The sequence below is a fragment of the Zophobas morio genome, unplaced genomic scaffold (genome assembly GCF_036711695.1).
Source record: "Zophobas morio isolate AGI-343-1 ecotype UQ-CSIRO unplaced genomic scaffold, CSIRO_AGI_Zmor_V1 ptg000007l, whole genome shotgun sequence".
NCBI lineage: Eukaryota > Metazoa > Arthropoda > Insecta > Coleoptera > Tenebrionidae > Zophobas > Zophobas morio.
This window is the reverse complement of record NW_026972112.1, coordinates 6569248-6695827: the sequence shown is the minus strand read 5'-3', so window position 1 is coordinate 6695827 and position 126580 is coordinate 6569248. Positions and strand designations below refer to the sequence as shown.

Genomic DNA, 126580 nt, shown 5'->3' with positions numbered 1-126580 from the left:
GATTCCCGCCTAGCCGATTCGTCGTTAGATGTCTGTTTTTCTATATGATTGAGTTTGTTCGATTCGGAGTGTCTTGATAATATAAATAGCACGTCGTCCGTGGCTGCACCGGGCGATTCGTTTAAACAAAGTCAAGACTCGATCTCATCCAAAAAGCTATTCCGTCCAACTCGGTAAACAAAAGTCTACCACACTCTCGGTCTGCTCCAAACCTATTCCACCCAACTCGGTAAAATGCAACATACCGCTGCGTAGGTTTCAAGAAAATCGGAAACATGGTTACTGTTTGTTTAAATGTAATAAATATAATAATAAAGGAAAGATATAATGTGTTTATCTTATAATAGAATGAAACAGCCAGGTAGACATGGCAGAGTCGCACCTGATCGTAACGCTGTGAGTCGCGGGTTCGATTCCCGCCTAGCCGATTCGTCGTTAGATGTCTGTTTTTCTATATGATTGAGTTTGTTCGATTCGGAGTGTCTTGATAATATAAATAGCACGTCGTCCGTGGCTGCACCGGGCGATTCGTTTAAACAAAGTCAAGACTCGATCTCATCCAAAAAGCTATTCCGTCCAACTCGGTAAACAAAAGTCTACCACACTCTCGGTCTGCTCCAAACCTATTCCACCCAACTCGGTAAAATGCAACATACCGCTGCGTAGGTTTCAAGAAAATCGGAAACATGGTTACTGTTTGTTTAAATGTAATAAATATAATAATAAAGGAAAGATATAATGCGTTTATCTTATAATAGAATGAAACAGCCAGGTAGACATGGCAGAGTCGCACCTGATCGTAACGCTGTGAGTCGCGGGTTCGATTCCCGCCTAGCCGATTCGTCGTTAGATGTCTGTTTTTCTATATGATTGAGTTTGTTCGATTCGGAGTGTCTTGATAATATAAATAGCACGTCGTCCGTGGCTGCACCGGGCGATTCGTTTAAACAAAGTCAAGAATCGATCTCATCCAAAAAGCTATTCCGTCCAACTCGGTAAACAAAAGTCTACCACACTCTCGGTCTGCTCCAAACCTATTCCACCCAACTCGGTAAAATGCAACATACCGCTGCGTAGGTTTCAGGAAAATCGGAAACATGGTTACTGTTTGTTTAAATGTAATAAATATAATAATAAAGGAAAGATATAATGTGTTTATCTTATAATAGAATGAAACAGCCAGGTAGACATGGCAGAGTCGCACCTGATCGTAACGCTGTGAGTCGCGGGTTCGATTCCCGCCTAGCCGATTCGTCGTTAGATGTCTGTTTTTCTATATGATTGAGTTTGTTCGATTCGGAGTGTCTTGATAATATAAATAGCACGTCGTCCGTGGCTGCACCGGGCGATTCGTTTAAACAAAGTCAAGACTCGATCTCATCCAAAAAGCTATTCCGTCCAACTCGGTAAACAAAAGTCTACCACACTCTCGGTCTGCTCCAAACCTATTCCACCCAACTCGGTAAAATGCAACATACCGCTGCGTAGGTTTCAAGAAAATCGGAAACATGGTTACTGTTTGTTTAAATGTAATAAATATAATAATAAAGGAAAGATATAATGTGTTTATCTTATAATAGAATGAAACAGCCAGGTAGACATGGCAGAGTCGCACCTGATCGTAACGCTGTGAGTCGCGGGTTCGATTCCCGCCTAGCCGATTCGTCGTTAGATGTCTGTTTTTCTATATGATTGAGTTTGTTCGATTCGGAGTGTCTTGATAATATAAATAGCACGTCGTCCGTGGCTGCACCGGGCGATTCGTTTAAACAAAGTCAAGACTCGATCTCATCCAAAAAGCTATTCCGTCCAACTCGGTAAACAAAAGTCTACCACACTCTCGGTCTGCTCCAAACCTATTCCACCCAACTCGGTAAAATGCAACATACCGCTGCGTAGGTTTCAAGAAAATCGGAAACATGGTTACTGTTTGTTTAAATGTAATAAATATAATAATAAAGGAAAGATATAATGTGTTTATCTTATAATAGAATGAAACAGCCAGGTAGACATGGCAGAGTCGCACCTGATCGTAACGCTGTGAGTCGCGGGTTCGATTCCCGCCTAGCCGATTCGTCGTTAGATGTCTGTTTTTCTATATGATTGAGTTTGTTCGATTCGGAGTGTCTTGATAATATAAATAGCACGTCGTCCGTGGCTGCACCGGGCGATTCGTTTAAACAAAGTCAAGACTCGATCTCATCCAAAAAGCTATTCCGTCCAACTCGGTAAACAAAAGTCTACCACACTCTCGGTCTGCTCCAAACCTATTCCACCCAACTCGGTAAAATGCAACATACCGCTGCGTAGGTTTCAAGAAAATCGGAAACATGGTTACTGTTTGTTTAAATGTAATAAATATAATAATAAAGGAAAGATATAATGTGTTTATCTTATAATAGAATGAAACAGCCAGGTAGACATGGCAGAGTCGCACCTGATCGTAACGCTGTGAGTCGCGGGTTCGATTGCCGCCTAGCCGATTCGTCGTTAGATGTCTGTTTTTCTATATGATTGAGTTTGTTCGATTCGGAGTGTCTTGATAATATAAATAGCACGTCGTCCGTGGCTGCACCGGGCGATTCGTTTAAACAAAGTCAAGACTCGATCTCATCCAAAAAGCTATTCCGTCCAACTCGGTAAACAAAAGTCTACCACACTCTCGGTCTGCTCCAAACCTATTCCACCCAACTCGGTAAAATGCAACATACCGCTGCGTAGGTTTCAAGAAAATCGGAAACATGGTTACTGTTTGTTTAAATGTAATAAATATAATAATAAAGGAAAGATATAATGTGTTTATCTTATAATAGAATGAAACAGCCAGGTAGACATGGCAGAGTCGCACCTGATCGTAACGCTGTGAGTCGCGGGTTCGATTCCCGCCTAGCCGATTCGTCGTTAGATGTCTGTTTTTCTATATGATTGAGTTTGTTCGATTCGGAGTGTCTTGATAATATAAATAGCACGTCGTCCGTGGCTGCACCGGGCGATTCGTTTAAACAAAGTCAAGACTCGATCTCATCCAAAAAGCTATTCCGTCCAACTCGGTAAACAAAAGTCTACCACACTCTCGGTCTGCTCCAAACCTATTCCACCCAACTCGGTAAAATGCAACATACCGCTGCGTAGGTTTCAAGAAAATCGGAAACATGGTTACTGTTTGTTTAAATGTAATAAATATAATAATAAAGGAAAGATATAATGTGTTTATCTTATAATAGAATGAAACAGCCAGGTAGACATGGCAGAGTCGCACCTGATCGTAACGCTGTGAGTCGCGGGTTCGATTCCCGCCTAGCCGATTCGTCGTTAGATGTCTGTTTTTCTATATGATTGAGTTTGTTCGATTCGGAGTGTCTTGATAATATAAATAGCACGTCGTCCGTGGCTGCACCGGGCGATTCGTTTAAACAAAGTCAAGAATCGATCTCATCCAAAAAGCTATTCCGTCCAACTCGGTAAACAAAAGTCTACCACACTCTCGGTCTGCTCCAAACCTATTCCACCCAACTCGGTAAAATGCAACATACCGCTGCGTAGGTTTCAGGAAAATCGGAAACATGGTTACTGTTTGTTTAAATGTAATAAATATAATAATAAAGGAAAGATATAATGTGTTTATCTTATAATAGAATGAAACAGCCAGGTAGACATGGCAGAGTCGCACCTGATCGTAACGCTGTGAGTCGCGGGTTCGATTCCCGCCTAGCCGATTCGTCGTTAGATGTCTGTTTTTCTATATGATTGAGTTTGTTCGATTCGGAGTGTCTTGATAATATAAATAGCACGTCGTCCGTGGCTGCACCGGGCGATTCGTTTAAACAAAGTCAAGACTCGATCTCATCCAAAAAGCTATTCCGTCCAACTCGGTAAACAAAAGTCTACCACACTCTCGGTCTGCTCCAAACCTATTCCACCCAACTCGGTAAAATGCAACATACCGCTGCGTAGGTTTCAAGAAAATCGGAAACATGGTTACTGTTTGTTTAAATGTAATAAATATAATAATAAAGGAAAGATATAATGTGTTTATCTTATAATAGAATGAAACAGCCAGGTAGACATGGCAGAGTCGCACCTGATCGTAACGCTGTGAGTCGCGGGTTCGATTCCCGCCTAGCCGATTCGTCGTTAGATGTCTGTTTTTCTATATGATTGAGTTTGTTCGATTCGGAGTGTCTTGATAATATAAATAGCACGTCGTCCGTGGCTGCACCGGGCGATTCGTTTAAACAAAGTCAAGAATCGATCTCATCCAAAAAGCTATTCCGTCCAACTCGGTAAACAAAAGTCTACCACACTCTCGGTCTGCTCCAAACCTATTCCACCCAACTCGGTAAAATGCAACATACCGCTGCGTAGGTTTCAGGAAAATCGGAAACATGGTTACTGTTTGTTTAAATGTAATAAATATAATAATAAAGGAAAGATATAATGTGTTTATCTTATAATAGAATGAAACAGCCAGGTAGACATGGCAGAGTCGCACCTGATCGTAACGCTGTGAGTCGCGGGTTCGATTCCCGCCTAGCCGATTGGTTAGATGTCTGTTTTTCTATATGATTGAGTTTGTTCGATTCGGAGTGTCTTGATAATATAAATAGCACGTCGTCCGTGGCTGCAGCGGGCGATTCGTTTAAACAAAGTCAAGACTCGATCTCATCCAAAAAGCTATTCCGTTCAACTCGGTAGACAAAAGTCTACCACACTCTCGGTCTGCTCCAAACCTATTCCACCCAATTCGGTAAAATGCAGCATACCGCTGCGTAGGTTTCAAGAAAATCGGAAACATGGTTACTGTTTGTTTAAATGTAATAAATATAATAATAAAGGAAAGGTATAATGTGTTTATCTTATAATAGAATGAAACAGCCAGGTAGACATGGCAGAGTCGCACCTGATCGTAACGCTGTGAGTCGCGGGTTCGATTCCCGCCTAGCCGATTGGTTAGATGTCTGTTTTTCTATATGATTGAGTTTGTTCGATTCGGAGTGTCTTGATAATATAAATAGCACGTCGTCCGTGGCTGCAGCGGGCGATTCGTTTAAACAAAGTTAAGACTCGATCTCATCCAAAAAGCTATTCCGTCCAACTCGGTAAACAAAAGTCTACCACACTCTCGGTCTCCTCCAAATGTATTCCGCCCAACTCGGTAAAATATTACCTTACCTACACTCGCTGTCGGTATTTTCAAGAATATCAAAAATATGGTAAAATAAAGGGAAAAAACTAAGGTGTTTCTGCTCTACAATAGAATAAAACAGTGATACATTTTAAAATAATAATAAATACATAATAAGGAAATCTACCGAAAATGATGAAACTGTCGTTCGAAATTAAAAATCGAAAAGTTCAGATAAAAGTGAATTAAAAAATTGTACGATTAAAAATCGACAAAATAATAAAACCACCACTTTTACCAAAATATTCGAAAACAATTTGTAATTTCGAACTAAAACTTCGTCACTTATAGAATATACAACGTTCAGCGACCATAAATGGCAAAACTGACGCAATCTAGATATTCGTAAAATTGTAAACTAAAAGAATGTGAACACCACAAACCACAATTTAATTTCTTGATAGATTTACTGAAAACTGGACTACTTGAAATTCTGAATCAACTTGGATGAACGAGATTGCAATCAAGGAACAAACATAGAAGGGCAACAGTTCGAAAGCTATCACGTCAACTTGGTACTTTTAAGTCGACAATTTTAACTTATATTTCGTCTGTGGTCTGTAGGCTTGTCATCTGTGGGGTTAATAACAAAAACCTAAATTAGGAACATGTATAAATTCAATAAACTAAACTAAAAGAATTGTGCGATTTCTACGATATTTTAACAAAATTTTTGGTTTATTAATAATTCTGTTTACACAATAAGAAAAGAGAAATACAGGTCACCATCTAGTGTTCATTTTTTTATACGGTCAACATTTATTAACGTTATTATTAGTAGAGTTAATATTGCCAAATAACATACCCTCTAAGAAAATAAAGGGGGGGCGGGTAGGGCTAGTACTTGACAAAATAAGACTGACTTTAGAAATGACGTATTCTAAGAAAATAAAGAGCAGGTGGACGGGGCCAATATTTGCCAAAATAATAAGACTAGTTTTGCCAACATTAATTAGGAGTAATTATTAACACAATACACAAACGACAATGTAGGTCATGTAATCGCTTCTAAAATTGAAAAATTATAAGAAATTATTTTCGTTAAGCATTTTTTGTGAATATCTGTAATCCTTGTTAGAGTTTTCAACAATACTTAGTTCTTTAGAAAACATAATCTTGTTTTTCACATGTGTCTGATTTTGTGCTTTTTTCACCTACATATGGTCTATTCATGGTATTTTCTTATAACCTGACAGTTGATATGTCTTGAACGCGTAGTTATATTAAACTACATCAGTACAACTCAAAAACAGCAAAAATTGTACTCAAACAACAATTGCTTCAAATTTTGTTACCTAGTGTATCAGAAAATATAAACATATATTTTTTGATACAATATTTGTTTCAATATTTACTTATTTGTCAGGTTGATACAGATGATAAGTATCATTTTATGTTTTTATTATAGGTATTGAAACAGTTTAAGTTTGAATTCGGTTTCGACGATTTTTTAGGTTTCGATTTTCAACCTACACTCAGATAACAATTACCAGAAATATAGAAATCAGTAAAATATGGAAGTTTGTAATTGTTTATGTTCCGTCCCCCCACTTTTCCAGATAAGTAAATTCTGGCTTTTATAAATTGAATTCAAAAGTTGATGGCTTTAGTTCCAAGAAGTCTGCTCACAGGTGTAAAATATATATAATAAAACATCGATACGTTTTTAAATCCACCTAAAATGAAATTGAAGCCGTCCGTAACTAAAAATCAAAGAATTCTCATACAAATAAATAAAAAGAACGTACGTTGTGAAATCGCCGAAAGAAAGAAACGATTTTTAATAAAATGGTGGGAAACAATTTTTAATTTGGAATTAACACTTCCTAACTTATAGAATACACAACGTAAATGGCAAAACTGACACAATTTTACCAATTTGTAAAATTGTAGACTAAAAGAATGTGGAAACCACAAATCGCAAACCGTAATTCAGAACAATTTCCTGGATGGATTTATCGAAAACTGGACTGTTTGGAATTCTGAATCAACATGGAGGACTATCACGTCAATTTGGTAGATACTTTTAAGTCGACAATTTCAAGTTACTTCATCTGTAGTCAGTAAGCCTGTCATCTGTGTTGTTAATAACAAAAACTTAAGTTAGGAATATGTAACATGTATAAATTCAATAAAAGAAACTGAAAGAACTTTGTTATTTGTACCATATTGTTAAAAAAAAGTTTGGTTTATTGATAATTCTATTTATACAACACGAAATGAAAAATACAGGTGACCATCCAGTGTCAGCAAAAACGCGATTAGTATCGATGGAACGTTATCTTTGTCAAGATAAAGTCCTCAAACTTGTGTTCATTTATGATCTCCTAATGATAGAAATAAGTTTCGTGCTTAGTTAGGGGCATATGGACCGTACCCACTCCTAGAGTGTCTTTTGCATTTACGTGTTTGTTCGCTTACAAGCTCTGTTTAGCGGGCAGTAACTTAATTTTACCTCCCGAGGACGCTAATTGAACCAATGGACAAACATAGAATGGCAACTTCTGTTCGAGAGCTATCACGTCAATTTGGTACATTTGAGTCGATAATATTAACTTATATTTCGTCTCTGGTCAGTAAATATGGTTTTTCTACTCACACATAGTAATCCATGACTTACGAACTGTCTAGCCTCATAGTAAAACCATAGTTACACCCACTGGCATGTAATGAATGAACAGGCACGTAATATATATATATATATTACGTGCCTGTTTGGGTAGTTTCCATAGCAACTATAAATATTTGCTTTCCCAAAAAAAATTCTTCTGAAAGTGATTCTTCATTATAGATCGTAGAAAAAGTATATGACACAACTCTGGTGGTAAGCTAATTACGAACTCATATTACATCACTCGCTCGCTACGCTCGCTCGTGTGTAAACTTCGTTCGTAATTAGCTTCTTACCACCCTCGATATGTAATATACTATTCTGATTCTATGTAATAAATATATAATAAAGGAATGAAATGTGTTTCTGTTATAATAGAATGAAACAGCCAGGGAGACATGACAAAGTCGCACTTGATCGTAACGCTGTGAGTCGTGGGTTCGATTTCCGCCTAGCCTCTGGGTTAGATGTCTGTTTTTCTATATGATTGAGTTTGTTGGATTTGCTCTGCTGTTTTAATAATATTAGTAGCACTTGATCCGTGGCTGTACAGGAGCGAATGGCTTAAACAAACTCTACAGTCTCGATCTCACTCCTTCAAACCTATTCCGTTCAACTAGGTAAAATAAAGTCTACACTGTCGGTCTCCTCCAAACGTATTCCGCTCAAATCAGTAAAATCTTACCTTACCTCCGCTCGCTGTCGGTACTTTCAAGAAAATCAAAAATATGGTTTATGTATTTGTAGTATGTAGTATGTATGTATGTAGTAATATAATAAAGGGAAAAGTAAGGTGTTTCTTTTATATAATAAAAGAATAACACAGCGACACACTTTAAAATAGTACAATAACATAATAAAGAAGTCTAGGTACCTAAAATGGTGAAATTGTAGTTGGAAATTAAAAATCGAAGAGTTCAGTTACAAGTGAACACAAAAATCATACACTTTAAAATCGACAAAATAAGAAAACGACGATTTTTACTAAAATGTTCGAAAACAATTGTCAGTTTCGAAGTAAAACTTCGCCACTTGTAGAATATACAACGTTCAGCAACCATAAATGCCAAAACTGACACAATCTAGAAATTCGTAAAATTGTAGACTAAAAGAATGTGGAAACCACAAATCATAAACCATAATTCGAACAATTTCCTTGATAGATTTACCGAAAACTGGACTATTTCAATTTCTGAATCAACTTGGAGAAACGAGATTGCAATCAAGGGACAAACATAGAATGGCAACTTAAGTTCGAGAGCTATCACGTCAATTTGGTACATTTGAGTCGACAATTTTAACTTATATTTCATCTGTAGTCAGTAAATATGGTTTCTGTTTCTATGTAATAAATCTATATCTATACTTATATTATAAAGCTGAAGCTTTTGTTTATTTGAACACGCTAATCTCAGAAACTACTGGTTCAAATTCAAAAAATCTTTTTGTGTTGGATAGTCCATGTATCATCTCTACATATAGGCTATATAACATCACGCTATGGTCCATAGGAACGAAGTAGCAATGAAAAATTCGGAAAAATGGGAAAATTATTCCTCCTTTGACAGCTTCCGTTGCTTACGCTGCTTAAACGGTTAAAGTTACGTAAAAATCATGTATGACGAAATTGTGCCCCTCTAAAAGTTCTAAAGAAAAGTCCGCGACAGCATATGTCTATCTTTTAAGGTCGACTCAGTATAACCATTTTTATGGTAATGAAATTTGTTCTGAAATAATAATGCATTATGTATAAAATTCTCGCGTCACAGTGTTTGTAACCGAACTTCTCAGAAATGGGTTGACCGATTTGTATGAAATTTTTTATGTATATTCGGTATGTCTGACAATAGGTTGTAAACAATTTTTTAAACCCCTAAGTGATAAGGGTGGCCCACTCTAAAAAATTTTTGTCAATTTTTTGGACAAAATTTTTTATTTTTATTTTTTTAAGATTTGGCATCAAAAAATACACATAACCCTAAATTTTCATCTTTCTACTACCAACCCCCATTTTTTAATCGTCTATAAAATAAAAATCAATTGCTCTTCCTGTTAGTCTCGCTAAGACTCAAAAACGGCTTGACCGATTTGAAACATTTTTTATATTACGGGGATGGTTTATAAATAAAAAAAATAAGGATAACTTAAAAGAACAGTTAAAAAATAAAAAAATTCTAAAAATTTGGTATGGGAATCGCCACTTAGAATTACTTTCAATAGTTGGCGTTTCTGATGGACCTGTCATCTAACTGACGTGTCATACAAAACTAATTCTTCCGTGCGATTGTGAAAAGTATATTGCATTTCAAATCGTTCTTTGCTTTTTCGTAAAAAAAAAACGACGTTTAATTTAAGAAAAGTCTTGGTTAAAGTGAATTTAATTACACATTGCGAAAGTTTCTTATTCATTTTGATCTGCCATTCTATTTACCAATATTCACTTTGTTGGTTTCGACAAAACCTCAAACTTTACCGTTATTCGAGGATTTAATTTGAAGTTTTCAATATTTTCAAATTCTCAAGACAAAATTTACAGATTTGATTGACTGTGAAAATAATTCTGTGTGGTTTTATGAAGTTCATTAAAATGCCGAGAAGACGACAAGCTCACATAGGTCCACGAAGTCAATCAAATGTGGGACGAACTACCTCAGGTGCAAACCGCAATGATTTATTTCATGGGTAATTCGGATATGGAAGTTGATCAGCGTTGTGCTCATAATCAACATAATCAAACATTGAAGCGAGACATTGGGTGGTATGAATAAAACTGAGTAGATACTCATATTCGAAGTACGAAGTACCTACTTCGTTATTACTCTTATATACCTGAGCATCTACTCTATGTACTGAGTACCTACTTGGAAACATTGTATCTCCCCGGACACAAACTGAACATCTACGCGTTTTGTGAGCATTTAATCTAGAAATGAGCATCGGCGTGGCAAATAACTGAGCTGTCTGTAAAGCAGCTTAGAAAACCAGTAGGATCGTTGTAAGAGTGAATTTTAACTAAACATGATGACTTTCATGAACGTGGAACGTCGTCAAAAGGTGCATTCAGTTTGAAAAACACATTAGGAGCAGGAATATCGAAAACTTTTCATGTAATTAACTTTTATTTATGCATAAATTGTGCAGTGCGTTTTTTCTAACACTGGCCATAGAGATTCCCATCTTAAGGTGTCTACCCCATACTAACTTATATTTTGGTGACTCGATTTTTGCCTTGATGGTTGAATACTGTCACTGTTGTCCTTTTTTGTTGTATCGAGATGCCACTTGAGCATCAACTGTTACTTACTGAACTATTAGTAACATCTAAAAAAACTAGAAATATTTTGATTTGATATTCGAGTAGATACTTTGTATTTCGAGTATGAGCATCTACTGAGTTTTATTTATATCAACCATTGTCAAAAAATTGATTGAATATTGTTTCGACAGAACTTCCTTCGCACCAAAAGTATAATGAAACATATTCAGCATTTTCGAGTTGAGTCATTTCTTCACACAATTTTGTGATGACCTAATCAACATTTACTATCAACACGTATACCACCTTGGATTGGTGCAGTGTAATACTAAAAATAACTGTATTGTATTCCCAAAATTATCTGCGAAAATCGAGTGAGCCATTCCATCAATTTTTTGGAGGGAATAAATAAATATTCTTAACAATTTACCATGCTTACAATAACTTTAAAACGTCTGCAAGGTCTCAAAGTATTCATTTTTGCAACTCTTGAGTTATTCACTAAAATTGACTGATCCTTATATTTTTTTGAGTCACTGTAAAAGCAAATCTAAAAAATATGAATGCAATGATAAATTACGAAAATATACTGATGATATTTTCCACATTTTAGATATGCTTTATTCGGCAAAATCTTGAGATGACGTATTCAAGTTTTTGGGCTTGATAAACAGATATATTTTGATTGAAAACCTACCATGTCAAACAGTAACTTCAAAACGTCTGCAATATTTAAAAATTCAGTTTTGCAATTCTTGATTCAATCAATAAAATAAATTGACTCAGTGATTAATTTTTTTGAGACACCCCCTATAAGCAAAACTAAAAAATATGAATGGAATGATAAATCACAAGTATAGTCTCATCCTATTTTGGACATTTTAGATAGGATTCATTTGGCAAAATTTTGGGCTGACGTCATCAATTTTTTGAAGGGGATAAGTAAATATATTTTGAATAAAAATGTATTATGCTTATCATACGTTTAAAACATCTGCAAGATTTCAAAGCATCCGATTTTGCAGATTCAAAATTAAATTGTAGGTGAAACGGAGTTCACGGGGTCAGCTAGTGTATAATAAAGGAAAGAAATGTGTTTCTGTTATAATAGAATGAAACAGCCAGGTAGACATGGCAGAGTCGCACCTGATCGTAACGCTGTGAGTCGCGGGTTCGATTCCCGCCTAGCCGATGGGTTAGATGTCAAGACTCGATCTGCTCCAAAAAGCTATTCTGTCCAACTCGGTAAACAAAAGTCTACCACACTCTCGGTCTGCTCCAAATCTGTTCCACCCAACTCGGTAAAATGCAACATACCGCTGCGTCGGTTTCAAGAAAATCGGAAACATGATTACTGTTTGTTTAAATGTAATAAAAATAAAATAAAGGAAAGATATAATGTGTTTCTCTTATAATAGAATGAAACAGCCAGGTAGGCATGGCAGAGTCGCACCTGATCGTAACGCTGTGAGTCGCGGGTTCGATTCCCGCCTAGCCTTCTTTGGGTTAGATGTCTGTTTTTCTATATGATTGAGTTTGTTGGGTTCGGAGTGTCTTAATAAAATAAATAGCACGTGCCCTAGCTAATTTCATGAATGCCATAATCCCTTGCATTACAGATCGGCGGGAGACCAAAAAACAATTTACATTTGAAAACACTTTTGACGATTTTACCAACATTTAAATTTTTGTTTTCAACGTACATTGAGGTAACAATTATCATAAAATATAGAAATGAGTAAAATAGTGAAGTTTTTGACACAATCAAGGGACAAACATAGAATGGCAACTTCAGTTCGAGAACTATCACGTCATTTGGTACTTATGAATCCACAATTTCAATTTTTATTTAATCTGTAGTCAAGTACTTAAGTTCAAAACATGTATGTAACATGTATAAATTCAATAAATAAAACTAAAAGAACTTTTGGTTTATTAATAATTTTATTTACACAACAGGAATCTAGAAATACTGTGTTCCGGCTCGAAGTTTGTTAATATTTTGTTTTGATTTTGTTTGTTTTCCCGCGGATTGCTGACAAGTGTATTTTGGTCACTTTCCAAGAGGCGCCATAGTACCGAGCAAAAGGGCCCGGTACTTGGGGTTGGCGCTGTTATCGAACAGAGTGATCGAGAAACCCTCAGAGAGGTAACATCGCTAAGGTGGGCGTTAAGTGAACGCAGTTGCCATCTTGTGTGACGTAAATCGCGAATTGTTGTCGCGAAACTTAGACACGTGGTTCCTTTGTGCATGCGGTCTACAAACCCTCAACCCAGGAGGCTGAACAAAACAAGGTAGGTGACCTTTTGGTGCGTTTGTCAGCTTCGATCCAAGTTTTAATATTTTTTTTGGAATTGTAAAATCGCCGCGAAAAAAGGTGTTTTCAAAGCCTTTACGTCCAACATATGGTCCTTCGAGCCGGATTTAGGGTAATTACGAGAGATTTGTAGATTCCAGCACAAATTTGTTGTGGTTTTGCTAAGCGTGATTAGCACGCATTTTCATTTGATTTTCAATTTATCGAAATACGTAACTTCGAGCTTACATCATGGCTACCGTCGCCGCACTAAGTAATGGACGCGCTAGTTTGATCAAACGCGTGGAGGCTTTAGTGAATCTATCGCAACAAGCCAGAGTCCACGAAACTGTACGAGGAGAGTTTTTTATTCGAGCTGCGGACTTAAACCATATTGTTGCCCAGTTTGAGCAGCGACAGTTGCAGATTGTCGAATTATGCACCACCCCTGAGCAGCTAGACGAACAATACGAGGTGCAATCAAGATTTGACGATATGCAGTATTCAATTAAATCGGTTGCAGCGGAATTAAATCGCGAGGCCGCGCAGTCATCCGCACCCAGGGGCAATTTAACATCAAACAACGTCAAATTGCCCAAAATTCAAATTCCGACGTTTGACGGTCAGATCAAAAACTGGCCCACATTTTATGATTTGTTTCGGTCGCTTATCCACAATAACCCAAATCTTAGCGCAATTGAAAAATTTCAATATTTGTCGACGTCATTGTCTCGCGAGGCGTCTACCGTCATCAAAAATTTGCCGATTTCGGCGGCAAATTATGCTATCGCATTCGATGCGCTGGTGGCGCGTTATAACAATAAGCGCGTATTATTGACAAATTATTGGCAAGCGATCTATAGTGCACCCAAAGTGAATGGAGATTCGCCGAGTTTGTTGCGAAATTTGTTAAACGTGTTCTCTGAAAATTTGGCCGCGTTGAAGCAGTACGATGAAGTCGATTTGTGGGACTTCACGTTATTAAATTTAATGTTGCAAAAACTGGACACCACGTGGAAACAGAAATTTGAGTTGAGTATTGTAGGAAATTCCGTACCTGCTTACAATGACCTCCAAGAATTTTTGCTTAAACATTGTACCGCGTTGGAAACTTCCGTTATGACAATGGGTCATAATTCCGCATCCGCCCTTCATAAACCCACAGCTGCATCTTCCGTACCTGCTAAGCGTCCAGTGACGTCATCGTTTGTCACGCGATCACCAATCAGCAAGGAACAATGTCTTAATTGTTCAGATGAGCACCCATTAACGAAATGCGATGCTTTCTTAGAAATGGAACCACGGGATAGACATACTTTCGCGCGTAAGAAAAATCTGTGTTATAATTGTTTGTCGAGGGTACATTCGGTTAGCAAATGCCCATCTAAAGTAAACTGTCGAGTATGTAATTGTAGGCATCACACATTATTACATTTTGTCCCCAAACCTAGTGCAGAGTCGGGAGAGGCGTCAGGGGTTGTGGAAAACCCATCTACCGACGACGGTGTCAAAGTTATGACTAACGCGATTCCGACCCGTAGTTTCATTCTGCTGGCGACCGCGCGAATAATTGTGGTGGATTCGCGAGGTAAATACCGTGCATTTAGGGCGCTTTTGGACACTGCCAGCGAGGCCACCTTTGTCACAGAGCGCTGTGCAAAGGTTTTAGGGCTTCCTCAAACTAACGCGGTGGTACCTATTCAAGGCTTAAATCAAATGTCGACAAGCAGTACGTCGGGTGTATTAAAATGCGAAGTGAGGTCGCATTTAGTGCGTAATTTCTCGTTGAAGGCCGAGATGGTAGTTGTGCCTCAAATTTGCGGTGACGTCCCCACAATGCCAGTGTCTCAAGATCAGTTGAGACAATTTCGTCACCTACGCAATTTGAAATTGGCTGACCCGGAATTCGGTAAGCCACAACAAGTGGATGTCTTGTTGGGTGCTGATGTTTACGGACAAATCGTGACATCCGGCTTCAGGAAAGGTGGGCTCGAGAAACCGTCCGCGTTAAATACTGTTTTCGGGTGGGTACTGATTGGGGGTGTTAAGCGTAACAAACAACAAACCGCGGTTAGGTCCTTTTGTACGTCCATAGACAACTCTGTAGACGCCGCATTAAAACGCGTTAGGCAGCGTGAGCAAGTCCCACAACGCAATATGGTGGCCCCGCAAGACGCTTGGTGTGAGGAAAAAGTCACGTCGTCGATCGCATGTGACATCCAGGGTAGTTACCATGTTCAATTACCTTTCGCCGACAAGACGCCGTCCTTATTAGGTCGGTCCTCCGAATCAGCAGTGCGCCGTTTTCTCGTCCCTGAGTCGCGCCTCTTTGCGGCCGACCTATTGTCATTTGCCCGGGAAACCCTCAAGGGTGTGTTGAACACACACAGGGTGTGTGCGTGGCCCGACTCAAGAGTAACGCTAACGGGAATTAAGTCGCGGCCCGGTCATTGGACCACTTTTGTTGCAAATCAAATCGCGCCCATACAAGGTATATTCGAACCTTCGGCATGGAATCATGGAAGCGGCCCTGATAACCTAGCCGACTGCGCCTCGAGGGGGTTACTTTTACAGGAGCGTGTCACACATCCGCTATGGTGGGCGGATCCCATGTGGTTGACAGGTACTGAGTGGCCTCTACAAGTAGACCTAGAAGTTGGTACCGGTAGGGAACTTGAAGTACACAGAAGGGAATTGCATCATGCGTTGTTAATACCTGTGCGAATGGAACAAAGTAAAGTGTTTGCCAATGAAATTCGTTCATTGCAAAAGAATGGCACGTGTTCAAAACCATTCCACGAATTGACCCCGTTCCTGGACGACGGTTTGATTCGCGTCACTAGAAGATTGCACCAAACGGAACTGCCCTATGAAACTAAGCACCCCTTGTTATTGCCGCGCTCGCACAGTCTAACCGAACTAGAGGCCGCTCATCGGAAACATTTACATGTCAGATTCCGGATATTACAGTATTTGTTATTGCAAGCAGCGGCCGGTAACTGCACCCTCAAATGGCATTTTAACCCCTCGTCGGCCCCCCATATGGGAGGATTATGGGAGCCGGGCGTCAAATCGTTCAAATCCCATCTTAAGCGCGTTGTAGGCGAGCAACCCCTAACCTTCGAAGAATTTAGTACCGTGTTGGCGCAATTTGAAGCCGTGTTGAATTCGCGACCCCTGTGTCCCGCCTCCGCGGATAATCCCGATGAACCGTTGGAGACAATGCGGTCAAATCGGCTAAGTAGATGGCAGCTCGTGCAACGGTTGCACCAGGATGTTTGGCATAAGTGGAACACGTCGAATAACCTGCCGTCGGTAGGTGCGCTGGTCGTATTCAAGGGTGATTCGGTGGCCCCGTTGCAATGGCAACTTGGCCGAATTGTCGATCTGCACCCGGGAAAAGACGGTATAGTGCGAGTTGCACAAGTACGTACCACTTGCGGCATGATCACACGTCCTCGAGTGAAGCTGTGCCCGCTTCCTCGTCAATAGTTTGCATTCATATTGTGTTTAGTTTTAGTCATTAGTTTTTAGATTGTCAATTAACCTTATATTGTGCTGGAACCTACGTTTAAAAAAAAAAAAAAAAATTGTTTAATTTTCTTTTGGTGGGCGGAATGTTCCGGCTCGAAGTTTGTTAATATTTTGTTTTGATTTTGTTTGTTTTCCCGCGGATTGCTGACAAGTGTATTTTGGTCACTTTCCAAGAGGCGCCATAGTACCGAGCAAAAGGGCCCGGTACTTGGGGTTGGCGCTGTTATCGAACAGAGTGATCGAGAAACCCTCAGAGAGGTAACATCGCTAAGGTGGGCGTTAAGTGAACGCAGTTGCCATCTTGTGTGACGTAAATCGCGAATTGTTGTCGCGAAACTTAGACACGTGGTTCCTTTGTGCATGCGGTCTACAAACCCTCAACCCAGGAGGCTGAACAAAACAAGGTAGGTGACCTTTTGGTGCGTTTGTCAGCTTCGATCCAAGTTTTAATATTTTTTTTGGAATTGTAAAATCGCCGCGAAAAAAGGTGTTTTCAAAGCCTTTACGTCCAACATACTGATTCTGCACTGTCATCATTGTGCAACTTGACAACGTCATTTGTTATATGTGGGGCCAATTTCAAGGTAGCAAGAGGCACTTGCGATATCCCAAATCCAACTTGCAATTGCCCCCTTAGGTTACCCAGCTATTGGAAAAAATATATATACATAGGTATAACATTTTAAGAACTATTTAAAAAAAAGTTAGGTTTCTATTAAATACAATTTTATTTCCTTCTCATTTCTAGTGCTATGTGGTTCTCACATACTTACCGAAACATGTCTTATACTGAGTGTGGTGTTACATTTTGTTCAACAGATTAACAAGCTTTGAAGCGGTAGCATGACACCGTCTGGTTGAAGCATGAAGGGACTGTAAAATACGATATCTAGCTAAAATTTGATGCTTTCCTTCCTCTTTTTGAGCCCATAGGGTGTCTGATTAACTTAAAACCACAAAAAAACGCTTTAAAAGTAACGTTTCTGAAGTTTTTTAACAATTTTCTTGAATCCACGAACGCCAAAATGTGAGAAACTAACCCAGACGTCTCCTTTTGCCAAACTGAGACGATTCTGCATGCTGTAAGTGCGTTGTGTGGATCATAATCGTCAGAAAATGTCGAAATATAGTTTATATTTCATAAAATTCGACCAAAATAGGATTTCTAGCTAACTGATTGGAATTTGCACTCTCCTGTCTAAACAAATCTAAACAAGTTTGAAACGTCACCACTGCAAATGTCTGCTGAGAGAAAAATGCAAATCATTCCACTCACGAGTATTCCTATAAAACGCTAACCGAAATAAAAAGAAAAAAGTAGTTTACCTGTCGGATATTTATTACAATCCAATTTAAAAAACTCATAAATGTTACATGACATGAGAAAAAAATTAGTTTTTCTCATCTAAATCTTTGGAAATTATATCAAAACATGTACATTTTTTTGGAGGTACACTAGACGTATCGGTGGACTGTACACAACTGCTGCTTGCGACAAAATACTGTTTCGTGATCACTGATAAGATAACGGTTCTGAGTACTTTGGACTTTGGAGACCTTACTCTAGTAGGTATGTGCGCATATCCGAGAAATTTAATCGTTTATCTCGTAGATATATAAACTTTTAGTTATATATGTCAAACCACGATCCATTTAAATCATATTAGCCTTAAATCTACCTTGACTGAAATTTAAAGTATTTTATATTTTTTTTTATATACAAATAAATAAAAAAGAACAAATGGGGAAATTGTCGTTGGAAATTAAAAATCGAAGAGTTGGGATACAACTGAACACAAAAGTGGTACAATTTACAATCGACAAAATAAGGAAACGAATATTTTTTCTAAAATTTTCGAAAAGAATTGTCAATTTCGTAGCAAAACTTCGTGACTTGTAGAATATACAACGTTCAGCAACCATAAATGGCAAAACTGACACAATCTAGAAGTTCGTAAAATTGTAGACTACAAGAACTTGGAAACAACAAATCTCAACCATAATTGGAACAATTTCCTTGACAGATTTACCGAAAACTGGACTATTTCAAATTCTGAATCAACTTGGAGAAACGAGATTGCAATCAAGGGACAAATATGGAATGGCAACTTCAGTTCGAGAGCTGTCACGTCAATTTGGTACATTTGAGTCGACAATTTTAACTTATATTTCATCTGTAGTCAGTAAATATTGTTTTGTGTTTCTATGTAATAAATATATAATAAAGGAATGAAATGTGTTTCTCTTATAATAGAATGAAACAGCCAGGTAGACATGGCAGAGTCGCACCTGATCGTAACGCTGTGAGTCGCGGGTTCGATTCCCGCCTAGCCGATGGGTTAGATGTCTGTTTTTCTATATGATTGAGTTTGTTGGATTCGGAATGTCTTAATAATATAAATAGCACGTGGTCCGTGGCTGCACCGGGCGATTGGTTTAAACAAAGTCAAGACTCGATCTCCTCCAAAAAGCTGTTCCGTCCAACTCGGTAAACAAAAGTCTACCACACTCTCGGTCTCCTCCAAACCTATTCCACCCAACTCGGTAAAATGTTACCTTACCTACGCTCGCTGTCGGTATTTTCAAGAATATCAAAAATATGGTTTATGTGTTTCTATATAGTATAATAAAGGGAAAAAGTAAGGTGTTTCTGCTCTACAATAGAATAAAACAGCGATACATTTTAAAATAATAATAAATACATAGTAAGGAGATCTAACGTAAATGATGAAACTGTCGTTCGAAATTAAAAATCGAAAAGTTCAGATAGAAGTGAATTCAAAAATTGTACGATTTAAAATCGAAAAAATAATAAAACCACCATTTTTACCAAAATATTCCAAAACAATTTGTGATTTCGAACTAGAACTTCGTCACTTATAGAATATACAACGTTCAGCGACCATAAATGGCAAAACTGACGCAATCTAGCAATTCGTAAAATTGTAAACTAAAAGAATGTGAACACCACAAACCACAATTCAATTTTTTGATAGATTTACTGAAAACTGGACTATTTGAAATTCTGAATCAACTTGGATGAACGAGATTGCAATCAAGGGACAAACATAGAAGGGCAACAGTTCGAAAGCTATCACGTCAACTTGGTACTTTTAAGTCGACAATTTTAACTTATATTTCGTCTGTGGTCTGTAGGCTTGTCATCTGCGGGGTTAATAACAAAAACCTAAATTAGGAACATGTATAAATTCAATAAAATAAACTAAAAGAATTGTGCGATTTCTACGATATTTTAACAAAATTTTTGGTTTATTAATAATTCTGTTTACACAATAAGAAAAGAGAGATACAGGTCACCATCTAGTGTTTTAGAGATAAAGTCCTCAAACTTGTGTTCATTTATGATCTCCTGATAACAGGAATAAGTTTCGTACTGAGTTAGGGGCATATGGACCGTATTCCTATAGAGTTTTTTGCATTTACGTTTTTGTTCACTTACAAGCTGTTTTGCGGGCGGTAACTTAAGTTTATCTCCCGAGGACGCTAATTGATTATAGAAAGACTTATTTCAAATCGGTCTCTATACTTTAGTGAGATTCATCAGCAGGAAATCAAGTTTGATATACTCATTACTTTTGATTTTAGCAAAATATTTAAAAATATTTTAAAAACTCTTGGTCGTAACTGTGTACATTGCTGTGTACAAATGGAGAATAGGTTAAACTGTCGATCTCCTCCAAACCTATTCTAACCAACTCCGTAAAATATAACCTACAGCCGCCGGTATTTTCAAGAAAATCGGAAATAATGTTTCTGTTCTAATAGAATACAACAGAGTCGCATCTGATCGACAAGCTGTTAGTCCCGGGTTCGATTCCCGCCTAGCCTCTGGGTTTTAGATGTCTGTTTTTCTGTATGATTGGGTTTATTAGTGTTTTAATAATATAAGTAGCACTTGGTCCGTGGGTGTACCAAACGAATGGCAAAGTCTACAGCTCGATCTCACTTCTCCAAACCTATTCCGTCCAAATACGTAAAATAAAGCCGACACTGTCGGTTTCCTCCAAGCTTATTCCGCCCAACTCTGTAAAATGTTACCTTACCAACGCTCGGTGTCGGTATTTTCAAGAAAATCGAAAATATGGTTTGTGTTTTTCTAATATAGTATAAGAAAGGTAAAAAATGGTGAAACTGTTGTTTGAAATTAAAAATCGAAGAGTTCAGATACAAGTGAATACAAAAATTGTACATCTTAAAATTGACAAAATAAAACAACGACGATTTTTACCAAAATGTTCGAAAACAATTTTTAATTTCGAACTAAAACTTCGTCACTTATAGAATATAGAACAGAACGTTCAGCAACCATAAATGGCAAAACTGATGCAATCTAAAAATTCGTAAAATTGTAGACTAAAAAAATGTGGAAACCATAAACTACAATTTAATTTCCACAATTTCCTTGATATATTTTTTGAGAATTCTGAATCAACATGTAGGAACGAGACTGTTCTGACTGGTGTTAATTTGGTACTTTTAAGTCGACAATCTCAATTTATATTTCATCTGTGGGGTTACTAACAAAAACCTAAGTTAGGAACTTGTATAAATTCAATAAAAGAAACTAAAAGAAATGTGCGATTTGTCCAATATTTTAACAAAATTTTTGGTTTATATTATATTATGGATAATTCTGTTTACATAACAAGAAAGGAGAAATACAGATCACCATCCAGTGTTAGCTAAAACGCGATTTTTGCTGATCACACATTATCTTTTTAGAGATAAAGTCCTCAAACTTGTGTTCATTTATGATCTCCTGATGATAGGAATAAGTTTCGTGCTGAGTTAGGGGCATATGCGCCATATTCCTATAGGGGTTTTTTGCATTTACGATTTTGTTCACTTACAAACTGTTGTGCGGGCGGTAACTTAATTTTACCTAACGAGGACGGTAAGTGATTGTAAAACGTCTTATTTCAAATCGACCTGAACTGAGATTCACCCACTGAGATTCTGAATCAACTTGGAGTAATGAGAAAACAACAAAATCATGTTACCATATCACGTCAGTTTATACTTTTAAGGTGACCATTTCAAGTCCATCAAATACTTTTTTTTTCATTTTTCATATCGTATTTAAACGAAAACATAATTTAAAAATAGCATCATGGTTAAGAAATTCACCTTCTAAAACTATTGCTTGCTAAATTTAATTCTGAGTGCCGTCCATCACATACTTTCCAACGTATGTTCTCCTGATATCGGGGATAGGATTTTGTGCTTAGTTTGCGACATTCGAGGAACGGTCTTGTTTTGTTGCCTTTAATAATAATTAATTAATCTGATAAAGTGATAATACTTTGAGTATTTCAAGAAAAATAAACGAATCTGTAAATAAAGAAGTAAAAGACGTAATTAATATAAATACTGATTACAAGTTCCTAGAAAACACCAGTTTAATTTTAAGTGACGAATTACTAGATATTAATGTAGAATTAGGTCCGACACATTATTAGTGTGTTAAAATACATCTGTTGATGTAGCAAAACATGTATTTTGTAGCGTATTTATGCTTTATGTAAAAATATGTTGTAGGTAATAAATGTAATTAAAGGGCATGTAGGATTTTTCAGTTATTTGATTCTTCAATTTTTAAATTTTTTATTTTTCGATTTCTTAATATTGCCGTTTTACGGTTTTCCAGTTTTGCGATTTTTCAATTTTTGGCGTTTCTAAATTTTCGATTTCTCAATTAATCGAATTTTTTACTTTTCAATTTTCTGATTTTTTTTTCGACTTTTACATTTTTCGATATTTTTATTTTCCCATTTATCGATTTCGTTACTTTTCAATTTTTCGATTGTTCGACGTCCCGATTTCTCAATACGTACTTCACTTTTTCCATTTTTCAGGTTTAGAATTCCCAATTTTTCGATTTTTAAAATTTATTTTTCGACTTTTCTATTTGTCAATATTTCAATTTTTCGATTTTCCGATTTAGAGTTTTATCAATTATTCGATATTTGAGTTTTCGTTTTTTGCAATATTTCGGTTCTTAAATTTTTCGATGTTTCGATTTGTTACCCTTTCGATTTTCTAATTTTTCGATTTTTTGATCTTCCAATTTTTCGACTTACATTTTTGGTTTGTTAGAACTTTCGTTTTATCGATTTTTTAATTTTCCGATTTAAATTTTTTTTTAATTTTTAGATTTTTGGATTTTGTGCCATTTCGATTTCTCTATTTTTCGGCTTTTCGACTTTTCGACTTTTCTGGATGTTTTGATGTTTCGAATTCTCGATGTTTAATTTTTTTCGATATTTCGATTATCCGATTTCTGGGAGTTTGTATGTTCCGACGTTTCATTTTTTCGATTTGCCAAATTTTCGACATTTCAGCTAAGGGACTTTTCAATTTCTCAATTTGTCAGTTTTTCGATTTTTCAGTGTTGGGTTTTGCAATTTTTTATTGTTTAATTTCTCAGTTTTTCAATTTTCTAGTGTTTCAATATTACAATTTTTTAATTTTTCGATTATAAAATATTTCGAATTTTCAGTTTTACAATTTTCGACGTTTCTAAATTTTCCATCTTCGATTTCTCAATTTCTCGATTAATAAATTTTTCGATTTTTTGACTTTTCGATTTGTTGATTTTTCGTTTGGATTTATCGATTTTTTTATCCTTCCAATTTTTCGATTTCCCGGTTTTATATTTGTCGATTTTTCAATTTTTCGATTGTTAAAAATTTGGTTTCCTCGATTTTTTATTTTTCGGTTAAAATTTTTTTTTAATTTTTCGATTTTTCAAATTTTCGATTTCTGGATTTATCAATTTTTCGAGTGTTCAATTTTCCGATTTTGCAGTTTTTTGGTTTTTCGATTTATCGATTTTTTTAAATTTTAAATTTTCCAATTTTGAATTTTTTATTTTTAGATTTTTGGATTTTGTGCCATTTCGATTTCTCTACTTTTCGGTATTTTGATTTCTCGACTTTTCGATTCCTCAATTTCTTGATCTTTTCATGTTTCGATTTCTCGATATTTCAACTTTCCGGTGTTTCAGTATTACAATTTTTTAATTTTTCGATTATAAAATATTTCGATTTTTCAATTTTACAATTTTTGACGTTTCTAAATTTTCCATTTTCGATTTCTCAATTTCTCGATTAATAATTTTTTGATTTATCGACTTTTCGATTTCTTGATTTTTCGTTTGGATTTTTCGATTATTTTATTCTTTCGATTTTCCAATTTTTCGATTTTTCAATCTTCCAATTTTTCGACTCTTTGGCTTTAAATTTTTCGATTTTTCAATTTTTCGATTCTTAAAATTTTGGTTTCCCCGATTTTTAAATTTTTCGGTTTAAATTTTTGTTTTAATTTTTCGATTTTTCAAATTTTCGATTTCTGGATTTTTCGATTTTTCAATTGTTCAATTTTCCGACTTTTTGGTTTTTTGATTTTTGTGTTTATCAATGTTTTAAAATTTTTTGATTTCTCGACTTTTCGATGTCCCGATTTATTGATCTTTTGCTGTTTCGATTTCTCGATGTTTCAACTTTTCCATGTTTCGATTTTCTGATTTCTGTTTTCGAGATTTCAGATTAAGAATTTTTCAATTTTTCGATTCTTCAATTTTTCAATTATTCACTTTTTAAAATGTTGACATTTTACGAATTTCGTTTTAGCTGTTATTTAATTTTTTATACTACAATTTTTCGATTTCTCTACATTTCGGTTTGCCGATTTTTAAAATTTTTCGATTCTTCAATTTCTGGACTTTTCGGTGTTTTTCAATGTTTTAAAATTTATACTTTTTAATTTTTTGTATGTTTCGATAGCTCAATCTTTCGATTTTTTGACTTTTGGATTTCAATATTTCGGTTTTTTTTCGACTTTTTAATTTCTCAATTTAAATTGATCGATTTTTTGAATTTTCGATTAATTGATTTTTAGATTTTTTTATTTTTGCATTTCTCGAAACCCAAAGTTTTTTTCAGTTTTTAAATTGTTTAATTTTACGATTTTTCAGGTTTACGATTTTGCTGTTTGGTTTTCTTAAATTTTCGATTTTTCGACTATCCAATTTCTCGATTTTCAATTTTTCGATTTCTAAATTTTTCGATGTTTCAATTTTTGAAATTTTTAATTTATCGATTCTTCAATTTTCTCCACTTTTTTAATTATTCAATTTTTAAAACTTTTACATTTAACGATTTTTTTTTAATGTTTGATTTAGCTATTATTTAATTTTTAATTCTCAATTTTTCGATTTCTCGATTTCTCGATATTTCAAGTTTTCGATTTCTCAATTTTTTAACATTTCAATTTTGGGAATTTTTCAATTTCTAAACTTTTCAGTGTTTTATTCTTTTAAATTTTAGATTTTTCATTATTTTTATATTTCTATTGGGCGATCTTTCAATTTGTCGACTTTTTGGATATCGATATTTTGGTTTTTGAATTTTTCGATTTTTAAAATTTTTGCTTTTTCAATTTTTCAATTTTCAGGTGTTTCAATATTACGATTTTTTAATTTTTCGATTCTACAATTTTTCGATTCTACAATTTTTCGATTTTTTAGTTTATCCAGTTTTTGGCGTTTCCAAATTTTCGATTTTTCGCTTTCCCAATTTCTCGATTTTTTCAACTTACTTGATTTTTCGATGAATTTTTCGATTTTTTTATTTTCCCATTTTTCGAGTTTACGATTACTCAGTTTTTCAATTCTTTCATTTTTCGATTTTTCAGGTTTTTGATTTTTCACTTTTAAAATTTTTCGTTTTTCAAATTTTAGATTTTTTAATTTTTCGATTCTACAATTTTTCAATTTTTTAGTTTTCCAGTTTTTGACGTTTCCAAATTTTCGATTTTTCGCTTTCTCAATTTGTCGATTTTTTCAACTTATTTGATTTTTCGATGAATTTTTCGATTTTTTTATTTTCCCATTTTTCGAGTTTACGATTACTCAGTTTTTAAATTCATTCATTTTTCGATTTTTCAGGTTTTTGATTTTTCACTTTTAAAATTTTTTGTTTTTCAAATTTTAGATTTTTCGACCTCAATTTTTTGATTTTTCGATTTTTTGATTTTTCAATTTTTCAATTTTCAGGTGTTTCAGTATGTATTACGATTTTTTAATTTTTCGATTCTACAATTTATCGATTTTTTAGTTTTCCAGTTTTTGACGTTTCCAAATTTTCGATTTTTCGCTTTCTCAATTTCTCGATTTTTTCAACTTATTTGATTTTTCGATGAATTTTTCGATTTTTTTATTTTCCCATTTTTCGACTTTACGATTACTCAGTTTTTCAATTCTTTCATTTTTCTATTTTTCAGGTTTTTGATTTTTCACTTTTAAAATTTTTCGTTATTCAAATTTTAGATTTTTCGACCTCAATTTTTTGATTTTTCGATTTCTTGATTTTTCAATTTTTTTATTTTCAGGTGTTTCAATATTACGATTTTTTAATTTTTCGATTCTGCAATTTATCGATTTTTTAGTTTTCCAGTTTTTGACGTTTCCAAATTTTCGATTTTCCGCTTTCTCAATTTTTCGATTTTTTCAACTTACTTGATTTTTCGATGAATTTTTCGATTTTTTTATTTTCCCATTTTTCGAGTTTACGATTACTCAGTTTTTCAATTCTTTCATTTTTCAATTTTTCAGGTTTTTGATTTTTCACTTTTAAAATGTTTCGTTTTTCAAATTTTAGATTTTTCGATCTCAATTTTTTGATTTTTCGATTTTTTTGATTTTTCAATTTTTCAATTTTCAGGTGTTTCAATTTTACGATTTTTTAATTTTTCGATTCTATAATTCATCGATTTTTTAGTTTTCCAGTTTTTGACGTTTCCAAATTTTCGATTTTTCGCTTTCTCAATTTCTCGATTTTTTCAACTTATTTGATTTTTCGATGAATTTTTCGATTTTTTTATTTTCCCATTTTTCGAGTTTACGATTACTCAGTTTTTCAATTCTTTCATTTTTCGATTTTTCAGGTTTTTGATTTTTCACTTTTAAAATTTTTTGTTTTTCAAATTTTAGATTTTTCGACCTCAATTTTTTGATTTTTCGATTTTTTGATTTTTCAATTTTTCAATTTTCAGGTGTTTCAGTATGTATTACGATTTTTTAATTTTTCGATTCTACAATTTATCGATTTTTTAGTTTTCCAGTTTTTGACGTTTCCAAATTTTCGATTTTTCGCTTTCTCAATTTCTCGATTTTTTCAACTTATTTGATTTTTCGATGAATTTTTCGATTTTTTTATTTTCCCATTTTTCGACTTTACGATTACTCAGTTTTTCAATTCTTTCATTTTTCTATTTATCAGGTTTTTGATTTTTCACTTTTAAAATTTTTCGTTTTTCAAATTTTAGATTTTTCGACCTCAATTTTTTGATTTTTCGATTTCTTGATTTTTCAATTTTTTTATTTTCAGGTGTTTCAATATTACGATTTTTTAATTTTTCGATTCTGCAATTTATCGATTTTTTAGTTTTCCAGTTTTTGACGTTTCCAAATTTTCGATTTTCCGCTTTCTCAATTTTTCGATTTTTTCAACTTACTTGATTTTTCGATGAATTTTTCGATTTTTTTATTTTCCCATTTTTCGAGTTTACGATTACTCAGTTTTTCAATTCTTTCATTTTTCAATTTTTCAGGTTTTTGATTTTTCACTTTTAAAATGTTTCGTTTTTCAAATTTTAGATTTTTCGATCTCAATTTTTTGATTTTTCGATTTTTTGATTTTTCAATTTTTCAATTTTCAGGTGTTTCAATTTTACGATTTTTTAATTTTTCGATTCTATAATTCATCGATTTTTTAGTTTTCCAGTTTTTGACGTTTCCAAATTTTCGATTTTTCGCTTTCTCAATTTCTCGATTTTTTCAACTTATTTGATTTTTCGATGAATTTTTCGATTTTTTTATTTTCCCATTTTTCGAGTTTACGATTACTCAGTTTTTCAATTCTTCCATTTTTCGATTTTTCAGGTTTTTAATTTTTCACTTTTAAAATTTTTCGATTTTCTAATTTTAGATTTTTCGATCTCAATTTTTCTATTTTTCGATTTTTTGATTTTTCAATTTTTCAATTTTCAGGTGTTTCAATATTACGATTTTTTAATTTTTCGATTCTACAATTTTTCGATTTTTTAGTGTTCCAATTTTTGACGTTTCCAAATTTTCGATTTTCTGCTTTCTCAATTTCTCGATTTTTTCAACTTACTTGATTTTTCGATGAATTTTTCGATATTTTTTTATTTTCCCATTTTTCGAGTTTACGATTACTCAGTTTTTCAATTCTTTCATTTTTCGATTTTTCAGGTTTTTGATTTTTCACTTTTAAAATTTTTTGTTTTTCAAATTTTAGATTTTTCGACCTCAATTTTTTGAATTTTCGATTTCTTGATTTTTCAATGTTTCAATTTTCAGGTGTTTCAATATTACGATTTTTGAATTCTTCCATTCTACAATTTTTCCATTTTTTAGTTTTCCAGTTTTTGACGTTTCCAAATTTTCGATTTTTCGCTTTCTCAATTTCTCAATTTTTTCAACTTACTTGATTTTTCGATGAATTTTTCGATATTTTTTTATTTTCCCATTTTTCGAGTTTACGATTACTCAGTTTTTCAATTCTTTCATTTTTCGATTTTTCAGGTTTTTGATTTTTCACTTTTAAAATTTTTTGTTTTTCAAATTTTAGGTTTTTCGACCTCAATTTTTTGAATTTTCGATTTCTTGATTTTTCAATGTTTCAATTTTCAGGTGTTTCAATATTACGATTTTTGAATTCTTCCATTCTACAATTTTTCGATTTTTTAGTTTTCCAGTTTTTGACGTTTCCAAATTTTCGATTTTTCGCTTTCTCAATTTCTCAATTTTTTCAACTTACTTGATTTTTCGATGAATTTTTCGATTTTTTTATTTTCCCATTTTTCGAGTTTACGATTACTCAGTTTTTAAATTCTTTCATTTTTCGATTTTTCAGGTTTTTGATTTTTCACTTTTAAAATTTTTTGTTTTTCAAATTTTAGATTTTTCGACCTCAATTTTTTGATTTTTCGATTTTTTGATTTTTCAATTTTTCAATTTTCAGGTGTTTCAATATAACGATTTTTTAATTTTTCGATTCTAAAATTTTTCAATTTTTTAGTTTTACAGTTTTTGACGTTTCCAAATTTTCGATTTTTCGCTTTCTCAATTTCTCGGTTTTTTCAACTTACTTGATTTTTCGATGAATTTTTCGATTTTTTTATTTTCCCATTTTTCGAGTTTACGATTACTCAGTTTTTCAATTCTTTCATTTTTCGATTTTTCAGGTTTTTAATTTTTCACTTTTAAAATTTTTCGATTTTCAAATTTTAGATCTTTCGACCTCAATTTTTTGATTTTTCGATTTCTTGATTTTTCAATTTTTCAATTTTCAGGTGTTTCAATATTACGATTTTTTAATTTTTCGATTTTTAGTTTTCCAGTTTTTGACGTTTCCAAATTTTCGATTTTTCGCTTTCTCAATTTCTCAATTTTTTCAACTTACTTGATTTTTCGATAAATTTTTCGATTTTTTTATTTTCCCATTTTTCGAGTTTACGATTACTCAGTTTTTCAATTCTTTCATTTTTCTATTTTGCAGGTTTTTGCTTTTTCACTTTTAAAATGTTTCGTTTATCAAATTTTAGATTTTTTGACCTCAATTTTTCGATTTCTTGATTTTTCAATTTTTCGACGTTCAGTTTTGGGATTTTTTAGTTAATCGATTCTTCAACTTTTCTTCAATTTTTCAATTTTCCGATTTTTTAGTACGATTTTTTGACTTTTCGTTTTTTCGATTTCTCGGTTCTTCGATATTTCTTTTCAATTCTTCAAATATTTTAATGACAGAGTTTTGAGTTTTGACGTTTCTAAATTTTCGATTTTTCGATTTCTAAATTTTTCATATTATTGGGCAAAATCAGTCTTATCTTGGCACGTATTCGCCCCACACACCCGCTCTTTATTTTCTTAGAGGGCTGCTAAGATAAGACTGATTTTGGCCTATGAAATACCCTCTAAGAAAAGAGAGGGCGGGTGGGCGGGGTTAGTACCTCCTAAAATAAGATCGATTTTGGCAAATAACATACCTTCCAAGAAAAGAGAGGGTGGGTGGGCGGGGCTAGTACCTGCTAAGATAAGACTGATTTTGTAAATTGTTTTAAATAATTTACAAAAAAATCTCCATGGGCTCCTAAAATAATACACCATGAGTACCCAAGAGTTTTCTGAATTAAAAAAAAAACAGTGCGGCACTCAAATTCATAAAAAATAAAACACTGAAAGCTCAAAAGATTGTACTTATTTAACCATTTCCATACATTCAAGCGACCCTGTATAGGTTGTTTTCAGTTACGTGTAATGCAAAATTGTTTATTCCTCTAGTGAAAAAAAAGCTTTTGCCCACTGGGATACCCACTTGTGTTTTATCTCACTGGAATCTATCCTGCATTTAAGTATTCAAGTTCACAGCTGCTTCCTTTCATGACACAAAGACTTGGTTTTTCCTCTGCGTGTTGTTTTCTTTGAACGTATTTCATTCTATTCTTGCATGAACATGTCACGTGATAAATTAAATGTCATTTCTAAATCAGTCAATAATTATTGAAATAATCATCTTACTGAGTAAAATTTAACAAATAATGAAGTTCTTAAATAATGTTTTTTTATAGCAGCTGCCTGAACATTTCACTTATCTAAATTATTCACCCCTTCGAGTTGAACCAACACCTGGCACCGACAGATGTTCAACTCATAAAAGCACGAATACCTCGTAGAACGGGATTTCCTCGTGAATAAATAACACGTAGGCTTGAAAAGAGTTCATTGATATTTGTCTAGCTTATTTGGTCAAATGACTCAGACGTTGAACCATTACAAATTGCTATCTATTAATTCCAGTGAAAGGTACATGTAAGAGATACTTTTATATCTACCATCATCGATTACAATCTACATCATAAAATAATGCCACCCAAGGGAGTAATTTTAATTTAATTTGAGTCTGGCCTGGACAAACCACCAGAGTGAATTTGTCACCATGACGAAACAAAATATTTACGAATCCGTTAGTGTCAGCATTTATATTGCCCTATTTCTGGGGATTTTTCCAACCTATTTTAGTAAAATAGGCAAACGCGTGATCCTCGCCACGAATAAGTGGTGTTCTGCTATTATTTTCACTTATTTCGTCTTGTTCACTACTATGGTATATATGAGTACGTTGGCGTTCAATCCAATCACTGACGGAACTCTCTACAACTTCAACACTTTGGCAAAATTGCTAACTTTGGTGGTGACACTTGTAGGAGATTTGGGCACTTGGGCTTTGCTCATCCAAGGCTACTTCCACAAACACCACGTCAAAAATTTTTTCAACACTGTTGCCACCATTGACAAAACTTTCACCAAAATTGGGCACAAAATCAACCACAATTTTTACACCTACTTGGCTATCAATCTAAGCGGTCCTGCTTTGACTGTGAGTAATGTGGTGATGCAACTTTGGAATATGAAAAGAGGAAAAGAAAAAATGGATCGGCTTCCTCCCATTTTGCTTTTCTGTCATTTCTACAGTTTCAGTTTAGTCCATCATGGAGAAACTTTATTTGTGACGTGTAATGTTGTTTTGAGTAAGAGATTTGAGGCGATTGGTTTGATTTTGAAGAAACTGGGTGAAAGGAGTTCGTTGAGGGATAAAGCAAGAATAACGAAAGAGAAAAAGCTTGCTATTAGTGGTGGGTTGGTCGCTATTTTTGTACTTATATTTTTGACTTTGTTGTAGATTTGATTAAGAATTCCAAGCCTGATGATAAGGTTCTCGATATTTGTATAGCGTGTCACGATAAGTTGTGCGATTTGCACGATGTTGTTAACAAAGTTTTTGGGTTTTTGGTGATAGTGGGATCTCTTATTCAGTTTAATACTGTCGTTTTTGCCTTCTGCTACTGTTACTATAGCGTAAGTTAATTGTTTGGTTTAACGTAAACACAGTCACTCTAAAATATTTACACTTGAATAAGTTTCATACTATGAAAAATTGTTAAAAAAGGTTAGGATGTTTGTTTTCTGATAACAGTGATAAAATAAATAACACTCCCACGGCGCCTGAGCTTTCCGAAACACTGAGAAACGTCAAAACTTGGAAAATTGCTAAATCGCAAAATTTTAAAATCGAAAAATCGAAAAATTGGAAAGTCGTAAAACTCAAATATCGAAAATTTGAAGAATCGAAAGATTGAGAAATTGAACAATCGAAAGATTGAAACACACAAATCTTGATAAATCGAAAAATCGAATAACTGAAAAATCGAAAAACTGAAAAATTAAGATCGAGAAGTCCAAAAAATGAAAGATCGAGAAATCGAAACATCAAAAAACTGAAAAATTCGATAAATTGAAAAGAAATATCGAAGAACTGAATAATCGAGAAAACGAAAAGTCAAAAAATCGAAAAATTAATGAACTGAAAAATTGAAAGGTCGACTAAAAATTGAAGAATATCTACATAAATTAAAAAATTCCAAAACTGAAGCCTTGAAAAATTTAACAACTGAGAAATCAAACAGTCGAAAAATTGAAAATTTAAGAAAACGAAACACTGAAAAATGAAAAACGTGAATAATTAAAGAACTGGAAAACTGAGTAATCGAAAGCTCGAGAAATCGTATCGAAAAATTCAACAATCAAAAATTTTAAAAATCGAGAAATTCAGAAAGCGAAATATCGAAATCCAAAAAGTCGAAAAATCGGAAGATTGATCAATAGAAACATATAGAAATTGAAAAATCTAAAATTCAAAAGATCCAAAATCTAGAGATCCAGAAATTGAAAATTTTCGAAAATTGAAACGTTGAAAAATTGAGAAATCGAAAGCTCGAAAAATCGGGAAATCAAAAAATCGAAAAATTTTAGAAATCAAGAAACTGAAATGTCGAGAAATCGAGAATTTGAGAATATTAAAAATTAAATAATAGCTAAATCAAAACATCAAAAAAAATCGTCAAATGTAAAAGTTTTAAAAAATGAATAATTGAAAAAGTGAAGGTCCGAAAAACAGAAACATCGAAAAATGGAATAGTCGAAAAATTTAGGTAGAAAAGTCGAAAATTTAAGGAAACGAAACATTGAGAAATCATATACCTGTAAAATCGTAAAACTAAAGAATTGAAAAATTGAGAAACCGAAAAATCGAAAATTTAGAAACGTCAAAAATTGTAAAATTGATAAATTGAGAAATTTAAAAAAAAACTCGGAGGATCGAGCAATAAAGACATACAGAAATTGAAAATTTTCCAAAATTGAAATGTTGAAACATTGAAAAATCGAAAGCTTGAAGAATCGAAGAATTGAAATACCTAAAAATTTAAAAATCGAAAAAAAATTGAAGAATCGATCAACTAAAAAACACAAACACTGAAACATCAATAAATTGAAAAATTGGGAAATCGAATAATCAAAAAATTGAAGTAGAAAAATCGAAAATTCAAGAAAACGAAAAACTGAAAAATCGCAAACCTCAAAAACCGAAAAATTAAAGAATTAAAAAACTGAGTAATTGAAAACTTGAGAAATCGAATCATTGTAAGGTCGGGGTTTCGAGATATGAGAAAATAAAAAAATTGAAATTCGTATCATCAAAAAATCAAGTAATCGAATAATCGAAAAATAATCGAGAAAGTGAGAAACCAGAAAATCGAAAATTTAGAAACGTCAAAAATTGTAAAATTGATAATTCGAAAAATTTTGGAATCGAAAAATTAAAAATCGCAATATTGAAACACCGAAAAATTGAACAATTAAAAATTTAAAAAATCGAGAAAGTCGAAACCGAAGTATCGAAATCCAAAAAGCCGAAAAATCGGAAGATCGAGCAACAGAAACATAAAATTAAAAAAAATCTAACAACTGAAAAGTCCAGAAATTGACAATTTTCCAAAATTGAAATGTTGAAAAAACGAGAAATCGAAAGCTCGAAAAATCTAGAAATCAAAAAATCAAAAAATTTCAGAAATCGAAAAATCGAAATGTCGAGGAATCGAAAAATTGAGTGTGTTAAAAATTAAATAATAGCTAAATCGAAACATCAGAAAAATCGTCAAATGAATAATCGAAAAAGTGAAGGATCGAAAAACTGAAATATCTAAAAATTGAAAAATCGAATAGTTGAAAATCGAGATCGAAAAATCGAAAATTTCAGAAAACGAAACACTGAAAATTCATAAACCTGAAAAATCGTAAAATTAAAGAATTGAAAAATTGAGAAATCAAAACTCGAAAAATCGAATCATTTCATTCCATTTTCATCGAAAACTCTGCTCTCGAGAAGTGGAAATATAAAAAAATCGAAAAGTCGTATAATCAAAAAATCAATTAATTGACAGCCATCGAATAGTCGAAAAATTGAGGTAGAACAATTGAAAATTTAAAAAAGCCAAACTTTGGTAAATCATAAACCTGAAAAATCGTAAAATTAAAGAATTGAAAAATTGAGAAATCGAAATTCAAAAAATCGAATTATTTCATTCCAATTTCATCAAAAACTCTGGGTCTCGAGAAATGGGAAAATAAAAACATCGAAAAATCGTATAATCGAGAAATCAATTAATTGAAAAGCCGAAAAAAATCGAGAAATTGAGAAACCGAAACATCAAAAATCACAAACGTCAAATATTGGGAAATTGAAAAATCGAAAAATTTTAGAATCGAAAAATTAAAATAGCGCAATATTGAGACACCAGAAAACTTAGAAATTGAAAAATCAAAAATTTTAAAAATCGAAAAATTTAAAAACCGAAATATCGAAATCCAAAAAGTCGAAAAATCGGAAGATCGAGCAACAGAAACATACAGAAATTGAAAAATCTAAAATTTAAAATATCGAAAAACTGAAAAGGTTAGAAATTGAAAATTTTCCAAAATTGAAATGTTGAACAACTGAGAAAGCGAAAGATCGAAAAATCGAGAAGTCGAATAATCGAAAAATTTTAGAAATCGAAAAACCGAAATGTCGAGAAATCGAAAAATTGAGTATAAAAATTAAACAAAAGCTAAATCAAAACACCAAAAAAATCGTCAAATGTAAAAGTTTTAAAAATTGAATAACTGAAAAATGCTAAAACTTGAATATCTAAAAATTGAAAAATCGAAGAAAAATTGAAGAATAAAGAAACTAAAAAATACAAAAACTGAAACACTGAAAAATTGAGAAATCGAAAAATTGAAAAATCGAGAAATTGAGGTGGAAAATCGAAAATTTAAGAAAAATAAACATTGAAAAATCATAAAGCTGAAAAATCTTAAAATTAAAGAATTGAAAAATTAAGAAATCGAAACGCGAAAAATCAAATCATTTCATTTCATTTTGATCGAAAACTCTGGAGAAATGGAAAATAAAAAAATTGAAAAGTCGTATAATCGAAAAATTAATTAATCTAAAAATCGAAACAAAATCAAGAAATTGGGAAACCGAAAAATCGAAAATCTGAAACGTCAAAAATTGTAAAATTGATAATTCGAAACATTTTGAAATCGAAAAGTTACAAAATCGTAATATTGAAACACAGGAAAATTGAAAAATCGAACAAGAAAAAATTTCGAAAATCGAGAAATTCAAAAAGTCGAAAAATCGAAAGCTCGAGCAATCAGAAATTGAAAAATCTAAAATTTAAAAAATCGAAAAACTGAAAAGGCCATAAATTCAAAATTTTCCACAATTGAAATGTTGAAAAATTGAGAATTCGAAAGCTCGAAAAATAGAGAAATGGATTAATGAAAATCGAAAAACCGAAATGTCGAGAAATCGAAAATTTTAGTATTAAAAATTAAATAATAGCTAAATCAAAATATCAAAAAAAATCGAAAAATGTAAAAGTTTTGAAAATTGAATAACTGAAAAAATGAAGAATCGAAAAACTGAAATTCCTAAAAATTGAAAAATCGAAGAAAAATTGAAGAATCGATAAACTAAAAAAATACAAAAACTGAGACATCGAAAATCTGAAAAATCGAAAAATTGAAAAATCGAGAAATTGAGGTAGAAAAATCGAAAATTTATCAAAACGAAACATTGAAAAATCATAAAGCTGAAAAATCGTAAAATTAAAGAATTGAAAAATTAAGAAATCGGAACTCAAGAAATCGAATCATTTCATTCCATTTTCATCGAAAATTCTGGCTCTCGAGAAATGGGAAAATAAAAAAATCGAAAAATCGTTTAATCGAAAAGTCGAAATAATCAAGACATTGAGAAACCGAAAAATCGAAAATCAGAAACGTCAAAAATTGGGAAATTGAAAAATCGAAAAATTTTTGAATCGAAAAATTAAGAAAGCGTATTATGGAGACACCGGAAAACTGAGAAATCGAAAAATCAAAAAATTTAAAAATCGAAAAATTTAAAAACCGAAATAGCGAAATCCAAAAAGTCGAAAAAACGAAAGATCGAGCAACAAAAGCATACAGAAATTGAAAAATCTAAAATTTAAAATATAGAAAAACTGAAAAGATCAGAAATGGAAAATTTTCCAAAATTGAAATGTTGAAAAACTGAGAAAGCGAAAGATCGAAAAATCGGTAAATCGAGTAATCGAAAAATTTTAGAAATCGAAAATCCGAAATGTCGAGTAATCGAAAAATTGAGCATAAAAATTAAACAAAAGATAAATCAAAACATCAAAAAAGTCGTCAAATGTATAAGTTTTAAAAATTGAATAACTCAAAAATGGGAAAACTGAATTATCTAAAAATTGAAAAATTGAAGAAAAATTGAAGAATCGATAAACTAAAAAATACAAACACTGAAACATCGAAAAATTGAAAAATCGAGAAATCGAATAGTCGAAAAATTGAGGTAAAAAATCGAAACTTTAAGAAAACGAAACATAAAAAAATCATAAACCTGAAAAAGCGTAAAACTAAAGAATGGAAAAATTGACAAATCGAAACTCGAAAAATCGAATCATTTCATTTCATTTCCTTTCATTTGGCTTTCGAGAAATAGGAAAATAAAAAAATTGAAAAGTCGTATCATCGAAAAATTAATTAATCGAAAGGTCGAAAAATCAAAAAATCGATTAATCAAGAAATTGAGAAATTAAAAAATCGAACATTTAGAAACGTCAAAAATTGGAAAATTGAAGTATGGAAAAATTAAAGAATGGAACAATCGCAAAGTCCCAACACTGAAAAATCGAAATATTAAAAAACCGAAATGTAGAGAAATCGAAAAATTGAAGTATTAAAAATTAAATAATGGCTACATCGAGCATCAAAAAATCGTAAAATGTAAGAATAAAAAAAAATAAATAGGTACATAATTGAAAAACTGAAGAATCGAAAAACTGAAAAATCGAGAAGTTGAAAATTCTCAAACTGAAATCTCGAAAATTTCCACACATCGAAAAACTTACAAACGAAGAAACGAAACATCGAGAAATCGAAAAGTCGAGAAATCGAAATAGCATAAAATCGAAAAATCGAAAAATTAAAGATTGAAAAATTGTAAAATTTCAAGATTGGAAAATTAGTAGATTGAAAAATTAGTAAATTGAAAAATTGAATAATCAAATAAGAAAAAAATTTAAACTATATTGAAAAATTTAGTTATCGTTTTATCATCTAGATGACATTCCAAACATACATGGAATTTGACAACAATCGGTCCAAGAATTGCGGATATTATTTGTCTTATAAAAATCAACACAGATGGCGGACAGAGAGACAGAAAGACAGACGGAAACGCAGACCTATTTTTAGTACTGTATGGGCCATGAATCATTGAGAAAACATGAAAGTAACCAGTCGCCCGATGGACCATGTCTTTGTTCATTTAAAACAACAATGAGAAGCAATTTCACAAGCATACCATCTGTTTTAAAGAATTTAATTTAAGAAAAGTATGCAACCAACAATTCAAGGATCACATTGACAAATGTTTCGCTATTATAGTGGAAACTAATATATTTTACTTATAAAAATATTGAAAAATAGCCTTCAAAAATAAATTATTTAGGCCAAATTGAGGGCAATAGTACCTACCACCTAAAGCTTGACAAATGACGCCAACTCCAATTCGTTCAATTTTTGATCTCGCAGTATATGCATGATAAATTTTATATACAAGACATTGTCTCAAAATGTACAAATAAACGACGAAAATTAACTTTTGCAGATTTCCATTAGACCGATTTCTACACTTGGCTGGTTCTTTTGGGCTGTATTTCGCATTTATGAGTTAACTAGAAAGGCAATTTCTGCACACATCACAACGAGTGAAGTAAGTTAGTATTTTGAAGATTGTAAAGTTTTGTTTTTGTAGATAATAGAGACTCTTAAAGCAGTCTCATGAAAAATATTCTGTATTATTCATTGCTCTGTTACCACCCTGTTTTAGGCTCAAACCATACTACACTTGGTTGGTAAGTTAATGATTCACGCCGATACACACACTGAAGAAAAGGTAAAACCTAACACAGACTTGGGTTAAATTCCGATTTCAACTTATTTTCAGTTAAAAATGTTTGCTCTTCAAATTAAACACAGAACCAGACCATTAACAGCCCTTGGATTATTCCCAATAGACGGAACCTTCGCGTTTACAGTAACAAACACCTAACCACTTCATCTCAAACTATGTACTTTAAAAAAATGTTTTAGATCATCGGAGCCACTACAACTTATATTACCATCATCTATCAATTTCAGGTCAATAAACTCGCGTGTTAAGAAAAAAGAGTCGAGACGACTCTGTTTATGCTATTTAAACAAAACATCACTTAATTAACATTATTTAAGCACATTTGTTGAGATAAATAACTACCGCAAACTTTCACATTCCTTGAAAATAAATTATTTGTACAAATTAATAATTCTGTCGGCCTCTCTAAATCCAGTTTCTATTGCCCCATGCACCGTTGAATAAAAATAGGCATGCGTGGCCTCTCCCGCAAACTGTAAAATCGGTTTTCCATTTTTATTTAGTACAGGCTGAGCTAATTCCATTTCAGCTGTGACTTGACTACGACGAGCTTTGGGGGTTTGGTAAGAATAGCTTCCTCTGAAGTGGGGGTTGCTATACCAGGAGGTCCTACAAATACGGACGAAATAAACACGTCAAGGTTATATAAACACTCACTTGATTATCGCATCTAGTTTAGAAATGTTGTATTTATGCCCCATAAACTTCTTAAGCAGATACTCAATGCCTGGTATCATCGTTTCTTCCTCCATGCGTTCAACTTCAGGAACCACTTCACCAGTTAACCATGCAATGAGCACATTTGGATTATGAGCCACCGGGTACACACTATATAATTCTGTCAACCAAGAGCGTCCCCGCTGCAAATATCCATCAATATCTTAACGAGTTAACAATCGTGTTACCTTTATTGGACCTTGCGGAAACTCCTCAAGAACTCGGAGTTTATCCGATTCGTTCCAGATTAGAAGAAAACCCGAAAAATTGTCTTCCCACCACTTTGTTTTGAACCTTAAGGCAATTTTCATCACAGCTCCGAAACCTATATGTCTAATAGCTTCGCGTTTAACTCGGGGTAATGAAGGTATAAACATACTGCGTTGTCTTTCTTTGAGGACACCTATAGACGTGGTTAAAATAACATGGTCGGCTGTGTAATTTGTACGATCTGAACACACAACGGTAACACCATTTTGACTAGAATTTTTGTTCCACAATACTTTAGTTACTTCTTTGTTTAATAATACTGCTTGATTGAATGGTAGCTGCTTAGCAGGATCAGGAATTTTTTTCATTAGGATGTCTAAAATGGTTTCGTAGCCCATCCCGTTCCATTTTAGTTGTTTATCACCCTCACAGTCTGTATAGTCGCTTTTAGCTGATGGGTCAAACCACGAAAACGCCCCTTCATAATCCAAAACGATATGACGCAACAGATCCATAGAAGACTTAGCGACTTCCAACTTATCCGGATTTTTCTGGTACTTATCATAAATAGTCGAGTTATATCTTAAATAAAAAAGTTAAACACACTCTAGATTTATCCAGATCTACCCACTTCTTCATACAGTACCACCCAAGACTTCTACCTTCAACCACGTTCCGGTGACCATCAGGCCCATACACCGAATCAATTAAACTAATAATCTCTTCACCAAACTCCCTAGTGATAGTTTTCTTAGAGGAATAATACACCGCGTTAGAAGCATCACTATGCCGCAAAATGTTAAAGTCCTTGACTAGGTCATACACAACGTTATCTTTAGTACCGTGACACGATTCTGCACCAAGGTCGACGAAAGCCTCTCCGAAGAAAACGCTGCGAATTCGGCCCCCAATTCGATTTTCGGCCTCCAAAATTTTCACGTTGGTGTAGTTGTTTTCGAAAAGTCTGGCAGCAGCCGCTATTCCTGCTGACCCTGCTCCGATTATTATAATCGGTGGGGATTTAGCACTAACTCTTGTGTAGATTTGTAAAAACACTACTAGGACGAGCTTGAGGAGTTTCATTTTGGGTGAGAAATTCGTTGGCTCGGACGCAACTAAGCAATTGAACTAATTATAGTAGTTATTCAAATATGGAAACAGCTGGATATAGAGATTACAGAAGTTTGGGTCATAGGTTAAGGGTATGTTATGTAAATCAAAACATTGTTAAATATTTTGTTGCGAAAGTTATTTTTGGCAAATTATACTATTATTATTTTAGTAATATCTGAACCTATTTGTTGTGGAAAAAAGTGACAATGTTCGTCAATATTTTGTTATCAGGAGGTCTTCTATTTTCGTCAGCCGCTTGTCTATCTTCCCAATTAAACAACGCAGCATTTTCTAAGAATCTGCGTTTACTTTTTTCTAAAACTGAAACCATAGATTATTTTGTCAATTTTTTTGTACCTATGTACCATGTAAAACGGTTAAATTCCCAGCTGAACCTCCATATTCTTCAGGTAGACAATCTTTTGGAAAATATTTTGCTAAACATTCAATGGAATGGTTCTCAGTGACCTAGAATTGTCGTTTCAACATCCTGTTAACAGTGTCTACATCACTTACCAAAATATCACTTTTCACTAGAGCTTTCACCAAATTTAAAAATTGAGTCATAAATGACTTAGTGTGAACATAGTGGATCGCTTTGAGTCGTAATGGAACCACTTCTTGTAAATAAAACAAAATTTTCTTTAATTGGAGTGGATCGAGCTTAGATATCACATTAAAAGGGACGTCTAGCATATCTACGATCACCACGTATCCGTTGAAATTGCCCTCTTTATAAAGATTTGACATAAGGGTCATATCTAGATGTACCATTTGAGTGGCAAGATCAAACTTATCTGCATCTACATCCAATAATCTAATGTACACTATGTTCGTTCCGTCTGGTGTTTTCGGTAATAGTGTAATCAAACTTACATCTAAACTACTTAAGTCGCCTCTGACAAGTAGTTCTGGGCAATAAGTCTTAAATGTGAAGTAAGAATCAACTGCATCTCTAGTGATTTCGTTCTGGTATTGCCATCTTTGGAGGAAGAGAATTGCTTGTGCCTCTGATATTAATATCAATATTGTGAATTGGGAACACTGTCACTATATTATTAATTTTACCGTTAATTTCTGGTAGATGAGGTTCTTCTTTTGTCCACTCTATGAGTTTCCAGACGTCTTGTTTCTTCAAGTTGTTGTCTACGTCGTAGTCGATTTCGACGTCGAAGAAATTTCTCTCCATCACTATGTGTGTTAAATTCTTATTATTGTTTCGAGAGTGTGTTCTGAAACAAGAAAATGGAAAACAAGGCACGAATAAATCGAAATAAATAAAAGTTGTTGGTAAAAAATGTCATAACAAACGATTAACATTATCTTCGCTCATTAAACTTATGAAGTCTTTAAGAAAAAAATGTAAACAACTGTCGTCTTTTTAAACGGAGATTTTACCGAAAACCAAACAACATGAATGATGATAATAATAATAATAAGTATTTATTGATTTCATTAGAAAGAAACCCCAAATAACTACTTTTTTTAAATAAAATTTTAACATATTCGAAAAACGACCTTGTCGTCAACGTTTACACAGAAATATTTAAAAAATCATATAATATAGATACAATGTAGTACAATTTAGCGCCACCTTTGTTTTCGCGCCAATGAAACGATATTTTAAGGTGGGGCTTGAATGAGTAGGAGGAGCATCAGTAATATTGATTTTTAAATGTAATTCTCACATTTGATATTTTTATTTAATACCGGCTTAATACTTTCTAGGTACCATGTTACGATTTATCTTTCTTTTGCCAACGGTATAACATATTTGTCCAAGATTCTATTAAGATAATAATTTTCCATTAATTAACAGTAATAAGATCAGTCACTAGAATCAAGAGGTGGGTGGGTGGGGCTATTGCTTGCTTAAAAGGCTGTAGCCCCACCCACCCACTCTTATTCCATTTTGATGCCCTTTTTATTGGTTCTGACATGGAAGTTGGATTTAAATTGACAAATAATAGATTCTGTATACAACACTTTTTTTAATCCAAATCGAAAAACGACCATGCCGTCAATTTTTACATGGAAATATAAAAAAAATCATATAAAGTAGGCACATTGTAGTACAATTTCAAACGGCGCCCTTGTCTCCGAGCCAATGAAACGATTTATTAAGGTGGAGCTTGAGTGAGTGGGAGGAGCATCAGTAATATTGCTTTTCGAATGTAATTCTCACGTTTGATGTGTTTATTTAATACCAACTTAAAACTTCCTAGATATTTTGTTTACAATTTATCAATTTTGTACCAACGGATTTGCCTAAGATTCTTCTTCTTAATAAGATAATAATGTTTCCATTAATTAACAGTATTAAGATCAGTCACTAGAAACAAATGGAAGGTGGGTGGGCGGGGCTATCGCTTGCTTATAAGACTGCAGCCCCACCCACCCACCCTGATTTTATTTTTATGGTCCTTTTTATTGGCTCTGAGATGGAAGTTGGATTTAAATTGAAAAATAATAGAATCTATATAGAACAATTTTTTTAAATCCAATTAGCCAATAACACGTGACGTCACGCTGTGGCGGGAACTCAGCGTTTGACAAGCGCCGTGAAACTCCATAAGTGGCAATGTTAACATTTTCGCATTTCATTTAAAAGTGTAGGTATTTATCTAGAAAATAAACACGTGAAAAGCTTCTTTCATATCTTTTTTGTGTATCAGGGTGCTTTTTTTTGGCGATTTGAGTTTAAAAATACATAATAAAAATAAAAATACAGAACGCTGTTTTGGTCTGAATTCCTCGTCACCCAAAATACATCCGTGTGTTTTAAAAAGCGGTAAATCGGAAATTAATATTTTCGTTTGAGGTTAATGCGACGGGTTTAAGTGAAGGTGTGTGATTTGTTTTTAAAGTATGGATAATTTAAGTGATTATGCACGATGTCTTTCTTTCAAAGAGAAAAACAGATATGTACAAAAGTTAAACAATTTAAACGGCGGAGATCCTTATACAATGAGTGCAAGTGATTTTAATTTGTGTTTAGACCATGTCCCTACCATAACAATAAATACCATTCTAAACTTTTTTATTTTTGGAATAAGTAAAATAACCCACAATGAAATTCGTGCATTCAAAAGTCTAGAGGCATTTATTCAGTTTTCTCTTTTTTAAACAACTGTGTCTTTCAAAATTACAAGTATTATGAGTGGATTTATTTTGATATCCTAAATTTTGTGATGGAACATAATCAGGATGGTCCACATCCGACAAATATGCAGGTTTACCTAAAAGAGCACCAATGTAGTAATTTATTAGAAACTGTAAATCTAATAGGTAGTTACTGTACCTAAAATAAAATGATCCGAACAAACATAGGAATACTTTACTTTGGATTCGTTAAATCCACTCGTTTCAAGGCTTTTAACCAAAGCTTCCGCTTTTTTTCCCATCCTGTATATATTTACCTTTATTGTTGCTAATTGCTGGGAAAGGAAAATAAAATTTGTCCGCATTTCTGGTGCTTCGATTCGCGCAACCCACAACAGCACAAAATTTAGGCATTTTCTCCTAAAATACAAAATATTATAATATTAAGATGCTAGTGTATTTAAAAAACATTGATGTACATTAACAAAGAATTAATTTGCAAAACAAATGATATAAGATGCAGCGAAGTTAACCTGTACATCACATTGGAAAACATTATTTTTTAAGCCTATTCAAACGTTATGGTGCGTTTTACAGATATCTACACAGTGTAGAAACTGTAACAAACTTACCAAACCATAAAAACACAGTTGACACACTCTCAAATTTAAATGAATTCCGAAGATATTAGCATTGACTCTTATGAGAAAACCGGCTAGTTGTCAAACGCTGCCATCTTGGTGACCTCGGATGACGTCAGTGTATTTGGCTAATTTTGGCACTTATTCGAAAAACGACCATGCCTACAAGGTTTACATAGAAATATTGAAAAAAATCATATAAAGTAGCCACATTGTAGTACAATTTCAAACGGCGCCCTTGTCTCCGAGCCAATGAAACGATTTATTAAGGTGGAGCTTGAGTGAGTGGGAGGAGCATCAGTAATATTGCTTTTTAAATGTAATTCTCACATTTGATATTTTTATTTAATAACAGCTTAATATTTTCTAGATACCATGTTTACGATTTATCGTTTTTTTGTCAACGGTATAACATATTTGCGCAAGATTCTAATAAGATAATAATTTTCCCTTAATTAACAGTATTAAGATCAGCCACTAGAATCAAGAGCTGGGTGGGTGGGCAGGGCTATTGCTTGCTTATAAGACTGCAGCCCCACCCACCCACCCTTATTCCGTTTTGATGACCATTTTTATTGGTTCTGACATGGAAGTTAGATTTAAATTGATAAATAATAGATTCTGTATAGGACAATTTTTTTTAATCGAATTCTGGCACTTGTTCGAAAAAAGACCATGCCGTCAATTTTTACGTAGAAATATAAAAAATCATATAAAGTAGCCACATTGTAGTACAATTTCAAAAGGCGCCCTTGTCTCCGAGCCAATGAAACGATTTATTAAGGTGGAGCTTGAGTGGGAGGAGCATCAGTAACATTGCTTTTTAAATGTAATTCTCACATTTGATATTTTTATTTAATAACAGCTTAATACTTTCTAGATACCTTGTTTACGATTTAATTTTTTTTTGCCAACGGTATAACATATTTGCCCAAGATTCTAATAAGCTAATAATTTTCCATTAATTAGCAGTGTTACGATCAGCCACTAGAATCAAGAGGTGGGCGGGTGGGCGGGGCTGTTGCTTGATTAAAAGAGTATAGCCCCACCCACCCACCCTTTTTCCGTTCTGTTGACCCTTTTTATTGGTTCTGAGTTGGAAGTTGGATTTAAATTGATAAATAATAAATTCTGTATAGAACAATTTTTTTAATCCAATTCTGACACTTATTCGAAAAACGAACATGCCGTCAATTTTTACATAGAAATATAAAAAAATCCTATAAAGTAGTCACATTGCAGTACAATTTCAAACGGCGCCCTTGTCTCCGAGCCAATGAAAAGATTTATTAAGGTGGAGATTGAGTGAGTGGGAGGAGCATCAGTAATATTGCTTTTTGAATGTAATTCTCACGTTTGATGTGTTTATTTAACACCAACTTAAATCTTCCTAGATAATTTTTTACAATTTATCAATTTTTATACCAACGGATTTGCCTAAGATTCTAATAAGATAATAATGTTTCCATTAATTTACAGTATTAAGATCAGTTACTAGAAACAAATGGTGGGCGGGTGGGCGGGGCTATTGCTTGCAAATAAGACTGCAGCCCCACCCACCCACCCTTATTTTGTTTTCATGACCCTTTTTATTGGCTCTGAGGTGGAAGTTGGATTTAAATTGAAAAATAATAGAATCAATATCGAACAATTTTTTTTAATCCAATTTTAGCATTTATTCGAAAAACGACCTTACCGACAACGTTTACATAGAACTATTAAAAGAAATCATATAAAATAGCCAGATTGTAGTACAATTTCAAACGGCGCCCTTGTCTCTGAGCCAATGAAACGATTTATTAAGGTGGAGCTTGAGTGAGTGGGAGGAGAATCAGTAGTATTGCTTTTTAAATGTAATTCTCACATTTGATATTTTTATTTAATACCAGCTTAATACTTTCTAGTTACCATGTTTACGATTTATTTTTTTTTTTTGCCAACGCTACAACATATTTGTCCAAGATTTTAATAAGATAATAATTTTCCATGAACTAACAGCATTAAGATCAATCACTAGAATCAAGAGGTGGGCGGGTGGGCTGGGCTAATGCTTGCTTAAAACGCTGTAGCCCCACCCACCCACCCTTATTCCGTTCTCATGACCCTTTTTATTGGTTCTGACATGGAAATTGGATTTAAATTGATAAATAATAGATTCTGTATAGAACAATTTTTTTTTAATCGAATTCTGACACTTATTCGAAAAACGACCATGCCGTCAATTTTTACATAGAAATATTGAAAAAATCATAATATAAAATAGCCACATTGTAGTACAATTTCAAACGGCACCCTTGTCTCCGAGCCAATGAAACGATTTATTAAGGTGGAGCTTGAGTGAATGGGAGGAGCATCAGTAATATTGCTTTTTAAATGTAATTCTCACATTTGATATTTTTATTTAATAACAGCTAATACTTTCTAGATACCTTGTTTACGATTTAAATATTTGTTTGTCAACGGTATAACATATTTGCCCAAGATTCTAATAACATAATAATTTTCTATTAATTATCAGTCACTAGAATCAAGAGGTGGGCGGGTGGGCGGGGCTATTGTTTGCTTAAAACGCTGTAGCCCCACCCACCCACCCTTATTCCGTTCTGTAGACCCTTTTTATTGGTTCTGACATGGAAGTTGGATTTATATTGATAAATAATAGAATCTGTTAGAACAATTTTTTTTTAATCGAATTCTGACACTTATTCGAAAAACGACCATGCCGTCAATTTTTATATAGAAATATAAAAATATCATATAAAGTAGCCACATTGTAGTACAGTTTCAAACGGCGCCCTTGTCTCCGAACCAATGAAACGATTTAATAAGGTGGAGCTTGAGTGAGTGGGAGGAGCATCGGTAATATTGCTTTTTAAATGTAATTCTTACGTTTGACGTGTTTGCTTAATACCAACTTAATACTTTCTAGATGCTTTGTTTACGATTTATCAATTTGTTTTTATCGACAGTGTTACATATTTGTCTAAGATTGTAATAAAACAGTAATGTTTCCATTAATTAAGAGTCAGCCACTAGAATCAAGAGCTGGACGGGTGGGCGGGGCTAATGCTTACTTATAAGACTGCAAGTTAGCAGAGATCAAAATTAATGAATCATTATATCACAGTTATTAGAAATACAATTAAATAAACCGCACATTAAATTAATTGGAGATCTATCTAGAGCATTAGTTCATTGGTTCATCAGAATTGATATAGAGAGGGTGGGCGGTCATAATATTTTGCCTTTTTTTTATATGCGTAGCCATCTTTTCAGAACAAGAAATTTAAAACATGGTTAAAATGGTGTATGCAAGAAAATATGGGTTTTGCAATTAATAGGGCGGAGCCTAATTGCCAAATTGATATTTTCTTAAACAAGTTTTCCATTTTAAAAATGTTTTAAGTTTCTTGTTGTGAAAAGAAGTCTACACATATTAAAACAAAAAGGCAATTTGTAAAAACATGTTTTAATTTCTCGTCAAAAATTATAAATGCCGCCCACCCACCCCATCTCAATTGTGTGGGTAACAGCATGAAATCAAAAATCAAGAAAATTAAGGAGCACTCCAAAACACAGCACGTTTCACTAGTCTACTTTTATTATAATTGCAAAACTCATTTTTTTAACAAAAGTCAAAAATGAACAAAGCCGGATTCATTGTCACCGTTAAACTCATTCCCGAACCCGAAAATGTATCCGTGAGTTGTATTTTTATTTGGTCTCTTGCTTTCATCAACTATCTGCTTGTCCTGCCACTCAAAAAACTCTGAATTTTCCAGCAAACTACGTTTGGTTTTTTCTAGAATGAAAATCATACAGTTCAAAATTGTACCTTCAGAGTTTCATACCATGCAAAACTGCTACAGACTCCATCAAGCCGTCGTAGTCTTTCGGCAGACATTCCCTTGGTATATGCTTCATTAAATCCTCAACAGATTCATGCAAAAAAACCTACAAAGTAATCAAGTATTTAGTTAATAAGTTAATTAAAGTTCTCACTCGAGATAGAAGCGATTTTGGTAAACCGGGTTCAAAAGCAGTCTGTATTTCATCCATAAATGGTACAACGTTGACAAAGTGAAAACCTTTGAGTTCCATTATGGGCATGATTTCTTGCATGTAGTGGAAATATTTCTTGAATGTGAGAGTACTAATCTTTGGAACGTACGCCCGAGGAAATCCTTCCATGTCAAAAAGAATCAAGTGTCCTTTCGAACTACCATTTTGATGCAAGTCCAACATGCAGCTCATATCCAGATATTTAAACAAAGTCTCGAAACTGTAGTCCACCACGTTTGGGTTGATTGTTTTCAGGAAAATGATTTTGTAATTTTCGGGTGTCGTTTTTGGTAGCACGCAGTAAAGTCTGTTTAGAATACATTTATTAGTTACAAATTTTTGACAATTTTTAACTTACATGGTATCCAGAACTGGTTTCAGAGGCGATTTTGCAAAATTTCTTTCTAGAAGTACATCAGGCCATAGTTTTTTTGTAGTGAAGAATGTGTCGATTGTTGCTTTAGCAGCATAGATGCTATAGTGGCATTTTTTGAAGAAAAATATCACCTGTAGTTCTTGAAAGAGTACATCAACAGATTGTGTTTATTTGTACAAATTACATACCAGAGGTTAGGGGTAAATGTGGCTGCTTGTTCACCCATTCTAGAAGAATTTTGACATCTTCCTTTTTGAGATTTGTGTCTTTGGCATATTCTGTTTCAACGTCTATTAAATTCATAGCCATTCGAACAGACAAAAATAAAGACTACACTAATTCACGATTATTCTTGATATTTATTCAAAAATAATCGTGTATTGTCTGATATCATATTAAAGGTCGATCAAACTGAACTTAAATAAAGATATGTGGAAGATTGTATCTTCGGTGTATATAGTTTGTTTCATGGATCCTAGAATGTTGAAAGTAGGTTCCCCGTTTCCACCTACTGGAAATATTATTGGATGACGTCACTAATTTTTCGGAGGGTATAGATAATGATCTAGTAGAACTTAGAAGAAAAGTAAATGTTCGTAAATCAGCATTTATTGTGTGATTCTGCAACTAGTTTAATCCGGTTTTACGATTTTTTTAAATACTGTTTCGGATAAACATATTAAAATCCATGTCCAATTATTCAGTGATAACAAGAATGATTGCAACTAATTGCATAAAAAGTACTTGATTATTGTTTTTTATCGCAGATAACACGAAGAAAATATTTATAATTATGTGGCCTTTGCATATCCTGTGAAATCTCTTTTTGGCTAATTATTTAATTAGTTTTCCAAAATAGACATAACCTTGCACTAATTTTTGGTTGTAAAATCGATAATTTGTTTTGTTGTTACTTGACAAATAAAACATTATTACTGTGGTAACAATTTATTGTAACCAAAAATTTTAGTCCAGTTCTAATTTCTTGAAAGTTCCTTCAACTCCGAAAACGTCGTTGACTGTCTTGGGTCCGCCAGACCGCTTACTTTCGTCCACTTTTTGTTCTTCTTCCCAGTCAAACAAGGCGACGTTTTCACCCAACTTTGTCTTAATTTTTTCTACGATTGTTCAAATTAAGTCTAAATTTCGCCAAAAGTACTACCTACCTTGCAACACCGAGACACTGTCCTCCAAACCGCCATAATTTTCAGGCAAGCAGTCTCTTGGAACATATTTGATTAAATCGTCGACGGAATCGTGCAAATGTATCTAAAACATAGGTGTTATTAATTGTTCTCTAAGTATCATTGAAGGTTACAATGTTTTGAAATTCGTCCAGAAAAGGTTTGAGCATTCCAAGGAATCGATTACCAATCGGCGCATTGTTGAAAAAATGTATACCTTTCCAGTTCAGTAGCAAACATTTTTGCATGTAGAAAAGGGTTTTTTTAAGAACGACAAGATCCATGTTTGCCAAAACCTCCAGAGTAAATTCCGTCAAATCGACAACAAGTAGATATCCTTTGGAAGGTGTTTTTTGATAAATAGTCGACATAGTAACCATGTCCAAATATTTCGCTCCCAAGGAAATATTAAACTCGCTTGGATTCGCACTTGTAATTTTACCAAAGATAATGGTGTAGTCTTCGGGTGTTGTTTTGCTCAGATCAGTAATAAGTCTAATTGGAAATTTAGTTTTATGGAGAAGTAGATGTTAAAGAAACTTACATTACGTCCAAGTATTCTTTCAATGGCGAATTTAAAGGATTTTTTCCTGAAAACAGTTCAGGGCACAAAGTCTTAACAGTGAAGTATAAATCAATCAAGGTTTTGGAAGCTTCACTTTGGTAGTTGCATCTTCGAAGAAACAAAATCGCTTGGATTTCTGAAAATGGAACTAAGAATAGAAGTAATGAAGAATTGTTGTTTTACCGTTGATTTTAGGCAGATGTTTTTGCTGGTCTGTCCATGCTATTAATTCGTTTACTTCTTTTTTCTTTAGATTTTCATCTTGAGAATACAAGGTTTCAACATTGATAAAATGAGGCGCCATAGCTGAAGACAATGATGAACCATGGAATAAGAAAGAAGTAGGCAAAAATCAATAATTGCCGCCTTATATAAATGTTCTTAGTGGCGATATGAAGAACAATCAAACTGAGGTCAGTGAAGAGCACTTAGTTGCAGTTCATTGAACAACAATATCGACCACATTGTAGTCAACAGACAGAGTCCAATACATTAAAAAAGAAAATCCATCATTTTGAAAATGAATTTTTAACCATCAAAAGCACCTTCAAAAAGTGCCATGATGTCTACCAAAATTCGTTTTTTGTCCTTTTCCCTGAGTTATATTTCTTCCAGGCAATAATAATTATATATTAATTGGCTTGTTATTAAACTGATAAAAAATCATTCATCCATGAAATAAAAAATACATTTGCAAAGATAATGAGTCATGCGATAATGGATAATTTATTTAAAAATACACTCAGTGTCAACAACATGCACAATTAAAATACATTGATAAAATTTCATTGTAAATAGGTACCATATTAGCCGGTGCCAGTCAAAAATGCAATATAATAATTCAAAAAATATGTTTTTTGGTTACTTCTTCTGAAAGCCAAACATGTTCTGAGCAATCGTGTTGTTCGCTGGTCTTTTACTCTCGTCTACCACCAGCTGATCAAACGAATCAAAGAATTCACCATTTTTCAACAATTGGCTCTTGTTTTTCTCTAAAAGTCAAAATCAAAATCAGTAATACTTACAATACACACAATCTCACCATGCAAAGTACCCACTGGTTCCAATAAACCACCACAATCTTGAGGCAAGTACTCTTTGGGTACGTATTTCATCAAATCGTCCAACGATTCGTGGACTATTATCAACGGTAAAAGTGGTTTGAGAGCAGTAGCCTCGAAAACAGCAACAATTTCGTCCATTCTAGGATTCGTGTTATAAATATGCATTTCTTTTACTTGCATAATTGGGATGACTTCGTAGTCATAGTAAAAAAATTTCTTAAAAAAACTGTACTCCATTTTGGGTATGAAACACTCAGGGAAGTGCTGAATATCATAAACAATTATATGTCCATTTGCGGGTCCTTTTTGGTACACATCCAACAAGCACGCCATATACACATATTTGTACAAAGTTTCGATTTTATAGTTAATCATATTTGGGCTCAAAGGTTTCATAAAAATGATAGCATAACCCTCAGGTGTTCTTTTGGGCAGCACCATCATTACCCTGAGGAACACAATGTTTGAAAAAATTGATTAAATGGGAAACTTACATTGTGTCCAAAATTCCTTGTTGCTGGGGAGTTTTGGCAAAATTCCTTTCTAGAAACACGTCAGGCCATAAATTTTTCAAAGTGAAGAATGTGTCAACCGTGGTTTGAACATGACCAAGACGATAGCCGCTTTTTTTTAGAAAGAAGATCGCCTCAAAATCTGGAAAATGGTTGGACTTTGGTGTATAGAAAGATGTTTACACTTACCGCCAATTTTGGGTAAATGAGGTTGGTTTTGAACCCATTTTACAAGGGATTTGACGTCTTTTTCTTCAAGTTTTGGGTCTTCGGCATATATAGTTTTAATATTGACTAAATTAAGTGCCATCTTGACCGTTTTTGTGGTACTTGATTCAGGTTCTTAAGAGAGGGGGTCTTAAAAAATCGTCTTCGTAGTGCAACAGACTACAGGCCTAAAGTAAAAGCGCTCTTATTTATATAATTTTAGCGATAATGTAAGTTTGTAGGGTCATCTTGACAAAAAGATAGGCAACAATACTTTGTAATTATAAAATATTATAATCACAAAAGTCGTTTTTAGTGATAGGTAAACACAAATATTTGTCAGCCAAAAAAATATATTTTAAGTATATATAAGTTTTATCTTGAGTTCTGACCCTTTTGTGTCAGTCACGTAAATTAAACGCCCTGTATTAAATTGCAGTGTATTTACTTGAGTTACCTATTGGACTAACAATAAAAACAAGTTCCATGAAAAATAAATGTGCCAAATTTATACTTATTTCCCTAATGAATTGTTATTAGTTATTAGAAACCCACGAAACAATTGGTGTCAGAAGTAGGATTTTCGCAAAAGTTTTTAATGCCGCTGATGAGAAGGATGGATACGAAGATGAATCATAGCAATTTCAACATTTAATGGAAATGATGAGAAAGATTCAAGAAGATACGAGGAAAAACTGACGACAGGAATGAAAAACAATTTAGAAGTTCTTAAGGTTGAAATTAATACTAAGATGGAGAATCTTTTAGAAGACAAAATTAGGGTGCAGAGCTAAATAAAGTTTGTGAACAAAGAATGACCGTATTAAATGAACGTCTTACAGAGGAAATTTCAAAAATAGACCATAAATTAACTAGTGTTGAAGCGGAATTTAATAAAAAACTCGAAGAACTTGAATTTGGTATTGGTCGCTTCAAAATAAAGCATAAAACTTTCACAGTAGCAGTGAGTGAAGATTATATTTCGTGATAACTGTAAAAATGTAACAATAGAAATATTACCAGTTTTTGCTTCAAATATACCTCCTTCGTCAGAGTTTATTGTGCAAGTCCATCTGCAGAATTTTGAACATCAAAAACTGTAAAACTTTTTAACAGAACACTTCTCGACTATCTCTCGAAATTCGTAAATGAAGATCAAAAAAATTGGGATCAGAAAATTCAACTTAGTGCTATAATAGAATAGAATTTAAAAAGTGCTAAGTTAAAAAAAAATATTTTAAACAATTTAAACTGAAACGTTATCCAATGGTTGTTTGGGTGATTTACTTGCTAAGATCTTTTCTAAAATGTAATTTTATACCTGTACTTTAAACAGAATTTACTTACAAACATTGGAAGTGACCTAAGCAAAATTTTTATGGAGTTGGCTAAACAAGTGTTTTAGTTAGTGATTTATCAGCACACAACACGGGTTCATAAACTACATGTGTAGGACTATGTTATTTTATACAATGTAAAACCCATTTGCTCATTACAATTTTAAGGTGACGTCTTCACATTATTAGTGAAGATGATTAGACAAAGTTTGTTGGAACGTTTGAAGGGATGAGTAATAGGCTTGTTGTCCCTTCGATGGTTTATTACGTTCTATCTTAAAATTACAAGTGAGACCTGAGCAGGGTGGGGGTGACAAACCCACCACTGGTCTATCGAATGAACATACCGCCCCCCTTGAAGGATAGGCTTCAAAATTTGAGACATAAATAAATAAAAATTACAAATATCAGAAATGTTAAAGGTCCTTCACTTATTAGTCTGCGTCTGCTGGAAGTAAGCACACCTTTTTTATGGTTCGTTTGTAAACCCCAGTCGATGTTTTCACTGTAACCACCCTCACTACACCATCTAGCCCCGGATGAAGTTGGAGCACTCGTCCCAGTTTCCATTTCAATGGTGGCAAATTGTCCTCGATGATTACCACCAAGGAACCGACAGCGACTTGGGATGTGGAGGATTGTTGACCTTTAGGGCGCCTTTGTAGTTCGGACAGATACTCCTGGGTCCACCTCTTCCAAAACTGTTGGTGGAGCTGCTGCACCCGCTGCCATCGTGAGAGACGATTGATGGGTAGTGGTGTAACAGCTCCACCAACAGTTTTGGAAGAGGTGGACCCAGGAGTATCTGTCCGAACTACAAAGGCGCCCTAAAGGTCAACAATCCTCCACATCCCAAGTCGCTGTCGGTTCCTTGGTGGTAATCATCGAGGACAATTTGCCACCATTGAAATGGAAACTGGGACGAGTGCTCCAACTTCATCCGGGGCTAGATGGTGTAGTGAGGGTGGTTACAGTGAAAACATCGACTGGGGTTTACAAACGAACCATAAAAAAGGTGTGCTTACTTCCAGCAGACGCAGACTAATAAGTGAAGGACCTTTAACATTTCTGATATTTGTAATTTTGATATTTCGTTAAGTCTTTCAACTACAGTCCGCTTCAAAAAATCGTCACACTGATAAATACTGTGGCCTTTTTTACAAAAACTACAAGTGGGCTTGTACACTAGGTGATTAGAGAATGATCTGTTATTGCCATACTTATTATTATTACTATTGTTGTTATTCTTGAATGTATTTGTTGGTTTTGAGTTATTTGAAATTTGCGGTTTGATGGTGGTTAATGCTTCAAGAATTTGATATCGTTTTTCTAAAAATTCGTTAAAATCCACGTATTTTGGAACCTCCTTGTTTAGAACTGTTTGCCATTCCCGTTTGGTGGCATAGTCTAATTTTTCAGTTATAATAGGTATCAAAAGGGCGTCCCACTGGTCCACCGGTAATTCTAAAACTTTGAGCGCTGCAATGTTATTGTTTACCGCATCTAAAAGTTGGCGCAATTCTACATGAGATGATTTCATTAACGGTGTAATATTTAAGATATTTAAAACGTGCTCGTTTACGATTAGCCGCTTGTTTTCGAAGCGTTTAATGAGTAGTTCTAGTGCAGTTACATAATTATCATTGGAAATTGTGAGTGATTCAATAGCTCTGAACGCTTCATCTTTAAGACAACCGCGCAAATAATGAAATTTGCGAATGTCCGAAATAGTTTTATCGTCATGCACTAATGATTTAAACGAATCATAGAAGTTATACCATTCGCTAAGTTTTCCTGAAAAGACTGGTAAAGGCAACGGTTTTAAATTTGTCACGTTTTCATTAGAATCGGATGCAGATTTATTAATATTTATTACTGTAGTTGACCCTCCAGGGCCCGTACACGTATCAGTTTTCAACAAAAACGTCTTAATTTTCGCCACTACCTCATAATACTGATTTTCTACCCCGGTGCGCTCTTTATCGTTTCCCGCGTCCCAGGCTGCCTCATCAAAATCATCTCTATCCGATAATTCCTTAAACTGAAGCGATTCAATATCGCTTTGAATTGCATTGTATTTTTTAAATAATTCCGACAGGTCTGAAAGTCTAGTCTCTAAAGTTACAACATTACTTCCTTCTTTAAAGGCATTTACCGCAGTTTGATGTCGAGTAATGCTATATTTAATGACCTTTCGCTGTGTTTTTAACTCATCCAAAGCCATTTTGTAAAAATAATAAATACAAAAAATATAAACCTAGTATGCAACAAAATCGAATATTTAACAAAAATTGAGGCTTGCTTAAACTGCGCTTTAAGGTAATTAAAAAAAGGAAGGATCTGACCTGAACGTCTCGGACACGGTGTGGACGCTGAGATGGCTCGGGGCTCGGGATCGGCAGCTGCTTTTCTTCCCAACGAACTCCGGACGTGGAAATCGGATGGATTCTTTTTGCGTCACCGTTGCGTGGATTTCTTCCTGACGAATTCCGGGAGTGAGAGTCGATTGGATTTCTTCTTGGGAAATTCCGGGAGTGAGAGTCGACTGGATTTCTTCTTGGCTCGCCTGGTTTTCTTCCCGACGCACTCCGTACACGTGAATCGGGTGGATGTTTTCTTGGATCGTCTGGATCGCTTACACCTTCACTTTTACACACACACTACGAATGTGTCGACGCCGTGAAGATGTGATTTGAATAAAAACGCCTGGATCATTTGATCGGGTCTTATAAGAACGCCTGGATCATTTGATCGGGTTTTATTTGTTTTTGCTGATTCAGATGGATGGTTCCATCAGGCTCGATTGGACCAAAAATGTTGGAACGTTTGAAGGGATGAGTAATAGGCTTGTTGTCCCTTCGATGGTTTATTACGTTCTATCTTAAAATTACAAGTGAGACCTGAGCAGGGTGGGGGTGACAAACCCACCACTGGTCTATCGAATGAACAAAGTTTAATTAGCGTTTTACTCCTTGCTTGATATTCGTAATACACATATAAAATTTCACAACAATCGGTCGAGTAGTTTCAGAGATTATCTCTTTTACAAAAATCGTCACAGACGGCGAACACAGAGACAGACAGGCGGACAGACAGACAGAAACAGGAAACCCATTTTTTCGTACACTATGATGGTCATCAAGAAAATATGAAAGCAACTAGTCGCCCTGTGGACTCGATTACAATACTTCCTTACTTTACTTCTCGAGAAGTAATAATACAAATTTTCTTCTATAATTTATATATATATTTTTTAATCTAAATGTGGAAGCCAAGAAATAAAGCATATAAATCGGGCAAAAGAACTTATTACAATACTTCCTAGCTTATACTAGGAGAATAAAAAATAAAAAGTGGCTTAATAGTATATTATTAGCCAAGGTTGCAGAGCCAAGCATTCTAGACCGAGCGCAAATTAGAACCCGAGACGCGCAGCGTCGAGGGCTCTGAAGCGCGAGGTCTAGAAGTGGCTTTGCAACCGTGGTTAATATACTATTTTTTTCACTAGCAGAAACCATAAGACAATAAACTGAAAAAATAAACGTTCAATTTTTTGACACAACATGATTTTGTTTTGATTTCTAATCAAACTTAATCTAAATCTTCAACACAAAGAAAACCATTTATACTTGTCGCTGAGTTAATCATTTTATCTTCTACCGTCTACCAACTACCATGCGTATATTCAAGTAATGTTTGTAGCACACATTTGTTCATTTTTTAAGAAATAATCCCATCAAACATTACGTACATAACCTCAATTTTTCTTTTTGAACCGGTGGTCGCAAAAGTTGAATTTGCTACCACTAAATGAGTCGACATTTGCATGCGTCCAGGCTGCTAGTGAAAAAAGTTATTTTCCTACTCCCGTCAGTAAGCGGGATTTATAAACTTGCTGTAGACGTTGAAGTTCTTTGACAACTGAAAATTGAACATCAAGTTGCCGTTGATAGCCACTTTGATGTTCAACTTTTGCCATATTTTAAAGGGGTTGTAGAACAAAAATGGAGGATTTAAGTTGATTACTACAAAAATTTACCATTTTAGACATGGTTTAAGTTTCTTGTTGTCGAAATAAGTCTACACATATTAAGAAAAACGGAAAAATGTAGCCCCGCCCACCCGCCCTATTTCAAATGGGACATTTTTTTTTTATTCGTCGTGAGCCAACGGGGCAAAGCTTAACTGCAAAATCCTTATTTCTCTACGAAAAATTAAAAACATATTTTTGAGTGTTGTGTTGTTCAAAGAAAAATATTAGGCCCCACCCACCCACCTTATCTCAATTGTGATGATTTTTTTTATCGTCGACGCGGAATTTAATTGCAAGATCCTTATTATTTCTATAGAAGAAATTACCATGTAAGATATGTTTTTGAGTATCGTGTTATTCAAAGAATATTATGTATATTGAGAAACCATTAAAGCCAAAGATTAAGCCCCACCCATACCTGCCCTGATCTAAATAGTAATGAAGATTTCATTCGTCGACAGACTTAGGGGCGGAGCCTAATTGCAAAATCCATATTTCTTTACAAAAATTTACCATTTTAAACGCATTTTAAATTTCTAAGATTAGAAAAAAATCATCACATTTGAGGGGGGGTGGGTGGGCGGGGTTTATATTTTGCTTTGTTTTCTTAATATACATAATATTCTTGATTTCTTGTAAAGAAATAAGTATTTTGTAGTAAAGCTCCGCCCCCTTGGTTCACGGCGAATACAAATAATCGTCACAATTGAAATAGGGCAAGTGGGTGATCTTACAATTTGCCTTTTTGTTTTAATATGTGTGTACTTCCTTTCACAACATGAAACTTAAAACATGTTTAAAATGGAAAATTTGTATAAGGAAATATCGATTTTGCAATTAGGCTCCGCCCCATAATTGCAAAATCGATATTGGCTTGCAAAAATGTACCATTTGAACCATGTTTTATGTTTCTTGTTGTGAAAAGATGAGTATGTATATTAAGAAAAAATTGGAGTTTTAACTCTGCGTTGTCAATTTATATAAATTAAAGACGTATACGCAGCGCAGTCATTAATTTTCTCTTAAAAAATAATAAAAACCAAAAATATGTTGCATTTGTATTTTTTGACAAAATGATGATTAATGATGATGATTGGGGTAATTAAAGTAAATATCTATGTATTGTCAATTGTTGTTTAATATAAAATATAGGGGACCACTTTTGTTATTTATTTATCATATAGAAATATCATAATTAATTATTATAATAATAGACAGCGGATGGCCTTCGGGTTAGACAAGATCAAACTCGGTATGGCTCGTACGGGATGGGAATTCATTGCAGTTAGGCACTTCGTTTATTTGAGAATAGAATAACGTTGCTTGGTTTCACTTTACTGTTAATTCCCGTTTTCATTAATTGTATTTATGGAATAAGTGACGATTAAATTCAGTGATTATCACCCGCTACTGAGTCCCAGTGATCCAGCACATCACGATTACATTGTTCAGACTGGTGTCGGTGTCGGTGTCGAACTCGACATCCTATTCCGGCGCACGTCGTATACGTGTTCTATAATACGGAAAAAAAGGAGTTAAAACTCCAAAAAAACAAAATATAAGCTGGTATACAGGGTGTTATTGAAAGGTACAACAAAATTGACAGTTATTCGCGAAGTCTAAGAAGTCGGAAAAACTTATTTTGTGTTATCAAAATTATAAGGGTCGTCAATTTACATAAATGATGATCTGACGAAAACGGAAAGAAAAATTCAAAACAAGATAAAAGAAGAGGCAACAAAAGAGAGAAATAAAGGAAAAATGGTTAGAATGGGATATAAAAAGTTAATTGTAGACGGCAGAAATTTTAAATGGAATGAAGAAGAGGGCAGACTTAAGAAGGCAGAAAATTTTTAGTAAAGAGCCAAAAGAGAAGGAAGAAAACGAGGAAAAAGGGAAGCAAACAAGGCAAAGGAAAAGGAATAAAGGATGAAGATAGGGAAATCGGAAAAAGAGAACCTGGTACAAAATTAGAAAAAAAAAGGGGTGAAGGTACTGTTTTGGAATGTCCAAGGATTGCGAAAAAAGGAAAAGGAGTTCTGGGACTACGTGGGAAAATTTGATGTTGTGGGGCTAGAAGAAACTTGGGTGCAAAGACAAAACTGGGAGAAATTGGAAGAGATATTACCACAAGAATATGTGTGGGAGTGTCAAGGGGCGACAAAGGAAAAGAAAAAGGGGAGCGCAAGCGGGGGAATAGTAATGGGAATTCGAAAAGAACTGCAAGAATTGGAAAAGGGAAGTAATAATAAAAACGGACTAATGAAGAAAGTAATACAGCTAGATAACAATCGATGGGAAATAATAACCGTTTTTAACAAGAAAATGGAGGAAACCAAGATAAACATAGAAATGGAAACAAAAGATAAGGAGATGAAAAAATACTTATAGGAGGGGATTTTAACGCAAGATTGGGCGATAAGGGGACAAGAATAATAGACAAAGAAAAGGGAGAGAAAAGAGGATCAAAAGATAAAGCAAATAACAAAGAAGGGAAAATATTGTGCCAGATAATAGAAGAAATGGGATGGGAAATTTTGAATGGAAACAAGGAAGGAGATGAAGAAGGAGAATGGACGTACGTAGGGGCGAGGGGAGAATCAATTATAGATTATGGGATTGTCAACGAAGAGGCGTGGGAAGAAATAGAGAGTTTCAAAGTGGGGGAAAGGGTAGAATCAGACCACATGCCTCTAGAAATAAAAATCAAAGGAAAAGAGCAAGAGTACGAAAAACAAGAGAGAAGACACGAAAGAAAAGAATTAGAAAAAAAAAATGGGATGAAGAGGGAATTCAAAGATACAGAAGTAGACTAGAAAAAAAGAAATTCGAAGTAAGAGAAGATATAGAAGCTATGATGGTGAAACTGAGTAACCTAATTGTAGAAGCTACGGAAAAAAGAAAGATATACATATGGCAAGGGAGGGATAATGGAGTTGAAGAGAAAAGCAAGGGAAAAATTAAGAAAATGGAAGAATAACAAGGGAAGGAAAGAAGAGTACCTAAAAGTAAGAGAGAATTATAGGAGAAAATGGGAAGAAAGAAAAAGAGAAAAACGAGAAGAAGAAGAGAAGACAATAAAGTCCATGAAAACAGAAGAGCAAGTATGGAGATATATAAACAAGGAACGGAGAAGGAAGACTGAAATCAGCGGGAAAATCAAAATACATGAATGGAAAACACACTTTATGGAATTATTGGGAGGTTGTGAGGAAAAATGCTGCAAAATAAATAAAGGAATCACAACGACGGAAGAAATGTGGAGAGGTTCGGAAATAACAAAAGATGAAATAGAAAGACAGATTGGAAGACTGAAAAGAGGAAAGGCATCAGGAGGGGATGGAATCCAGAACGAAGCGTGGATGTTCGGGACAGAAGAAGTGAAAGAAAAGATATGGGAAGTGGTAAATGGAGTTTGGAAGGGAAAAGGGTTTCCTGGGCAGTGGAGAGAAGGTATAATAATCCCATTATTTAAAAAGGGGCAAAAAAGTGATGTGAAGAACTACCGAGGGATTACCTTGCTCAATACGGCGTACAAGATATATGTAATGATACTCGATGAGAGGTTACGAAAGGAAATGGAAGCAAGGGGTATGTTACCAGACGGTCAGGCAGGGTTTAGGAAAGGAAGAGGTACTATGGACAACGTGTACATCCTGCGGCATTTAGTGGGAAGAACAATAAGGAAAGAGAGTGAACGAATGTACGCATTGTTCATAGATTTCAAAGCAGCGTTTGATAGCGTGAATAGAGAGAAAATGTGGGAGTATTTGAGGAGAAAGGGAGTAGATGCATACTTGGTAACGAAAATGGAAGAAATATATGAAGAAACATTAAATACGGTGAGAGTGAATGGAATAGAGTGTAAGAGTTTTTATACAAATACAGGAGTGAGACAAGGATGCCCACTAAGCCCCGCATTGTTTGCAGCTTATCTAGGAGACAGGAGGGGTGGTAGTCGGCAAAGAGAAAGTGTGGTCGTTGGCGTACGTAGATGATTTGGTGATTGTGGCAAAGAAAAGAGAAGAAATGAAAGCAATGATTAAAAGTTTGGAGAAGTATGTAAAAAAAAAAGAATTGGAAGTGAATGTGGAAAAAACAAAAATGGTGGTGTTTGGGAAGAAAGTAAGAAAGTAAGAAACGAGAAGGAAGAGTGGGCATGGAGAGCGAAGAACATTGAACAGGTGAAAGAATTCCAGTACTTAGGATATACATTAAAGAGCAATAACTCAGATAGAGCTCATATTCAAGAAATGGTCCAAAAAGCGAACAAAGTGGTAGGAATAGTATCGGGAATAGGAGAGAGAAAATTTGGACATGATTATAAGAGAAGAATAATGATGTTTGATAGTTTGGTCAAAAGTGTATTCATGTACGGAGCTGAGATTTGGGATGGAGGAAATGTGAAGAAATAGAGAGAGTGCAAGAAAAATACTTGAAATGGACATTGGGATTGGAAAAGTATACGCCGGGGTATACAGTGAGAGAAGAAACAAAAAGGGAGAAAATGAGAGTGGAAGCGGGTAAAAGGGCGATTGGATTTGAAGAGAAGTTCACTGAGAGAGGTAATTGCAAGATATTGCAAGAATGTTGGAAAGAAATAAGAAACGAAGGGGGAAAACATGTTTGGAACGAAAGGGACAAGTATTATGAAGGAAAGGGATATGCATGTGAAGAAATAGAGAGAATGAGAGAAATGGGAAGGAGTATGAAAGAAGAACTGAGTGTAAGAGATAAGGATATAGATAAGCAAGAACGTAGATCGAGAATATCGGAGTCTAGATATAATGCAGACTATAGAAAAATAGTAAAGGATGAAGTACCAAAGTACACAGAGAGAGAGAATATAAAGGAGAAAAGAATGATGGCGAGATTTAGGTGTGGAAATGAAGAAAAAGAGAATAATATTTGGATGGATGAAACTGACAGAAGGTGTAGGATATGTTGGAGAGAGGAAACAATAGAGCATTTGCTGGAAGGATGTGAAGGATTGAGAGAATCGGAGGAAAGTAGGGAAGAAGTGCTAAACGAGGATGGAAGAGGACTGGACTGGATGAAAGAAGTATGGAAGATAAGGGAACTATGGCAAGGGGTGGGCAAGCAGAAAGAATAGAATATTTATTATATATCACTCGAATTTTTTTTTTTTTTTTTTTTTTTTTTTTTTTTAAATATTAAGACCCACCACTGACCCGGAAATGACCGGCATTCAGGCAAGACTTCTATCATTACGGGTACTAAGACCAAGTAATGATATGAATTGATTAGATTAACAGAACAACTTTCGAGATTCTAGAATTACAGCATACAAATTAGTCTGCTATTATTCTCTAATCTCACCCCATCCCCAAAAGTCCAGCGTAACTACCGACCATTTATCCGCGCATCACTTGGAAAGTGACCTACACTACTCTGATCTACTGGTGCTAATCTAATCTGACTGACATGATCAGACTGTTCGAGAAACTTACGAACAATATGACATGTTCCTAACAAAACAGCTTTTTGAATTTTGACAATTATTGAATCATTCAAATGCAAAGACTTTAAATTCTCAACTAAGCTATTTGGAACTACACCTACATTAGAGATAACTAGGGGTAGAATTGAAATTTTTTTAAGATTCAACATGGATTTCATTTCTATCGATAATTGTAGATATTTTGAAATCTTGGTGTCGTATGTTTGAATAATGTTGTTTGTGTTAGGAATAGCAATGTCAATAAGAATGGCTTCGTTCGTGTGTTTTTTGATAAGTATGATGTCTGGTCTGTTAGCTGTAATGTTTAAGTCTGTAAGTATTGTGCGATCCCAGTATAATTTGTATTTGTTATTTTCAAGGAATGGAGACGGAATATAAGTGTAATAGGGTGTCGTATCTTCGATTAAGTTCATAAGTGTTGCTAATTCTTTGTGAATGATTTTGGCTGCGTTGTCGTGTCTAGCTTTGTAATCAGTTTGTGCTAGGATGCTGCAAGAAGAGATTATGTGCTGGATCGTTTCAGGTTTTGCTTTGCATAGGCGACAGCAGTCGTTTTTTATGTTCGGATCTTTGATGATGTATTTTCTATAATTCTTGGTATTGATTACTTGGTCTTGAATAGCAAACACAAATCCTTCTGTTTCGGCATACAAACTTGATTTTTTTAACCAAATCAATGACATCTTCTTATTGACATGATTTTCTTCTAAGTCTTTGTAGAATTTTCCATGTAGTTGTTTTTGTTTTAGCCCACTTATTATTTTATCTATTGTGTGGGGGGTGTGGATTTCTTCGGTGTTCGACAGATTTAAGGGTGCGTGGTTCAAATCTGCTCTTGTGATGGTGCGAAACATTTCATTTCTTTCCGCTCGTTTCAAGAAATACTTCTTCAAATCTGAAATTTGTATCTGATATAAGTTTTCTAAGTTCTGGAAACCCCCTCCTCCATTCTGTCTTGGTAATGAGAATCTTTCAATCGACGATTTTGGGTGATGCCTTCTATACTGATTTATCTGAGGTAGATTAAGTTAATTTGTACTCCTACTGGGAATATTATTAAGCCTGTAAGGCAAATAATAAATTAATACTACTAATTAACCCTTATAGACGCTACTGAAGGATAAATAGGTAAAATTAATTTATTTTAGTAAATCCTAGCAACGTCAACAATAAAACTTTTGTCAAGACTAAATGTTGCTATAGAAATGAAAGATTACCTTTTTATCAGAGGCATACAACGAATTTGGACATCAATTTGAATAATTTTTATCTCTAAAAGGAGAACACTTTCACCTGAACTTTTTTTTACTTTTAGCACCCATACTTGGAGACCAATTGGCGATTTTATTTTGTACGTTCCTTTCAATAACACTCTGGTATTGTTATACAATCCACATAGACGTAAGGGAAGGAGTCGTAAACTTCAGAGAAACTGGGAAGGGTCGTACGAAGTAAAAACATTTTTGAATAATGTGGTCTATATTCAAAGAGGAGAGGAAAGACCTAAAATAATTCATAGTAAACACGTTGAGGACGTCGATAATTAAGGGGAAGACAGTGTTACAAGATATCAGTGAAAAACAAGAAAAAAACAATAATTAAGTATAAATTGAAACTGTACTCTCTTGTCAAACAACAAAGTTATTTTTCTTTTGCAAGAATTTATTAAACCCACGTAACAATAATAATAGTTGTCCCCACACAATTATTTCTCAAAGCCAAACATACACTGAGCAATCATGTTGTCAACCGGTCTTTTACTCTCGTCAACCATCAGATGATCAAACGAATCAAAGAAAGCACCATTCTTCAACAATTCGCTTTTGTGTTTCTCTAAAAAATCAAAAATCACTAAAATAACACAATCAACATATAATTCTCACCTTGTAAAACAGCCACTGGTTCCAATAAACCACCACAATCTTGGGGCAAACATTCCTTGGGCACGTATTTCATCAAATCGTCCAGCGATTTGTGGGCGATGATCAACGGTAAAAGTGATTTGAGAGCAGCAGATTGATAAACAGCAATTACTTCGTCCATTCTAGGGTTCCTGTTATAAATGTGCATCGCTTTTATTTGCATGATTGGGATGATTTCGTAGTCATAATAAAAAATTTTCTTAAAGACACCATATTGCATTTTAGGTACGTAACACTCAGGAAAGTGTTGAATGTCATAAACAATTATATGTCCATTTGCGGGTCCTTTTTGGTACACATCCAACATGCACGCCATATACAGAGATTTGTACAAAGTTTCGACTTTATGATTAATCATATTTGGGCCCAAGGGTTTCATAAAAATTACAGCATTACCTTCAGGTGTTCTTTTGGGCAGCACCATCATGATCCTGAGTAACACAATGTTTGAAAAAATTGATAAAATGGGAAACTTACATTGCGTCAAAAACTCCCTGTTGCTGTGGAGTTTTTGCAAAATTTCTTTCGAGGAAGACGTCAGGCCATAAAGTTTTCAAAGTGAAGAATGTATCGACTGTGGCTTGGGCATGAACAAGACGATAATCACTTTTTTTTAGAAATAAGATCGCCTCAAAATCTGTAAAATGGTTAAATTTTGTCTAGTAAGGTGTGCACACTTACCGCCAATTTTGGGTAAATGGGGTTGGTTTTGAACCCACTTTACAAGGGCTTTGACGTCTTTTTCTTGAAGTTTTGGGTCTTCGGCATATATGGTTTTAATATCGACTAAATTAAGTGCCATTTTGATGGTTTTTGTGAGTATTTGATGCAGTTTCTTGAGAAAGTGCAACAAACTGCAGGCCTAAAGTAAACACGTTCTTATTTATATAATTTTAACGATAACGTAAGTTTGTAGGGTCATCTTGACAAAAAAATACGCAACAATATGTGATAATTATAATTATACAATTTAATTTAATAATTTTGTGTTTATTATTAAATAAACACAAAATTATTTTTTAGTGATAGGTTAACACAAATATTTGTCAGCTAAAAAATTATATTTTAAGTATGTACGTAGGTTACTTATTAAAAACCCCAAAAACACAACCAGTGGAACTTTACTTTAATTGTCCCCACATGATTATTTCTTAAAACCAAACATATTCTGAGCAATCATGTTGCCAACCGGTCTTTTACTCTCATCAACCACTAGTTGACCATGCGACTCAAAGAAAGCACCATTCTTCACCAACTCCCGTTTGCTTTTCTCTAAAAGCAACAATCAACACCACTTAAACTCAGTCATAATTCTCACCATGTAAAACAGCCGCAGGTTCCAATAATCCACCACATTCCTCAGGCAAACATTCTTTAGGTACGTATTTCCTGAGGTCGTCCAACGATTCGTGGGTGAATACCATACGCAGAAGCGATTTGGGAACAACAGATTCGTAAATACCAACGATTTCATCCCTGTTTGGGTTTGTGTTATAAAAATGTATCTCTTTGACTAGCATGGTCGGTACGGCTTCCTCAATGTAATAAAAAAAATTCTTCAAAGTACCATAGTCCATCTCGGGTATGAAACACTGCGGAAAATGCTCAATATCGTAGACACTTACGTGTCCATTTGGTGGACCGTTGAGATACACATCCAGCATGCAAACCATATGTACGTATTTTATGAAAGATTCGAGGTTAAAGTTAATCATGTTTTCGTTCAGGGGTTTTAGAAAAAGTATAGCATTGCCTTCGGGGGTTCGTTTAGGTAGTACCATGATTATCCTGAATAACACAATGGTTGAACAAATTTACAAAAGTGAAAAAACTTACATCGTGTCAAAAATTTCTTGTAGTTGTGGAGAATTTGCAAAATTCGTTTCAAGTAATGCTTCTGGCCATAAGTTCTTCAAAGTAAAGAATGTGTCTATTGTGGTTTGAGCATGAGCTAAACTATAGTGACTTTTTTTTAGAAATAAGAAGGCCTCAAAATCTGGAAATGTTGAGATTTTATAATGTAGTAAAATGTGTCCACTTACCGCCAATTTTAGGTAAATGGGGTTGGTTTTCAACCCATTTTACAAGTGCGTTGACGTTCTTTTCTTCAAGTTTTGAGTCTTCGGCGTAGATGGTTTTAATATCGACGGAATTAAGTGCCATTTTGGGAGTTTGAAGTTTTTGTTTTGCTACCAACTACAGGCCTAAATCAAACTGGCTCCTATTTATATAATTTAAGAGACAATAATCGAAGTTGCAGGGTCATCTCTACAAGAAAATACGCAACAATATCTTTTTTTTTAGTGATAGGTAATCACAAATATTTGTGAACTACAAAAATATTTTAAGCGCATATAAGTTTTATCTTGTGTTCTGTCCTTTGTAAGAAGGTTATTACTAAGCTCGATTTTTTTTATATCAATATTTTTTTGTTAAAACAACTTTATTTAAACAATATATATTTCTACTTTAAGTTTTTCATAATAATGTGAAATAGTTGCTTCAAGTATGCTAATTTATACATACTTGAAGGACGAGACATTTTTCAACGAGGCGCAGTCGAGGTAGACGGTCACTCGAGACAGTTGACTCCAAATATTCGGTTCCTTGAAGCTTTCTAGGTCCACAGGTAAATTTTTAGACCTGATACCCGATCCGTTTAGTCTTGACAAACGATTATACCGGGTGTTTGGAAAATGGCGAATTAACTCTTGGCTGGTAGGTCAGGGAAAAATAATAAAAAAAAAGTCTTCTCACATTTTGGAGTAACGATTTTAACAACAATGTCAAAAAATTGGTCTTATTTTACCAAATACTAGCCCCGCCCACCCGCCCTCTCTTTTTTTAGAGGCTATCTCATTTGCCAAAATCGATTTTATTTTAGCAGATGCTAGCCCCGCCCACCCGCCCTCTCTTTTCTTAGAAGGTATTTCATCTGCCAAAATGACTGTTATCTTAGCAAGTACTAGCCCCAGCCGTCCGCCCTCTATTTTCTTAGAGGGTATGTCATTTCCCAAAATCAGTTTTATCTTATCCAGCTAGTACTTGCTAAGATAAGGCTGATTTTGGCAAATCACATACCCCCCAAGCAAATAGAGGGTGGGCGGGCGGGGTTAGTATTTGATAAGATAAAACTGATTTTGGCACTTTTTTGATTTTGGCGCTTTTTTTTACTTTTTTCACATCTTACTCAACAGAAGAACATAAATAATATTTTATATTTAGATATTTAGGATCTTTAGAATTTTTAGAATCTTTGGAATATTTACGATCTTTATTATTTATAGGACCTTTAAGATTTTTGGGATCTATATTGTATTTAGAATCGGAATTTCGGAAACCCCTTGAAACATTACTTTGAATTCTTGGAATCCCTCTGATCCTTGGAATCCTTTGAATCCTTGAAATTCTACAAACCCTTGAAGTACATAGAAATGTTGGAAGCTTTCGAACATTTGAAACCTTCGGAACCCTTGGAACCCTTTACATCGTTGAAATCTTTGGAACCCTTAACAACTTAGAAACTTAAGAACCATTGGAACTTTTGGAGGCTTTCGAAACTTTTAAACCCTTGGAATGGTTGAAACCCGTAGAATTCATTGAAACTTTGTAACCTATGGAAACTCTGGAAACTTTGAAACTTTTAGAACCTGTGGAAGCTTTGGAAACTTTGGAATCCTAGCAATATTTTCAATTTTCAGAATTCTCGGAATTCTTGGAATCCTTGGAATCCTTGCAAGATTTGGAACCCTCGGATTACATCCTGAGATTCTATAGAAATTTTGTTACCTTTGGAACGTTTGTAACCACTGGAATCCTTGAAATCTTTGGACTCTATGGAATCCTTGGAACCCTTAGAATCAACAGAAACTTAAGAATCATTGGAACTTTTGGAAGCTTTCGAAACTTTTAAACCCTTAGAATGGTTGAAACCCGTAGAATTCATTAAAACTTTGTAACCTATGGAACTTTAAGAACCTGTGGAAACTTAGGAAACTTTAGAATCCTAACAATATTTTCAATTTTTAGAATTCTCGGAATTCTTGGAATCCTTGGAATCCTTGCAACACTTGGAACCCTCGGATTCCATATGATCTTAATATATTTAGAGTCCTTAGAATCTTTAGAATATTTAGGATCTTTAGCGAATTTAAGATCTGTAGAATCTTTAGGGTATTTAGGGTATTTAGTGTCTTTAAATTTTTTAGGATCCATAGAATATTTAGGATATTCAGAACCTACGGAATTCTTATAAAACTCTTGATATACTTGTAACACTTGAAACCCTTGGAAATCTTCTAATCCCTGGAATCTGTGGATTGTATAGAGACATTGGAACATTTGGAAGCTTTCGAATATTTGAAACCTTTGGAACCCTTGGAACCTTTCACATCGTTGAAACCTTTGGAACCCTTAACATTCTTGAAACCTTTGAAACCCTTGGAATGTTTGCAATCCTTAGAATCTATAGAAATTTTGATACTTTGGAACGTTTGTAACCATTGGAATCCTTGAAATCTTTCGACTCTATGGAATCCTTACAATCCTTGGAACCCTTAGAACCAGTAGAAATTTAAGAACCATTGGAACGTTTGGAAGCTTTCGAAACATTTAAACCCTTGGAATGGTTGAAACCCGTACAATTCATTAAAACTTTGTAACCTATGGAAACTCTGAAAACTTTGGAACTTTTGGAACCTGTGGAAGCTTAGGAAACTTTAGAATCCTAGCAATACTTTCAATTTTTAGAATTCTCGGAATTCTTGAAATCCTTGGAATCCTTGCAACACTTGGAACCCTCGGATTCCATATGATCTTAATATATTTAGGGTCCTTAGAATCTTTAGAATATTTAGGATCTTAACGAATTTAAGATCTGTAGAATCTTTAAGGTATTTAGGGTATTTAGTATCTTTAGATTTTTTAGGATCCATAGAATATTTAGGATTTCCAGAACCTACGGAATTCTTGAAACTCTTGATATCCTTGGAACACTTGAAACCCTTGGAAATCTTGTAATCCCTGGAATCTGTGGATTATATAGAAACATTGGAACCTTTAGAAGCTTTCGAACATTTGGAACCTTCGGAACCCTTGGAACCCTTTACATCGCTGAAACCTTTGGAACCCTTAACATCCTTGAAACCTTTGAAACCCTTGAAATGCTTGCAATTCTTAGAATCTATAGAAATTTTAATACCTTTGGAACGTTTGTAACCATTGGAATCCTTGAAATCTTTCGACTCTATGGAATCCTTACAATCCTTGGAACCCTTAGAACCAGTAGAAATTTAAGAACCATTGGAACTTTTGGAAGCTTTCGAAACATTTAAACCCTTGGAATGGTTGAAACCCGTACAATTCATTAAAACTTTGTAACCTATGGAAACTCTGGAAACTTTGGAACTTTTGGAACCTGTGGAAGCTTAGGAAACTCTAGAATCCTAGCAATACTTTCAATTTTTAGAATTCTCGGAATTCTTGAAATCCTTGGAATCCTTGCAACACTTGGAACCCTCGGATTCCATATGATCTTAATATATTTAGAGTCCTTAGAATCTTTAGAATATGTAGAATCTTTAGCGAATTTAAGATCTGTAGAACCTTTAGGGTATTTAGGGTATTTAGTATCTTTAGATTTTTTAGGATCCATAGAATATTTAGGATTTTCATAACTTATGGAATTCTTGAAACTCTTGAAATCCTTGGAACACTTGAAACCCTTGGAAATCTTGTAATCCCTGGAATCTGTGGATTATATAGAGACATTGGAACCTTTGGAAGCTTTCGAACATTTGGAGCCTTTGGAACCCTTGAAAGCCTTGATATCATTGGAACACTTGGAACTCTTAACATCCTTGAAACCTTTGGAACACTTTAAATGCTTGCAAACCTTAGAATCTATAGAAACTTTTGTACCATTTGAAACCCTTGGAATCCTTGAAATTGCACAGGCTGGTTTAACCCCAAAAAGCAAACTTTTCGACCCCACTCCAGACAAGAATTTTACCTGTTTCTTCGTCAACCTGTAACTGATTATTATAAGCCTGACTGAAACCTATTTTACCTACCTAACAAAGCTGCTAAAAGTTCTTCAACTTGCAAAATAGAATAATGAACATCTTTAAAAACATAAGGAACACTCCTTGATCTGCAAAAAATAGATTTTTTAGTTCTTTTTAGATAAAAATATTACAATAAGCGTTGCATCAAAGTATTACAACCGAAATCGTACTTCGTTTTCACAATTTCGGATCTTAAAAAAAAATAAGGGTGGCCCGTTTTTCGCGAGTGTAATTACGTTTTTTTCGTAATCTACATCATAAAGAGTTTTTTTATAACGTACTGAACAGTTAATCCCCCATTTTCCAGACACCCGGTATAGGAATTTATCAAATAACTGCTTTTAGGAAATATTGAGTCGCTTATATTCGAAACTACCACACGATTCAGATTGAATTAATTGCTTCTTAAAACTGTCGAGAAAAAACTCCACAACAAAATTTTGTTATATTATAAGATCATTCAAATTTTGTACTACTGCGTTTAATAAGTATAGTTACTACCAATTGTGTTAAGTTCAGGTAAATAAAACCCACATTTAGCTGAATATTTTTATTAAATTGTATTTCTTCCAAGCAACGGTTAATAAAAAAATAAGCTCGCATGAAATAATAAGCATTCCAGATTTATGTTAGTTAACAACAAAATAAGCTGACTCGAAACCAGATGAACACTGAAACCCTAACCAAAAAACTATTAAAAACACTGTTCTTCTTATTTCTCAAAGCCAAACATATTCTGAGCAATCGTATTGTTAGCTGGTCTTTTACTTTCATCCACCATCAGTTGGTCATGCCAATCAAAGAAAGCACCATTTTTCAGCAACTCCCTTTTGTTGTTCTCTGAAACCCAAAGTCAATTATTTCCACAACCCCGACACAATTCTTACCATGCAACACAGCTGCTGGTTCTAGAAGACCCCCACAATCCTTAGGCAAACATTCCTTGGGCACAACCTTCAACAAGTCGTCAAAAGATTTGTGGGCCTTCACTAAAGGCAAAAGCGCCTTGAGAGCAGCAGATTCAAAAACAGCAAAAATTTCATCGCTCTTTGGGTTCGAGTTAAAGAAATGTAGCCCTTTGATTTGTATCGTGGGGAGAACTTCGTAGTCGTAGTAGAAAAATTTCTTGAAAAGGCCGTACTCCATTTTGGACACGAAAGATTCAGGGAAGTGTTTAAGGTCGTGGACCATTATGTGGCCATTTGGTGGTCCGTTTTGGTACACGTCCAACATACAAACCGAATGAACATATTTCATGAATAATTCGACTTTGTAGTTAGTCATGTTATCGTTTAAAGGTTGGACGAAAATTATAGTGTAGCCCTCGGGGGTTCTCTTGGGTAGGGTCATCATTATCCTGAGTGAACACTGTTTGATACTAATTTACACAAATGAGTACACTTACATCGTGTCAAAAATTCCTTGTTGTTGTGGATATTTTGCGTAATTTCTTTCCAGGAATACGTCAGGCCATAGGCGTTTCAAAGTGAAGTAAGTGTCAACTACAGTTTGAGAGTGGACAAGGCGATAGTCACATTTTTTTAGAAATAGAATGGCCTCAAAGTCTGACAATGATTTATTTTATTAGTACTTTTATTTAGTAAAATGGCTCACTTACCGCCAATGTTTGGCAAATGGGGTTGGTTTTCGACCCACTTGACCAGAGCTTTGACATCTTTTTCTTTAAGTTTTTTGTCTTCGGCGTATATCGTCTTAATGTCAACTAAATTAAGTGCCATTTTGTTTTAACTCAGATACTAGTTTTTTCGAAATGTGTTAGTTTCTGGGCGAAGAGCACAGAAAAATTTCTTTTATATACTTAGTTTGAGCGATAATAGAAGTTGGTAGGGTCATCTCAATAAAAAAATGCATAACAGAGTTATTTATATAATTAATAAAAATGATATTGTTCTCTCATTATCAACGTAAGGAATCCGTAAATATTTGTCGGCTTGAAGAACTTTATTTTAAGTACCTACTTACACATTATTTTTTTCATAGCTAAGATAATTTTTAAAATTTTAATGTTGTCATAAATCACTCACTTTTTTTATTGGTTTCCAGTAATAACTGATAATTCCGCTATAGCAACAATGATGTAAAACAATTTAACATAAAATAAAAAAACTTTGTTTATTATAGCAAAATACACAATTATTGGATTATTTTTCAAATCCAAACATATTCTGGGCAATCACGTTCTTAGCAGGTCTCTTACGCTCGTCCACCACTAGTTGATCACTCCAGTCAAAGAAGGCACCATTCTTCAACAACTCTCTTTTACTTTTCTCTAGAAGAACCACCCAAAAATATTAACATCCACAGTCTAAACTTAACTCACAATGTAAAACACTCGATGGTTCTAACAAACCACCATAATCTTGAGGCAAACATTCTCTTGGAACGTACTTCACCAAACCATCAATCGACTTGTGGGCTAACAATAAAGGCAAAAGCGACTTCAATGAAGCACTTTCCAAAACCGCCATAATTTCATCCATCTTTGGATTCGTATTTACAAGATGTAGCCCTTTTACTTGCATCGTTGGTACGAATTCGTGATGATAGTAGAAAAATTTCTTGAAAAGACCAAACTCTAATTTGGGCACGTAGGAAGCAGGGAAAGGTTGTATGTCTTGGACGATTACGTGCCCATTGGGTGGACCATTTTGGTACACCTCCAACATAGAAACCATGTGGGCATATTTGAAGAAGGTTTCGAGTGGGTAATTAATCATATTTTCGCTCAAAGCTTTCATAAAGAAGATGGTGTAGCCCTCGGGGGTTCTTTTAGGTAGAGTCATCATTATCCTATAATACAGTGTATAGGGTTTGATAGGGTTTACAAAATTTGGTGACTTACATTGTGTCAAGAATGCCTTGAAGCTGTGGCGAATTGGCAAAATTCAGTGCAAGAAATACCTCAGGCCATAAAATTTTCGAGGTGAAAAATGTATCAATCACGATCTGGGTATGCAAGAGACGATAGTGACATTTTCGCAGAAAAAGAATCACTTCGAAATCTGGAAAATGGGTGATTTGGTGGTAGCACGTTTGTGGCAAAGTGTCTAAACTTACCACCAATGTTAGGCAAATGTGGTTGGCTTTGGACCCATTTGACAACGGTTTTGACGTCTTTTTCTTTAAGGTTTTTGTCTTCACCGTATATAGTTTTGACATCTACTAAATTAAAAGCCATTTCGACTTTTGGTCTAAATTGTGGACTTAATTTAGTTACTCAGATAAGGAACGTTTTGATGTTAGTTTCAAATTCGACTCGTATTTATATAGTTTTAGTGATAATCGAAACATACAATTTTTTTAATATTGTTGATACATTCAACTAATTAAAACCAGGTTCTTTATCGATTCTAGGCTCCAGCTCGTGACCCTAGTATCGAAAGAGTGAAAACATGCAGATACATCGTATCTTAATCTCACGTCAATAGCGCTTAAAATAAATCTTTGTTTTTTCAAAATTGGTAAAAGAAGATACATCTTGTCCTTATCGACTTGCAATATTTTCATCAATGTTGTCTTGAAGTTTTGATTATCTCCTAGTTGTCAGAATTCTGGTCTACACTTATGTAATTCTGATAATATATGTATTATCTTTTGTTGTGTTAACCCTTACCGAACTCATATATTTATTTCTACAGTTTAGGATAATTTTTCTTAATAACTTGTAAATACAAACATTTTTTGTACTCTTTATTTCACCATATTTAATTTCAACAAAACTACAACAAGTACCAATTTTTCCAGATATGTATCCCTAGGAACAACTCAAACTAGAGACATTTTCCCAGTTTGACTATTTTTCAAATCCAAACATATTCTGAGCAATCGTGTTGTTAGCTGGTCTCTTACTCTCATCAACCGTCAACTGATCTTGCCACTCAAAGAAGGCACCGTTCTTCAACAACTCGCTTTTGCTCTTCTCTGCAAAAAAACAAAACTGAAGATTCAAAATCACACCAGAATTAGTTCTCACCATGCAAAGCATCTGAAGCATCTAACAAACCACCATAATCCTGAGGCAAGCACTCCTTGGGAATATGCTTCACCAAATCGTCAACCGACTCATGAGGAATCACTAAAGGCAAAAGCGACTTCAAAGCAGCAGATTCCAAAACCCCAACAATATCATCTTTCTTCGGGTTCGAGTTAAAAAAGTGCATCCCTTTTATTTGTATGGTCGGCAGGACTTCGTAGTCGTAGTAGAAAAATTTCTTAAAAGGTCCATATTCCATTTTAGGGACGAAACTTGCCGGGAAAGGTTGAAGGTCTTGGACGATGATGTGCCCGTTCGGTGGTCCATTTTGGTACACGTCCAACATACAAACTAAATGCACGTATTTGAAGAAAGTTTCGAGTTTGTAGTTGACCATTTTGTCGCTCAAAGCTTTCATAAAAATTATGGTGGAGCCTTCAGGAGTTCTCTTAGGAAGGGTCATGATTATCCTGGAGAGAACAGTGTTTGACAAAATTAGCAACTAGGGTAACTTACATCGTGTCAAGGATTCCTTGTTGTTGGGGAGACTTTGCCCAATTCCTGTCCTGGAATACGTCAGGCCACAGGTTTTTCAAAGTGAAGTAGGTGTCGATCACGGTTTGAGAATGGATGAGGCGATAATCGCATTTTTTCAAAAAAAGGATAGCCTCGAAATCTAAGAAACGATTTAATTTATAAACTTGCTGTTGACATTGAAGTTCCTGTTGCAGTTGCATGTTCTAAGTTTCTTGTTGTCGAAATAAGTCTACACACATGAAGAAAAAAAAAGACAAAAGGTAGCCCCGCCCACCCGCCCTATCTCAATTGTGATGATTTTTTTTATTCGTCGTGAGTCAAGAAGGCGGAGCTTAACTGCAAAATCCTTATTTCTCTCTCGATGACTACGTATATTAAGAAACAAGGCAAAATATAAGCCCCACCCACCCACCCTATCGCAATTGTGATGATTTTTTTTTAATTGTCGAAAGCCAAAGGAGCGAAATTTAATTGCAAAATCCTTATTATTTCTCTAGAAGAAATTACCATGTAAATCATATTTCTGAGTATCGTGTTATTCAAAAAATAACAATTATATAATGTTATTAAGAAAAAACTAAAGCCAAAGAAAAGCCGCATCCATACCTGCCGTGATCTACATAGTACCGAAGTTTTCATTCGTTGGCAGATCTAGGGGCGGAGCCTAATTGCCAAATCCACATTTCCTTACAAAATTTGACTATTTTAAACGTGTTTTAAGTTTCTCAGAATAAAAAAAATCATCACAATTCAGAAGGGAGGAGTTTATATTTTGCCTTTTTTTCTTAATATACATAGTATTCTTTGAACAACACAATACTCAAAAGCATGTTTTTAACTTCTTGTAAAGAAATAAGTATTTTGCAGTTAAGCTCCGCCCCTTTGGTTCACGGCCAATGAAAAAAAACATCACAATTGGGATAGGGCGGGTGGGGGGGCTTGCATTTTGCCTTTTTGTTTTAATATGTGTAGACTTCTTTTCACAACAGGAAACTTAAAACATGTTTAAAATGGAAAATTTGTATAACGAAATATTAAAATATTTCCTTGCAAAAATGTACCATGTTTTAAGTTTCTTGTTGTGAAAAGATGGCTATGTATATTACGAAAAAAGGCAAAATATAAGCCCCGCCCACCCGCCCTGTCTCAATTCTGATAATTTTTTTTATTCGTCGTAAGCCGAGGGGCGGAGACTAATTGTAAAATCCTTATTTTTCTACGAGAAATGACTAAATATATTCTTAAGTAATGTTTGGCTTTATTATTTTTTTTTTTCTTTATATACATAGTATTCTTTGAACAACACAATTCTTACTCAAAATTTACCAAAAAAATGTCCCCCCCTGGCCCCCTTCAATGGATTATCGCAATTTGATTGGTTGAAAATCCAAAGTCAACGGCAACGTAACGGCGAAAGTTAAAAGTTGGTCATCTCGAAAAACGTTTACGTTTTGGAAACACTGTGTTCTATTTTGTATGAATTTTTTTTTATATTTTTAGGGACAATTTTTGTGGTTGTTTTCGATACACTGTATGATATTAACAGTGAGAAAAAAAATAAACAATTAAAATAATCGAAAATTCGAAAAATCGAGAAATCTAATAATCGAAAAATCGAAACCTTAAAAAATCGTAAAACCGAAACATTGAAAAATTGAAATATCGAAGAACTGAAAATCGAAAAAATGTAAAATTTAAAAATCGAATAACGAAAAATCGAGAAATCGAAACTCCCAAATTTAAAAAATCGGATAACTGAAAAAACGAAACATCGAAAAAGTGGAAAATCGAAAAACTGAGAAATCGACAAATCAAAAGATCAAGAAATCGTGGAGTCGAAAAGTTTAACAATTGGGAAACCGAAATAGATCAAAATCGAAAAATCGAAAAGTCAAAAATTGAACAATTTATAAATTGAGAAATTGACAATCAAAATATTGAAAAATCCAAATCTGGTTAAATCGAGAAATCAAAAAACTTAAAAATTCGAAAAATTGAAAAATTGGGAGATTGAAAGATCCAAAGAACGAGAAATCGAAAAGTGATGAAGTCGAAAAATCGAAAAATAGAGAAATTGACAAACAAAAAGTTAAAAGTTGAAAAATCAAAAAACGAAAAAATGGAAAATTGGAAAAACTGAGAAACCGAAATAGGCCAAAATAAAAAATTGAAAAAATGATACATCGAAAACCTGAACAATCAAATCTCGATAAATCGGGAATGAAATATTGAAAAATAGAACATCTAAAACCAGTAAGTCGAAAAATAGAAAGATTAAGAAATATTGAAAAATTAAAATATCAAAAGATTGAAAAATCTAAATTGTAAAAATCCAAAAATTGAAAAATCGAAAAAGTAAAAAGGTAGACACATCGAAAAACCCATAAGTGAAAAATAGAAAAGCCGAAGAATTGAAATACATATTGAAAAATCCTAAAATTGAAATATCCAAAAACTGAAAAATCGGAAACTCAAAAAAATGAAGTCGAAAAATAGAAACCTAAAAAAAATCGAAAAATTGAAAAATTAAAAACCTGAAAAATCAAAAAATTAAAGAACTGAAGAACAGGAAAATCGAAACACTCGAAGGTCAAGAAATGGAAAAATCAAAACATCGATTAATTGAAAAATCGAAAAATTGAAAGTTTATAAAAGTCAAATTTGAAAAATTAAAACATCGAAAATTTGACAAAATGACAATTGAAAAACAGAAAATCTAAAACCGGGTAGTCGGAAAATCAAAAGATTAAGAAATCGAAACATTTGAAAAATTCTAAAACTTGAAAAATTGAAATATCGAAGAACTGAAATGAAAAATCGAGAAATCGAAAAATCTAAAATTTTAAAAATTAAAAAATCTAAAATTTAAAAATTGAAAAATCGAAAAAGTAAAAAATCGACACATCGAAAAATCCAGGAGTCAAAAATCGAAAAGTCAAAGAATATAAATATTGAGAAATCCCAAAACTGAAACATCGAAAAACTGAAAAATGAAAGAAAAACTAAAAATGGGAAACTAAATCGGGAAATCAAAACATTGAGAAATCGAAAAATTTAAAACGACAATTGAAAACAAAAAATCTAAAACCGGAAAGTCGAAAAATCGATTGATTAAGGAATCAAAACATTTGAAAATTTGAAAAACTGAAATGTCGAAGAACTGAAATGAAAAATCGAGAAATCGAAAAATCTAAAATTTTAAATATTGAAAAATTAAATATACCAAAAAATTGAGAAATCTAAAATTTAAAAATCGAAAAAGTCGACACATCGAAAGATCCAGAAGTCAAAAATGGAAAAGTCCAAGAATAGAAATATTGAAAAATCCCAAAACTGAAATATCAAAAAACTGAAAAATGAAAGAAAAACTGACGAATCAAAAAACTGAAAAATCCCAAAACTGAAATACATATCCAAAAACTGAGAATGTAAAGAATCAAAAAATTAAGAAAACGAAAAATTAAAAAAGTGAAGTCGAAATATCGAAACCTTAAAAAAATCGAAAAATTGAAAAATGAAAAACCTGCAAAATCGTAAGATCGAAAGTAAATAGACTGAAAAATCCCAAAACTGAAATATCGAAAAACTGAAAAATGAAAGAAAAACTAAAAATGGGAAACTAAATCAGGAAATCAAAACATTGAGAAATCGAAAAATTTAAAACGACAATTGAAAACATAAAATCTAAAACCGGGAAGTCGAAAAATCGATTGATTAAGAAATCAAAACATTCGAAAACTTGAAAAACTGAAATGTCGAAGAGCTGAAATGAAAAATGGAGAAATCGAAAAATCTAAAATTTTCAATGTTGAAAAATTAAAATACCAAAAAACTGAGAAATCTAAAATTTAAAAATCGAAAAAGTAAAAAGTCGACACATCGAAAAATCCAGAAGTCAAAAATGGAAAAGTCGAAGAATAGAAATATTGAAAAATCCCAAAACTGAAATATCAAAAAAATGAAAAATGAAAGAAAAACTGAAAAATCCCAAAACTGAAATACATATACAAAAACTAAGAATGTAAAGAATCAAAAAATTAAGAAACCGAAAAATTGAAAAATCAAAAACCTGCAAAATCGTAAGATCGAAAGTAAATAGACTGAAAAATCCCAAAACTGAAATTTCCAAAAACTGAGAATTTAAAAAATTGAAAAATTGAGAAATCGAAAAAATAGAAAAATTGAAGAACCAAAAAATCTGAAAAATCAATTAATTGAAAAATCGAAATACTTAAAAATCGTAAAATTGAAGAGAAAAACTGGAAACCCAGAAATTTCGAAAAACTGAGAATTCGAAAGTTGAAACAGCAGAAATGATGGTCGAAACCGGTTAGAATGTGTATCAGATCACGGATCATGGCTTATAAATCAAATCGTTTCCGAACGCTTAGAGTCGACATTGGCCTGAGTGGGCTCTGGTCTGTAGATCACACAAGTTCTCAGACGACGAACTGGAATTCGTGTGACCTGAATTAAAATGAAGGAAACAGTAAGCAGCTTGTAATATTCTGGTAAATCTAGTGTCAATTTCATACCTTCGCTGCGTATTTATCTTATAATAAGTTTATATACTAAACTCACTTGACAATCTTGACATACACCTGTAAAACTTTTATGACTTAAGCGGGTTATGCCAAAGCACCCTTATAAGTCACATTGGTTATTATAAGCTTTATGGACCCGAATCGCAAGGATTATTACTATCCATTGTTTGGTGATTTGTCTTAAGCCGCTGAAGTCATAAAAGTTTTACAAGGTGTATGTCAAGTGAGTTTAGTATATGGTGTAAAACTAAGTATATTTGTTAGAAAATCTGTACACTTACCACCAATGTTGGGCAAATGGGGTTGGTCTTGAACCCATTTGACAAGGGCTTTGACGTCCTTTTCTTTCAGCTTTTTGTCTTCGGCATATATAGCTTTAACATCGACCAAATTAAGTGCCATTTTGGTACGACAGTTTCAGAAATGTTAGTCGGTTTGGGAACGTGGTAGAATATGATTCCAAAAAGGATTACCACTTATATAGTTCCACCGATAAGTGCGTCATCTTCATGACTAAGTAACATTATTTATATAATTAATATAAAAAACGAGATTTTATAATTTTTTTATATTGAAAAACACAACGTCGGCTTTAGTTTAAGGATTTGCGAGGGTTTTTTCTGCAATATTGACAAACTCATAAATACGTTTTTGTTTATTTAACAGAATATAAGTAGATACAACGATAATTACAACGACTAAGATAAAAAATTGATCACTTGATAATACACTTAAACAATGTTTACGTAGATAGGTTTTATCGTTTGTTATAAACTTAAAGTGTGTTTTAACATTATTTAGCAAATCCAAACATGTCCTGAACGATCGTGTTATAGGCTGGTCTCTTGCTCTCATCCACTACTAGTTGATCTTGCCAGTCAAAAAAGGCGCCATTTTTCAATAACTCGTTTTTGCTTTTTTCTGAAAACAACAGTCAAAATTACTATCTTCAAAATTACCACACAGTTCTTACCATGCAAAACAGCTGCTGGTTCCAACAAACCACCATAATCTTCCGGTAAGCACTCTTTAGGGACGTACTTCATCAAATCGTCAATGGATTTGTGGGTGATGACGAAAGGCAAAAGCGACTTAAGAGAAGCAGCTTCCATAACACCTATGATTTCATCCATTCTCGGATTGGTGTTGATAGTATGTAGTGCTTTTGTGTGCATCGTCGGTATAACTTCGTAATCATAGTAGTAATATTTCTTAAAAGTCTTATACTCCATTTTGGGTACGTAACACTCCGGAAAAGGTTGAATATCGTGGATGAGTACGTGTCCGTTGGGTGGTCCGTTCTGATACACGTCCAACATACACACCATATTTATATATTTCATGAACGTTTCAAGCTTATAATTGATCATATTTTCGTTCAAAGCCTTCACAAAAATAACAGTGTAGCCCTCAGGTGTCCTCTTCGGGAGCGTCATCATTATCCTGAGCAACCAAAATTTGAAAATGTTTACAAAATTAAATTCACTCACATTGTGTCTAAAATTCCTTGTTCTGGGAATTTTGCAAAATTCCTTTCTGACCATACATCAGGCCATAGCCTTTTCAAAGTGAAGTATGTGTCGACTGTGGTTTGAGAATGAGCAAGCCTGTAGTCACACTTTCTCAGAAATAGAATCGCCTCGAAATCTGGAAAAGGTAATGTTTACCATAGTTATAGCAGAAAAGTGGGGTTACCGCCAATGTTGGGCAAATGTGGTTGGTTTTGAACCCACTTGACGAGAGCTTTGACGTCTTGTTCTTTGAGGTTTTTGTCTTGGGTGTATATGGCTTCAACATCGACTAAATTGAATGCCATTTTGGGGATATTAGAAGCGAGAAAGTTTTCTATAAATGTGTTAGTCTTGTGTGGATGGGTCAGAAGAAGAGTCTAAAAAGATAAAAGTTCTCGTTTATATAATTCAGGCGATAGTGGAAGTGAAGGGGGTCATAGTGATAAAAATTCACAACTTATTAACTGTACTGCAACAACACTGTTGTATATTTTTTATTGTTTGCACTAGATGCAAAAAATGTAAACATTGTTATAGTTTTTATATTATTCGTATCAAAATTAGTATACACAACAGTCAAGGATAGACGGTACCAAATATTAGTCATACATGTACTATGTACTTAAAACAATTTTTATGCAATTAATTATGAAACTAATTAAATACATTTGTTTTAATGCAGATAATGCAAGACCTCATTACGTGACCTTTCTGTTATTTTTTATAAGATAAATATAGTTATTTACGTTTCGCAACATTCGAGTTCAATATTTTTTTTATTTGGGCGTAGCACCTAAAGATTTTGATTTTGATTGATTTGATTCAAAACAAGATAAAAGAAGAGGCAACAAAAGAGAAAAATAAAGGAAAAATGGTTAGAATGGGATACAAAAAGTTAACTGTAGACGGCAGAAATTTTAAACGAAATGAAGAAGAGGGGAGACTTAAGAAGGCAGAAAATTTTTAGAAAGAGCCAAAAGAAAAGGAAGAAAACGGGGAAAACGGGAAACAAACAAGACAAAGGAATAAAGGATGCAGATAGGGAAATCGGAAAAAGGGAAGCTGGTACAAAATTAGGAGAAAAAGGGGTGAAGGTACTGTTCTGGAATGTCCAAGGGTTGCGAAAAAAGGAAAAGGAGTTCTGGGACTACGTGGGAAAATTTGACGTTGTGGGGCTAGTAGAGACTTGGGTACAAAGAGAAAACTGGGAGAAATTGGAAGAGACACTACCACAAGAATATGTGTGGGAGTGTCAAGGGGCGACAAAGGAAAAAAAAAGGGGAGAGCAAGCGAGGGAATAGTAATGGGAATTCGAAAAGAAATGCAAGAATTGGAAAAGGGAAGTAATAATAAAAACGGACTAATGAAGAAAGTAATACAGCTGGATAACAATCGATGGGAAATAATAGCCGTTTATAACAAGAAAATGGAGGAAACCAAGATAAACATAGAAAAGGAAACAAAAGAAAAAGGAGATGAAAAAATACTTATAGGGGGGGATTTTAACGCAAGATTGGGCGATAAGGGGACAAGAATAATAAATAAAGAAAAGGGAGAGAAAAGAGGATCAAAAGATAGAGCAAATAACAAAGAAGGGAAAATATTGTGGCAGATAATAGAAGAAATGGGATGGGAAATTTTGAATGGAAACAAGGAAGGAGATGAAGAAGGAGAATGGACGTACGTAGGGGCGAGGGGAGAATCAATTATAGACTATAGGATTGTCAACAGAGAGGCGTGGGAAGAAATAGAGAGTTTCAAAGTGGGGGAAACGGCACAATCAGACCACATGCCTCTAGAAATAAAAATCAAAGGAAAAGAGCAAGAATACGAAAAACAAGAGAGAAGAGGGAATTCAAAGATACAGAAGTAGACTAGAAAAAAAGAAATTCAAAGTAAAAGAATATATAGAAGCTATGATGGTGAAACTGAGCAACCTAATTGTAGAAGCTACGGAAAAAAGAAAGATATACATATGGCAAGGGAGGAATAATGGATGGAACGGAGTATGTAGTGAGTTGAAGAGAAAAGCAAGGGAAAAATTTAAAAAAATGGAAGAATAACAAGGGAAGGAAAGAAGAGTACCTAAAAGCAAGAGAGAATTATAGGAGAAAATGGGAAGAAAGAAAAAGAGAGAAACGAGAAGAAGAAGAGAAGATAATAAAGTCCCTGAAAACAGAAGAGCAAGTATGGAGATATATAAACAAGGAACGGAGAAGGAAGACTGAGATCAGCGGGAAAATCAAAATACATGAATGGAAAACACACTTTATGGAATTATTGGGAGGTTGTGAGGAAAAATGCTGCAAAATAAATAAAGGAATCACAACGACGGAAGAAATGTGGAGAGGTTCGGAAATAACAAAAGATGAAATAGGAAGACAGATTAAAAGACTGAAAAGAGGAAAGGCACCAGGAGAGGATGGAATCCAGAACGAAGCGTGGATGTTCGGGACAGAAGAAGTGAAAGAAAAGATATGGGAAGTGGTAAATGGAGTTTGGAAGGGAAAAGGGTTTCCTCGGCAGTGGAGGGAAGGTATAATAATCCCATTATTTAAAAAGGGGCAAAAAAGTGATGTGAAGAACTACTGAGGGATTACCTTGCTCAATACGGCGTACAAGATATATGCAATGATACTCGATGAGAGGTTACGAAAGGTGATGGAAGCAAGGGGTATGTTACCAGACGGTCAACGAATGTAGGCATTGTTCATAGATTTCAAAACAGCGTTTGATAGCGTGAATAGAGAGAATATGTGGGAGTATTTGAGAAGAAAGGGAGTAGATGCATACTTGGTAACGAAAATGGAAGAAATATATGAAGAAACAGTAAATACGGTGAGAGTGAATGGAGTAGAGAGTGAGAGTTTTTATACAAATAGAGGAGTGAGACAAGGATGCCCACTCAACCCCGCATTGTTCGCAGCTTATCTAGGAGATATAGATGAAATGTTCAGAAAAGCACAGACAGGAGGGGTGGTAATGCGCAAAGAGAAATTGTGGTCGTTGGCGTATGCAGATGATTTGGTGATTGTGGCAAAGAAAAGAGAAGAAATGAAAGCAATGATTAAAAGTTTGGAGAAGTATGTAAAAAAAAGGAATTGGAAGTGAATGTGGAAAAAACAAAAATGGTGGTGTTTGGGAAGAAAGTAAGAAAGGAGAAGGAAGAGTGGGCATGGAGAGGGAAGAACATTGAACAGGTGAAAGAATTCCAGTACTTAGGATATAGATTAAAGAGCAATAACTCAGATAGAGCTCATATTCAAGAAATGGTCCAAAAAGCGAACAAAGTGATAGGAATAGTATGGGGAATAGGAGAGAGAAAATTAGGACATGATTATAAGAGAAGAATGATGATGTTTGATAGTTTGATCAAAAGTGTATTTATGTACGGAGCTGAGATTTGGGGATGGAGGGAATATGAAGAAATAGAGAGAGAGTGCAAGAAAAATACTTGAAATGGACATTGGGATTGGAAAAGTATACGCCGGGGTTAGAGTGAGAGAAGAAACAAAAAGGGAAAAAATGAGAGTGGAAGCGGGTAAAAGGGCGGTTGGATTTGAAGAGAAGTTCAGTGAGAGAGGTGATTGCAAGATATTGCAAGAAAGTTGGAAAGAAATAAGAAAGGAAGGGGGAAGACATGTTTGGAACGAAAGGGACAAGTATTATGAAGGAAAGGGATATGCATGTGAAGAAATAGAGAGAATGAGAGAAATGGAAATGAGTTTGAAAGAAGAACTGAGTGTAAGAGATAAGGATATAGATAAGCAAGAACGTAGATCGAGAATATTGGAGTCTAGATATAATGCAGACTATAGAAAAATAGTAAAGGATGAAGTACCAAAGTACACAGAGACAGAGAGTATAAAGGAGAAAAGAATGATGGCAAGATTTAGGTGTGGAAATGAAGAGAAAGAGAATAATTTTTGGATGGATGAAACTGACAGAAGATGTAGGATATGTTGGAGAGAGGGAGAAACAATAGAGCATATGCTGGAAGGATGTGAAGGATTGAGAGAATCGGAGGAAAGTAGAGAAGAAGTGCTAAACGAGGATGGAAGAGGACTGGACTGGATGAAAGAAGTATGGAAGATAAGGGAACTATGGCAAGGGGTGGGCAAGCAGAAAGAATAGAATATTTATTATATAACACTCAAATTCATATTTTATTTTATTTTATTTATTTTATTGTTATTGATTTATCTGATGTAGATTAAGTTAATTTGTACCCCTACTAGGAATATTATTAAGCCTGTAAGGCAAATAATACATTACTACTACTACCTAAAGATTTTGATTGTTATTTTTTAGTCTTCTTTAGAATATGGTCTGTTTTGCAGAACCATTCAAGCTTTTTCCGAATCGTTTGCTTTCATCGACAACTTGTTTGTCTTCCCGGTGGAAAATGTTAGCACTTCTTATTATCTTTTCTTTAATATTTTCTGTAATATAAAAAGTTAAAAGTAAATAGAGTCGCAATCATATTTTATACCATGTAATGTCTTTATGGTTTCGGCCGAACCACCACGATCAGACGGTAAGCAACTTTTCGGAATAAGTTTAGCCAGTTCGTCCAAATTCGTATGAACATAAAGCTAAAAAATGAACAGATATATAAACACATCTTGGAAAACACTAGTTACTAATACATTCGTCGTTTCCTCCTTGCAAGTTGCAACCAAATTCACCACTTCGTCTACAAATGGAATCTCTGTAAGAAGATGAACCCCCTTAAACTCCCATGGAATGACCTTTTGAACGTAATGTAAGAACTTCTTGAAAACCTCGTGGTCAATACTTTTCACAAATCCATACGGAACATCTTTCAAATCCACAAGCCACACGAATCCTGCAGATTTTCCTTGATGGTACAGGTGTGACGTTAAAACCATGTCTATATATTTAACGCAAGAAATGACATGGTAATGATCTGGATTAGGATCCAACGCTTTTGCGTAAAGTACAGTATAGCCTTCTGGAGTTTGGGCTGGAAGAGTTGTGTAAATGCTGCACAAACACGTTAGTAAATTTCTCGAGGGGTGCGTGGTTACTTACAAAGCGTTGAAAGTTCGTTGGAAGCGCTCATTTTCAAGATTTCTGCCCAGAAACACATCGGAGGCGGTTGTTTTAAAAGTGAAATACGCATCAACGGCCTTTTGGGCAGACTCGATGTCGTATTTTGATTTTTGGAGAAACAAAATTGCTTGTATTTCTGTAAAAAGCAATCTGGAATGGTTATGGTAACAATGAGTGATAATTGGTTCCTACCGCTGATTTCAGGTACGTGTTAAGTGATACTGGTTTTTTGTCCAGTTTAGGACTCTTTTGACGTCTTCCAGTTTTAAGTTTGGATCTCTAGCGTAGTGCCGGTTAGTATCCACTAACTCCATTTTTCAGGCGAATATTTCTAAAAAATTAGTTCTAGTTTAACGGATTTATTTTGGCCAAACTTCACGCTTAACCGTGATTAGATACAATAAATAATCTAAACAAATACTAACTTGTATTGTTTGAACATTTGAATTTATAACAGAAACGAAGAAAGACCAAATGTCAAGATCGTCTACTCTATTAAAATAAAAATACAAGAAGTTTAGTAGGAAATTTTAAAACCAGTTCTTTTTTAACTAAAATTCATAGAACACGAGTTTTACGCAAATTGCGTACAAATAAAATGTAGTGGTTAAATATAGTGAAGAATTTTGAGTGAAGTGGCAGCAATTTAAAACTAACAAAATTTTCTTATCTTCTAAACTCACTCATAATCAAGTTTTCAAAGTTTATTTGCAGTACTTTATTGACAAGATTCTTATTCAAACGGCATCCTTGAATAAATATTGCTAAAACCAGCAGGACTAGGAATTATGTAAAACTTTTTGTTAATTATCTCACATAGCAACAAACAGCGCATATATTCAAAAAGTGGGGAAGAGGGGGCTGTTCAGAATAGATTCTCTTTTTTGGGTTGTACCAAAAAATTTTATTTCACATAAGAACTCTCGTCATTGTGTTGATAACGCAGTGATAACAAGCGCAATATGCAATAGCGCAATTAATGTCAATAAACTGAAGAAGTCGATAAACTTAATTTATCAAAGGAGATTTCTTGCTCACAGTTCAGTTAGAACGGTCAATGCAGGTAGCCCAAAAAAGGGCACAAAAATTGCTGGATTGGTGCCTGTTGAGGTATAGGTTGAGGTGTGATGGGTTCACCAATCGAAATGTTGGTTGCCTAATTTTACACAGTTTTCAATCATATCCGTGTTTTTCCATTTACCTACAGTTTTTATACTTTATTTAATTAAGGTTTTAAATGAGAAATTGTATACACATAAAGGACGAACGTAAAGACGACTAAAGAAAAATGTATTGAATTATTATCAACATGTAAATTTTGATATAGGCAACTTACAATACAAGGGAGTAAAAATCAACCCACTTTTTCGATTTTCCGATTACCTAATTTAAATCAAATTTATAAAATGTGTGATTTACTTTTATCTAGCCTAGATTTCATTCGGTACAAAGTACTCAGTACTTGAAGTCTTGAGTTTCAAGTCACTAACCATTCATATGACGCGCCAATCTCAAACACCTCGTTGGGGAATTTTGTGTCCACACACTTTACAGTTGGCTACAACTTCAACATTTGTGTTTGTGACTGGTATGAAAAGTTCGTTACTGTCGTGTAAAAATTGTCAATCTTTTAAACTTTAATAAGTGTTTGCATTTTAATTAAACAGTTGTTTTATTGTGGTGTTTAAGTTAACGTTTCAATCGTAAGTTAAAGAGACTTTTAATTGTCATGAACTTTTAAACACGACACTGATTTTTGCATTTTTTTCAGATGCCCCGGACCAAAGCAGTTAAAAAAAAGCCCGCAGAAAAGACCAGCAAGTTTGCCCAAACATATTTACCCATTGTTGAAAACTATAGTCAGAACTTTGGCTTAAAAGTGGTGTTTGTTACTAATTTATTTGTTCTAGGACAACAAACTATACTTAAAATGGAACAAGAAATGGATAGCTTCCTCTCGCAAGTACATACTCAGCTGATGAAATCACAAATGTCGATCCCAGCAAAACTGGCTAATAAAACTATAGGAGAAGTGGTACGTGTCATTCTCCTGCTATTTGCTCGTAACTATTGAACTTATTTAGAAGGAACTTCCGCTGGATTGGTCTGCTAATAGCACAAGCGCTTCAATTGTACAAATCTTAGATGTTACAAAAACACGTACTGAAAAGAAAAAAAGAGTCTTACGGAGCTCGTCATGTTGTGAAGATGAAGGTATACAATTTCATTCCAACTTGTTTGAATCACAAACAGAAAGCTTTTCTATTCACACTTAAATTTATTTTATTATTCATACTAACACTTGTCATTAGTACTGTTATAAAGCAACTGCTTTTTTGTTTAAACAAATCCAAGCGCTTTTAGACTGTAAATAACTAATATCACATTATCATCTAATCTGGGCTGGGGCTTACTTAGGGTACCTTACCACAGAGAGTAGTAAAAGTACTTCAGGTGGTAGGCAATCAAGGGCGCGAAGTCGCATTCAGAAAACACTACGTGTTTCTCGATCTGCATCGACGCGACAAGCCAACAGGACAATAAAATCAGACGAGCGATTCAAGACTCCCGCTAACAAGATTGTGCCAGCGACTTTTGGTACAGTCACGCCAAAGGTAACAAATTTTGATTGTTGGAGTGTGTGCAATAAATGAAATTCGTAGATGAAACCCAACACGCCGCAGGTGCTGTTACGGCGGCCCAAATTGGGCGAAGTCGCCTTATCTATGCAAGGAAGTCCACTACTAACGGGAGCCGTCATGACTGATAACGTTGCTAATATTAATATACCGCTGGACGATGGGCGACTTTTGTCGATTCAACCCAAACGAGGATTGCGGATTTCACAAATACCAGAACTGGATATCGAGACCAAACGCCAGCTCGAGACTTTACGAGATAACTTGAATAAAATGTGTGCGTTATCAGGTAAACGATAACATTGGTAGTGGTTTTATTATAATTTTTTCAGTCGTATTATACTTTTAACAGTTAAAGTTTTTACTGTGGTTGTTTCATTGAAATAATTATTATACTTTTAAAAGTTAGTTACAATTTTTACTGTGGTTGTTTCACTGAAGTAAACCCCAAGATTTGTACCATTTATTTTGATTATACATTAATTGGAAACTTCATGTATTATTGATTATTGCCTCAATGTGATGCTCAATGTCCTTGATGAACTGTTCCGGGATTTGCTTATTCCTGAAACAAGTCTATAAACCCTGGTGTGTAAAGTAGTAGTAAAATACCTCAGCTCCTCGATTTTTCTTTTCAAGTGCTCCTTAAAGTATTGATCTTTCTTTAGTTGATCATATTGCTGCAAATTCGCCTCCTCGTATTTCTCCTTCTGCATCATAATCCTTTCTCACATCCTAGGTTCTATTAGTTTCTATTCTCACTCCACAGAAGAACACAAATGTTAAAATCAAATTTCAGATGAATATCCACTTGACGATAAATTTGCAAAAAACTGCACAAAAACTTCGTCAAGTCTTATCAGAAAATAGGTAGGTACCTCTTCATTGTTAGAAATTAATCGTAATTATTTTTATTTATTTGTGTTTAGTAATTTTTTAATTTTTATAAATTATTGTACATTTTACCATATCAGTTTTTCAAAAATGCTAATAAAAATTTGGATTTAAAAAAAATTGTTTTCTAATTTCTCGAATTATTTGGTACGGCCTGGCCGTCCCTGACGAGCCGTCGCTAAGGTACAGTTATTTTTTTTAAGTCCAATGTCGCAATTTCTTACAAAAATACAGGTTACAACGTGTCTGGTGATTTTTTAGGGAAAAACAAATTAAAAACAGAAAATGACGAATTGTCTTGTAAAACCTGTGGGAAAATTGTAAGTATAAATTATTATTAATGCTGCACAATTCAAATGGGAAAACTAGTTGTGAAAATAATCCATAAAGGATACTGCAAAAAAACTTCGGCGACAGCTTTTTGTGCAGGTGGCTGCCTGACTGCAAGTCATTAATTAGTGGAACGCCCAGAGGTGGTCAATTTTGCATTTTGCACAATCTTGAGATCATATATGTCAACAAACGGTCAGTCGAAGGCGAAATCGTATTTTTGTAATAATAACCAAATTAAAAATAAATTTTATTTTCCCTTATATTTAGGCCAGACATTTTAAATATATTTAAAGAACTTTATCAATTTTTCCCTTTTAATGTTGTCGACCATTTTCGAAAATTAGCTAGACATTTAGTTTTAAATTTCGACATCCAAAGGCATTTTTACCTTCATTTCTTCCAAAATTTCTTTCAAAAATCGTCAACTGAAATATAGCAATTTTTACAGTTCCATCAAAGTAGCTTGGCATGAAATTTTCGTAGATAAAAAAGGAAGTTATTAATTTTTGTTTCACACAGTACAGTTATTTTAAGGGTGTACTTTGTAGTTTTAATTCAGCTCGAGACTACGAGATAACTTGAATAAAATGTGTGCGTTATCAGGTATACGATACATTGGTAGTGATTTTATTATAATTTTGTCAGTCGTATTATACTTTTAACAGTTAAAGTTTTTACTGTGTCATTGAAATAATTATTATACTTTTAAAAGTTACAGTTACAATTTTTACTGTCGTTTCACTGAAATAAACCCCAAGATTTGTACCATTTATTTTGATTATAAATTAATTGGAAACTTCATGTATTATTGATTATGGCATCAATGTAATGCTCAATGTCCTTGATGTACTGTTCTGGGATTTGCTTATTACTGAAACAAGTTTCTATAACCCCTGGTGTGTAAAATAGTAGTAAAATACCTCAGTTCCTCGATTTTACTTTTTAAGTGCTCCTTAACGTATTGATCTTTCTTTAGTTGATCATATTTCTGCAAATTCGCCTCCTCGTATTTCTCCTTCTGCATCATAATCATTTCCCTCTCATTCTCGTCAATCTGCTTCAACAAATCCTAGTCGTTAAAATGAGAAGGGTGGGGGTGGGCGGGGCTAGTACTTGGTAAGATAAAACAGATTTTGGCAAATGACATACCCTCCAATAAAATACAGGGCGGATGGGCGGGGGTAGTATTTGCTAAGACAAAACTGTTTTAGCAAATCACATATCTTCCATGAAAATAGAGCGCGGGCGGGCGGGGCTAGCATGCATTTTATAAGATATGACTGATTTTGACACATTTCTGAAATTGAGATAGAGATCTTCTTGTAGATTTCGACATCCAGAATGAATTTCCGGCCTTGTTTTTTTGGAAATCCTTACCGTTTTTCCAGTATCGTCAATTGAAATATCACAATTTTTAAAATTTTTTACCGAAGTCATGTAAAGTGCACGAAGTAAGAAATAAATTTGATAGCAAATAGTTGTCTGGTGATTTTTTAGGGAAAACAAATTAAAAATAGAACATGACGAATTGTCTTGTAAAACCTGTGGGAAAATTGTAAGTATAAATTATTATTAATGCTGCACAATTGAAATGGGAAAACTAGTTGTGAAAATAATCCATAAAGGATACAGCAAACAAACTCCGGCGACAGCTTTTTGTGCACGTGGCTGCCTGGCTGCAAGTCATTAATTAGTGGAACGCCCAGAGGTGGTCAATTTTGCACTTTGCGCAATCTTGAGATCATATGCGTCAACAAACGGTCAGTCGAAGGCGAAATAGTATTTTTGTAATAATAACCAAATTAAAAACAAATTTTATTTTCCGTTACATTTAGGCCGACATTGTAAAATATATTTACAGAACTTTATCAATTTTTCCCTTTTAACGTTGTCGACCATTTTCGAAAATTACCTAGACATTTAATTTTAGATTTCGACATCCAAAGGCATTTTTAGCTTCGTTTCTTCGAAAATTTCCAAGGTTCTGTCAAAAATCGTCAACTGAAATATAGCAATTTTTACAGTTCCATCAAAGTAGCTTGGCATGAAATTTTCGTAGAAAAAAAAGGAAGTTATTAATTTTTGTTTCACAGAGTACAGTTATTTTAAGAGTGTACTTTGTATATAGTTTTAATTCTGGCCGAGAGTTTACGAGATAACTTGAATAAAATGTGTGCGTTATCAAGTAAACTTTAACATTGGTAGTGGTTTTATTATAATTTTTTCAGTCGTATTATACTTTTAGCAGTTAAAGTTATTACTGTGGTTGTTTCACTGAAGTAAACCCCAAGATTTGTACCATTTATTTTGATTATACATTAATTGGAAACTTCATGTAGGTATTATTGATTATGGCCTCAATGTGATGCTCAATGTCCTTGATGAACTGTTCTGAGATTTGCTTATTCCTGAAACCAGTTTCTATAAACCCTGGTGTGTAAAATAGTAATAAAATACCTCAGCTCTTCGATTTTACTTTTCAAGTGCTCCTTAACGTATCGATCTTTCTTTAGTGTTGATCATATTGCTGCAAATTCGCCTCCTCGTACTTCTCCTTCTGCATCATAATCCTTTCCCTCTCTTTCTCGTCAATCTGCTTCAACAAATCCTAGTCGTTAAAATGAGAAGGGTGGGGGTGGGCGGGGCTAGTACTTGGTAAGATAAAACTGATTTTGGCAAATGACATACCCTCCAATAAAATACAGGGCGGGTGGGCGGGGGTAGTATTTGCTAAGACAAAACTGTTTTTAGCAAATCACATATCTTCCATGAAAATAGAGCGCGGGCGGGCGGGGCTAGCATGCATTTTATAAGATATGACTGTTTTTGACACATTTCTGAAATTGAGATAGAGATCTTCTTGTAGATTTCGACATCCAGAATGAATTTCCGGCCTTGTTTTTTTGGAAATCCTTAGCGTTTTTCCAGTATCGTCAATTCAAATATGGCAATTTTTAAAAATTTTTACCGAAGTCATGTAAAGTGCACGAAATAAGAAATAAATTTGATAGCAAATAGTAAAAAAAGTTGCGAAGAGTGCCTTTTTTTTCTTTTTTCACATCCTAGGTTCTATTAGTTTCTATTCTCACTCCACAGAAGAACACAAATGTTAAAATCAAATTTCAGATGAACACCCACTTGACGATAAATTTGCAAAAAACTGCACAAAAACTTCGTCAAGTCTGTCACAAAATAGGGAGGTACCTCTTCATTGTTCGAAATTAATAGTAATTATTTTTATTTATTTGTGTTTATTAATTTTCTAATTTTTATAAATTATTGTACATTTTACCATATCAGTTTTTCAAAAATGCTAATAAAAATTTGGATTAAAAAAAACAATTGTTTTCTTAGAGACCTTAAAAGTTACAGCTAATGAAAATTATTACTGTAAAATAAAAGAACTGGTACGTACCTTACAAAAAACTAAAACTATGAGCGGTAAAAATTACATCCACACAACGTGTGAACATAAAATCGTCAGTACGACCAAACTATAAACTATATTCAGGTCACTTTTGCACCTTTATCTCAGGTTTAGCATTAAATTCTGAATGGTATAACTTCATCTTACCCAGATGGCACTAATAAGCAGAAATCATCAATGCGTACTCTTATACATATTCGCACTCTTGTACACATTTACCCTACCTCTTCATTGTTAGAAATTAATAGTAATTATTTTTATTTATTTGTGTTTATTAATTTTTTAATTTTTATAAATTATTGTACATTTTACCATGTCAGTTTTTCAAAAATGCTAATAAAAATTTGGATTTAAAAAAAAATTGTTTTCTTACTTCTCGAATTATTTGGTACGGCCTGGCCGTCGCTGGCGAGCCATCGCTGAGGTACAGTTGTTTTTTTTAAGTCCAATGTCGCAATTTCCTACAAAAATACAGGTGACAACGTGTCTGTTGATTTTTTAGGGAAAAACAAATTAAAAATAGAAAATGACGAATTGTCTTGTAAAACCTGTGGGAAAATTTAAGTTAAATTATTATTAATGCTACACAATTCAAATGGGAAAACTAGTTGTGAAAATAATCCATAAAGAATACTGCAAACAAACTCCGGGGACAGCTTTTTGTACAGGTGGCTGCCTGGCTGCAAGTCATTAATTAGTGGAACACCCAGAGGTGGTCAATTTTGCATTTTGCACAATCTTGAGATCATATGTGCCAACAAACGGTCAGTCGAAGGCGAAATCGTATTTTTGTAATAATAACCAAATTAAAAATAAATTTTATTTTCCGTTACATTTAGGCCAGACATTGTAAATTACTATTACAGAACTTTATCAATTTTTCCCTTTTAACGTTGTCGACCATTTTCGAAAATTAGCTAAACATTTAGTTTTAGATTTCGACATCCAAAGGCATTTTTAGCTTCGTTTCTTCGAAAATTTCCACCGTTCTTTCAAAAATCGTCAACTGAAATATAGCAATTTTTACAGTTCCATCAAAGTAGCTTGGCATGAAATTTTCGTAGATAAAAAAGGAAGTTATTAATTTTTGTTTCACAGAGTACAGTTATTTTAAGGGTGTACTTTGTAGTTTTAAGTCAGCTCGAGACTTTATAAGATATTATAATTTTTTCAGTCGTATTATACTTTTAACAGTTAAAGTTTTTGCTGTGGCTGTTTTATTGAAATAATTATTATACTTTTAAAAGTTACAGTTACAATTTTTACTGTGGTTGTTTCACTGAAGTAAACCCCAAGATTTGTACCATTTATTTTGATTATACATTAATTGAAAACTTCATGTATTATTGATTATTGCCTCAATGTGATGCTCAATGTCCTTGATGAACTGTTCTGGGATTTGCTTATTCCTGAAACAAGTCTCTATAAACCCTGGTGTGTAAAATAGTAGTAAAATACCTCAATTCTTCGATTTTACTTTTCAAGTGCTCCTTAACATATTGATCCTTCTTTAGTTGATCATATTGCTGTAAATTCGCCTCCTCGTACTTCTCCTTCTGCATAATAATCCTTTCCCTCTCTTTCTCGTCAATCTGCTTCAACAAATCTTTGCGATGTTGCTCCGCCATTTCCCTCTTCTTCTTCCTCTTCTCCATTTCCTTCTCCCACTCCTCTCGTTGCACTTTGGCCACCCTGTGAAAATCTTCTTCGTCTCTAGCCAACTCCAGTGCCGCCGCTCTTCTCAAATCGGTGATTTGCTTCTCTCTTTCGAGCTTCAATTGGTCTTGTTGCTCCTTCTTAGCCTTCGCTTCCGCCATTTCCTTCTCCCTCCACTTCCTTTCCACCTCTTCCTGTATCCTCAAGGCGTTCATCTCGTCCATAGCCGCCTTCATATCCTGCGACCGCTGCTGCTGATTTCTCATCCTCACGATTTCCTGTTCTTTGGCAGCTTTAGCCAGCGCCAGCTCTTGCTCTCTTCGCAGTTCTCTCTCCATTTTCTCCTGCATGAACTTCTGGATCCTCAAATCAGCGATCCGTTGCTCTTCTTGCTTCACCAACTTGTAGCGTTCCAAGTCGTCGTTCGCCTTCTTCATCTCGTTTCGAATTTGCTTCTGCTGCTCTTTCTTCTCTTTGAGTTTCCGCTCTTCTTCTTGTTGGATCGCCAGAAACGCTTTGTTTATCATTCTGCTTTCTTCTTCTATGCGCTCCGCTTCGATCATTCGTTCGATTTCGTTCATGCGCATTTGGTCAGACAGCGACTGCACGTACGCTTGCTTCTTCTTTTCTTCGTGCTTCTGGCGCTTCTCTTCTTCTTCTAGTTCCATCTGCCGCTTTTGCTCCATCATCATATCCAAACGTCTGTCTTCTTCTTCCAGTTGTTTTTGTATCAACTAGAAAAGGATCTCGATTTTGCGTATAGTCATTCTATGGACTTACTTCTTTTTCAGCGATTTGTGCGTTCCGGATAGCGCGACATTTCGTCGCAAGAATCACCCCATTTACGCGTTTGACTCTATTGTCTTGTTCTTGGATCAAGTCGAACGACCGCTTCAACAAATACTTGCTCTTTGATTTGGCTGTCCGTTCAGCCTGAAATTTTTTGTGTGAGGGAAAAATTTCAAAAACTCGATTATCATACTTCGCTTAAAGTAGACCCGACTTTGGATTGCTGCTGTGCTTGAACCTTCTGTAATTGTTGTTTCCGTTTTTCGCTTTCTCTAAGTAAAGCGTTTTTCTTTTGCTCGGCTTCGTCCAGCATCATCATTCGGTCTTTCAACGTGACGATCTTCAGGAAAAAGTGAATAGGGTGGATTGGGGCGAGGGATACTTACGTGTGCTTGGTTTTTCAGACGTTGGAATTCGCTTTTTGCCAAGATACCTGGAATGTCGATGGGGTTTCGGTCCGGTACCATTAATTTCCGCATCCCTTGGACGTCGTAAGCTATTACGTACTCTTTGGGTTTATTCACGGTTTTGATGCACATTTTTTCGTCGATGACCATTCCGCGGGTGCTGGAAAAGTGGTGGTTGAAATTGTTTGGGGTATGGGGGTGAAGTAGTACGCTGGTTTGTTTTGCTGTTTTGAAGGCATTTTGTTGCGGTATGGGGGCATGATGAATTTTTTTACACGCTTGGGAGAAATAAATACGTCAAATTGATGAAATTGATCAAACATGGAAAGCGCTATGGCAACAAGTGTTTTTATAATTTGTGGTAAGAAACGTCATTTCCAACCCCTGTTTTTCTGTAAGAGTTGGGGGCGTTCTTATCTTGAAGTCCTGAAGAATTTGGTAAAAGGATTCTACAAAATTCAACTAATTCCGTGCTGTTAAAAATCAAGTTGTTTCAATTATTTTTTGTCAGATTGGCAACATATTCGAAATCGTATATTGGTATACCTGATTGTCAAAATCAAATTTAAAGCACGAAGTTAGTTTCTCATCATGTTATAAGGTGCGTTTTATTATTTAAACAGTCATTTTGATGAGTGTGAAATTCCCACTATTAGTATTGTTTTTTTCCAAACAAATAATCTCATATTACCATAGCTATTATGTATTCAGGAATTTTAAATGTTCTTGAAAATTCGTTGATTCATTACTTCCAAAAAGTTTAAATTTAAGTAAATCTCATCTGAAATGTCCAGAGTGATATTTTGTTGCCTGTAGTTTAACATATATACTGTTAACACACTATCAACTTTTTTGTTTATAATAAAAAAAAGTATAATGGATTTTTTCGAAATTTTAAAACTCGGGTCCTCAAGGATCTTGGGCAACATATAAAATCATATTGTTTGAACTGAGATACTTAGCAACAGTACTTAAAAAGAAACTAATTAACAGAAAACTGCAAATTTAAGCAACATGAAAATTCAGAAAATAGGTCCTTGCTAAGATAAGACTAATTTTGGCAAATGACATAATCCTCTGAGAAAATAGGGGGGTGGGTGGGCGGGGATAGTACTTGCTGAGATAAGACTGATTTTGGCAAACGCCATATCCTCTCAGAAACCAGAGGGCGGGTGAGCGGGGCTAGTCCTTGCTAAGATCAGACTAATTTTGGCAAATGACATATCCTTTGAGAAAATAGAAAAAAATATGAATGTAATGATTAATCACAAGTAAAAACTCATCATATTTTGCACATTTTGGGTAGAATTTATTAGGCAAAATTTTGAGATGACGTCATCAATATTTTAGGAAGGTTGAGCAAATACATTTTGATCAAAAATTCACCATGCTTACGATAGATAACTTTAAAACATCTCCAAGATTTCAAACCATTCATCATTAATTTTTTTGAGTCACCCTGTATATGCAAATCCACAAATATGAATCGAATGGTAAATCACAAGTACAGATTCATCATATTTTGGACATTTCGGCAAAATTTTGACCTGACGTCATCAATTTTTTGGAGGGGATAAGTAAATATATTTTGATTAAAAATTTATTATGCTCATCATAACTGTAAAACATCTGCAAGATTTCAAAGCATCCGGTTTGCACATTCCAAATTAAATTGCAACATGTTGTTTTATAATTTTGATTTTTTTTTACAAAAATTTGGGTGTTTCGGGTAAAAACTCAATTCGGAGTCATAAACTACAATTTTGAAGTGACGTCATCACATTATTAGTGGTGATGATTGGACAAGTTTTGGTGAACGTTTTACCATCTATATTCCTAATGTAAATACAAAATTTGACAACAATCGACCCAGTACTTTCGGAGATTATGTCTAATAAAAATCCGGGACGGCAGACAGACGGAAACGAGAGAGCTATTTTTACTCTTGGGGTCATGAAAGGTCGAGAAAACGTAAAAGTAGAGAGTCGGCCGACGGACTCGATTACAATACTTCCTTGGCTTAGGCTCAGGAAGTAAAAACAATAAAGGGTTTATTAAAAAATGAAAAAATGGATGATTAAAAAGGGGTACTAAAAGGAGAATAAAAAAGGACTATAAAAGGAAAAAAAAGACAAAAAATAACGATTAAAAAAAGGGGACAGAAGATGCAATGGCAAAAAAGACAATAAAATATATCAAAAAAGCTGATAGTAGCAAAAATAGGAGACAAATAAGATAATTAAAAAGGGAGGTCAAAAAAGGGGTGAAAAAAGACGACAAAGAAAAGGTAGCAACCAAGGTCAAAAAAAAATCGAAAGGGGACAAAAGATCAGAAAAATAAGGGCAACCAAAAAAAGGACGATTAAAAAAAAAGGCAAAAAAAAAAACAAAAAAGGTGCCCAAAACCGAGAAAAGGGCGAGAAAAAAGACATTAGGGCGATTTAAAAAAGGATTCCAAAAATAAAAAGAATAAAAAAAGAAAACAAAAATAAGCCACAACAAATAAGCTATAAAAATATGATTAAAATGTGTCACAAACCGGTACGAAAAAAACAGGCGGAAAAAAATAAGAGAAAAAGGGCGTATAAAACGCGATAAAAAAGGACTTTTAAAGAAAAGAAAGACAAACAAGAGGGGAAATAAAAAAGGACGACAAAAACAGTCGGCATAAAAGGTTGTAGAAAGAGTTAAAAAGCAGCTAAAAACGGTCCGAAAAATACGACAAAAAATGATTCAAAAAAGGGGGACAAAAATAAACGAGAAGAGCTCGATTAAAACGAAAAAAAAGGGAAGAAAGATGACAAAAAATGCGATGGAAGCAGAGACAAAACATAGTCGATAAAAAATACGAATAAAAATGGGAGTAAGAAAAAGGAGTCGAAAAAGAGAGCCAAAGAAAATACTAAACAAGGTAAAAAAAAAACAAAACAAAAAAATTTGCAAAAAAGACTTAAAAAAAGGATGATAAAAAAGGACTAAAAAGGCGACCAAAGGGGAGGAAATATGTGTATTATAATTTTCAAATAGAATATGTTGTACTTTATCACTGCATCTCACCATGCTTAAAATTTAAAATTAAAACTTGAAAAATTCTAAAGCGGGCAACTAAAAAATCGAAAAATTGTGAAGTTCAAAAGTTTAATCGAAGATTTGGAAAAATGAAAATATAAAAAAATTGAAAACTAATCGAAAACCTAAGAAATCGAATAATGGAATTATTTAAAAATCGAAAAATTCAAAGTACAAAAAAACGAAAATGCAAATCGAAATCTAAAACAGGAAAATTTCAAAAGGAAAAATCGGAAAATTTAAACCAATAAACCGAAAAATTAATGAAAGAAAATTAAAAAAAAAAAAATAATAAAAATGCGAACATTCAAAAGTAAAACGAAAATATCAAGAAATTGAAAAAACGAAAAATTAAAATGTTTCAAAATTGAGAAAGTTTAAATCAGAAACAGAAAAATTTGCAAGTCAAAAACTTCTGTCGAAAAATTGCAAAATAAAAATCGGAAGATTGAAATTTTCGAAAGTTGAAATCTAAAAATTTAAAATTGAAAAACTTTGAAGGATTCGTAAATTCAGGAGTAAAAATATCAAAAAATTGCAAATCGAAAACTTCTAAAATATAGAAGTTGCAAAATAGAAATCGAAAAACTGAAAAATTGAAAAGTTGAAAAACCAAAAATTCAGAAGTAGAAAATTCAAAATATTTGCAAGTCCAAAACTTCTATAAATATAAAAGTTGCAAATTAGACATCGAAAAACAAAAAAATGTGAAAAATAGAAAATTGGAAAATTAAAAATCAAGAAATTGAAAAAACAATAATGAAAATGTCTAAAAGCTAAATAATCAGAAAAATCGAAAAACTGAAAAATTAAAAAATCCATAATTAAAATATTTTACATTGAAAACTCGCAAAATTGCAAAATAGAAATAGAAAAACTGAAAAATTCAAAATATTTGGTAGTCAAAATCATTTAGATTCGGAAAATTGCAAAATAAATAAAAACCGAAAAACTTAAAAATTAACAATGGAATAATTGAAAAGTCGAAAGATTGAAATTTTCGAAAATTGAAACCAAACATTTAAAATTGAATAAACTTGAAAAATTCGAAATTTCAAAAGTAAAAATATCAACAAATTTCAAATCCAAAACTTCTATAAATATAAAACTTACAAATTAGAAATCGAAAAAAAATGGAAAATGTGAAAAATAGAAAATTCAAAAGTTAAAAAACCAAAAATTTTAAATTCAAAACTGAAAGAATTCAAAAATTTGAAATCAAAAAAATGCTAATCGAAAATTTGTAAAATAGGGGTGGGCTGGGCTAGTACTTGCTAAGAGAAAACTGTTTAGCAAATCACATATCTTCCATGAAAATAGAGGGCGGGTGGGAGGGGCTAGCATTTTATAAGATATGGCTGATTTTGATACATTTTCGAAATTGAGCTACAGATTTTCTTGTAGATTTCGACATCCAGAATTGATTAATTCCGGTCTTGTTTTTTTGGAAATTCTTACTGTTTTTCCAGTATCGCCAATTGAAAGATGGCAACTTTTACAATTTTTAAACAAAATTACCGAAGTCATATCAAGTGGCCGAAATAAGAAATAAATTTGATAGCAAATAGTAAACCAAAAAAGTTGCGATTAGCGCCCCTTTTTTTTTTCTTTTTTCACATTCTAGGTTCTATTAGTTTCTATTTTCACACCACAGAAGAACATAAATGTTAAAATCGAATTTCAGATGAATACCCACTTGACGATAAATTTGCAAAAAACTGCACAAAAACCTCATCAACTCTGTCTTAAGAACATAATAATGTCATTTTAATGCTATTAATAGTCAAGTAATTTTCGAAATATTCCTATAAATGTTTTTCTATTTGTCTACGGCATCCAACTTTTTTTTTAATAACGCTATAAATTTTTTTGAGGTTCTTGTACAGCTTGTTTTTCTGAATTCATAAGTGTATTATATACTTTGATCACACATTAGTAAAGGGTCTGATCAACATTATTTTAGCAAGGACACGTATGCCAATTTCGACACGTACACACTAATAATGAAATACTGGGGTGGACGATTCTGGAAATTTGATCAATAAAAAATATAAACAATAGCAGTAATAGTGTAAGAAACAAAAAAAAAACGCTCATACTGGTATTACTTGCTATACAATATCGATTTTTTGCAAAAATTTAGATGCCTCGGGGAAAACCTCAAGGCGGGTTCATAAACAACAAGTACAAGAGTGTGTTATTATATCTAAATTAAATCCTACTTATGAAAAATTTTGACGGGGTATCACCACATTGTTGGTAGGAATTATTAGGAAAATTTTGGTTAGCGTTTTCACGATGTTCTCAATATACCTACGTATAAAATTTGAGAATAATCGATTAGTAGTTTCGAAAATTACAGGAGAAACATCGAGAAAACATGAATGTAGCCATTCGATGAACTCGGTTACAAAACTTCATGGCTAAAAACAAAAAAACTTTGTGAAAAAATCCAAATTTCTTTTTTTCAAAATGATGCTGCAATTTAAAAAAAAACAGCATTTTTTATATAAAAATATTATGAAAACTTGATCAATTTGAACATTTTTATAAAGGATTTAATTCTGTAATAACGTGACGCTCCATTTAAAAAAATACAACTTGTAATTTTGTGACTTCAGTTGAAATAAGTTGAAAATATTTTATTTTATAGTGTACTTGGTTAATAACTAGTATAGTGGGATAAATTAACACTACTGCGGTAGAAAGGTCAAGTAATCAATTAGGTAGTTTTTGAGATTGTGTAATAAAACAATGAAGATACATATAAAAATAGAGAAGCGACATTAAATTAAAACAGCTAAAAAACAGCTTATTTCAGTGATTTCAACGTTTTTATTTAAAGTTGAGCAAAAGACAATAAATAATAATGTTCCACCACAAAAAAATTGTGTCAGATTGAACTTCCTTTGTCTCTGACATATAGGCATTACTTTTTTTTGAATAACCCTTTAAAGTCAAAATAAAAATAGGCAAGGATCAAGTACCACACTACGTCATCAAATGTTTAACAGGGATAAATTTACTACTCTGGATAAATACAGTGCAGTGCTAATGGCAACAGTATGCTATATAATTTTCATTTTTCCCCAAAAATCTAAAAGCTTAATATTAAAAATAAGACGAATTAACAATTAAGCATAGACGCAGATTATTTTGCATATTTAAATAGAATTTACTTAGCAAAATTTTGAGATGACGTCACCAAATTTTTAGCGGGGATAATATAAGATATTTTTAAATAATTGTCCGCAGACAGCAACTAATTTGATAAATAATTCTAGTGGTAGTTGAGTCTCAAAGTGTAATGAAATTAAAAAAAAATAATAAAACAGCAGTGAATTTCAAATAATTTTAGTAAGTTCCAGTAATACCATTATATAAAACGTAATTCTAAAGATATCATTAAACAAATACTTCTAAAACTAAGCCTAATTGAAACATAGTCTTCCAAAATTTAATTCAGTATTACGTAACATCATCGGTTTCACTGCTCAGCAGTCCATTCCTTGATACACTTGCAGCGTCCCTAAATTTCTTGAGATGGAATCCTAGTGGCACATGGATATTATATATGTCGCCGTCAGCTTCAGATTTGGAAATGAGTTGAAATATACCTTCATTGAAAAAAAAAAAAAAAATCAAAATAATAAATATCGAAAAACTGAAATTCAAACCAAATCTCAAGCCAACTTCACTACAACCTCGCACGATCGTTACGGAGGACCTGAATAATCACGTGACGAAATAAAAATAGACACTGCGTTAGAATATACCTACAACAAAATTCCATGATGACTGAGGACTTTGTTAAGGTCAAGAAACTCCAATTAACACTTTTTGAATACAAGATCTTTTAATTATTTCGTACGAACACACAAATATGGCTACAGAAATTACTTTTCTACTAAAAAAAGTTTCGATAGCTACATTTAATATTAATTGCTGCGGAAAAAGGTTAATCGCCTCTTGAAGAAACCCAAACGAGGTAAAAAATTTTCTAACCTATTGTTTAAAAATAACCTCGCCGATTGAAACGCTAAATTTTTATTTTTCGCAATGCATCGAATTTTCCGCAACTTTTGAAACGAAAGTTCTATCCTTTGTTTACTATTTTAACTTCTACGTAACGCAACCTCAAGGATAAAAACAAGGTTATCGAACATAAAAACCATCTGTAAAAAAATATTTATTGTGGATGCGTACCTACATTAAAACAGCTGTACAAAAAATAAAAATCTAATAAATAACAAAATAATTAAAACTATCAACTAAATTACAAAAAAATATCACGATTCATGTCTAAAAGTACTGTCGGGTTAAATTTTGCAAACGTAAAATTATCGATCCAATGGGATACTTGCACACACTACCAGCAACTCTACAAGATGGCGCTACCGTGCAAGTGTCCCATTCGATGCGTGACAAAATGGTGATATCTATTGTGTAAAGTGGTCTTACCATGTGTCGACAGGACACGTGCCAACTTCATAGTGCCCTGTCTACCTGATTCTATGATAAATCAAAAATAAAAACCATGAAGTACTAGCCGCTTGTCGGTGAATCTGAAAAAATAATCACAACACATGCAAAAATACTGAATAAATCTAGGGAAGCAAGCAGAACCCAAGTGCTAAATAAAAGATGATGTTGTCTGGACCTGAAACAAGTAATCAGAAGTCAGATTACTCGTTCAAATCAATATCAAAGGCACCAAAAATCGATCAAATATAGAGCATAAGTTCTAGCATCCATCACACAAATATAGAACATAATAATGATCGCCTTACCTATAAAAGCAACAACATATTTATGGAAAAGTTGCAAAACACACCCGAAATAGATACATCCGATGACAATTCCACCAAGGGTTGCGATGCGGAACGCTTGGCGGAATTGCGACGCACGGTCAGAACAATTATTACTGACTGAAATAAGACAGTAATTTGCAAATGCGGAATAAAACGCAATAGTGACAACTGGAGAATTTATTAAATCGAGAGGGCGTGCATTACGAAATTAATGTTTTATTTCAGTAGAGAAATATCCATTGAACAAGTGGAGTAAGACGGAAGAATCCCATTTCGCTACTGCTATTATAGCGTAAATGCACCTAGAATAGATTTTAAAGGAAATTCATTATAAAACTGACGCAGTGAAAGCACAATATATAACACCATATAAAAGTGGACCATCAAAAAGACGATTTAATTTTGCGACATACTGTACCTTACGTTGGACTCACCTGAAAATAGAACAAAAACAACAGACACAAGTGGTAATAGGTTATGTTTAATCAATGTAAATTAATACAATCGCAGTCTAACTGCAGTACATAGTGGATTACAATATTATCAAAACTAAAAATGAAGTGATACACATTTCTGGGAAAATTAACCAAAAGCGAACGGATTTTTTTTGAGATTTATTGTTTTGGACGAAATCGCACAAAATTTGTTTACAGGTCGGAACCCAAAGAAAAGTCAACTCGATGTGTCAATAAACAAATTTTGCTCATCCGTGCCCCAAGGAAACGTCTGTTAAATGGGCGAAAGGAATGATTTATCTTGTTATTGCACTACTGATGGAAGTGTGCATTTCCTTTGAGCACAGGTGTATAAGTTTATTGATTTTTCATAACAGTGAGCATATACAAATCATACATCGGCATTTACAACGATAGCCTTACCATATACGTTGCTGCGACCTCCTGGAAAGCCGTCCTCACTTATCCTGACATACCCTATAAATAACAAGCTAACACACAGGTAATTATAACCTAGTCACTACAAAATTTTATGGTATAGATTGGAAGCTAGACAAGTCACTAATCATAATTTCATCATGAAAACAATCCAAAACATTTTCCAAATGATTAAAAAAAAAAGTTCGTTACTTGTAATGAGAGTGTACATGATCATGTATTTTGAAAATATCCTTATTAAATACTGCGTAATGGCGATAATGATGGGAAATAAAAAGTAAAAAAGAAAACTCCCAACAAAAGAACTTATTCTACAATTTATAAATCTAAATTATGCATTTTCCCGTTGACTTGTTTCTAAGACGGCGGCACGTTTGCTCCTGATAAAATTAGTCGCTTATAACTAAGATGAAAAAGGTTCTTAACGACTAAGAAAAATGTCTCCCGCAGATGCTTGACCATATTAGTAACAGGGGACCACATTTAAAATCTGTAAATGATATAATAATACTGATATGTCGCTGCCTCACACCACCTGGAATAGACCTGTTCTCTTCACACATCACCCTTTTAACAACCCACCGAGCCGTCGTGTGAAGAAAACAAGACAGAAAACACTACAATGAAAACAAGTGACCAACGAAATGTTTGAAAAATTTATTTTCCTGTAATACAAACACAAACGAGAAAATGGGCAAATAAAATATGCATGTACATGTACGATATATGTCAAACAAAACAAAATAATGTATCAAAAAAACAAGGAGATGCGACATTGTTTTCAAAAGTAGTCAAAATAAATCAAACGAGATAAGCACGTTGTAGTTTTGACAAGCAGAATTGATACTTACACGTAAACGAGTCTTTAATTTTCGGAGTTATTGGGAGGGGCTGCCGGGGCGGGGGCTCCGTACCCGTACGCTGAGAAGCCGTAACCCCCTTGTTGGACGTTTCCGGGAACTCCGCCCTGAGGCTGGCCTCCGTAGTAACCTTCACAAAACGCTCAAATAAAATACGGAAATCAACGACAATAACTGCTAGAAGGGCGAAATGACAGTGCGACTTAAGTCAGGTCATTGAAAAAATTTATATTTGACACACAAGTGTAGTATTTATGTCCGACCAAACGATCAATTCTAGATGAAGTTTCTAAATATATATACGTTGCGTTCTTAGGTTGATTATTTGTATTTACTGTAACCGTTTCATCGCAAATAAATCACAGCATTGTACAAAAAATTCCAACAGTTCTTTGCTCTCGGTGACTAAAGTTTATTTTCGATTGTTTTAAATAGTTGTTTATCCTTGACTTGTTGCCACCCACACTCCACTACTGTGGAAAAAATTTCCAACTTTGAGTAACGAGTAGCCTGATTTGAGTCAAACCAATGAAAAGTTTAATATTTTTTTAGTCAAGTCACATCTTTTGAAAATTAATTCAACGAGAATTTTTGTGAAGTCGTCAAAAAATTCTATATGATAATATTAGCAATCTCAATATTCTAAAAAAAGTCTAGCGATCTTATTAATTTAATATTAAAAAATTATGTTGGCAACACCAACGCGTCCCTGTTAATCAGTTTGACATTCACGACTAAACAACTGCAATGCCATTATTTTAGAAATAAATTTCATGGCTTACTAGACGACTTTTAGTTTCAGCCATATCGTTCGTTTAGAATTACACTGTCGTATGTACACCGAACAGTATTTCGAGATATTGAACTTTTAAAATCGTACCTAAATTATATTCTAACTTATTATGCTGATCGGCGTAAGCAATGGGCTAAATTACTTACCTAATTGGGGTAGCAATTTAGTATTTTGTAGTTATGAAAATTTTTCAATGTATGCGACAAAATGCTATTTTTGAAAAAGAGATACGATTTTCTCATTCTCAAATTTTAGTTTAAATTTATTTTATGACAGATACGATTTTGTAATTTTTAACAAGTGATCTATAAAAATGTGTTTGTTATAATATTTTGTACATTTCATACAGTACCTAGTTATAGGATACTGAATTTTAAAAGATTTTGCATGATGTTAGTAATATTACAATGGAAAATAATACTTGCTAGTGGTACATTATCTCCTCATTTTAGGTATCGCTTTCGGATGAATCAGGGTACAGAATCATAGTTTTTCATTTTAATGCCATAATATTATTTATCCTTGATTGTATACTGATATATTCGTATTAATAAAATTATAACAATTTATTCAAAAAGATTTACCACATTAGAATATCAAAGAGTTGCTAAAATTGTGACAGTGCAGTATCCAGATTTATTGGCATCAATAGTTATTATTTTTTGTACTTATTGCAAATAAATTTAGTAAATAAATCACAATTGAGATGGGGTGGGTGGGCGTTATTTATATTTTGGCTTTTTTTCTTAATGTACATAGTATTCTATGAACAACACGAGGGAGGCAAAAATGACCGCTGTCCACTTCCACCCCCTCTTCGGCTCATGTCACCCTTTGTGCTGTTGTTTTTTTTTTCGTTGCCAACCTTTCCTCTTATCGCTAGCCATCTATTGTGCGCGCGGAATTTTAATTCAAAAAAAAATTCGAATTAGATCATTACAAGGTCATCTTCAAAATTTACAGTAGTAAATATTATTTAAATTTTATAACATAAGATACTCCTGCACATGTTGTTTATAAACCCCTGTTGAATTTTTATACTAGACATCTAGATTTTTGGAGAAAAAAATCAAAATTACAAGATCTTGCAATTTAACTTTGAAACTGCTCTGAAAATTTTGAAACGTTACGATTACTTAAGAACATATTTCACATGGTTATTTCTCATAGAAAAATAAGCATTTAACAATTAACCTCCGCCCCTCGGCTTACGATGAATAAAAAAAAATCATCAGAACTGAGTTTTTTTTAATTTATTTTTTTTTTTAAACAATGTTTTTTCTTTACTTGGGATTTGTTGGCGCCTTGTTATATTTTACTATTTGAATAAAAGTGTAATGATCTAATGATATACATATTTTGGTATTACAATTTCAAATGAAACGCACATACGACTTTGTTATTCCGAAACGTATTGGGTTCACAAGATACGACTTCGTATTTCTTCTTCTAATAATTAAATAAATTGAAATAATACGAAAAAATAGTAGTTTTTACATATTCAAGTTTAAAACAACCTGTAAAGTGAAGAATCTCAATTTCTTAAAAAATGGCGTTTACCACACTGTAATTCTAAACGAACGATATGGTAATTTTGACACATATTAACTGCGTGTTTTCTTGGCATTTCACGGCTTGTGGAACACGAAAATGTTAAACTGATCTCTACCTGCAATTTGACCGATTTCTGCCAGTTTCTTTATTTTTTCAATTTTTCAACTTCCAAGTTTTTCATTTTGCAATATTTCGATATTACGATTTTTCATCTTTCGGTTTTTTTAGTTCTTGATTTTTATTTTTCATTTTCCGGATTTTTTAATATTTATTTTCTCGATTTTACAGTATTTCGTTGTTGCAATTTTTCAAGTTACTTAAAAAAGCTTAAAAATCGAAATAGTGAAAATAAGGAAAAATGAGAAACTGAAAAATCTAAAACTGAAAAAACAAAAATTATAAAATTGGAAATTTTAGATATTCTTTAAATATATCCGTGAGCAACATCCTTCAAATAAGTTCACCTGTCAATTCTAAACGGAAACGAAAAATACTTTCGTGACCCTAACTTGACAATTCCTATTTTAATAACATTACAGACAAAACAACAAAAGAAAGAAAAAAGTTACTAAAGTACTGAATGCTTGATGGCATTGACCTGGTATGTACTTTCACATTTGAAGTAATTATGTGCCACGAAAACTCTTCTAGCAGTTAGAACGTGACACTAATTTACAATGAGATGAGTAACACACAACATAATAAAAATAAAAATAACGCACCACTGGGAGCTTGATATGCACCGTATGCTTGTTGCTGGTAACTACCTGCGGGCGCCTGTGCAGGACCGGACTGCGACGTCCCTTGAGCTCCTTGCATGGACTGTACGTTCGCTTGTGATTGTTGCTAAAAGAACACACAATTTAACACATATTGCCAACAAACGGACTTAATTACACTAATATATTACGGGAGATTTAACTAACTAACAGAACAAGTCACCTTGTATGAGCAAAGTTGAGTAATACATCAGAGTAAATAATAACTAAGGGTTTATCATGATGAACTATAGTACAGTGTGGCAGTATTATGAAGTTAGTAGCCTTTTTCGTACCTTTGATTTCATCTGTGCCTCTATGGCTTCTGCCTCTTTGTGTTTCCCTATACTACGATAATACTCCGCCCACTGCGCACTGTAATCAGGTTGGCCTCCATTGGAAGCTGCGGCTGTGGGGGTGGCGGCCGGTGCTGCCCCCGGCCCTCCGGCTGTCGCCGCCGCTTGCGGTTGACCCGGCGCTGCCGTTGTCACTCCTTTCGATTTGGCCTAAATACGTAAATTGTAAACGTTTGAAAACAAACAAGGTGCACAACGATTTTGGAAGAAATAGGCTCAAATAAAAATGCTGCCACACTATTGACAAGGTTCGACGTAAATTTGAAATTTCTGTGTAGTAGTTCACTTAAATTAAATTTCACTTTCTGGAATAGTTTGAGGTGGATGACAATTAAAAATTTACTCTTTCAAGTCTACAAGAAATGGTGAAAGCAACTCTGACGGTTTGTCGTAGACAAAATAAATGCACTTGAACATTTGAAGCACTTTTATTGAAGTGACCTGTGTATGTCGAAGTTTCAGAGGCGGCAATATTTTTAAAGATTAGGAAACGGAAATCACATTTACGAACTACTCTTACAAAGTTAGGGACGCATTCTTTATTTTGAAATGTATATACTTTCTTATACGACAGCACTGTTGTTATAGTGTAAAACCCACCTGTTGTTCGATCATCTCCGCCTCTCTGTGCATCCCCAGCGATCTGTAATACTCCGCCCACTGTAGCGAGTAATCCGGCTGTCCCGTCGCTGGATTCACCTGCATCGTGTTCTGTTGAGCTGGGGCGTCGGCTCCTTGTTGGGGCGCGTTCCACTGCTGCTGATAAGCCGGCATTCCCCAATTCTGTGGATTATAACCTTGAGGTGCCATTCCAGGATAGGCCTACACCGATCAACACTCCCATTAATCATCCCACTTCTAACCCTTCATACTCACAGTTTGCATGTTGTTCGACATGGCCGGACCGCCGACAGGTACAAAGTTGAGAGGCATTTGGACTTTATCGCTAATAATTCGTTTCGCCGCTTCGATCTGATCCGAGTCGCCGCGGATTATGAACGTTTTCTCGTTCGAGTTCTGATTGTTTTGCGACCGTCTGTCCAGTTCACAATGGGCGCCGGACTGCTGATTGATCTGTTTGATTGTTTCGCCACCTGCGGATGCGTTTTTGTTAGAGCCGAGAAACGACAAAACCCGCGGCCGGTTTATTACCTCTGCCGATGATCACGCCGCACTTCGAACTAGGTACAACGAAAGTGACCTCCTGAGGCGGCTGCTGCTGCCGCCTGTCGTCCCAGCCGCCGTAATCCTGGCCGCCGCCGTTCCGGTTGTTTCCTCGGTTGTCGTACCGGTCGCCGCCTCGGCCTCTGCCGCCGCCGCCGCGACCCTGACCCGGACCGTCGCCGTCTCTTCGATGGACGCTGTCGATGAGTTCTTCTATTCGTTGTCTAGCCTAAAACAAAATATATTGCAAGGGACGTTCTCTACAAGCAACTGCGTACTTCATACAAGATACATCACAAGTACTCCGATCTGACTTACCTGTTCTACTTGTTTTGGAGTACCCGAGAGGTAGCACCGCCTCTCGCCCGGCCCCTCCTCTCTCGCTTGCTGGAACTGCACTCTCGCCCCCGTCTCGGCTTGTATTTTCTTGATCATGTCGCCCCCTTTACCGATAACCACCCCCACCGCTTGTCTCGGCACTAAAACTTCGGCCTCGTTACTACCGCCGCCACCGTAATCGTTATACTGTTGTCTGTCGTCCTGTCGACCGCCGCCACCTCTCCGGTTATAGTTCTGCATCTCTTTCTCGGCGATCAGATCGTACACTAACTGTTTGGCGTATTCGACTTTGGAAGGGTCTCCGCTGATCCGCAGGGGCTTCTCCTGCTCCTGGTTCGGCCCGTCCTGGATGACGACCATCTTGGCGCCGCTCTTCTCCTGCAGCTGCTTGATGGTCTCGCCGCCCTTGCCGATGATCAGGCCGACCTTCGGGCCCGGGATCATGATCTCGACGAAGTTGCGACCGCCGCCGCCGCCGCCGCCACCACCGCCGCCGCCGCCGCCTCCTCCGCCGCCGCCGCCACCACCGCCCATGCTTTGGTTCATGTTGTTCATTCCTATAAGGCGGAATTGATAAGGTGACAAGCAGCATGGAACGTCCATTTTGGGACGGTAACGAGGAACAAACGACCAGCGAAATTATCGCTGGCGTTTAACGGGAAAAAACGGATGCAAAAACTAGTTCGGCGATAATTTCCCTAGTACTATATTGTACGAGCGGATTTCACAAACTGTTTGTTTTTGAATGTCGCCGAAACAAAAAATACGAGCTGGATGATTATTGATTAATAAAAGAGTGAATTATGAATGAACTTGTAAAAATACGAGGGGTATTCAAAAAAGATAGATGCCATTACACCATAGTATATGTAAAAGCCTGTGATTATTAAACTTTTTATAAAATGGCGGTTCATTAAACGAAAGATGATTGTTAATTTATTTAATAAACGAAAGATGTGTTCATTTCCGGTTAAACCGAAGACGCCAAGGTTAAGGTAAAAACCATCACGATAAATTATGAACTTCATTCTCCACTAATTAAGCTTACTCTATCTTTTTTACTTCAAACCAAATTTAATAAGCTCCTTTTTTGTAAAAATGAAAAATTCGAAATATTGAAAAGTTAAAATTGGAAAACTTAAAAATTTAAAATTAAAAAATTGAAACATCTAAATCTCGATAACCCGAAAAACTGGAAAATGGAGAAAATAAAATATCGAGAAATCGAAACATAAAATCGAAAAATCGAGAAATGGAAAATTTAAGAATAAAAAAATTGAAAAACCGTGAAAGTAAAAAATCGGGAAATCCCAAAACTGAAATATCGAAAAATTGAAAAATGGCAGAAAACTTGTACATTTGAAAAAATTAAATATCGAAAAATCAAAAGGTCCAAAAATCGAAACATTGAAAAATCGAGAAATCGAACCTGAAAAATTGAAAAGCTGAGAAATCAGAAACCTGAAAAAACGAAAAATTGAAGAAAAACCGAAAAGTCGAGAAACTGAGAAATCGAAAAATTGAAAATTTAGAAGATTTCATTTATTTGTTGCATTTACATCAGAAGAACTAATTTATTTCCTCGGATTTTTGAAATTTTGGATTCTTTCATTTTTTGGATTTTTGTGTTTTTTTTTTGATTTTTGGAATTATTGGTTTTCTTCGTTTTTTTAGATTTTTTGTTTTTTTGATTTATTCCATTTTTTCAATTATTTGTGTACTATTAATTTTTTATTTTCTGATTTTTTGAATTTTTGGGAAATCTTCGATTTTTTTAATTACTGGAGTTCTTGAGTTTTTTTTTGTTACTTTGTTTCTTAGATTTTTTGGACTAATAGATTTCTCGATTTTGTAGAGTTTTTTGGATTTTGCTTGTTACTAGCGATCGTGATTTCAATAAATAATACATAGTTGGTTTTTGGCCGATTGCGTTTTCTCTTGTTACTATGGCAACTATTTTTAATGCTCTAGGGTAATATTTGGTTCTAAAGCACATAAAATATTTGTTTTATCGATTTATTATTAGTCTATAATGGCGTGGATTTGAAATACGTAATTGACCCAATAATACTCTAGGGCATTAAGATTAGTTGCCATAGTAACGTCAATAAAAAACGCAATCGGTTGGAAGCCAACTACTACTTAGTATATCGCTGGTTGTGTAGATACTTTATTAAATTATTGAAACCACAATCTCTGGTTGTAGTTTGTCTTGGAGATTTGCCTGTACGCAAAATCCAAGAAATCCAAAAAACCCAAGAAATCCGAAAAATCCCAAAAAATTTAAAAAATCTAAGAAATGCAATATTCCAAAAAATACAATTTGAAAAATATAATAAAAAATTAAAAATCTAAGGAATCCAAAAAAGCCAAAAATCTAAATCAATTAATCTAAAAAATTTAAAAATTTTAAAAATATAAAAAAATACAAAAAAAAAAAACAAGAAACCCAAAAAATCTAAAATGGGGAAAAAATTAAAAAAAAATCCAAAGAAATCTAAAAATCGAAGAAACCCCAAAAAAACGCAAGAAATACAATAATTCCAAAATCCAAAAATTGAAAATATTCCTAAAATTAATTGAAAATACTCAAAAACCCCCAAAAAATGAAAAAATTCAATAAACTCAAAAACATAGGAAAAACAAAAACTCAAAAATAAAAAAAACAAGAAATTTGACAATCGAAAATATTCCTAAAATTAATTGAAAATACGCAAAAACCCCAAAAAAAAAAAATGAAAAAATTTAATAAACTCAAAAACATAGGAAAAATCCAAGAAATAAAAAAAAGCAAAAAAATCTAAAAAATCCAAAAACTCAAGAAATCCAATAAACTAAAAAATCAAAGAATTTAAAAAATACAAAAATATAAAAAAACAAAAAAAAACAAGAAATTTGACAATTCAAAAATGTCAAATATCCAAAAAAATTCAAACAAAACTAAAAAATCTCCAAAACTTAAAAAAACGCAACAAATACATACAATAATTTCAAAATCTAAAAAAATCGAAAATATTTGTACAATTAATTCAAACTACCCAAAAAATCAGAAATTAAAAAAAAAACAAAAAAATAAATAAATTGAATAAACTAAGAAAAATTAATAAATAAAAAACTAAAGAATCCAAAAAAAAAAAATGTAAAAAATACAAAAACTCAAGAAATCCAATAATTGAGAAACTGAAAAATCTACAATTGAAAAAACAAAAAATTATAAACTTGGAAATAATAATACTTTCGTGACCCTAACTTCACAGTTCCTATTTTAATGACATCAAAAATACAAAAATATAAAAAATACAAAAAAAAAACAAGAAGCCCAGGAAATTTGACAATCCAAAAAATGTAAAATATCCAAAAAAAATCAAAGAAAACTAAAAAATCTAAGAAACCCAAAAAACTTTAAAAAACGTTTGGAATACAATAATTCCAAAATCTAAAAAACCTAAAATTCTAAATATTAAAAAAAAATGAAAAAATTTAATAAACTTAAAAAAAATTTAATAAAAAATTAAAAATCTAGGGAATCCACAAAAAGCCAAAAATCTAAAAAATAGAAAAATCCAATAATCCAAAAAATCAAAGAATTTGAAAGATAAAAAATAAACAAAAAAAAAACAAGTAACCCTATAAATTTGACAATCTAAAAAATAAAATATCCAAAAAAATAAAAAAAAAATATACAAGAACCAAAAAAATTAAAAAACGCAAAAAATACAATAATTCCAAAATCTAAAAAATCGAAAATATTCCTAAAATTAATTCAAAATACTCAAAAAAAAAAATAAATAAAAAGTTAAAAATCCAAGGAAACCAAAAAAAGCAAAAAATCCAAAAACTCAACAAATCCAATAAGGCAAAAAATTAAAGAATTTAAAAAATACAAAAAAAAGGAAACCCAAGAAATTTGACAATCCACAAAATCTAAAATATCCAAAGAAATGTAAAAAATCCAAGAAACGCCAAAAAATTAAAAAAAAAACGGAAGAAATACAATAATTACGACGATCCAAGAAATCGAAACGATCCAAAAAATTCAAAATATGAAAGAAAAAAACAAAATAAATCCAAAATTCCAAAAAATCCAAAAAAAAAACCCAAGAAACAAAGTCATATTTAAAGCGCATAAAATACTGTGGATCTACATTTGTGGCTAATCAGTACTTTAATTTCATTTTTATGGTTAATTCGCTGTTAAACGCCGGGGAAATAAATTAGTTCTTCTGAAATAAATGCAACCAATAAAAGAAAATGGAAAATAAGTAAGACATAAAATTTTGTATGTACTACGGGCATATTTGAAGTTTACACCCCCGTGGTTTCTAAACTGTGTTATATATAGAATGTTCTTCGTATCGTATTTCCACTCTAGTTCTCAAAATCTGTAGACTCCATTCTAAGCCTAACTAAGCAGCGAAATGTGAAAATGAAATAAATTTCATGTGGAAATTTTTAACAAACTAACAAAAACACACAAAATTTGATTTTTCAGTAAAATTTAACGAATTTTAAGCGTTATTTAATTAACACAACTCAGAATAATGTATTTATGGAAAAATTTTAAAACCTTGAATATCTAACAAGATTACCTACATTTAAATTCTAAACCAAATAATAATTTTAAAATTTGAATATAAATCTCATGTATGAACAATTTATAAAAAAAAATATGAAAAATATAAGATAAACTCACTTAAGTATTTAGAGAAAAAAAAGTATTGAGATCTGATCGAACAGATCTTTATCACAACATATACTTGTTTCTAAGATAACCTGAACAATTCGCCAGCATTATAGTCAACGTTGACAACAGGAAGTTTAAAATATTTCAAACACGTTTTCATGTTTGAATTAATCCGACTTATTACATATACATGGTAATTTATCATTTAACATACAAAATAAAGAAATAATTGTTTTACCACCTCGAGCAACATTCGCTGAACCAGTTTGTGAAATTCACTCGTACGCAGGTTAAAACTACAAGCAAATCGCATTAAAACCAAATAATTCTCCCACACCTACAGTCCGTTTGAAACGATACTAAATTTAAAACCAAACGTACGACCAGTGCAACCCGTACCATGTAAACCCTCACTCTACGCAATGCCAAATTTACACCAACTAAATTTTTCCGAGTTCCACTCGCCCTAAGTTCAGTTTCGATTTTAGTGTCGCGTCACACCGGCCCAAAGCTACACCAAATCGACGTTTCAGTAAATAAACAACATATCAAGTGTGTAATGTTAAAATGTACATAATCTAATGTTTAGCATGCAAGTGCACAAAAAATTCTTGTTCAACCTGGGTAATTATTGTGCCCCATGTTTGGCCCTAGATCGAGCCCACCCAACCCTTCCGAGCGGCCTCTTTGATGAACGATATTCATAATGAGCTCCTTGGCTCTATTGATAGCCTCTTTTGTGCCAGATAGTGAACAAACACGGTCTGGCATTCCCTGCGAATCAGGTGCCATTTGGATTTTGCATCCTGATTCGGACTGGAGTCTAGTGATTTGTTCGCCTCCACGGCCAATTACTGCAAAACATCATTAGTCAGTACTGACTACTAAAAGTCTGGTAGGAGGGGGTTGTAAGCAATAAAAATGCCATTTGTGGAGTTAAAAGCATGCCGGATCGGGGTTAAGGGATAATGCATCCCTAAAAACGGAAATGAAAGTGTATTTGGAGGCGAAAAGAGGGGAAATGAATGGGAAGAAACGCGACCTAGAAAGCTTTTACGACTCGAGTTTGTCGCAGATGGGGGTATTTTTCGCTGCAATTTTTTTAACATTTTGAGTTATGCAAAGTCCTGAAATTAATAGAAAACATTACGAAAGTGTAATAATGCAACGCGCTTAATTTATTAAATTGGAACATTATCTCTTCCTGCTGATAGTAATGCATGCCTAAGCTTATAATAGTACTCACTGTAACCTTGGTATAAATAATTACGAAACTAACCAAAACTATAACACGGACCAAATTATCTCGATTTTATTGTTCCGATCACGATAACTACTCACGCAAGGACCTAATTTTGTGACAGTCCACTATATTTTTTATAGCCTACATATAACGAAGAAAGTGTAAATATACGTATACGAAAGTAATATGCCAAGTCTAACTGAACCATAACTCAGTATCAAAAATAAAGTTCACCACGTAGTGCAAGATTTATTTCAATTTATACGCATGACGAGGGTATCATGTGACTTCACACAAAAAAAAAAAACAGAGTCGTCTTCGTTCCTAACACGCAAGGAAACGTAAATCAAGATCGTAATCGAAAATCTACTAACCACTCCAATAAAATGTTATACTCTGTTAGTATTATTTAGACCAACAATATTCGAATTTTAGTAAATAAAAATGAATAAGAATATATACGGTCTTGTTCGGCGTTTGGTGACCGCAAGCTTCAACAAAGACTGATTTATCGGTTTACGGATAAAGGGCATGGGCTCTTTAATTAAAGGTTGTGGAATTTATTAATATACTAAAATAGTGTTCTTACAATACTAAACAGTAGCATTACAATGCACAATTCGATCTTTATGAGACCCTTAAATTTAATTGCTTTATTTATATCTGAAATATCGACAAGAAGTTCAGTGTATTTAGTGTAATTATTATTACACGAATTGTATGTGTTTAATATTTTTTGTGTTTTTATTAATTATTTAGTAACCAACTGCGCCATATTTAAAAATGGAGGACTGGAATTTTTAATTAACTTTGCAAATTGTCAAATGAGACCCTATATTTTATAACCTCTCATAAAACTCCAAATTTGCATATTTAATCACCCTGTATATTAAGTTTAAATTTTATAAAAAATTTTATTCCGAGCTTTTGTTCATTACTCATTACTCTCCTATTTAATTGATAATCTTCAAAAATAACTGGATTGATTGTCGCCGAAATTTTAGGAATATCGTTTAGATGGTAAAACACTAACCAAAATCGTCTGCTCATCTCCATCTACAATTTGATGACGTTATCCCAAAATTTTTTTTGCTAAACAATGTTTATAAAACAACACAATTCTATAACTGCGCTTTCGGAATTTGTTTTTATTTTTGTGTATATTAGGGAGAATCATGTAGATGACAAAGCGCTAACCAAAATTTGTTCCTAATTTTATAAAATAAGATATTCATGTGCTTGTGGTGTATGAATCCGTGTCGACTTTTCATCCTACACATCCAGGTTTTTGGAAACAAACATCAAAATTGCTCTAAAATCTTGTAAATGTTTTAAGGCTATCCTAATTTAATTTTAACCCAAATTTATTCGTTTATCCCCTCCCAAACATAGATTACAAAATATAAATTAATTTTAAATTACAAGGGTTATAAAATTCACAAAATCAAATCGTACAACTTTCGAAAAATCTCAATTTATTGTACTATGCTCCAGGGGCGAAGAAAGTTCTGTCGAAGACTTTTGGACTTCAAGATTACTCAATTCTTCAATTTTTGAATTTTTCAACTTTTCAATTTTTGATTTTTCGACTTTTCAATTTTTCGATTACTCAATATTTCTATTTTACGATTCCGATTATTTGATGTTTCGACTTCTTTCGACTTGCCCTTTATTATTTTTTAATATTTCAATTTTTCGATTCTTAAAATTTTTGAACATTTGATTTTTGGGAATTTTAAATTTTTCGACGTCTCGATTTCCCGATCTTTTGAGTTCTCGATGTTTCGATTTTTCGAATTCCCAAGTTTTCGACATTTCAGTTTTGGGATTTTTCAATTTTTGATTTTTCTATTTCTCGATTTTTTAAATTTTTGATTTTCCGACTTCTCGACCCTTTGATTTTCGTTTTTCAGTTTTTCGGTGTTTCGGTCTCCCGATCTTTTGATTTTTCGATTTCCCATTTTTCGAATTTCCAATTTTTCCACATTTCAGTTTTGGGAGTTTTCAATTTTTTGATTTTTTAAATTTTGAACTTTCGTATCTCTCGATTTTTAAAATTTTGGATTGTTCGACATCTCGATTTGTCGACCCTTTGGTTTTTCGGTTTCTCAATTTTTCGAATTTCCAATTTTTCCACATTTCAGTTTTGGGATTTTTCAATTTTTTTATTTTTAAATTTTGAACTTTCCTATTTCTCGATTTTTAAAATTTTGGATTTTTCGACTTCTCGATTTCTCAACCCTTTGATTTTTCGGTTTCTAAATTTTTCGACAATTTAGTACTAAAAATTTTCAATGTTTCTATTATTCTATATTTCTATTTTACGATAACGATTCTTTGATGTTTCGACTTCCCCTTTGTTTTTCAATATTTCAACTTTCAATTTCTTGACATCTCGATTTTTGGATTTGTAAAATTTTTCGACATTTCAATTTTGGGAAGTTTTCAACATCTGAATTTTTTAATTTTTAGATTTACCAATTTTTCGATGTTTGGATTTCCCTATTTTTCTACTTTCCAGTTTTAGAATTTTTTAATTTTTCGATTTCTTAAATTTTGAATTTTTCAATTTTTCCATTTAACGATTACGACTCTTTGATGTTTCTATTTCTTTCGATTAACCCTTTATTTTAATTTTTTTAAATATTTAAATTTTTCGATTTTTCGATTTTTAAAATTTTTCAACATTTCATTTTTGGGAATTTTTGATTTCTCGACTTCTCGATTTCTCGCGTTTTTTTGATTTTACGACATTTCAGTTTTTCGAATTCCCAATTTTTCGACATTTCAGTTTTAGGATTTTTCAATTTTTTGATTTTTTAAATTTTGGATTTTTCGACTTCTCGACCGTTTGATTATTCAATATTTCCATTTTACGATTACGATTCTTTAATGTTTCGACTTCCCCTTTGTTTTTCAATATTTCAATTTTGGGAACTTTTCAACATCTAAATTGTTCAATTTTTCGATGTTTGGGATTTCCTTATTTTTCTACATTTCAATTTTGGAATTTTTTAATTTTCGATTTTTCATTTTTCAATGTTTCGATTTCCCATTTTCGAAATTTTAATTTTAAAAATTTTCAATTTTAGATTTTTTGATGTTTCGATTTCTCGATTTTTAATTTTTCGGTGTTTTTTTTATTCTATTGTTAAAATCTTAGATTTTTCCATCTCTGGATTTTTTAGTTTTTAACTTTTTTAGTTTTTTTGATGCTTCGATTTCTGGGTCTTTTGATTTTTTGACTTCTCGGTTTTAGATTTCATTCATTTAAATTTTTTGAATTTTTAACTTTTGTGGTGATTTTATTTATTTTTCGACTTCCCGATTTCTCGACCGTTTGATTTTTCACTTTTTCGATATTTCCATTTCCCAATCGACATTTTAGTTTTTTGATTTTTCAATATTTCATTTTTGGGAATTTTTATGTTTTGACTTCTCGATTTCCGATCTTTTAATTTTTCGAATTCCCAATTTTTCAACATTTCAGTTTTGGGATTTTTCAATGTTTTGATTTTAAAATCTTGGATTTTTCTATTTCTCAATTTTGAAATTTTATTTATTTATCTTCGACTTCTCCACCCTTTGATTTTTCAGTTTTTCGATGTCTCGATTTCCCCACCGACATTTTAGTTGTTTAGTTTTAGATTTTTCAATTTTTCATTTTTCGATTTTTTAAATTTTGACGCTTTTCTATTATTCTGTTTTTCAATATTTCATCTTTGGGAATTTTTATTTTTTGACTTCTCGATTTCTCGGTCTTTTGATTTTTTGACTTCTCGATTTTAGATTTCGTTCATTTAAATTTTTTGAATTTTTAACTTTTTTGGTGTTTGGGATTTCCCTATTTTTCTACATTTCAGTTTTGGAATTTTTTAATTTTCGATTTTTCAATTTCTCCATTTAATGATTACGATTCTTTGATGTTTCGGTTTCTTTTGACAAACAGCCTTTTTTTTAATATTTCAATTTTACGATTTTAAAATCTTGGATTTTTCTATTTCTCAATTTTGAAATTTTATTTATTTATCTTCGACTTCTCCATCCTTTGATTTTTCAGTTTTTCGATGTCTCGATTTCCCAACCGACATTTTAGTTTTTAGATTTTTCAATTTTTCATTTTTCGATTTTTTAAATTTTGACGCTTTTCTATTATTCAATTTTTCAATATTTCATTTTTGGGAATTTTTGATTTTTCGACTCCTCGATTTCCCTCCCGTTCTTTTGATTTTTCGATATTTCGATTTTTTTAATTCCCAATTTTTCGACATTTCAGTTTTGGGATTTTTCAATTTTTTGATTTTTTAAATTTTGGATTTTTCTATTTCTCGATTTTTAAAATTTTTGATTTTTCGACTTCTCGAACCTTTGATCTTTCGACTTTTCAGTTGATTTTTAAAATTTTGAATTTTTCTATTTCTCGAATTTGAAATTTTATTTATTTTTCGACTTCCCGATTTCTCGACCCTTTGATTTTTCGAATTTTCAGCTTTTCGATGTTTCCATTTCCCAATCGACATTTTAGTTGTTAGAGTTTTCAGTTTTTCATTTTTCGATTGTTTAAATTTTCACAACTTTTTATTATTCTATTTTTCAACATTTCATTTTTGGGAATTTTTATTTTTTGACTTCTCGATTTCCCGATTTTTTGATTTTACAATCTTGGATTTTTATATTTCTCAATTTTTAAATTTAATTTATTTTTCTTCGACTTTTCGCTTTCTCGACCCTTTGATTTTTCAGTTTTTCGATGTCTCGATTTCCCAATCGACATTTTAGTTTTAAAATTTTCAGTTTTTCGATTTGTCGACATTCCGATTTTTTGGTTTTTAAAATTTCTCAACATTTCAATTTTGGGAATTTTTCAAGTTTTCGATGTACCAATTTTTCCATGTTTGGATTTCCAATTTTTCGACTTTTTAAATTTTGAATTTTTCGATTTCTCGATTTTTCAATTTTTTTATTTAATTGCGATTCTATGTTTCGACTTCGTTCGACTATCCCTTCATTTTTATTTTTTTAATATTTCAATTGTTCCGATTCTCGACATCTAGATTTTTCAATTTTTCTTGTTTCAGTTTTTCGAAAACCTTTTTTTACCATTGGTTATCTGTTTTAAATATATTTCACATTGTCTACACTTGTGCGGGCCGCGTCCCCTTGCAATTTGGAGTGTTGTTTAGGACACTAGTTTTTATTTTATAAAAGTTATCAGAAAACAAAAATCATAAACAGTTTTGATAGTTTTTCAAAGAAGCGGAATTTGTTGGGCTGCACTTCAAAGGTGAGTTTCGTCGAAAAAACCTTCGACTAATTTTTTTTACCTTAGGCACCCAGATTATTGAAAAAAAAAATCTAATGATACAGCATTTTCCAATTCATTTTAGAAACCGCAAAATCGAATGCTCTGGAATCTTGCAACCTTTTAAATTACATAATTAAGCATGGTAAATCGCTAAACAAAATGTATCAGTTTTTCTTCTCCAAAAAGCTGATAACGTCATTTCAAAATTTTGATGGACAAATCAATCATATCTAAAATGTGCACATTAATCTTTATCAGTGCATTCATATTTTTTAGAATGCTTATGTGTACAAATAATTCTACTCAGAAAAAATTATGAATGCACCCATTTATTTTGGTGATTAAATCAAAAACGACTTACCTCATTTTCCTGAAATTTTGAAAATACAGTACTGAGTATCAAGATGACTAAGCAGTTGTATACAATTACAAACCTCCATCTTTAAAAATGGCGAATCTGTGATTTTTTAAATATGACCATTTTTCCATAAAAATGCAAATATTTTGAAAATTATGAAACAAAAACTCCTTGTACAATTTTGAATGAGTTAAATGGAACACCCTGTATATTTGAAATAAATATAAATGCGTAATCTGCGGCCACCAACCGCCGACGCACTCTGTATTTTTTTAAATTTTACAGCATATTAAAAAAAAAAAAACGTGCATAACTGAAATTAATCTTACAATGGTTAGGGTTCAGTTAACTTATTAAAGCGAATTCTTTAGGCATCAACAATTTATCAATTAAAATACGTATAAATAGAAACCCAAGTCGTGAGCCAAAGTGGAACAGCGTGAATTAAAGTTCTTCGATAAAACTCTATGAGTAAAAAATTAATTATCGCAGTCTCGGTAATGAGTCAAGATATTAATCAACCTCTAATGGTTAGAAAATGATGAAGCTAATAATTATATGAAAGAAATTATCTTCTCATTTGCGCCACAAAACTTTCGGCATTAATAAGTACTAATTTCAAATAAGTAACGAAAATCCACCAAAAAAAGACCAAAATAAAACTTTTCCCGTGTACCGGCTTAAAACGTGAACGCGACAAATACATTATTCATGTCGGTATTGATTACCACTTTAGCAGATTTTTTTAATTACCCGTATCAACTGCGGCAAAACTAAATTAGCATTACGGAGAAATTTGATTATATAAATGCGAAAAAAACAAATATATCCAGCAAAATATGTACAACATTCACACAAAATAAATCAAATTAAGTACGCCACAGGCTATTTTTAATCGTCAAAAAACGACACAAGTGAAGACGGAATATTTATATTTGCGTAGACATCCTTCAAGCCCGAAAATTTATTAAGAACGCCAAATATTAGACACTAGTGGCAGTGCTTGAACACACTTCCCACAGAGCTCAATTCTATCTGAACTGACCCACGAAATCGTTATTTATAACTTTATATTGCTTGCGAAAACTTGATCTAACGTCAATTAGAAAACATAAACAACTGCATGATTGCTGGTTTTTTCTCAAAACGCAAAATCCCTTTGAAAACATTGCTCATTGTTTAAAAGTCGTGTAAACAGAGAAAAATCTGCACACACTGCGATGATAATCACAAAAGCGTACCAACTCTTGATACTTACTCAAGCCGACCATCTTATCTGGTACTTTAATATCCTCGTTTAGCTGTGGCCCGCCGCCCATGGCCGGTCCACCCATGCCGCCCTGGTTTGGTGGCGGTCTGCTCCCTGGAGGAGGGAGTTGAGGAGGTGGTCCGCTGGTCCCGGGACCCTTTTTCGCATCCGGTTCTGCAAAATGATCTGCAAAAGTAATAAATAGTTCCAGGAAAAAAACGTCTCTTCACCTAAATACACAAAATTTGTTTTCTGATACAATAGTTTATTTACCGCTGCATTTTTTCGAGTATTTACTTTCAAACCACGTGTTTGAGTTTGTTGAGAGTGTTCAAGATAGTTTTATGAAATGTTACATACTAGATTTCAGTGTTATTCTTTAAACCATTTTTAAACTTAAAAAGCGGCAAATAGGTTACTTTTCTACTACAACTTTTGTACTAAGCAAAACAAAACGTATGTTTATTAAGCCTTCTCGAGTTATTTTTAGTCACACAAGACGCTGCTAAAATTCTAGAACCTAATACCGACACTCTAAGGAAACAACAATCGAATCATATGGTTAAACTACGCAATTACGCCGTAAGTGCTAGTCTACATCCACATGCTACCCCGCTTCGCTTTTCTACTCTCTGATTACAAAACAAATCTCAAATCCGTCCCTGTACTTCCGGGAATGCCCCTGGTAGAAAGGCGCGTCACATGCTAACCCCACATACCTGGACCGTCCTCCAAAGGCCTCTTCTGTCTGTTATCGTTGGGATTCGTCGAGTTTGGGTTAATTTTGGCGGCGATCTGAAGCAAATGTGAGACGGTGGTTAGGTTTTGTTTGTTGTGGGACGAGACAAGCCGATCGGGCCTTTGTTGTTTAGGGCGATTGCGTACCTGTTTAGCGCGTTGGAGGGCCGCCGCGAAGGCTGAAGACTGGTTGAAGTTCTGTTGAGGTGGCGGAGCTACCGCTGAATAATCACTCATTTTTTATCAACATTAACAAAATTTTGTCCACATATAAAACATAAAATGGTGGCGCCCAGTCGCCCGCGTACAAACGTGAAACGACAGCGTTGGAACTAGGCTAGGGAGAAGCGGGCTGCCAACCGCGCGATGCCAACACGCGGAATGGGGGGTGGCGCGCAATTCGAATCTGGTCGTGGTGATTTTACGTTTGGTTTAAAAGCTTGGTTTTAAGTTTTGGTAAACTTGTCTATTTTAAAATTTTTAAAATTAGAAACTCATTTAAACAAATAATAAAAAAAGTAAGTAAAATTAGTTCAGTATAGTTGCGAAAATTTGTAAAAGCAAAACAAAAAGAATGTAAGTGGTGAGGCGAGACATACAAATTCACGGGTGTATTATTTGTTGCATACCTCATTTTCAAAATTAAAACCAAAGGCAATACATTTCTACAGTTTTAAATTTATTTAGAAAGGTTTTTCATAATATATTCAAACAAGAGCCGAAATTTTGAGAAATAACGTGGATCAGTAGTTAAATGAGAAAGTATTAAAAGTAACTAAACTATGATTACCTAATAACTGTGGTGTCACTTCTACAGATATAAGAAAACTTGTGTTTGTGTGACTAGTTTGATTAGATAAGAATGGACTATTCCAAGACTTTGATTTCTATATAAACGTTTCAGTTCTTTCTTTGTACATTTGTATGCACACCTTTTCGTTTCGCTTCATTATTGCTAAAATTATGTTTTAGTTTTTTTAAAATTGTAAAAAATATCGTTAGTGTTTTATTTTTTTTTATTTCTATACTATTTAGATGTTTGGGTACTGATTATCACTAAATCAACAAACATGAATTTTTTGTTATCGTAAAAATTGATTATTTTATCAATAACTCATGAACTCGTAATCCGAATAGTACTCATTTTTATCGTTATATAAAATTTGCGGTTTTACTATAGGTATACCGGGTGTTTGAATGTTCCAGTTTTTTAAAATTAAAAGTTTGTACTATTTTACCACATATCTATATTGTAATAAGGATTCTGAATGAAGAAAAGAAATGGTTGACAGAACTTCCCTCGTCTCTGAAGAACTTTTCAATTTTTTACTTTTTAGATTTTGCAGTTTGTCGATTTGAGTTTCTCGAGTTTTCAATTTTTCGTTTCGGTTTTTGTTTATTTTTACAATTATTAGATGTTGCAATTTTATAATTGTTGTTTTTTTCAGTTTTCAATTTTACAATTTTTGGGTTTTCTAATTTTTCGATTCGATTCGTTTTTTCGTTCTCTCAAATTTTTTGATTCATTAATTTTTTTCGATTTTTAAGTTTCTCGATTTTTAGTTTTTCGTTTCTTCAGTTTTTTTTCGATGTTTCAATGTCAAGTTTTTCAGTTTTTAGATTGTTCAATTTTTCGATTTTCAAT

General features: G+C 33.5%; 17 protein-coding genes across 22 annotated transcripts; 3 read left to right on the top strand and 14 right to left on the bottom strand.

Annotated features, from left to right (window-relative positions):
- Window positions 1-13601: 13601 nt before the first annotated feature.
- On the top strand, window positions 13602-16841 carry LOC135123905 (uncharacterized). The gene has a single exon (XM_064048764.1). The coding sequence runs from the start codon at window positions 13602-13604 to the stop codon at window positions 16839-16841; it is 3240 nt and encodes a 1079-aa protein (XP_063904834.1).
- A 14084-nt stretch (window positions 16842-30925) lies between these two features.
- On the top strand, window positions 30926-38627 carry LOC135124061 (putative gustatory receptor 28b). The gene is made up of 6 exons (XM_064048923.1): window positions 30926-31568; window positions 31670-31845; window positions 38057-38161; window positions 38279-38344; window positions 38396-38485; window positions 38542-38627. Exons 1-6 carry the CDS (start codon window positions 30926-30928, stop codon window positions 38608-38610), a joined length of 1149 nt encoding a protein of 382 aa, XP_063904993.1. The 3' UTR covers window positions 38611-38627.
- Window positions 38628-38630: 3 nt separating this feature from the next.
- LOC135124060 (spermine oxidase-like) lies at window positions 38631-40394 on the bottom strand. The gene is made up of 4 exons (XM_064048921.1): window positions 39921-40394; window positions 39268-39871; window positions 39020-39222; window positions 38631-38971 (listed from the first exon to the last, which is right to left on the bottom strand). Exons 1-4 carry the CDS (start codon window positions 40370-40372, stop codon window positions 38734-38736), a joined length of 1497 nt encoding a protein of 498 aa, XP_063904991.1. The 5' UTR covers window positions 40373-40394; the 3' UTR covers window positions 38631-38733.
- Window positions 40395-40551: 157 nt separating this feature from the next.
- Window positions 40552-41641, bottom strand: LOC135124059 (alpha-tocopherol transfer protein-like). Its single transcript, XM_064048920.1, has 4 exons — window positions 41471-41641; window positions 40919-41412; window positions 40768-40870; window positions 40552-40717 (listed from the first exon to the last, which is right to left on the bottom strand). Exons 1-4 carry the CDS (start codon window positions 41589-41591, stop codon window positions 40584-40586), a joined length of 852 nt encoding a protein of 283 aa, XP_063904990.1. The 5' UTR covers window positions 41592-41641; the 3' UTR covers window positions 40552-40583.
- Window positions 41642-47728: 6087 nt separating this feature from the next.
- LOC135124388 (uncharacterized) lies at window positions 47729-48925 on the bottom strand. The gene is made up of 5 exons (XM_064049426.1): window positions 48772-48925; window positions 48566-48722; window positions 48148-48514; window positions 47997-48099; window positions 47729-47947 (listed from the first exon to the last, which is right to left on the bottom strand). Exons 1-5 carry the CDS (start codon window positions 48890-48892, stop codon window positions 47781-47783), a joined length of 915 nt encoding a protein of 304 aa, XP_063905496.1. The 5' UTR covers window positions 48893-48925; the 3' UTR covers window positions 47729-47780.
- Window positions 48926-49512: 587 nt separating this feature from the next.
- LOC135124387 (alpha-tocopherol transfer protein-like) lies at window positions 49513-50684 on the bottom strand. The gene is made up of 5 exons (XM_064049425.1): window positions 50516-50684; window positions 50312-50468; window positions 49902-50262; window positions 49750-49852; window positions 49513-49701 (listed from the first exon to the last, which is right to left on the bottom strand). Exons 1-5 carry the CDS (start codon window positions 50634-50636, stop codon window positions 49550-49552), a joined length of 894 nt encoding a protein of 297 aa, XP_063905495.1. The 5' UTR covers window positions 50637-50684; the 3' UTR covers window positions 49513-49549.
- A 356-nt stretch (window positions 50685-51040) lies between these two features.
- LOC135124058 (uncharacterized) lies at window positions 51041-52309 on the bottom strand. Its single transcript, XM_064048919.1, has 4 exons — window positions 52098-52309; window positions 51891-52050; window positions 51375-51844; window positions 51041-51324 (listed from the first exon to the last, which is right to left on the bottom strand). The coding sequence occupies exons 1-4, from the start codon at window positions 52216-52218 to the stop codon at window positions 51194-51196; spliced, it is 882 nt and encodes a 293-aa protein (XP_063904989.1). The 5' UTR covers window positions 52219-52309; the 3' UTR covers window positions 51041-51193.
- A 12256-nt stretch (window positions 52310-64565) lies between these two features.
- LOC135124383 (uncharacterized) lies at window positions 64566-65782 on the bottom strand. The gene is made up of 4 exons (XM_064049423.1): window positions 65571-65782; window positions 65367-65526; window positions 64851-65320; window positions 64566-64800 (listed from the first exon to the last, which is right to left on the bottom strand). The coding sequence occupies exons 1-4, from the start codon at window positions 65689-65691 to the stop codon at window positions 64673-64675; spliced, it is 879 nt and encodes a 292-aa protein (XP_063905493.1). The 5' UTR covers window positions 65692-65782; the 3' UTR covers window positions 64566-64672.
- Window positions 65783-65931: 149 nt separating this feature from the next.
- On the bottom strand, window positions 65932-67114 carry LOC135124386 (uncharacterized). Its single transcript, XM_064049424.1, has 4 exons — window positions 66932-67114; window positions 66726-66885; window positions 66208-66677; window positions 65932-66161 (listed from the first exon to the last, which is right to left on the bottom strand). Exons 1-4 carry the CDS (start codon window positions 67050-67052, stop codon window positions 66034-66036), a joined length of 879 nt encoding a protein of 292 aa, XP_063905494.1. The 5' UTR covers window positions 67053-67114; the 3' UTR covers window positions 65932-66033.
- A 4375-nt stretch (window positions 67115-71489) lies between these two features.
- On the bottom strand, window positions 71490-72754 carry LOC135124057 (uncharacterized). Its single transcript, XM_064048918.1, has 4 exons — window positions 72573-72754; window positions 72360-72519; window positions 71842-72311; window positions 71490-71794 (listed from the first exon to the last, which is right to left on the bottom strand). Exons 1-4 carry the CDS (start codon window positions 72691-72693, stop codon window positions 71667-71669), a joined length of 879 nt encoding a protein of 292 aa, XP_063904988.1. The 5' UTR covers window positions 72694-72754; the 3' UTR covers window positions 71490-71666.
- A 331-nt stretch (window positions 72755-73085) lies between these two features.
- On the bottom strand, window positions 73086-74215 carry LOC135124056 (uncharacterized). Its single transcript, XM_064048917.1, has 4 exons — window positions 74033-74215; window positions 73818-73977; window positions 73296-73765; window positions 73086-73244 (listed from the first exon to the last, which is right to left on the bottom strand). Coding segments are annotated over exons 1-4 (753 nt in total). The 5' UTR covers window positions 74154-74215; the 3' UTR covers window positions 73086-73242.
- Window positions 74216-74664: 449 nt separating this feature from the next.
- LOC135124055 (uncharacterized) lies at window positions 74665-80511 on the bottom strand. Its single transcript, XM_064048916.1, has 4 exons — window positions 80311-80511; window positions 75465-75624; window positions 74949-75418; window positions 74665-74896 (listed from the first exon to the last, which is right to left on the bottom strand). The coding sequence occupies exons 1-4, from the start codon at window positions 80429-80431 to the stop codon at window positions 74769-74771; spliced, it is 879 nt and encodes a 292-aa protein (XP_063904986.1). The 5' UTR covers window positions 80432-80511; the 3' UTR covers window positions 74665-74768.
- Window positions 80512-80666: 155 nt separating this feature from the next.
- Window positions 80667-81932, bottom strand: LOC135124054 (uncharacterized). The gene is made up of 4 exons (XM_064048915.1): window positions 81725-81932; window positions 81520-81676; window positions 81003-81472; window positions 80667-80950 (listed from the first exon to the last, which is right to left on the bottom strand). Exons 1-4 carry the CDS (start codon window positions 81843-81845, stop codon window positions 80823-80825), a joined length of 876 nt encoding a protein of 291 aa, XP_063904985.1. The 5' UTR covers window positions 81846-81932; the 3' UTR covers window positions 80667-80822.
- Window positions 81933-85857: 3925 nt separating this feature from the next.
- Window positions 85858-86930, bottom strand: LOC135123904 (uncharacterized). Its single transcript, XM_064048763.1, has 5 exons — window positions 86825-86930; window positions 86596-86752; window positions 86190-86547; window positions 86033-86135; window positions 85858-85982 (listed from the first exon to the last, which is right to left on the bottom strand). Exons 1-5 carry the CDS (start codon window positions 86928-86930, stop codon window positions 85858-85860), a joined length of 849 nt encoding a protein of 282 aa, XP_063904833.1.
- Window positions 86931-88194: 1264 nt separating this feature from the next.
- LOC135124053 (borealin) lies at window positions 88195-89745 on the top strand. Of its 2 annotated transcripts, none has more exons than XM_064048913.1 (6): window positions 88195-88319; window positions 88388-88475; window positions 88527-88651; window positions 88701-88830; window positions 89071-89231; window positions 89280-89745. In XM_064048913.1, exons 2-6 carry the CDS (start codon window positions 88388-88390, stop codon window positions 89553-89555), a joined length of 780 nt encoding a protein of 259 aa, XP_063904983.1. In that variant the 5' UTR covers window positions 88195-88319; the 3' UTR covers window positions 89556-89745. The 2 variants fall into 2 exon arrangements, with proteins under 2 accessions (XP_063904983.1, XP_063904982.1); XM_064048912.1 differs by having other exon boundaries at window positions 89035-89231.
- Window positions 89746-95202: 5457 nt separating this feature from the next.
- LOC135124052 (cilia- and flagella-associated protein 45-like) lies at window positions 95203-97351 on the bottom strand. The gene is made up of 6 exons (XM_064048911.1): window positions 96972-97351; window positions 96741-96921; window positions 96548-96694; window positions 96346-96498; window positions 95368-96299; window positions 95203-95318 (listed from the first exon to the last, which is right to left on the bottom strand). Exons 1-6 carry the CDS (start codon window positions 97082-97084, stop codon window positions 95246-95248), a joined length of 1599 nt encoding a protein of 532 aa, XP_063904981.1. The 5' UTR covers window positions 97085-97351; the 3' UTR covers window positions 95203-95245.
- Window positions 97352-103168: 5817 nt separating this feature from the next.
- LOC135124381 (far upstream element-binding protein 1) lies at window positions 103169-125264 on the bottom strand. Of its 5 annotated transcripts, none has more exons than XM_064049418.1 (12): window positions 125083-125264; window positions 124917-124992; window positions 124207-124383; window positions 116663-116896; window positions 111338-111915; window positions 111008-111248; window positions 110732-110949; window positions 110456-110677; window positions 109796-110005; window positions 109464-109587; window positions 106386-106524; window positions 103169-104395 (listed from the first exon to the last, which is right to left on the bottom strand). In XM_064049418.1, exons 1-11 carry the CDS (start codon window positions 125170-125172, stop codon window positions 106400-106402), a joined length of 2295 nt encoding a protein of 764 aa, XP_063905488.1. In that variant the 5' UTR covers window positions 125173-125264; the 3' UTR covers window positions 103169-104395; window positions 106386-106399. The 5 variants fall into 5 exon arrangements, with proteins under 5 accessions (XP_063905488.1, XP_063905487.1, XP_063905489.1 ...); XM_064049417.1 differs by lacking the exon at window positions 103169-104395 and adding an exon at window positions 105103-106024; XM_064049419.1 differs by lacking the exon at window positions 103169-104395 and adding an exon at window positions 105103-106024 and having other exon boundaries at window positions 110456-110638.
- Window positions 125265-126580: the final 1316 nt, after the last annotated feature.

Coding starts and splice junctions, on each gene's coding strand:
- LOC135123905 (XM_064048764.1), top strand. CDS start 13,602: ATGGCTACCGTCGCCGCACTAAGTAATGGACGCGCTAGTTTGATCAAA.
- LOC135124061 (XM_064048923.1), top strand. CDS start 30,926: ATGACGAAACAAAATATTTACGAATCCGTTAGTGTCAGCATTTATATT. Junction 38,162..38,278: donor CACACATCACAACGAGTGAA/GTAAGTTAGTAT, acceptor ACCCTGTTTTAG/GCTCAAACCATACTACACTT. Junction 38,486..38,541: donor ACGGAACCTTCGCGTTTACA/GTAACAAACACC, acceptor AAAATGTTTTAG/ATCATCGGAGCCACTACAAC.
- LOC135124060 (XM_064048921.1), bottom strand. CDS start 40,372: ATGAAACTCCTCAAGCTCGTCCTAGTAGTGTTTTTACAAATCTACACA. Junction 39,872..39,920: donor GGGTGGTACTGTATGAAGAA/GTGGGTAGATCT, acceptor TTTTTATTTAAG/ATATAACTCGACTATTTATG. Junction 39,223..39,267: donor TTCCGCAAGGTCCAATAAAG/GTAACACGATTG, acceptor GGATATTTGCAG/CGGGGACGCTCTTGGTTGAC.
- LOC135124059 (XM_064048920.1), bottom strand. CDS start 41,591: ATGGAGAGAAATTTCTTCGACGTCGAAATCGACTACGACGTAGACAAC. Junction 41,413..41,470: donor TCATCTACCAGAAATTAACG/GTAAAATTAATA, acceptor TATTAATATCAG/AGGCACAAGCAATTCTCTTC. Junction 40,871..40,918: donor TAGTGAAAAGTGATATTTTG/GTAAGTGATGTA, acceptor CGACAATTCTAG/GTCACTGAGAACCATTCCAT.
- LOC135124388 (XM_064049426.1), bottom strand. CDS start 48,892: ATGGCTATGAATTTAATAGACGTTGAAACAGAATATGCCAAAGACACA. Junction 48,515..48,565: donor AAACCAGTTCTGGATACCAT/GTAAGTTAAAAA, acceptor TATTCTAAACAG/ACTTTACTGCGTGCTACCAA. Junction 48,100..48,147: donor CAAAATCGCTTCTATCTCGA/GTGAGAACTTTA, acceptor ATTACTTTGTAG/GTTTTTTTGCATGAATCTGT.
- LOC135124387 (XM_064049425.1), bottom strand. CDS start 50,636: ATGGCGCCTCATTTTATCAATGTTGAAACCTTGTATTCTCAAGATGAA. Junction 50,469..50,515: donor ACATCTGCCTAAAATCAACG/GTAAAACAACAA, acceptor TTCCATTTTCAG/AAATCCAAGCGATTTTGTTT. Junction 50,263..50,311: donor AAAGAATACTTGGACGTAAT/GTAAGTTTCTTT, acceptor ATTTCCAATTAG/ACTTATTACTGATCTGAGCA.
- LOC135124058 (XM_064048919.1), bottom strand. CDS start 52,218: ATGGCACTTAATTTAGTCAATATTAAAACTATATATGCCGAAGACCCA. Junction 51,845..51,890: donor CAAGGAATTTTGGACACAAT/GTAAGTTTCCCA, acceptor TGTGTTCCTCAG/GGTAATGATGGTGCTGCCCA. Junction 51,325..51,374: donor ACCAGTGGGTACTTTGCATG/GTGAGATTGTGT, acceptor TTTGACTTTTAG/AGAAAAACAAGAGCCAATTG.
- LOC135124383 (XM_064049423.1), bottom strand. CDS start 65,691: ATGGCACTTAATTTAGTCGATATTAAAACCATATATGCCGAAGACCCA. Junction 65,527..65,570: donor CCATTTACCCAAAATTGGCG/GTAAGTGTGCAC, acceptor ACCATTTTACAG/ATTTTGAGGCGATCTTATTT. Junction 65,321..65,366: donor CAGGGAGTTTTTGACGCAAT/GTAAGTTTCCCA, acceptor TGTGTTACTCAG/GATCATGATGGTGCTGCCCA.
- LOC135124386 (XM_064049424.1), bottom strand. CDS start 67,052: ATGGCACTTAATTCCGTCGATATTAAAACCATCTACGCCGAAGACTCA. Junction 66,678..66,725: donor CAAGAAATTTTTGACACGAT/GTAAGTTTTTTC, acceptor TGTGTTATTCAG/GATAATCATGGTACTACCTA. Junction 66,162..66,207: donor ACCTGCGGCTGTTTTACATG/GTGAGAATTATG, acceptor TGTTGCTTTTAG/AGAAAAGCAAACGGGAGTTG.
- LOC135124057 (XM_064048918.1), bottom strand. CDS start 72,693: ATGGCACTTAATTTAGTTGACATTAAGACGATATACGCCGAAGACAAA. Junction 72,520..72,572: donor CCATTTGCCAAACATTGGCG/GTAAGTGAGCCA, acceptor AATCATTGTCAG/ACTTTGAGGCCATTCTATTT. Junction 72,312..72,359: donor CAAGGAATTTTTGACACGAT/GTAAGTGTACTC, acceptor GTGTTCACTCAG/GATAATGATGACCCTACCCA.
- LOC135124056 (XM_064048917.1), bottom strand. CDS start 74,153: ATGGCTTTTAATTTAGTAGATGTCAAAACTATATACGGTGAAGACAAA. Junction 73,978..74,032: donor ACATTTGCCTAACATTGGTG/GTAAGTTTAGAC, acceptor CCCATTTTCCAG/ATTTCGAAGTGATTCTTTTT. Junction 73,766..73,817: donor CAAGGCATTCTTGACACAAT/GTAAGTCACCAA, acceptor ACTGTATTATAG/GATAATGATGACTCTACCTA.
- LOC135124055 (XM_064048916.1), bottom strand. CDS start 80,431: ATGGCACTTAATTTGGTCGATGTTAAAGCTATATATGCCGAAGACAAA. Junction 75,625..80,310: donor CCATTTGCCCAACATTGGTG/GTAAGTGTACAG, acceptor ATCGTTTCTTAG/ATTTCGAGGCTATCCTTTTT. Junction 75,419..75,464: donor CAAGGAATCCTTGACACGAT/GTAAGTTACCCT, acceptor TGTTCTCTCCAG/GATAATCATGACCCTTCCTA.
- LOC135124054 (XM_064048915.1), bottom strand. CDS start 81,845: ATGGCATTCAATTTAGTCGATGTTGAAGCCATATACACCCAAGACAAA. Junction 81,473..81,519: donor CAAGGAATTTTAGACACAAT/GTGAGTGAATTT, acceptor TTGGTTGCTCAG/GATAATGATGACGCTCCCGA. Junction 80,951..81,002: donor ACCAGCAGCTGTTTTGCATG/GTAAGAACTGTG, acceptor TGTTGTTTTCAG/AAAAAAGCAAAAACGAGTTA.
- LOC135123904 (XM_064048763.1), bottom strand. CDS start 86,930: ATGGAGTTAGTGGATACTAACCGGCACTACGCTAGAGATCCAAACTTA. Junction 86,753..86,824: donor AAACCAGTATCACTTAACAC/GTACCTGAAATC, acceptor TGCTTTTTACAG/AAATACAAGCAATTTTGTTT. Junction 86,136..86,189: donor GCAAGGAGGAAACGACGAAT/GTATTAGTAACT, acceptor TTCATTTTTTAG/CTTTATGTTCATACGAATTT.
- LOC135124053 (XM_064048912.1), top strand. CDS start 88,388: ATGCCCCGGACCAAAGCAGTTAAAAAAAAGCCCGCAGAAAAGACCAGC. Junction 88,652..88,700: donor ATAAAACTATAGGAGAAGTG/GTACGTGTCATT, acceptor GAACTTATTTAG/AAGGAACTTCCGCTGGATTG. Junction 89,232..89,279: donor TTGGTACAGTCACGCCAAAG/GTAACAAATTTT, acceptor TGAAATTCGTAG/ATGAAACCCAACACGCCGCA.
- LOC135124052 (XM_064048911.1), bottom strand. CDS start 97,084: ATGTTTGATCAATTTCATCAATTTGACGTATTTATTTCTCCCAAGCGT. Junction 96,695..96,740: donor GTCTGAAAAACCAAGCACAC/GTAAGTATCCCT, acceptor TTTTTCCTGAAG/ATCGTCACGTTGAAAGACCG. Junction 96,300..96,345: donor CACAAATCGCTGAAAAAGAA/GTAAGTCCATAG, acceptor ATCCTTTTCTAG/TTGATACAAAAACAACTGGA.
- LOC135124381 (XM_064049418.1), bottom strand. CDS start 125,172: ATGAGTGATTATTCAGCGGTAGCTCCGCCACCTCAACAGAACTTCAAC. Junction 124,384..124,916: donor GCCTTTGGAGGACGGTCCAG/GTATGTGGGGTT, acceptor TTACTTTTGCAG/ATCATTTTGCAGAACCGGAT. Junction 110,006..110,455: donor CGGAGATGATCGAACAACAG/GTGGGTTTTACA, acceptor TTACGTATTTAG/GCCAAATCGAAAGGAGTGAC.